The sequence below is a fragment of the Salmo trutta genome, chromosome 32 (genome assembly GCF_901001165.1).
Source record: "Salmo trutta chromosome 32, fSalTru1.1, whole genome shotgun sequence".
In the NCBI taxonomy this organism is placed as follows: domain Eukaryota; kingdom Metazoa; phylum Chordata; class Actinopteri; order Salmoniformes; family Salmonidae; genus Salmo; species Salmo trutta.
In genome coordinates, this window is record NC_042988.1 from 15,083,008 (window position 1) to 15,227,186 (window position 144,179).

Genomic DNA, 144,179 nt, shown 5'->3' on the forward strand with positions numbered 1-144,179 from the left:
AATGTAGGACAGACACATTTTTGAGGGGGAGTATCTGTTGTTCCATGTAGTGAATCTGTTATATTTTTTTGTATTTATTTTAAAATGTTTTAGGGAATCTGTTTTTCCATGAATGAGCTAATAGTAAGGTCAAAAATAAAGTTTCATCGACTATTTTTTTAATATATTTTTTTATACTTCAATGGTTGTTCAAATTCTAAATCAAATAGCAAAATGATCCTTGGTATGACCTTCTTGAAACAATTCCATATAGCTTAGTAGAAATTTGACGAAATGACTTGTTGGAAAGGTGGATTCCAATGACAGTGCCACGTTGAAAGTCACTGAGCTCTTCAGTACGAGCCATTCTACTGCCAATATTTGTCCATGGAGATTGCATGGCTGTGTGCTCGATTTTATACACCTGTCAGCAATGGGTGTGGCTGAAATAACCAAATCCACTCATTTGAAGGGGTGTCCACATACTTTTGTATATATAGTGTACGTCTCAAACTTTGTTCTCACAGATGGATTATGTTGCGAAACAGATGCAAGGATTGGAAGGGGACCTTCTACAATGCTCACAGGGTAGCCACAAAACAGCCACATCCTCAGTGACACTGCAGCAGATGACAACTTTCAATATGTCATTGTGCACTGAACTTGATCACACAGTCTGTAACAGAGATTAATGAATTAATTTGGCTTTAGAACTAATCGAACGATGATGCCATGTGGCATGGTTAGCAGAATCTATCAGAACCAATAAGGTAAGAATACTATCTGAATAGTATTTTTCTGAATAACATGAATAACATTGAAGTACAATATCTTTATTCTATTGTTAGCGTTGTCTACCATTGTTAGATTTCTTTGTGTGGGGTTTGGTGTTTTTGTTGCTTACATTTCTGGACTTAAACTTTGCTTGACATGAAAGTGATAGTCTTGAATTACATTTTTTCCTTCTTCTTGACTCCAACACAATACTATATATTTGTTTCATACACTTCCAGTAATGGTTATTTTACTTCAAGTAATGAACAACACAAGGACATTTGTGATTTATTGTTTTTCAGTCTTTCAGGTGCCATTGATGATCTCAGTTAATGAGCAGAACAGACTACTGTCTATTGTTGCCCTCATGGCTGTAAAACAGCAGCTAATCAGCTCACTGGTGTTGTGTTACCTGATTCAATATGGTAAGTTTAACTTTTTCTCATCTATTATATGTGCTATATATTATATTGATTTTCAAGTTATGCATTTTCTCAAACACATATGTAGATAGTTATCTCCTATGAGAAGTAATTGGTTAGATTAGCAGGAAATGTTTTACCACATCAGGGTAGCAGCAGAACCTTATATAGACTATGAGTCTGGGTACCATGGCACTGGCATCACACTGACCACATCATCCTTTTTTCCTGCATTCACAGTTGCATGTTCCTGCAATGTCACCTGCACCACAGACTACAATACATCCCTGAACTGTTCCTGCTCAGGCACAGTGCCCTCATCTCCCATTCTCCTCGAGGCAGAGTGCAGGTACACACTGTTCTCTTTCACTGGTGTGTGTTTCTGGCCTTGCGCAGATAGATTTAAGAGATCACATGTATACATATTTATGTACTGTAAAGTTTAAACATATAACTTTAAGAAAAACATCTGAAGGTTACATAAACCTTTTCATATTTGCTTTGATTTTTATTTACAAAAGCTGTATTTGAATATTATAAATCACTCTTCTCTCTTTTCAGAGATTTTGAAGACCAAGTGAATGACAGCTGTGAAATAACACCCTCACAACGCTGGTGTATAATACAACCAGAAGGTTTTTTCATGTTAATATCCACTGACACTACTTGCACTGCAAGAGTAAAGCACACAGGAAAAGAAGACACAATGAAAACGGATGACTCAACTGACTGGAAATTGTATAAATTAGGTAAGTGGAGTAGACCTATGTCTTAGGATGGTTTGTACTTTCCCCTGAACATTGCCTTTGATTCAGTGACAAGATATGGCATGAATAAGAAGTGTCTATCATTAGCAGTAAGGTCTTCTTATCAGCCAATCTGCTGTGACAAATTCTTATCAGCAGTTTTGAACTTTGCACAGCTTTGAAATGACAGTGTTGAACAGTCTTTACAATGAGGATTATTGTGTGATGTGGACTGAGTGTCCTGGGTTCTTATGTATTCCCCGCATTTGAAAGCTAATATGGTACAAATGATTGAGCTTTGTGCACTTGAATCCATGCCTTTTTCATATAATGGTTCCAACCCAAGCTTCTCTGCCTTTTCTTCCATAGTGAAGCCGCAGCATCCAGTCAATGTACAAGTGACAGAGAACATTGATAGCTACAACGTCACTTGGCAGATGGATGAAAACATTTACCTATGCTTCATGTACAGGGTGCGGATTACAACAAATAATAACTATTTAAAGGTAAAACAAATATATTTACTATGTTACATGTTTCCAATCAAATATTACAGTACGTGAAATACCAGGTCCCCCAAACTGTTTAATATAAGTTTTTCTTTTGACCTACAGGATCCAGTCTATTACCCTGTAAGAGAGGACCAGAGGTACCTAGTGCTAAACAGCCTTCAACTGCAACCAGGAACTGAGTATGTGGCAAATGTCCAGGCCTCAGTGAACCCTGTGAGTAACTACCAAGGTCCCTGGAGTGAATGGAGCTCCACTGTAGAATGGAAGACTACAGGTACATCAATGCAGCAAGTTTAGATTTAACTGATCTGCGTTACATGCTTTTCCTGGATATATTGGATTGGGACTTAATTTTTCATGTTAAAGTAATGTATGAAATGGAGTAAAAATGTTCTCTCTTTCTATACACTATGTGTATTTTTACAGAAGGGGATGCTAAGTTATGGTGTCAGTGGCCCATTTTACTGACCATTCTCCCCTGTTTGATCCTGTGCTACCTCTTTAAAATGTGAGTATTCCTTATTTATGATCATTCAGGTAACAGTAACTGTTAATGTTTGCTAAGCATTTTTGATCAGACACCAACTTGTATCCTCAATTTCTTCAGGTCTGCCAATAAATGAAATGTTCTAGCCTGGTCACCATCATATGTGCTACATCCAACTTCTCTGACTTTCGTCAGATGCCTTGAACAAACACAACAGTTGGCTAAAGCACAAATTGATCTGCGACCAGGCTAGAAATGTTCAGCCTCTTGGTGTTTTTTACAGAAAGCGTGAATACACTATACACTTTCCTGGCATAACCTCCCACATACACAGAAACCACAGCTGATGCTCTTTACTTGCAAATACACAATGTAGATATAGGGGTGAGAAGGCACAGGAAGTCAGAGCTGCTTCTACATTATTATTATACCAAACCTAACCAATGATAGCACGGTGGTTAGGTTTGCTTCTACATTATTATTATACCACTTACCCTATAAAACATTATAACACCTGCATAGGGAAATTCCATCCTCCCAGAAATGAAAAGTGAGAGTATTTGTGAAGACCTGAATAGTTCTGCTTATGTCACTTTCACATAGATTACATTCACCTATCATTTCCTTTGTGAAAACAACCTGTTTGTCACTTTGCCTCTACATCTTTTCCCTGCAGATTGTGGCTGAAGAGGCTACACTTGATGAAATATTCCCCAAGCCCAGAGGACTTTTTCAAGCCTCTCTACCACACATATGGAGGGGATTTTAAGGTAAAAATACAGGCAAAACAAAAAATAACTAATTGTGTCTGTGGGACTTGTTCTAAACCCCTCCAGATGGTGTTACCTATAGGGGGAACTTCAGCATGGCCAACAATGAGATTTTCCCATAATCAAATCCCACAATGACTACACATATGAGGGGGGCATTATAATGACTCAGTCTGCAGGGGCTTCAAGGGCTTGTTTTCAACTCATATGTGGGTAGATGCTCAGTAGACATTGAGCTTATGTACTACATCAGAGCAGTTCACCCCCCATCCCCCAATGGAAAATACCACAGGTAGAAATCTAAACTAAGATGTTTGCTAGGGTTATATTTAAATATTTTCCCATTAGAGGAGTATTTTATAAATATTCCAGAAAGGTAACCTCTTATCTTTTCAGATTTGCCTTTTTTATGTATTATTTACAAAACAATTGACACTCTTATGAAGGTCATATCCACTATGCTTAGTGAATAGTAAAAACATGTCATTTTTAAATGTAAAATATATTGCCTTTTAATTCGGCATGAATACAACCAGTCATGATGTTTTCATCTGATTAACCAGGTTTGTATCCAACGTTTTTACGAGTAAAGTACGTCAGATAAAAATGTAATGACAGGACTGATGGAAACGGTAAACTTTCCAAATGTCGACGAAACAAAATATGATAGACAAGGTGAGATATGTTTGTGTAGGGAAAATAAATTATGCGAGAAATGTCATTGGAAACGCTTTTATGTGCAAATATTGATATAATAGCCATCATTTCAAAGTAAACTTGGAGTCACACGATGACATGTTGTGCGTTCCTCCTACTATGACTTGATGGGAAAGCATGCAGTTTAGTTTATTAAACTACAGATTAAATATACTGCTCAAAAAAATAAAGGGAACACTTAAACAACACAATGTAACTCCAAGTCAATCACACCTCTGTGAAATCAAACTGTCCACTTAGGAAGCAACACTGATTGACAATACATTTCACATGCTGTTGTGCAAATGGAATAGACAACAGGTGGAAATTATAGGCAATAAGCAAGACACCCCCAATAAAGGAGTGGTTCTGCAGGTGGAGACCACAGACCACTTCTCAGTTCCTATGCTTCCTGGCTGATGTTTTGGTCACTTTTGAATGCTGGCGGTGCTTTCACTCTAGTGGTAACATGAGACGGAGTCTACAACCCACACAAGTGGCTCAGGTAGTGCAGCTCATCCAGGATGGCACATCAATGCGAGCTGTGGCAAGAAGGTTTGCTGTGTCTGTCAGCGTAGTGTCCAGAGCATGGAGGCGCTACCAGGAGACAGGCCAGTACATCAGGAGACGTGGAGGAGGCCGTAGGAGGGCAACAACCCAGCAGCAGGACCACTACCTCCGCCTTTGTGCAAGGAGGAGCAGGAGGAGCACTGCCAGAGCCCTGCAAAATGACCTCCAGCAGGCCACAAATGTGCATGTGTCTGCTCAAACGGTCAGAAACAGACTCCATGAGGGTGGTATGAGGGCCCGACGTCCACAGGTGGGGGTTGTGCTTACAGCCCAGCACCGTGCAGGACGTTTGGCATTTGCCAGAGAACACCAAGATTGGCAAATTCGCCACTGGCACCCTGTGCTCTTCACAGATGAAAGCAGGTTCACACTGAGCACATGTGACAGACGTGACAGAGTCTGGAGACGCCGTGGAGAACGTTCTGCTGCCTGCAACATCCTCCAGCATAACCGGTTTGGCGGTGGGTCAGTCATGGTGTGGGGTGGCATTTCTTTGGGGGGCCGCACAGCCCTACATGTGCTCGCTAGAGGTAGCCTGACTGCCATTAGGTACCGAGATGAGATCCTCAGACCCCTTGTGAGACCATATGCTGGTGCGGTTGGCCCTGGGTTCCTCCTAATGCAAAACAATGCTAGACCTCATGTGGCTGGAGTGTGTCAGCAGTTCCTGCAAGAGGAAGGCATTGATGCTATGGACTGGCCCGCCCGTTCCCCAAACCTGAATCCAATTGAGCACATCTGGGACATCATGTCTCGCTCCATCCACCAACGCCACGTTGCACCACAGACTGTCCAGGAGTTGGCGGATGCTTTAGTCCAGGTCTGAGAGGAGATCCCTCAGGAGACCATCCGCCACCTCATCAGGAGCATGCCCAGGCGTTGTAGGGAGGTCATACAGGCACGTGGAGGCCACACACACTACTGAGCCTCATTTTGACTTGTTTTAAGGACATTACATCAAAGTTGGATCAGCCTGTAGTGTGGTTTTCCACTTTAATTTTGAGTGTGACTCCAAATCCAGACCTCTATTGGGTTGATAAATTGGATTTCCATTGATTATTTTTGTGTGATTTTGTTGTCAGCACATTCAACTATGTAAAGAAAAAAGTATTTAATAAGATTATTTATTTCATTCAGATCTAGGATGTGTTGTTTGTGTTCCCTTTATTTTTTTGAGCAGTGTATATTATGATTAACTTCACAGGGTGGTGAAAGTGCAATTGTTTAATAATCTCGCTCTTTTGTCCATATAATCTCATCATGTAGGGGATTTTAAGGTAAAAATACAGGCAAAACAAAAAATAACTAATTGTGTCTGTGGGACTTGTTCTAAACCCCTCCAGATGGTGTTACCATAATCTCATCGTGCCAGCAGCATACCACCCTGCATCCAACTGCTGGCTTGCTTCTGATGCTAAGCAGGGTTGGTCCTGGTCAGTCCCTGGATGGGGGACCAGATGCTGCTGGAAGTGGTATTGGAGGGCCAGTAGGAGGCACTCTTTCCTCTGGTCTAAAAAATATCCCAATGCCCCAGGGCAGTGATTGGGGACACTGCCCTGTGTAGGGTGCTGTCTTTCGGATGGGACGTTAAACGGGTGTCCTGACTCTCTGAGGTCATTAAAGATCCCATTGCACTTATTGTAAGAGTAGGGGTGTTAACCCCGGTGTCCTGGCTAAATTCCCAATCTGGCACTCATACCATCACGGCTGTCTAATCATCCCCAGCTTACAATTGGCTCATTCATCCCCCTCCTCTCCCCTGAAACTATTCCCCAGGTTGTTGCTGTAAATGAGAATGTGTTCTCAGTCAACTTATCTGGTAAAATAACGGTAAAATAAAATAAAAATAAAAATGTAGGGTATACGTGCGCTCTAGTCAACAGCGCGCTGGCTAGAGCAGTGAGTAGATCCCAACTGTGGGGATACTCAGTCCGGCTTTCAATTTACTCTTGAAAGCTGTAATAGTAGAATGCACAAGGAATCATTTCGAAATGGGTAGTGCATCATCAGCTTCCCTCTTGTCATGTCAGTCATTGCATACCTTAGGGAGCTATTTTGTAACTTGTTATAAATGTCCATATCAACTAGCCCATGTCAGCTAACGTTTTTTTGCTAGGTGTTTTAGCCCATGTATTTTGTAGTAATGTTCTAGTCACTCGAATATCACATGCATACACATTAGACATGGCAAAATGTATAGAATTGCAAGAAAATGAGCTTTAAAACAGCTAAATGCTCTCTTCAACCCATGACAAAATGTGTAGAATTTCAGGAAATAATGACTGGTGTGAACAGTTTGTGTCATGAACAGGGCTTCTGCACAAAGTAATAGACGTGGGGGGCGCGGGATGTTCCCCAATGTTGGATGAGTGATTTACATGAGCAATAATAATGGTTAAGTGCATTGCTCAAGGGTACATCGACCGATTTTTCAAGTAGTAGATTTGGGGGATTTGAACCAGTGACTTTTCAGTTACTAGCCCAACGCTCTTAACCGCTCGGCTACCTGACACAAATTATCACGCAAATTATTTTGTGAGAACCATGAGTTAAAAGTGTGATGGAAACTTTTTTACTTATTTTTATGTGCACTACACCATCACGTACATCCTTTTATATGCAACAAGTCAATTTGATGGAAAAACATCTCTGGTGTGAAAATGCACATATTTGTTTTATGCGGATTCTTTGATTCCATGAAGATCTGTAACCAATTTCTTCAAAAAAGTAGGCTACTTGCGCACGTTTGTCCACAAAAATAATCCCAACATCCAAACAGTGCAATGTGCACCCACTATTTGAAAATGGAAAGAGACATCTGTTAGGCTGCAAAACACCAAAAAGTGCAATGACATTCAGGGATTGTCATAAAAGGTCTACTCTAGTAGCCTGATAGGTCTTGCTGCCCACGCGTGTTTCAGTCTCGGCCAGTCATCTCTGCCTTGGCAAAATGTCATTGTTCACATCGAACCACACAGCATTTTGGAGCATATACCACACAAGTAAATTCGCTCATTTCAATTGCGACTGACAGGTGGCAACGATAAATTGTGGTGTAATAGCCTACAGTTTTCTTGCCGTCTTCATTTAAATTATTGTGATGGGCTCATGTTTTACTGGTATGGCATAATGCCACTATTTATTTTGCTGGTAATCTGTACCGGACCATGCCAGTTTACTTTCACCCCTGACTATAAACTCAGCAAAAAAAGAAATGTCCTCTCACTGTCAACTGCAGTAAACTTAACGTGTAAATATTTGTATGAACATAAGATTCAACAACTGAGATAAACTGAACAAGTTCCACAGACATGTGACTAACAGAAATTGAATAATGTGTCCCTGAACAAAGGGGGGGGGTCAAAATCAAAAGTGACAGTCAGTATCTGGTGTGGCCACCAGCTGCATTAAGTACTGCAGTGCATCTCCTCCTCATGGACTGCACCAGATTTGCCAGTTCTTGCTGTGAGCTGTTACCCCACTCTTCCACTAAGACACCTGCAAGTTCCCGGACATTTCTGGGGGGTATGGCCCTAGCCCTCACCCTCCAATCCAACAGGTCCCAGACGTGCTCAATGGGATTGAGATCCGAGCTCTTTCTGGCCATGGCAGAACACTAACATTCCTGTCTTGCCGGAAATCACGCACAGAACGAGCAGTATGGCTGATGGCATTGTCATGCTGGAGGGTCATGCCAGGATGAGCCTGCGGAAAGGGTACCACGTGAGGGAGGAGGATGTCTTCGCTGTAACGCACAGCGTTGAGATTGCCTGCAATGACAAAAAGCTCAGTCCGATGATGCTGTGACACACCGCCCCAGACCATGACAGACCCTCCACCTCCAAATCGATCCCGCTCCAGAGTACAGGCCTCGGCGTAACGCTCATTCCTTTGACGATAAATGCGAATCTGACCATCACCACTGATGAGACAAAACCGCGACTTGTCAGTGAAAAGCACTTTTTGCCAGTCCTGTCTGGTCCAGCGATGGTGGATTTGTGCTCATAGGTGACGTTGTTGCCGGTGATGTTTGGTGAGGACCTGCCTTACAAAAGGCCTACAAGCCCTCAGTCCAGCCTCTCAGCCTATTGCGGACAGTCTGAGCACTGATGGAGGGATTGGGCGTTCCTGGTGTAACTCGGGCAGTTGTTGTTGCCATCCTGTACCTGTCCCGCAGGTGTAATGTTCGGATGTACCGTTCCTGTGCAGGTGTTATTACACGTGGTCTGCCACTGCGAGGACGATCAGCTGTCCATCCTGTAGCGCTGTTTTAGGCGTCTCACAGTACGGACATTGTAATTTATTGTCCTGGCCACATCTGCAGTCCTCATGCCTCCTTGCAGCATGCCTAAGGCACATTCACGCAGATGAGCAGGGACCCTGGACATCTTTCTTTAGGTGTTTTACAGAGTCAGTAGAAAGGCCTCTTTAGTGTCCTAAGTTTTCATAACTGTGACCTTAATTGCCTACCGTCTGTAAGCTGTTAGTGTCTTAACGACCGTTCCACAGGTGCATGTTCATTAATTGTTTATGGTTCATTGAACAAGCATGGGAAACAGTGCTTAAACCCTTTACCATGAAGATCTGCGAAGTTATTTGGATTTTTACAAATTATCTTTGAAAGACAACGTCCCTTTTTCAGGACCCTTCTTTTTTTGCTGAGTTTATATTTGTGAACATGGGAACGAGTGCTACAATCCCACCTGGAAAACGCCCTCCATTTACTTTTTATGGTAACAAAAATACCATAATTTGCTGTATGATTTGGAAATGTTGGAACTGGGCCATGTCCGTTTCTACAAGAAAGCTAAATAGCACATTTGATCACATTTCTGTAGAGGTGTGGGCAGAATGTTTTAACTTCCCAGACATGACACTATGCAAATCGTATGCCATTAGTAACCCTTAGTGCAATCCATATTGCTTTTTTATTATTATTGTATTGTGAAAAGTACAGTGCCTTCAGAAAATATTCACAGGCCTAGACTTTTTCCACATTTTGTTGTGTTAGTCAGAATTTAAAATAGATTCAATTGAGAGATTTTTCTTCACTGGCCTACACACAATAACCCATAATATCAAAGTGGAATTATGTTTTTCGATTTTCTTTTCATAAAATAAGCTAAAATGTCTTTAGTCAATAAGTATTCAACCTACTTGTTATGGCAAGCCTAAATAACTTCAGGAGTAACGATGTGTTAACAAGTCACATAAGTTGCATGGACTCAAGTGTTTAATGATGATGATTTTCGATTGTCTCTGTACCCCACACATATAATTATCTGTAAGGTCCCTCAGTCGAGCAGTGAATTTCAAACACAGATACAACCACAAAGACCAGGGAGGTTTTCAAATGCCTCGCAAAGGGCACATATTGGTATAAAAAAAGCAGACATTATATATCCATCTGAGCATGGTGAAGTTATTAATTACACTTTGGATGGTGTATCAATACACCCAGTCACTACAAAGATACAGGTATCCTTTCTAACTCAGTTGCAGGAGAGGAAGGATACAGCTCAGGGATTTCACCATGAGGCCAATGGTGACTTTAAAACAGTTACAGAGTTTAAAGGCTGTGACAGGACAAAACTGAGGATGGATCAACAACATTGTATACTCCACAATACTACCCTAATTGACAAAGTGAAAAGAAAGCCTGTACAGAATAACAATATTCCAAAACATGCATCCTGTTTGCAACAAGGTACTAAAGTAATACTGCAAAAAATGTGGCAAAGCAATTCACTTTTTGTCCTTATTACAAAAGTGTTATGTTTGGGGCAAATCCAATACAACACATTACTGAGTACCACTCTCCAAATGTTCAAGCATCATGGTGGCTGCATCATGTTATGGGTATGCTTGTAATCGTTAAGGACGGGGGAGTTTTTCAGGATAAAAATAAACGGAATGGAGCTAAGCACAGGCAAAATCTTAGAGGAAAACCTGGTTCAGCCTGCTTTCCACCAGACACTGGTAGATGAATTCACTGTTCAGCAGGACAATAACCTACATTTTACATTTTTACCTTTTAGCAGACGCTCTTATCCAGAAATGCATACATTTCATTTTTTTTGTACTGGCACCCCGTGGGAATCGAACCCACAACCTGGCGTTGCACACACCATGCTGGCGTTGCAAACACCATGCTCTACCAACTGAGCCACAGGGAAGGCCTAAAACACAAGGCTAAATCTACACTGGAGTTGCCTACCAAGAAGGCAATGAATGTTCCTGAGTGGCCAAGTAATAATTGTGACTTAAATCTACATGAAAATCTATGGCAAGACCTGAAAATGGTTGTCTAGCAATGACCAATATCCAATTTGACAGAGCTTAAAGAATTTTGAAAATAATAATGGGAAGATGTTGCACAATCCAGGTGAGGAAAGATCTTAGAGACTTACCCAGAAAGACTCACAGCTACAATCACACAGTTGATCATGTATGCACAGTTGATAAATGAGGCCCCTGATGGTAGAAGCACCTTTGGTGGCGATTACAGTATTGACTCAGGAGTGTAAATTAGATATATGTATTTAATTTACATTTTTTATCAAAAATGTATGAAAATGTGTTTTCACTTTGTCATTATGAGGCATTATGTGTAGATGGGTGAGTAAAACATTTATTTAATCCATTTTGAATTCAGGCTGTAACAACAACATGTAGAATAAATCAAGGGCTATGAATACTTTCTGAAGGCACTGTATGTGAAAAAGTATGTTTTATTGGAAACATACAGTGCTATGCCTATAATAAAATTAACAGACATTAACCCCTATTGCTCAGCCCCGATATCTATCTACCTCAACCCACTAACCCTACACCCAATTACCCACACACCCCGACCCTGTTACCCCAGTGCCCTTACCCTAAGACCCACATGCCAATACCCTAATATTGATACAATTAAGTCCTGATGCACCTGTATCCTAGCCCTATAAGCCCTATTTCTTACCCCTAGACCACAGTTCCTTTGCCAAAATACTTCATCCCTGTTACTTGCTTATCTCAGCCCTGTTCACCACCTTGCCTAGGCCTGTATTCCCCAAGTATTCCGCTAATAATTTCATAGATCAACTCATAATACAGTGGTATAACATGTGCCCAAACCCCATTCACTTTTATTCCTACCACAAACTTGCTGCCAGAAAGGATTTGAATAGGCAAATAAACATCCATCCAGACCCATTAGCTGTATGAGCCTTGTGTATCCCTACACCCCATTACTCATAAAACTAAGTAAATCCATGGGCACACTCATATAAAACAGGTCTCCCCCAGTGCCCAAGCCTCAACGTTCATACAAACCAGGTCTACTGTTTTTGTTTTTAGTTTTTTGACCACTTTTCATTTTGTTGTTGTCTTTTTTTTCCCCATTGGGGTGGAGCTACAGGTACAATATTCAAAGTCATAATTTAATATTCTGTTCATATCATATTTCACACATATTTTTGTGTTGTACCTGTGGACTGCCACTCCGGAAAAAAAACAAAAAACATCATTTGTATCATATTACAGTTTAAGTAATAATAAATTCAGCATGTACAGGAAAAGAAAACAAAAAATAAGTGGGCCTCCAAACCCCCCCCCCCATCCTCCCATCCCCCCGACCCCACCCAGCTAACATGTCTCCATCCCACCTCCAAATACGATTATGATTCAAGCCCATATAATAAAAGTCAAAGAAACATAGCAGCATGTAGACTATCTCCTTGCCGACGGCAAATGCATCTGTTTTAACATTAGACTATGTTTTTATGTTTTTATTGTGGCGCACGCAAGAGTCTTTTTTGTGTGCATACGCACCTTTGAAAAATGAGGCCCCTGCTGGTTTCTCAACTACAGTTACAGCAATATCCAGTAGGGGGAAGTGATGTCCATGGGAAAATTAAAGCCTTGCATAAAAATTAAATATTTTGAGATAGGCCAACATTGAAAGAATATGTGTAGAGAGAGACAGATTCTATGTCTGATGTCAGTGAACAACCCATGGTGTCAAAACAAGTGCCTATTCAGAATGCCATTATCAATTTGTACTGGGCTGGGCTTGGTGGGGCACAATGTGGACTTGTTCTGACATCAGTCCGAAAGATCCCTTTTCATATCATCCAGAGTATAACTATTGCGCGCACACACACACAAAACAAATAGATGATAAATCATTTATGGGTAGATGTAAATAATCTTTTCACATAAAATTGTGAAAATGCAAGCATTTGAAAAGAGCGCTGAAATATTTTACTTCCTCTGTGGCTGCAGAGAGTCTGGCAAAACACCAGTAGCTAAATCACAATCTTGCAAGCTGTCCTTTGAAATTATCTTTAGAAAAATCTCAGAAAAAGACTCCAAGATGTGTCCATGACCAGGGTCGTAACTAGGTTTGAGTTAAAGTGGGGTCAGATACATTTTTTTGAAGTTGAAGCTTATTTACTGCATTTCTGTACAATTAAAAAACTTTCAAATGCTATTCGGAGAACAGCAAAAATATGCAAAAATGGCCTCAGCCATTATCACCTTGGCTGCTGTAGGTTCATTCAACTCAATCGATCTACAAACAGATAGCCTATTAGCAATACAGTTGTAATGTTATACCCCTGAAAGGTGGAAAATATGACAAATTATTCTCACTGACACATAGCATCAGCGATTGTTCAGTCATTTGTAATGATACAATCATTAAATCATCAACTCTTTACATACTTTAGATATCGCTTTCCTCAAATTACATACACTGAGTTTATAAAACATTAGGAACACCTTCCTAATATTGAGTTGCACCCCCTTTTGCCCCCAGAACAGCCTCAATTTGTCAGGACTACAAGGTGTCAAATGCGATCCAATGCTACACAGACTTGTGTCATATTGGCTGGATGTCCGTTGAGTGGTGGACCATTCTTGATACACACGGGAAACTGTTGACCGTGAAAAACCCAGCAACGTTGCAGTTCTTGACATACTCAAACCAGTGCGCATGGCACCTACTACCATACCCCGTTCAAAGGCACTTAAATAATTTGTCTTGCCCATTCACCCTCTGAATGGCACATATACACAATCCAAGTCTCAATTGTCACGAGGCTTCTTTCACCTACACTGATTGAAGTGGATTCCACAGGTGACATCAATAAGGGATCATAGCTTTCACCTGGTCAGTCTGTCATGGAAAGAGCAGGTGTTCCAAATGTTTTGTACACTCAGTGGATAGTGTTCACCTTTGTATTCCTAGGCATTACGAATCAAGCTCCGCACAAACAGACATCCAACTGGAGCACACAGACAGTGGTGTAAAGTACTGAAGTACAAATACTTTAAAGTACTACTTAAGTAATCATTTATCTGTACTTTACTATTTATATTTTTGACAACTTTTACTTTTACTCCACTACATTCCGAAATAAAATAATGTACTTTTTACTCCACCCAAAATAATGTACTTTTTACTTTCCCTGACACCCAAAAGTACTTGTTACATTTTGTAAGCTTAGCAGGACAGGAAAATGGTCCAATTCACACACTTATCAAGAGAACATCCCTGGTCATCCCTGCTGCCTCTGATCTGGTGGACTCACTAAACACACATACTTCATTTGTAAATTATGTCTGAGTGTTGGAGTGTGCCTCTGGCTATCCAAAAATACATTTAAAAATGTGAAAATTGTGCCTTCTGGTTTGTGTAAAAGAAGTCATTTTAAATGATTTATACTTTTGATACTTATTTGAGAAATTACATGTATTTTTGATACTTAAGTATATTTAAAACCCAAATACTTTTAGACTTTTATTCAAGTAGTATTTTACTGGGTGACTTTCACTTGAGTAATTTGCTATTAAGGTTTCTTTACTTTTACTCGAGTATTACAATTGGGTAGTTTTTCCACCACTGCACACAGAATCATATCACATTCACATAAATTATTAGAATATTACTTATGATTCTGTATTAATATCAGTGATGTAGTGGTACAAAAAAGTGGGTAATGGATAAGATGAACATTCACTGATATAAACAAAAAAGTTGGCAATTTTTATAACTGTATTGTTTGCATTTTAATTGCATTTTAAATTAATGTAGGCCATGTCGAGATGTTCATATTGAAACATATCTTCCTTTTAAGTTCCTACCTTGTTTGATAAGACTAGTACAAATATGGGGCAGAGACCCCACCCTTGGGAACCACTGTACTAACCTCTATCTGCCTGCTTCATCTCTCTCCTCTGCTTCCTCCTGCATGCATTGCAGCCTGCCTCAGCCTCGATCACCACACCAATGTCTCAGTAGCAAACTCTCTGTAAAGCAAAATTAGGATAACTTAGTAGCCTATAGGTTGCTCCTGCTGAGGTAGGCTCCGTTTAACGTTAGCTTCTTAATTCATCGTTCTGACTAAATAATACTAGCCAGAGCACTTCAACGTTGGTTAGTGCTATCCACCCTAACCCCTACCTTAAACCTTACCTAATCCTTACGTAACTAAAAAGAAAGGAGGACCATATCTATTCAAGTTCCTACAGAAATGTAATATTGGAGATGGGTTCATAAATTGGATCCAGCTGTAACGATCGTCTGGAAGAGGGGACCAAGATGCAGCGTGGTAAGTAGTTATAATTATATTTAATGAAACACTTTAAAACAAACAAGACCACGAACGCCACCAGTTCTGCCAGGTAAACACACACAAGACAGAAAACAACTACCCACAAACCCCAAAGGCAAACAGGCTGCCTAAGTATGGCTCCCAATCAGCGACAACGATGTACAGCTGTCCCTGATTGAGAGCCATACCAGGCCAAAACAAAGAAATACAAAAACATAGAAAAAAGGACATAGATTGCCCACCCAAATCACACCCTGACCAAACCTAAATAGAGACATAAAAAGGCTCTCTCAGGTCAGGGCGTGACACCAGCTTTTATACAGGAACCCCTGTACGAGAATACTCACTAACCAATCATTGTCGGCCAGATTTAACCTTTACAGAGGGACAAGGCAGGGCTCGCCTATGCTCTTCGCCCTAATTATTGAACCTCTCGCTCAGGCTATGTCACGTCCTGACCATAGAGAGCTCTTTTTTTCTATGGTAGAGTAGGTCAGGGCGTGACTGGGGGGGTTGATCTAGTTTATTTATTTCTATGTGGGGTTCTAGGTTTGATTTTCTATGTTGGTGATTTGTATGATTCCCAATTAGAGGCAGCTGGTAATCGTTGTCTCTAATTGGGGATCATATTTAAGTAGCTGTTTTCCCACCTGTGTTTATGGGATATTGTTTTGAGTTAGTGCACGTAGCAGCTCTGTAGTCACTGTTTGTTTAGTCATTCTTTGTTTGTTTTGTATTTTGCAAAGTTTCACTTTATTAATAAAGATGTGGAACGCTACTCACGCTGCGCCTTGGTCCTATCATTCCAACGAATGTGACAGGTGATCAGATCTCATGCAGCAATACATGGCTATAGTACTGAAGATACTCTAAATAAGCTTTCCCTATACACAGATGACATTCTCCTCTATGTAACAGAACCCCAAGCTAGTATTCCAGCTATTCTTGATGTGATTAATTTGTTTGGTACCTTCTCGGGATACAGAATAAATTGGAACAAGAGTGAACAAATGCCCATACGGTTGCAAAACACCTCCTGGCTAGAACATCTTCCTGTTAAGTTATCTTCAGAAAAATGTACCTACCTAGGAATTGTAGTTACCAAACAATACTCCTTACTATTTAAAGAGAATTTCCCCTCTCTGATGCAAAAACTCAAGGCAAACATACAATTTTGGAGAACTCTCCCAATTTCTATGCTCGGAAGAATTAATGTCATTAAAATGGTCTTCCTCCCACAACTGCTCTACCTATACCAGAACATCCCAGTATTCATACCTAAATCCTTTCATAAACAACTGGACTCAATTATCAATCCTTTCATCTGGGATTATAAAACACCTCTGTAAATCCAAGATGGAAGGAGGATTGTCTCTCCCAAATTGTATATTTTACTACTGGGCCGCTAACCTCCGCGCTGTTACGTTTTTGCTGGATGACGCACCTCCGTCATCCAGCTGGCTTAGTATGGAGCACGAGGAGTGTCACCCCTTCTCTATTGGCGCTGTGATTTTGTCGCCTGTCAATCTGGAGATGTCACTTTATCTTAACAATCCTATTATACATAGCATAGTCCGAATCTGGAAGCAAATTAAAGTCCACTTTGAGCTTAGACCAATATCATTCATGCTCCCTGTTGCCAGGAATCCCTCCTTTGCCCCCTCTAACCTTGTTTTGTACCCAGAACTCTGGGTCTTGTTGTTCGTGTCTGCTCTTTTATGTTTAGATAAGATTTGTATACTTGTCTTTTATACCTATACACCATTCTTGTGTGTGTTCAATAAAAAAATATTTGAACAAAAAAAGAAAGGAGGACCAAGGCACTCTTCATATAATTAATTAAAATGCCTTTATTTGTATGGCATGTTCAATAGAAACAAAGTTTTAAAAATCCGACGCGTTTCGGCTGCATGGCCTTCATCATGGAGTACAAAGAAATAATACAATGTCCTCTTTTGAACAGCTTTTCCAATTAGCCCTAATTTGAAGAGGGGGTGGTTACACAACTGATTATTATTTTTTATTTTTTTTATTTAACTAGACAAGTCAGTTAAAAACCAATTCTTATTTACAATGACAGCCTACCCTGGCCAAACCCTAACCCGGACGACACTAGGCCAATTGTGCACTGCCCTATGGGACTCCCAATCATGGCCAGTTGTGATACAGCCTGGAATCGAACCAGAGTCTGTAGTGACGTCTCTAGCACTGAGATGCAGTGCCATTGACCACTCCACCACTCGGGAGCCCAAATGGTAATGGTTAAGGTGTTGACTTGACAGTCGCTGGACCTATGTTCGAGTCCCCGTTGGGGCTACACCCCCAAATTTGCTACATTGGTGTCAGAAGTGGGATGGAGCAAGGGCGACCATCAGAAAGCAGTGTACACGTGAGGAATTTGGTATTGAGATGCGTGGAGACACACACTCTCCTGAAGGTAATTGGTAATGTAGTGACCTTAACCCAACACCTAGCAACCTCATCAAGAGGTTTGGACCTCTTGGTGTATTAGTTAAGGTGTTGGCTTGACAGTCGCTGGACCTGGGTTTGAGTCCCAGTTGGGGCTACCCCCTGAATTTGCTTCGGTGTCCTCATATGTAATTATGGCCATGTCCATGACAGTCACATCATTTCTAAAGATTTAGCAGGCAGGAAAAAGCTAATGAAAGATAAACCAGAGTTACTGGAACCTGTGAAAACATCCTCTTGCAGCAGCCCACAGATATAAGACACTGATCTTGCACGCACTACAAAAACTGTAGATTGGTATCTTCACTTCTCTGCCACACGAGACACATTAGATTGTATTCCTGCTCAAGCTAATGTAAACCTAAACTAATCAGTTTTATAAAGGATGTACTTACTCTATGTTGCCCTTTCACTAAGCAGTATACATTTCTCTGAACTGTACAGATGTTCTGTGAGAAGTTCATAGTCATGAGGATGTCCACAGGGTTTGGTTATAGTTGAGGAGCATGACATAGCTGTACTAACTATGCTGTCTTATAGCATAAGCTCAATGTCAGTGATGAACGCACATAAAGGCCCTGATCATATAGTATGAAAATAACCTCACAGCAAATTACATTGTATAAAGAAAGCATTTTGTCAATATATGATAAGCACAGTCAGGTAGAGGTTTTTAAATGCCCTCTCTCTTTAGCTCTCTGACAGCTGTTAGTGCTGCAGTATGGCCACTTACTGCTGTCTTTTCAGATGAAAAACTGATTAGATTCTGCTGAATTGTTCTTCACCCATTCTGGTGAAAAAGCTTGTACATGCATATCTGTGGGCAACATCTTGCTCTAGAAGGGTTCAGAGTTGTACAAAATAACTGCCACCAGTTTCATAAACATTTCTAAATGTTAAAAAAGAAAAAAGGTAATTTTTTCTGTGATCGATCTTCATATTGACAACCGAGGTTACCATGACCTGCTACCAATAACAGTGATAAGCTCTCATTCAACCTTTTGCATTCAAGTGTAGCTCAGTTGATGGAGCATGGCGCTTGCAACGCTAGGGTAGTGGGTTCGGTTCCCGGGACCACCAATACGTGAAAAATGTAAGCATGCATGACTAAGTCGCTTTGGATAAAAGCGTCTGCTAAATGGCATGCTGTGTGTGTATATATATATATATATATATATATATATATATATATATATATATATATATACTGTATGAACCTATAGCTTTGTTACTGGACCGGGCGGGCCTACCTTTTACCTCAAGTGTACCTATTGCTCCTTAATCATCCATTTTATCATTATATTTTGCAGAAATGGGTTGGACCTGTCTTCGTCCTCAGTGAGCTGGATCCCTTGGAGAAAAACCCACCTACACAGAGGATGACTGAGAAGCAGCTAGACATCCTCGGGCTGTCCAGGCTGAGTGTGGAGGAAGACAGCAGCAGCAGCAGCAGTGGGGACCAGGGCACCTGTCACTCCGCTGGACACATCTCCATCGATACTGTGATGGTGTCTGGGGAGGAAGGAGCTTTGTCAGGGAGTTCTTGGGTGACATACAAGTGCAGCCAAGGTGGGGAAAGCTTCTCCCAATATACTGGAGGCAGCAGAGGAGGTATCGACACTGAGGCGGAGGGCCCTCTTGGTGCTGGGGCAGAAGAGGAAGGAGGGTTATCTGGGCAGAGTGGAAGACGGGCATCAACGGGCCTGCCTGCTATGAAGTGGCAGCTCCAGCTACAGGCCCGCAACTATCAACCAGAGCAGATTTCATTGGACTCAGAGGACGGCTACCCTCCTATGGTGCTGGATCTGGACAGTGTGGACACCATTGACAGTGGAGTCTTTGTTGAGTCTGACTGTAGCAGTCCTGTGAACTCTAACTTTGAGTCTGAGAAGCAGATAGACTCTGCTTTACTGAGTGGGGTAGGCAGTTCCCCTTCTGAATATGTCAAACAGTGGGTGACGGGTAACACTATGCAAGAGGACTCAACCAACTCAGGACAGAACAGGACGATGTGAGTTCTCCCTCATCTCCTGTGTCATTGACAGTGCTTCAGCATATTTGTAAAATTCCTTACTTTCCCTGGCATAGGTATATTGTTCATATTGTCATCATGTTTTTTTTTTAAAGTGGAGTACGAATGATTTCTTCCCAACATAAAAATTGTTTGTCGTAGTAATACAATAATATTGTTTGACAATAGTTGTCATGTTGCGTTATGTAAATAGATGTAGATTAGTCATTTTGGCCTTCCCAGACCTAGATTTTTGGCCTTCATGTAATTCATAATTTTTTACGGCTTCATTTCTCATGCAATTTCCATGTGGAAAGGGTATTGTTTTTATATCATGTTTGTCATCTAATGTTTCTTATGTTTGTGACAATGGATCCAATTGAGTTTGCATTCATTTTCAATTGCTTGTTAAATCTTTAAAGGGACAATCCACAGTTGCTACATCCATTTTTTTTTAACTTAGAAATGTATTATATAAACTCATTTATTCTTGAAGAATATAACTTTTAAATGCTTCATGAGCTTAATTCAACTGTCATACCCAATCAGAAGACAAAATATAAGCTTGTTTTACTCCAATGTTTGTAAAAAAAAAAAACGTACAGCCTCAAAATATGCTTAAAATGTTGATATATTGGATGGTCATTCCTTGCATCAATAGCGCTGTCTATGAATTTATGAGTGGTTACATTTCTCCAGACCCATCCTCGGGTATTACCAAAACAGAGACTGGTGGCCACTTTGTTATTGTTTCAACTAATGATTGCCCATTTAAAGTACCATTTTTTTCTAATATGCATGATAAAGACCCATAGGGGTCAAAACAATATTATTAAGTTATGGGAGCATTCCAACATTCAGATATTAGTCTCCTTTTTCTGTACGATGCATAAATGCATCAGAACACAGATTTAGGTCTGCTTTAATGCAGTTCTGTCATTTCTCTTTACCATTGTCATTTACTAATAAGAAATTATAGCTACTTGTGACTGTGAACTAAAAGCTTGGCAGCGGTAGGCTACATCTGATAAATTGACTCGCCACTAGGTATCAAATTCTATAATCTAGATATTGCCGTTGCACTGTTATCACAATGAGTTAAACCACTGTCTAGTTTCCGTTAACAATCTTTGAGAAGTTTGAAACAGATTGATTTGACTGCACTGAAGTGTATGATAAAACATATTTTTATATGAATTTCAGGAATATTATAATTATCTATAGCTTAGTTCATTATATTCATGATGCTTAAATATGACTTATACACCAACATATCACCTTTTTTTTATTGCAAGTGTGTAATGTGAAATAGAAAATATTAGACATATGTTCATAAAAAATATTACGATGGGTTAATTTGAGCAATTAGATAGCAATCAACTCTGTCACAGAGAGGCATGAAGAAGGCGTGGAGAAGTGAACAGCTTTCATATGATAACAGGAGCTGACTTCCTCTCATGTTATTATAGTGTTATGATGCTTGACTTCACTCATTCATTCTCTCTGAGAGATGCCCTATCCACAAGACCCATGCACAAGGTAGTATGGACCTTTCTCAGAAATGTTTTCCATTGTGTACTTTCCACATTACGATAAAATGCATAATTTGCACATTATACATGACTTATACATGTTTTTCCTGGTTTAGCCCTACACTCATGCTAAGATGAAGCTTCTACTGGCACTTTGTGCAGTTTGGAACATCATCCAACTATCAGTGTGCTGTTCTTCTGGAGGTACTGTACAATATTCCATTGTACTGTCCTTTTTGTTCATGTTCAGATTCATGTCCAGGAGTAAAAGATCATAACATAGGTGACATGGGTTGTGATAGAAGGGTGTGTTTCTTCACAGAAATGCCAGATCGACTCACCTGTGTATCTGATTATTGGTTTACAATTACCTGTACTTTGAGCATCACTGACAAGCCTGCAGGTGTCAACAACACCCACTACTGGTTGAATTTCACCTGGTCTGATGGAGTTGGGTGAGCCTTATTGTGTGCTGATGATGGATTCTTATGTTTTAAATCTCTTGGTTCTGTCCATTGCATGAAGTGGAGAGATGAATACACAACATTAAATGAAAAAAAATATGCTGAGGATAAATAATTTCTAATAATATTTCAATCACAAAACGTATTAACATTTTTCCACAGGATTACATTCAAATGTCCACTGGTGGAGATGGGGGACAGTTATGGTTGCACATTTGTGGCCGATTTTGATAAGAATGTAACGTATCACGGCTCTTCATTTAATGACATGGACTGTTTCAATGTACATCTTTGTTATAACATTGACTGCCAATCAAACATGACAGGCTTTGAACCATTCAAAAATAGTAAGTACCCTGTCAAGATTATATTGATTTGCAATTCATGAAATAATTATGATTGTGCAAAATATGTTTTTCTATAGCTGACAAATATGTGTAATGACTAACTCTCTGTCATCAGTTCAACCAACAGCTCCAAGTCATCTCGCTGTCCAGTGGACTTCAGAGGGTTACAAATGCACTTGGCAAAGTGGATATGAACACCATCCATATATAACAGAGTTCCATTACCAACTCTGCTTCTACAAATACCATGGCGATAAGGGCGAGGTGAAGTGAATCTTAATAAAATTCATGCTTCAATTGTTAAAGTCAATGGTTGTTTGCTAAATTGTTTCCTGGATTTTTTTCTCAGGTGTTTTGTGTGTCCCCTCAAAACAAATCTATTTTAATTGATGGATCTAGACTTGAGCCAGATACCACATATGTTCTGAAAGTGAGATCCGAGCTATATAAGTCCTCTGGATATAAAGGACAGTGGAGTCCGTGGAGTGCATTGGTACAATTGAGGACTGATGCAAAGGAAGGTGAGAGAGATCTGCTTTGGAGACAAACTAGTTAAATCATATACCACTCTTACCTATCGCCTCTTTGTTATTGTCCCAAAATATGCTATGGCAAACCATTTAGGCTGCGTTTAGACAGACCAATTAGTGGAAAAAATATCAGAATTGGGCTGCTTGTCTAAACACTGCCATTGATGCATATACTAATTTTCTCCTTCAGCAGAACCAACTATAGTCCTTGTCCTCAGCAAGTTTGTATTTCCAGTTTGTGTGATTGCTGGAGTTCTGTTGTTTGTATTTTACAACCCCACTACAAGGTAACTGGTCTTCTTCAGAAACCCATACAAATACTTAAAAATGGTGTCATGAGAGAGCGAGGCTGATTTGGAAGCACACAAACGCGAATAATTTACAATCATTTGTGTCATAGAATGAAGATAAAAGCTTTCTATGATGTGCCAAGCCCAGCCCCTTTTTTCAAACCTCTCTACAAAGATAACAAACATTTCCAGGTAAAGTCTACTAATTAATTTATTATTTTCCCAAAGTGGTCCTCATAACATCTTCAAAATGGTCCCTGGGACACAGTTTATATCTTTATCATTTTTTCTCTATAGGACTGGCTTGAGTCAGAGTGCAATCTGATACAAACATACAAAACAGAAGAGCTCCTGACCATCGATACTTTGATTATTGAGGCCAAACCTATAGCAGAGGACCAGGACTGTTCATCTACAACACCATATCCCCTAGCACAAGTTCACACTCCCTATGTTGGTCCCTCAGTGATGGACTGGGTCTGCAGTCACAGTCCAAATGGAAATGGTCCTGGGGACATTCCTTACACCCAGCTGCCCTGCTCTCCCCTAGAGCTCCAATTTGGAGGGATGGTGACCTCTTTCTCTCAGGACCCTTCGGTCGCCTGTGAGGGGGACTCTGGATGCGAGGACTTAACACTCAGCCCTGACAGCAGCTTGCCTAATAGTCCTGTATCTAGTGACCCAGAATGCATCTGTACTGATTACTGTATCCTACACGAAACCTCTAAATGTTTTATCCCCACCGTTGTGCCCAAAGAGGTCTCTACTCACCCCTTGAAGAGTTATTGCATAGAGGGACCAGGCAAGAAGGAAACCTGTGGCACTGAGTGAAGTTACCAAATGTTACATCATATGCCAATAGGACACAGACGGCCTACCTCTTGGGTTTTGAAAATGTACTGAGCAAGGGGTGTCATAGTCTTTACAATTTCCTAAATGACATAATGTTGACTTATGATCATTTGCAGTTTCTTATTTGTAATTCTGAAGTAGAATTGTGTATACTATACTGTAATGAAATGTGTTTTGTCCGTTTGAAATAATGTACTTTTTTGAATTACTGTATCAATTGTGTGATAGCTTAAATAGCTACTTTGGACCAGTTCATTTCATAATTTGTCTGCATTAATGGCACTACAGCCATTGATTCTTCAGTATGTGAGTTAACCACCAGAGGATGCTGCGACTCAACACTTAGAGGAGAAATTGGCGAGGTGCAGTTTCTTGGATGACAATTTGAGCTCTATGTAATATTTTGAAAGTAGTTTGATAATCCTGTAATTACTATGTCCTTTATTACATACTTGTTCGCTATTGTAAATAAAATAATACATTGGTATGGTTTATATTTATCGTTTTCTATTTCGCAAAACAGTAGATGAGTAGCTATAGTTATCAGTAAAGACAATTGCAACAATATATATGTATAGCCAACCAATTGTCTTCAACTTGCTTCATCTTTCACTCTTGGTGCAATTTCAAAACATACGCGCGTGCTACAAATGAACGAGAGTAAAATGTTTTGTTGTGGTATGACGTCACGTTTCGAGAAACGAACCCAGTATGTTGCTATCTTGCTTGAGGACTTCCATCCATGTCAGCATGCAACCACTGGCCAGATAGTGAGTATCTGTCTGTGTTACATTAACTGTCAGTTGGTTGTGGGAATGGTGAAAGTCAGGCAATAGTGATCTTAAACTACTAACGTTAGCTAGGCAGTTTAGCGTGTGCGGGTAAGATTCACTTTCATGTTCGGTGTTGGGTCTAACAGTCAGCAGCTAGCACTGGTACTGGCTAACGTTCGCTATATTGCTACCTTAGCACATCCGTGTGTGCAGATGTCTTCTCAAATTTGACAAATTGATTGACCAACCAACACTTTTCAAACTGTGGCAGCATTAGCCGACTAAACTCAACGATGATGGAGTTGAGCAACGTCTAGTGTGGGCGGACTGGAGCTCCGAGGTCATTTTTTAAATGTATTTTTAAATACTACGGATTTCAGCACCCAAAGAATAGTCCGCATTTACAAATGACATTGTCCTGTGTAAATGCGGGATATTCTTTGGGTGCTGAAATCCGTCGTTTTTTTTTTTATAAAAACGTTATTTTATGTGACGTCGGAGCTGCAGTCTGCCCACGCTAACGCTAGTCGGAGCTCAAATCTATCGTAAATCGTTGAGTTTAGTCGGCTAAATCTGGCTAGGCCTATGCTTCTGCAGCCATCTCTTTACATTACTGTAATGTTACATCTAGAAGGATTGTTCATTTAACATAGCAATGATGTTGGTTTTGGTTATCTGCTACGGTATTACCACTGACCTGTGCCATAAAAGTCAGACCTCTTGGCAGAGGATGTAGGCCAGGGTTCCCCAACTGGCGCCCCCCTGGCCGAATTTGGCCCGCATTTGATTTTATTTGCCCCCCCCCCCTTTTTATGTAAGACATAAGACCTTTAAAACAAAAGTAAATCAGCTCCAAGTTATTTTAATTTAGGAAATCTGTTCCAAAGTATTCCCATGCATAATAGCGAGATATACTGTATTTGATCATATATAAATGTCAGCAAGGTTTGAAATTATTATGTTTTAGTCAAATATATCTGTTTGGGCTTCTTGCGGTCAATTTTTAGTCTACGAATTGTTTGTAATTATGTCTCGGGCCCCCTGACCATCCACACAAGAAAGAAAACGGCCTGCTACTGAATCTAGTTCCCTGATGGAGACCAATTACCCACACACATACAGAAGGCTACAGTCCTCCTGAGAGCTGTAATATTATAGGGTCATAGAGTACCAGGGTCATAGAGTACCACAGTCATTCTACCCATAAAACCTAGCGGTCAAACAGGGAAATGGTTCCAATTGTTTTTCTACCATTCATAGGGGATTTTAGAAACACTTAAAATAAGGGCTTTGTTTCGTGTAGGCTTACCCTGGTGTGATGTTTTGATAACCGTTTCGATTTCTCTAGGTCTAGGACAAGGTGACTTTTATCAATATATTCACCTGGATTAACCCCCCAAAATTTAAATCCTAATTAGCTGGTAATGTGGCTATCATAAAGAACTACAAATGCCATGATGATCTGGACGAGACTGCCGAATCGAGGCGAAGTTAAGAATCTCTGGATTACCTATCTAATGTTAGTTAAATGTAGTAATGAATAAATTGGCTACATTTCTTTAATGGACAATTCTGTGAACTGTCTTGTGCAAGTTTTAAAATGACCTGTTAGCAAAGGTGTCAGCTAGAGATGAGGTGTAGGACCTTTCAGGGATTTGTAGTTTTGCATGTCTACTTTGCAGCTAATTAGCATTCTTGAATCTGAGAGTAAATAGAGCCGAATATAAATGGGCCTCTGTACGCCTATGTAGATATTCTATTAAAAATCTGCCACTTCCAGCTACAATAGTCATTTACATCATTAACTATGTCTACACTGTATATCTGATCAATTTGATGTTATTTTAATGGACAATTTTCAAAAACAAGGACATTTCTAAGTGACCCCAAACTTTTGAACGGTAGTGTATATATTGATAAAAGTCACCTTGTCTGAGAGAAATGTACATGTTTATCAAAACATCACACCAGGGTAAGCCTACACGAAACACAGCCCATATTTTAAGTGTTTCTAAAATCCCTTATGGGAAAAATGAATGGTAGAAAAACAATTCTAACCATTTCCCTGTTTGACCGCTAGGTTTTATGGGTATTATGACACCTCCACTGTGGGGTTCTATGGATAAGCTTGAACACAAACATTTAAGGAAGCTCTCTTTCTCACCTAGGCAAGACGTGTCACAACAGGAAACCACAATGATCTTAATCTGTTCATAAAATAATGTTGTTTAAAAAGATTTATGACCTGTTGTTTAAATTTCCTAGAACACAGGTAATTTACTTTTATTGGCTTGTTTACTGCTTTGGAGGCTTTTTAGACTAGGCTATGATTTCCTGTCTCTAGGACAGATGGCTTTGATTGTCCCAGTTAATTATTAGCTTTTTAGTTTTTACTGTAATTGCTGTTTTCTTCTAAATTGTACATTTCTATGTGCAAAGGGACATACCCTTTTGGTTTCTGTCGTTTATAGTTTTGTCATGGTGTTGTTGGAGCACTGCCTTCCGTGGAAGGTGTCTGGAGTGGAAAGTACCCTACACCAGGGATTATCAACTAGATACAGTCGCAGGCTGTTTTAGTTTTTTTCTTGAGGTGGAAATTCTGGTCAGGGGGCCAGAAAAGAATTACAAATAATTTGTGCACTAGATTCTACTCTGCTAAAATAGTATGTGCATTACAGTATTTGCATTCTAAAGGTATAATTCACAGGTAAGACCAATTTTACTATGTATTATGAAGTTTGACATGAATATTAATTTATTTGATATTTTTGTATCTTTGAATAACTTTTAATGGAAGTTTTATGTTCCTTGTTTAGAAATTGTGGACTCTATTTTCAGCTGGCGCTAAGGAGTTGCAAGTGTCAAAAGCATGTTAGTAAGTGTTCGTTTGCAATTTTGTCATGTTAAAACTGGTGCACAATTGATTTATTTATCCAGTCAGTCAATAAATAATATAATAATACTCGTAGGAAAGGTTTTCACCTTTGGCTCACAATCTGTGGATACTATACGATTAGAAATGTTCAAAATGTATGTAAAACATCAGCACAATTGAAAAATATATGGCACATGGAAACCAAACGAGAGTGGTCTATGGTGATATGTGGGATGGGATTAAAGAGTTGATTTTCAGTAATGTATTATTGTTATGTGATCATTTGTAGACTAAAAATGTACCGCAAGAAGCCCAAACATTGAAATGATTATGTTTTATTGAAATATACAGTACCAGTCAAAAGTTTGGACACACCTACTCATTCAAGGGTTTTTCTTTATTTTTTACTATTTTCTACATTGTAGAATAATAGTGAAGATATCAAAACTATGAAATAACACATAAGGAATCATGTAGTAACCAAAAAAGTGTATATAAATATAATATTTGAGATTCTTCAAATGAGCCACCCTTTGCCTTGATGACAGCTTTGCACACGCTTGGCGTTCTCTCAACCAGCTTCAACTGGAATACTTTTCCAACAATCTTGAAGGAGTCCCCACATATGCTGAGCACTTGTCTTCTGCTTTTCATTCACTCTGTGGTCCAACTCGTAACAAACCATCTCATTTTGGTTGAGGTTGGGTGAATGTGGAGGCCAGGTCATCTGATGCGGCACTCCATCACTCTCCTTCTTGGTCAAATAGCTCTTACAAATCCTGGAGGTGTGTTGGGTCATTGTCCTGTTTAAAAACAAATGATAGTCCCACTAAGCGCAAACCAGATGGGATGGCATATCGCTGCAGAATGCTGTAGTAGCCATGCTGGTTAAGTGTGCCTTGAATTCTAAATAAATCACTGACAGTGTCACCAGCAAAGCACCATCACACCTCCTCCTCCATGCGTCATGGTGGGAACCACACATGCGGAGGTCATCCGTTCACCTACTCTGCATCTCACAAAGACACGGCAGTTGGAACCAAAAATCTAAAATATGGACTCATCAGACCAAAGGACAGATTTCCACCTGTCTAATGTCCATTGCTTGTGTTTCTTGGCCCAAGCAAGTCTCTTATTCTTATTGGTGTCCTTCAGTAGGTTTTTTTTTCAGCAATTTGACCATGAAGGCCTGATTCACGCTGTCTCCTCTGAACAGTCGATGATGTGTCTGTTACTTGAACTCTGTGAAGCATTTATTTGGCCTGCAATCTGAGGTGCAGTTAACTCTAATGAACTTATCCTCTGCAGCAGAGGTAACTCTGGGTCTTTCTTTCCTGTGGCGGTCCTCATGAGAGCCATTTTCATCATATAGCTTAATGGTTTTTACACTTGAAGAAACTTTCAAAGTTCTTGAAATGTTCTGCATTGACTGGCTTTCATGTCTTAAAGTAATGATGGACTGTAATTTCTCTTTGCTTATTTGAGCTGTTCTTGACATAATATGAACTTGGTGTTTTACCAAATAGGGCTATCTTCTGTATACCACCCCTACCTTGTCACAACACAACTGATTGGCTCAAATGCATTAAGAAGGAAAGAAATTCCACAAATTAACTTTTAACAAGCCACACCTGTTAATTGAAATGCATTCCAGGTGACTACCTCATGAAGCTGGTTGAGAGAATGTCAAGTGTGTGCAAAGCTGTCATCAAAGCAAAGGGTGGCTACTTTGAAAAATCTAAAATATATTTTGATTTGTTTAACACTTATTTTGGTTACTACATGATTCCATATGTGTTATTTCCACAAATAACCGGGCTCTCGAGTGGCACAGCGGTCTAAGGTACTGTCTAAGGTAGTGCTTGAGGTGTCACTACAGACACCCTGGTTCGATTCCAGGTTGTATCACAACCGGCTGTGATTGGGAGCCCCATATGGTGGCGCACAATTGGCCCAGCGTCGTTTGGGTTTGGCCAGTGTAGGCCGTCATTGTAAATAAGAATTAGTTTTTAACTGACTTGGCTAGTTAAATAAAGGTTAAATTGTAAAACACTTAAATAAACATTTCGTACATTCTACAATGTAGAAAATAGTACATTTACATTACATTTACATTTAAGTCATTTAGCAGACGCTCTTATCCAGAGCGACTTACAAATTGGTGCATTCACCTTAAGATATCCAGTGGAACAACCACTTTACAATAGTGCATCTAAATCTTTTGGGGGGGGGGGGTTAGAAGGATTACTTTATCCTATCCCAGGTATTCCTTAAAGAGGTGGGGTTTCAGGTGTCTCCGGAAGGTGGTGATTGACTCCGCTGTCCTGGCGTCGTGAGGGAGCTTGTTCCACCATTGGGGTGCCAGAGCAGCGAACAGTTTTGACTGGGCTGAGCGGGAACTGTGCTTCCTCAGAGGTAGGGAGGCGAGCAGGCCAGAGGTGGATGAACGCAGTGCCCATGTTTGGGTGTAGGGCCTGATCAGAGCCTGAAGGTACGGAGGTGCCGTTCCCCTCACAGCTCCGTAGGCAAGCACCATGGACTTGTAGCGGATGCGAGCTTCAACTGGAAGCCAGTGGAGAGAGCGGAGGAGCGGGGTGACGTGAGAGAACTTGGGAAGGTTGAACACCAGACGGGCTGCGGCGTTCTGGATGAGTTGTAGGGGTTTAATGGCACAGGCAGGGAGCCCAGCCAACAGCGAGTTGCAGTAATCCAGATGGGAGATGACAAGTGCCTGGACTAGGACCTGCGCCGCTTCCTGTGTGAGGCAGGGTCGTACTCTGCGAATGTTGTAGAGCATGAACCTACAGGATTGGGTCACCGCCTTGATGTTAGTGGAGAACGACAGGGTGTTGTCCAGGGTCACGCCAAGGTTCTTAGCACTCTGGGAGGAGGACACAAGGGAGTTGTCAACCGTGATGGTGAGATCATGGAACGGTCAGTCCTTCCCCGGGAGGAAGAGCAGCTCCGTCTTGCTGAGGTTCAGCTTGAGGTGGTGAGCCGTCATCCACACTGATATGTCTGCCAGACATGCAGAGATGCGATTCGCCACCTGGTTATCAGAAGGGGGAAAGGAGAAGATTAATTGTGTGTCGTCTGCGTAGCAATGATAGGAGAGACCATGTGAGGATATGACCGAGCCAAGTGACTTGGTGTATAGTGAGAATAGGAGAGGGCCTAGAACAGAGCCCTGGGGGACACCAGTGGTGAGAGCACGTGGTGCGGAGACACATTCTCGCCACGCCACCTGGTAGGAGCGACCTGTCAGGTAGGACGCAATCCAAGCGTGGGCCGCGCCGGAGATGCCCAGCTCGGAGAGGGTGGAGAGGAGGATCTGATGGTTCACAGTATCAAAGGCAGCAGATAGGTCTAGAAGGATGAGAGCAGAGGAGAGAGAGTTAGCTTTAGCAGTGCGGAGAGCCTCCGTGACACAGAGAAGAGCAGTCTCAGTTGAATGCCCAGTCTTGAAACCTGACTGATTAGGATCAAGAAGGTCATTCTGAGAGAGATAGCAGGAGAGCTGGCCAAGGACGGCACGTTCAAGAGTTTTGGAGAGAAAAGAAAGAAGGGATACTGGTCTGTAGTTGTTGATATCGGAGGGATCGAGTGTAGGTTTTTTCAGAAGGGGTGCAACTCTCGCTCTCTTGAAGACGGAAGGGACGTAGCCAGCGGTCAAGGATGAGTTGATGAGCGAGGTGAGAAGGTCTCCGGAAATGGTCTGGAGAAGAGAGGAGGGGATAGGGTCAAGTGGGCAGGTTGTTGGGCGGCCGGCCGTCACGAGACGCGAGATTTCATCTGGAGAGAGAGGGGAGAAAGAGGTCAAAGCACAGGGTAGGGCAGTGTGAGCAGGACCAGCGGTGTCGTTTGGCTTAGCAAACGAGGATCGGATGTCATCAGCCTTCTTTTCAAAATGGTTGACGAAGTCATCCGCAGAGAGAGAGGAGGGGGGGGGAGGGGGAGGAGGATTCAGGAGGGAGGAGAAGGTAGCAAAGAGCTTCCTAGGGTTAGAGGCAGATGCTTGGAATTTAGAGTGGTAGAAAGTGGCTTTAGCAGCAGAGACAGAAGAGGAAAATGTAGAGAGGAGGGCGTGAAAGGATGCCAGGTCCGCAGGGCGGCGAGTTTTCCTCCATTTCCGCTCGGCTGCCCGGAGCCCTGTTCTGTGAGCTCGCAGTGAGTCGTCGAGCCACGGCGCAGGAGTGGAGGACCGAGCCGGCCTGGAGGATAGGGGACAGAGAAAATCGAAGGATGCAGAAAGGGAGGAGAGGAGGGTTGAGGAGGCAGAATCAGGAGATGGGTTGGAGAAGGTTTGAGCAGAGGGAAGAGATGATAGGATGGAAGAGGAGAGAGTAGCGGGAGAGAGAGAGCGAAGGTTGGGACGGCGCAATACCATCCGAGTAGGGGCAGAGTGAGAAGTGTTGGATGAGAGCGAGAGGGAAAAGGATACAAGGTAGTGGTCGGAGACTTGGAGGGGAGTTGCAATGAGATTAGTGGAAGAACAGCATCTAGTAAAGATGAGGTCAAGCGTATTGCCTGCCTTGTGAGTAGGGGGGAAGGTGAGAGGGTGAGGTCAAAAGAGGAGAGGAGTGGAAAGAAGGAGGCAGAGAGGAATGAGTCAAAGGTAGACGTGGGGAGGTTAAAGTCACCCAGAACTGTGAGAGGTGAGCCATCCTCAGGGAAGGAACTTATCAAGGCATCAAGCTCATTGATGAACTCTCCAACGGAACCTGGAGGGCGATAAATGATAAGGATGTTAAGCTTGAAAGGGCTGGTAACTGTGACAGCATGGAATTCAAATGAGGAGATAGACAGATGGGTCAGGGGAGAAAGAGAGAAAGTCCACTTGGGAGAGATGAGGATTCCAGTGCCACCACCCCGCTGGCTCGATGCTCTAGGGGTATGCGAGAACACGTAGGCAGACGAGGAGAGAGCAGTAGGAGTAGCAGTGTTATCTGTGGTAATCCATGTTTCCGTCAGCGCCAGGAAGTCTAGGGACTGGAGGGTAGCATAGGCTGAGATGAACTCAGCCTTGTTGGCCGCAGACCGGCAGGTCCAGAGGCTGCCGGAGACCTGGAACTCCGGGGGTTGTGCGCGCTGGGACCACCAGGTTAGAGTGGCAGCGGCCACGCGGTGTGAAGCGTTTGTATGGCCTGTGCAGAGGGGAGAGAACAGGGATAGACAGACACATAGTTGACAAGCTACAGAAGAGGCTACGCTAATGCAAAGGAGATTGGAATGACAAGTGGACTACACGTCTCGAATGTTCAGAAAGTTAAGCTTACGTTGCGAAAATCTTATTGACTAAAATGACGAAAATGCTAGCTAACTAACACAACACTACACTAATCAAGTCGTTCCGTTGTAATGTAATAGTTTCTACAGTGCTGCTAGTCGGTAGAGGTTGGCTATTATACAAAAGCAACTTTGTAGCTAGCTAACATAACATAACACTAATCAAGACGTTCCTTTGTAATGTATTTAGTTTCTACAATGCTGCTCGTTGGTAATAGTTGGCTGGGTATGGAACAATGGCGTCGCGGGGGACGGAAATAGCTGGCTAGCTAACCTAGCTAACCTCGATAATTACTAAACTACACAATTATCAAGCTATGACAAAGACAGCTATGTAGCTAGCTAGCTAACACTGCACTAGTCAAATCGTTCCGTTGTAATGTAATAGTTTCTACAGTGCTGCTAGTCGGTAGAGGTTGGCTATTATACAAAAGCAACTTTGTAGCTAGCTAACATAACATAACACTAATCAAGACGTTCCTTTGTAATGTATTTCGTTTCTACAATGCTGCTCGTCGGTAATAGTTGGCTAGGTATGGAACAATGGCGTCGCGGGGGACGGAAATAGCTGGCTAGCTAACCTATCTAACCTCGATAATTACTAAACTACACAATTATCAAGCTATGACAAAGACAGCTATGTAGCTAGCTAGCTAACACTGCACTAGTCAAATCGTTCCGTTGTAATGTATTAGTATCTACAGCGCTGCTAGTCGGTAATGGTTGGCTAGCTAGCGGTGTTGACTAGCTAGCAGCTAGCAGTGTTGACTACGTTAGGAGGACGAAAAAATAGCTGGCCTCAATAATTACTCTAATTACTCTAAACTACACAATTATCTTTGATAGCTAAGAAAAAATTGCTCAGATCAAACAAACCAAACCGTTGTAATGTAAAGAAGTGTAATATTACCTGCGGAGCGAAGCGAAGTGCGACTGCGCGCTCCGGACCGGAATCTAGTAAAAATAAAGAAACTCTTGAATGAGTAGGTATGTCCAAACTTTTGTATGGTACTGTACATTTGAATAAAACATAATCATTTCAAACATTGCTTACATTTTGTATACGATCACATATACAGTATCTCTGTTATGCGTGGGATTTCCAAAATTAAAATCACTTGGAGCTGATTTGCTGTTGTTAGTGTTTTATGTTGAACAATTAAATATATATATATATATATATATATTGGGGGGGGTTTGCTCAGAAAACTTGGGGGCAAATAAAATGAAATGCAGGCCAAATTCAGCTCGCAGGCCACCAGTTGGGGAACCCTGCCCTACACTAAAAAAAAACTGGATAGGTGCTGCTAGGGCTGGGCGCCATGCTGCTTGTGTTTCTATTGTTTTGATGGTTGCGTCTCTCAATGGACTCATTCACCAGTGTCTCTAAACCTTGTGTTGTCTGTTGTAGCTTAAGTCGACAATCACTTAGCCTAATAAAAGTAATTAATGAAAGTAATTAATGAAAGTAACTTGCTACCATCATTTCATGATTGTCCCAGGACAATATTCTATAAGATAAACAACAGCTATTAATATATATATATATATTTAACTAGTTAAGAACAAATTCTTATTTAAAATGACAGCCTAGGAACAGTGGGTTAACTGCCTTGTTCAGGGACAGAACGACAAATGTTTACATTGTCAGCTCTGGGATTCCATCTAGAAACCTTTCGGTTACTGGCCCAATGCTCTAACCACTAGGCGGTCTGCCGCCCTATGCTATGTTGTTGTCTTTGGTCTCTCTTTATGTAGTGTTTTCGCTTGTCGTGATGTGTGTTTTGTCCTATATTTTTTTTACATTTATTTTTAATCCCAGGCCCCCATCCCCGCAGGAGGCCTTTTGCCGTTTGGTAGGCCGTCATTGTAAATAAGAATTTGTTCTTAACTGACTTGCCTAGTTAAATAAAGGTTAAATAAAATGTTAAAAAGCATGGCAGCAACACATGACAACACAGCATGGTAGCAACACAACATGACAACAATGTGGTAGCAACACAACATGGCAGCAGCACAATATGGTAGCAGCACAAAACAGAATACAAACACTCTTGGGCACAGACAACAGTACAAAGGTAGAGCCAACAATACATCACGCAAAGCAGCCACATCTGTCAGTAAGAGTGTCCATGACTGAGTCTTTGAATGAAGAGATGGAGATAAAACGGCCCAGTTTGAGTGTTTGTTGTAGCTCGTTCCAGTTGCTAGCTGCAGCGAACTGAAAAGAGGAGCGACTCAGGGATGTGTGCTTTGGGGACCTTTAACAGAATGTGTTGTATGTGGAGGATGAGGGCTGCAGTAGATATCTCAGATATTAAATACCCTTTCTCTTTTGGAGTCTTACTTGAATAATGAAATGGTATTTATAAGGAATTGGAACAGCACCTGTAGTCATGCGTGGAAAAAAAGCATAAACAAGAACCCTCCCTGTGCGGAAGCAGCACGCTAGTTTATCAGCTGTGGGTTACTTGCTGTATGGTGGTTTTGTGTGTGTGTGTGTGTGTGTGTGTGTGTGTGTGTGTGTGTGTGTGTGTGTGTGTGAGAGAGAGGGGAGGGGAGGGGAGGGAGGGAAAGTGTGGTGTAGCTTCATTTTTTTTGTTATGCGACTGTTGTTTTTCTGTCTCTATACATCCTTTAAGGTATGATGCCGTTCCTATTCAGTCCAGCATCATCCTGTGTTCCTCGCCTCCTCCTTCTATGGTAAGAATCACCTGGACTCCAGTTTGTTCCTCCATCTAAGAATGGAGGGCCCTCAAGACTCCCGAAAGCTTGTAAAGCAGCCAGAGGACTTCAAATTTGGTCGAATTCTAGGAGAAGGCTCCTATTCAACAGTAAGTCCTCATAATTTTCTATTGTGTTGTATTTTGTGTGTGGGGCTTACAGATTACAGTTGCAGTCATATTAATTACTTTTTATTTTCTATTGGTAAAGGGTTGATGGATTGTTAAAAAAAAAATCTTTGTTGATTGCAAACTTGTTTCAGGTTGTGCTGGCAAGAGAACAGGCCACAGGGAAGGAATATGCTAGTAAGACACTACAAATATGTATTCTCTTGTTGCATGATGCTGATGATCCTCAAGTGGCGTTCAAGTGACTGTCCTGGATTCTGCTTATAACTTAAATGCATTTGTGCTGAACAATAATGTTCTTTGAAGTGAGGAAACTGGAATTTGATTCAGTCATAAACACAGAGTGAAGCATATCGGTTTGAATTGTGTTTCAGTGAAGATTCTGGAGAAGATGCACATCCGGAAGGAGAACAAGGCACATTGCGTGACACGAGAGAGGGATATCATGTCAAGCTTAGACCATCCATTTATCGTCAAGCTCTACTTCACATTTCAAGATGTGAAAAGGTTGTGTATCCTTCTAAATAATCAGAACATGGGCTACTTTAAGACTTCTACATAATATCTGGTCTCATCTCTATTTTGTGATCTTAGTACCATTATCCTTAACTGCCTCCTGTTAGATTTTGGCATAAGCTATGCAAGAAATGGGGAATTACTGAAATACATTCGCAAAATAGGCTCATTCGATGAGACGTGCACTAGATTCTACTCTGCTGAAATAGTATGTGCATTACAGTATTTGCATTCTAAAGGCATAATTCACAGGTAAGACCAATTTCACAATGTATTATTAAGTTTGACAAACATTAATTTATTTGATATTTTTGTATCTTTGAATAATTTTTTATGAAAGTTTTATAATGTTCCTTGATTAGAAATTGTGGGCTCTATTTTCGGCTGCCGCTAAGGAGGCGCAAGTGTCAAACGCACGTTAGTTTGCAATTTCGTCATGTAAAAACTGGCACACTGGCATTTTCCAGACTTAATGCCAGGTTCGGCAATTTACCTGTCTAACATCAGCTCGCTTGCGCTGAGTAAACATTTTGGAGGTTTTTTCCCTCTGCTTTTTCATTATTTACAATTCACATACTTGCATACTATATAAACATTTTTGAGAATCTGCCTAGCACATAGATAACGATACAATCGACAGGAGCCTAGTATTTTGTATAGATGTGCAAATGCTATGGGTAAAGACACTTGAATTGAAAATATACTGCACATCCTAAAACATACACACATATGCCTACCTGCATACTTCATTTCACTTGTTCCAAGTATCGATCCCCAGCTCCAAAGAGTGCCTCTCATCTGGTTACCAAAGACGCACTCCTCCAAACATATTTAAATTATTCAGTCCTATAATGCAGTGTCAACGGTAGGCCTAAGCTATATTTTGCTTATTGAGCACGTGCCTCACACATACAATACAATTTACAGAAGCCTAGTGGTTTTTTTTTTATTTAGGAATAGTTTGACACATAAAGACATAGGCTAGGCTAGGCTCATTGAAGCCAATTACAACAATATTGACTTTCAACTCTCCAAACATAGGCTATTGAGCAAGCTCGTTACTGTAGTCTATGCTATTTAATAAACTTTAGTATCAATCCAAAATGGACCAGGACGAAATAATATTCTGTGCCTCCAGCCGAATTGGTAGTGATGACAACGTAAAGACTGTCAATAACCAACAGAACTTGAGACAAACACATGCCGTATTAAGCCATGGAACACATTGATTGGCCAGTGAGTGGCCAAGCCCTCGTCACACCTACAACTTCTTCATTCATCAAAACCCAGCCCTTTTGCTCCACAGCCAGCTATTGTAGTCATAATTCCGGCTGTGAAAATGGCAAAAATATTTCTGACACACCCCTGAACCTATAGCGCTATCGCCAGTACTTAGATTTACGACTGCGTTAGGTTTATTAAAATGTCATGATATGAATTTTATTTTAAGGTTTTAAATGGTGTGGCTTTTTCTTTACAGGGACCTCAAACCAGAGAATATTTTACTGAATGAGGACATGCACATTCAAATAACAGACTTTGGAACTGCAAAACAACTCTCATCAGATGGTAACAAAGTAATTTAACACATATTGCTTTGTCTTTGTGTAATTTTCCTCCAGTTTGTTGATAGACTAAGTACAGTACATTGGTTTGTTTACCCCTTATCGTATTGTGGTTAACTTATCTATCTATACCTCTCTAAAGGCTTACAGAAAAGTGTTTTTGTTATTTATAGGCACATGCACAAGGGTCTCTATGTGGGCTTCATAGATATGGAAGCAAATTATAGCAAATTGCCAGTTATACAGTGCTCGGAATATACCTATTAAAATGATGAGTCAATAATGTCATTTTAAACACAATTGACTCAAGACATCTTCAGTGACGGTACCAAATGTGTCATGTGAATAATTTGTCCATACCTCTAATTCATGATTGTTTTTTTTTGCAGACAGAGCAAACTCCTTTGTTGGAACAGCTGAGTATGTTTCTCCAGAGCTACTGACTCAGAAATCTGCCTGCAAAAGGTAGTTTGACTTGAATTCATTCAGTACCCTGATTTCAATCCAATATTCAAGTTATCTGTGTAGTTCTCTGTTAGTGTATCACTTCTAGCCTCGCTTGCCATGCTGCCATGCAGCTGGGAACAAGACTCGTGTATTTCTGCCGATGTTTACATCACTATGATAAAACCCAACACTGAAAAAAGTGAACCCAATCTGTCATGTTTTCTGGTGCGTTTTAGCTCTGACCTTTGGGGTTTAGGCTGTATCATCTACCAGTTGGTGGCAGGATTACCTCCATTTAGAGCTGGGTAAGTTGCGTATCGTACATTATTATTTTCCTTTTTTAATATTCAGGTAAAATATTTGAGAAGCGTCATTGTCAGGGGCTTTGCAGAAGCGCACTTTGATTTAGCAAACGATTTAGTCTATTTGTTATTACAGTCTAAAAACACTGTGTGAAATAACAGGAAGTTATGGCTGTGGTGTTTATGACTTGTTTGTGTATTGAGTGCCTGGAGGCTTGAAGAAACCCCAGTCACTCTCACATGGCAGCAGCTTCATGGTTCAACTATAAACCAACACATTTACCTCAAAGCCCTTTCAAAGCCAAGTACAGTGACAGTTGTGTATACTGTATGCATCTTCCACTTCCAGGCAATCAAGCCCCAAAGAAGACATCAATATGACACAAGTTCTAACATGTGCCTTGCACTCTCATATGATCTTCTGTCTGTCCATGTGGTTGATGGTATTATTTGCTCACCAGGAATGACTACCTGAAATTCCAGAAGATTATTAAACTGGAGTATGAATTTCCTGATAAATTCTTTCCTAATGCGAAGGATTTAGTGGAACAGCTTCTAGTGAGTCTAATCATATGAATTATTAAAATGCATTCGGATGTTGTTCCTCAGTTCCATACTATGAACCAATGAGTGTCATTATTAACTAAGCATTGCTTTATTTTTGTGGTAGTGCTTGGATCCCTCTAACCGATTAGGTTGTGAGGAGATGGGTGGGTACAACCCTCTCAGAGCCCATTTTTTCTTTAAGGCTGTCACATGGGAGAACCTTCACCTACAGACACCCCCCAAACTCACCTCCTACCTGCCAGCCATGGCTGAGGATGATGAGGACTATTATGGAAACGTAGGTTTTTCCCTCTTGACATATATGATTAAAGGTTGACACAAATCCTTGTTGACATATTGTTTCCCCAATATGTAAAATTAGCGTGTCCTTGTTTTGTAATCTGTACTGAAAACACCCTGATCATGATGTGGTTCCATCCACAGTATGATGACCTCCTCAGCCAGTTCAGCAACATGCAGGTTGTCCATTCCCGCTCCTTTCAACCACTGTTTGTGGCCAACCCCAGTCCCATCCCCAACTCCAACCCTGCACAAAGGACCAACAGCAACATCGAGCAGTACATTCATGACCTGGACAACAACTCTTTTGAGCTGGACCTGCAGTTTTCTATTGAGGTGAAACGGCTACTGCTCGAGAAGCAGACAAGCAGAAACCCCTGGTAGGTCTGCAGCGATGTACTCGCAAGCAAAACATGTTTTTGTGGACAGAGTGTCAGAAGACTAACTGTCAATATTATCTCACCATAATATTGACACATACTGTAGTTGATGATCTCATGCTTGTATGTTGGGATTCCTATGTTTACTTACAATATTTACACAATTCTACGTGTGATATCTTGTAAACATGAAGCACTTACCTAAAGACAATACAATGCCAACAATAATATGATATACTGTGTGAACTATATCAAGAAAGATTTTAGGAATTAACTTTTTTTATGTATTAAGGAATCAGTTTGTGGAGAATAATTTGATCCTCAAGATGGGACCAGTGGACAAAAGGAAGGTAAGTATTTATGTAATCCTGAATTACTTTACAGTAATGTTGTATTTTTCAGTTTGAAGGGGAGGAGTGACTGTCTTGATACTGTACTCTTCCAACCCTAAAGCAACATACTGCCCTCCTCTGGCAGTTGTTTGCAATTGCTGCCAGGAATCAATTTGGGGCATCTTGAACCATACTTACTGACTTTACCTACAGGCAAGGGATTTCTTTTTTATGTCTGAGAATTGCTCTCTGCTTTTACAGGGGCTGTTTGCACGTCGGCGCCAGCTATTGTTGACTGAGGGACCACACCTTTACTATGTGGACCCAGTTAACAAGGTTTTGAAAGGAGAGATCCCCTGGTCCCCCGCACTGCGCCCAGAGGCCAAGAACTTCAAGACCTTCTTTGTCCATACAGTAATGAATTAGTCTATTGCAATTAATAGTTCACCCTTAGTTTTATAAAGTGAGTTTTGTTAGCTATCAGTAACAGTGACCTATCCTCCTCTTTGCAGCCTAACAGAACATACTATCTGATGGACCCGTGTGGGAATGCTGACAAATGGTGCAACAAAATTCAAGAAGTGTGGCAGAAGATCTATAACAAGCATTTTAACTCATGCATGTAGGTTGGGTACAATATCTTTTGAAGACAGGTTTTACCCTGTAATGACAGGAGACAGAAAATGGAAGGCGTTAATTCATAAATGATGGAAAACACCTAGCTGTAATGTAGCTTACAAGTCGGTTTCCCTATTACTACACACTTAATTTCTTGTAGGGCAGCAGGTTCAAGGCATGTTCCATTGTAATGCAGAATTTGATAAATTCAGCTGGATCTAAAGCCATTCTGGTATAGAAAGGACCTATTATTCAAGGAAGTAGAATGGCTATTGCAACTATTTTAACGGATGATTTCTTAGGCTTGGATGGTCTCATGTCTGACATGGTGGCCTTGGTACTCTTAAGCTATTTGTCTTCTATAGCAGAGAATAAACTTTGGTCAAACCACATGAGCTGGTGCTGCTTTAGAAATGAGGAGTTGACTTGGATGTTGGTTGAACAGTTCATCCAAATTGCAGAGGAGGATGTTGTAGCCTGTTTTTGACTGTTGTTCTCATTTCTGGGAGAAGTTGATTGTAAATGTTAGACAGATATTTTTGTTAGTCTATTCTACCGACCATTGCTGTGATGTACAAAATGGGATGCAAGTAAAGTGTAAGATGTATATTTTGTATTTGTTTTAGGCTTTTAACCTTTGCTGATTAATCCTCATGTTATCCAAACAGTTCAAATATGGTAATAATTTGGATTAATGTCCTGGCTCCATGTTTACATAATTTAAATGTCAATCAATTGAATGTAAATAACTGACAATGGTAAATTATGATATTTTGCTACCTTTCATTGTAATCTATATTTTATTTATGGATGGTGAGATTGTTATGTTTTACATAAATAGATGTGAGCCTGGACTATTTTTGTGTGCAAGTTTCAAATTGTTAATTGGAAGAATGCAGCATATATATAAGTTGGCTTGGTAATAAAAGCATGTGGGATTTTGACAAACGTCCTGTGTTTATTTATACTTAGCTTGGGTGAAGGCTCAGTATGATCATTTTGGGACGAAACCTTTTTTGAGTCCCAACTGCAAAAATGATTCGTATGAGAAGGATGCAGGGAGTGGGGGAGGGGTCATCACTCGCTTCAGTAGCCACAAAGTTAAAAACCCCGCCCATTTCTACAATTTATTATCTTAGAATTTTATTTTAAAGTTAAGCCTAACTTTAACCACACTGCTAAATGTATGCCTGACCCTATCCTTAAATAAAGACCAAAAAATAAACAATTTTGACTGTGGCTGTGGAATCTGACGGATGTATAATAACAACTGGAAACGGGTGGGTGGGGGTTGTCAAAGTTGGATTACCGTACTTCATGACTATGCCTTGCCCAGTTTCCCGGCCCGCTTCAACTCAGTTCCTGTAACTTTAGATAGCGACGCATCCAGGTTCGAGGAGCTGGGATGGCGGACAAGAGCCCTGACTTCAGCGGCTCAGTTGACCAGTGTTCCGCCCTGTCTCCGGAACAGAGAATGCAGTCACCTGGGATCGGGGCATCCAAATGGGTCCGTCTGAATGTCGGTGGGACATACTTTCTCACAACGAGGCAAACGTTGTGCCGAGACTCAAAATCGTTCCTGTACCGTCTGTGCCAGGCCGACCCCGACCTCGACTCTGACAAGGTACGGATATCTATCTAACTAAATAACGTTACTAGCTAGTTGGCTAATGTTAACTAAGTAACCTTTGTCTGTTTTACACATCATGTTCTAACGTTAACTTACGTTACCTAGCTAGCATATCCAGACCGATTTACTAACTAGTTAGCTAGTTATTTTGTTGTTTAGCCAGGAAGTAAGCCAAACGGATCGCTAATTTAGATGGTCAACGTTAGCTACTAACGTCGTTACTAGTACAGGCTAGCTAGTTCAGCTGGCCAACGTTAACTCCCAAAGAACTTGTCTAACTAGCTAAATAACGTTAACGTTAGTTTGTTTTCCTGTATTTTTTCTGGATAACCCTCCTGACTACAGATTTACAGTAGCTAACTAACAAATATTAATTTGCATAGCAGCACGTTTCTACTCGTACTAAGATGGATAACGTTCGTATATAGTACTAGTATCTGTCAGCTCGCTAACAGGCACGTTTGTTATCTAGTCAACCACAATAAACTGTTACTGTAGCTATCTAGCTGGTGAATATCAGAATAACGCCTGCACGCAAATGGACCATAAAATACATTGTTGACAAGATTATATCTTTTTTGTAAATGATTGGGCCTATAATATACAATTGTGCAAATGAGCCCCCCTTTCTGGAAAAGGAGCGTTGCCCTTGTAAAATAAAGTATGATAATCCACATGCTGAATGTGTTTACCATCCTGATTTCCAACCCTCAAAGGTCACCATGCATCATTTAACAGGAGGATGACATTTTAAAAGCTGGCAAAAGACCTTACAGTACAAGTTGGCTCAGTCATACAGATGCAGTTGCAATGAGTCTTGGGCTCTGAAAGATCCACAGTATCCCAGCAGAATAGTTTCATCCCATAGTTATCTAGGATATTTAAGAAACTATGCTGATTAGCATTCCTCATTTGAAGTCGAGGTGAGAGTCTGTAATGTTCATGTGCCTAGTGTAATGTGGTAAGGAGATGTATCTCTGCCCTCTGTATTGATTCTTGCTAATGATGATGGCATGTGAAGGCTGGAGCAAGGCAGCTGTGGTGATTCTTCAGTGATAATAAGACCGACTAAATGTCAGTTACCATGTTGGCGCTGCTCCAAGCTCTGGACACAGAGCTGTTGTATCCATGGATTGGCTATGGGTTTATGCTATTGCACAGTTCTGTTTCGATGTTTGTCACTGTACAAAAATCGTCAATGGTTTCTTCCCAGATTTGTTATTGATTGTCTGCTTTTCTCATTGTTATCGACTTCTCTTTCTTCAGGATGAAACGGGTGCCTATTTGATAGACCGGGACCCAACATACTTTGGTCCAGTGCTCAACTACCTGAGGCATGGGAAACTGGTGCTCAATAGAGGCCTTGCCGAGGAAGGTATGATGATGATAATGTCTTGGGGATATGCTGAGACATGTCTGAAGGGTTGTGCCATTCTGTCATCTTTGTTGCTGTTTCTTTTTCGCTCTAACACGTCACACGCTAACAATCACACTTATTACATTTAATACCAAAGCAGTTCTCATTAGCATACATAGTTGTTTTCAATGATTGGGGTTTTAATAACTGGTTAAATACATTCTGTTCCCCTCAAGGTGTACTGGAAGAGGCTGAATTCTACAATATCCCTTCTTTGATCAAGCTAATTAAAGACAAAATCAGGGAGAGGGACTGCAAAACAGTTCAGGTGTGTGGGCTTGACTAAAATTGTCATTGCTATCTGGGTGATTTCTTTCTTCCCTGAGACTGTCCTGTTGTAATCACTAATACAGAGCTCTGGATATTAAAGGGGGCAGTGGGGTGGCATGTCAGCCTTGGGGCCTCTAATGCCCTCTAACTACTGGCCAGAGGCACATCCTTGGCAAGCTCCCTCCCAAGGATCACCTCTGTTTACATGGTCTAATACGGCAATGACTCTGGGCACAAGCTCCGCTTAAGCTACTGGGATTTCCAGGTCTTGTTGATGTATTGGCATTAGTCCAGAGTCTCCTTACCCTTGCCAGGTAGATGAGGTCAGGAATTGGCACGTACTGGCTATGCTCTGCTCTGGGGGGGATGGGTGATTCATATGTAGCCTATTGAGAGCACTTGCTGCTCTGTTGCATGTGAATTAACATTGCCTCTTTCTCTCTCTCCACAGCTCCCTATAAAACATGTCTACAGAGTCTTGCAGTGCCAAGAAGAGGAGCTAACACAAATGGTTTCCACCATGTCAGATGGTTGGAAGTTTGAGCAGGTAATTATCCTGAAAGGAAGACATTGGGGAGTGTTCTGTTTTCAGAAATGTTCCTTTCGGCTGCACTTTGACTTGTGTTGGTTGATTTACTGTTCACAGATGATGCTGAGTTCAGTGTATAACATAAATACTATAATTGTCTTAATTTGTAGTCCCTGTGAAATACAACCTTGCAGCATAATTTGGTTACATAGCTGTTATTGTTGTACTGTATTTATTTTTGTAAAAGTCTGAATTGTCTGACCATCTGCGAAAGGAGCTATGGTTGTGCCTGGTTCAAATAGACACTGGTTTCTGTCAGAGGCCAGGTTGCTAGAGTTAGATTTAGTTTGATGTTTATGGAACAGCAGATAAAAGGGGATGTTGCTGTTTTTGTTTATTCAGGAGGACACCCTGTACTGGGTGCATTTCTGTTACTAGCCCCCTCTCTCTAGACCTTGCAGGGTGTTAGGGTCTTCCCCTCAGAGAGAACTCATGACTGGGCTCAGGCTGCTACTCACGTTTCCTTTTTTTGGGAGCCAGCAAGGTGACAGAATGTTAGGCATTCTGCTCGTGGCAGCTTTGTAAAAATGGGAACCTACTGAATAGTGTAGTCTGTTTATTTGAATTAGCTTCCACCTTAATGACAGGTTTCACCCTGTGGTCAAATCCAAGGGATACTAAACATTCATGAGCAATGTAACAGCTCAGAGTGCTCAGGTGTCCTAGATAAAAGTCAGTGTTTGTCACTTTTTTTATGTCAAAGATCCTTAAGTAGACTAGAAATTGTCTACTGTAATCTGTTACATTGTTTTGACTGTGCCTGGCAAGCTGTTGGAAAGATTAGATTTCCCATGTGTGCATGTTTCCTCTAGTCCCTTAGAAACATTTCGCTTCTCATTGGGCATTGGTTCCCCCCTTTTTTTCTCCCTCAGTTGGTCAGTATTGGCTCCTCATATAACTATGGAAATGAAGACCAGGCAGAGTTCCTGTGTGTTGTCTCTAAGGAGCTACATAACCAATCATATGGCACAAGCAGTGAACCAAGTGAAAAGGCCAAGGTGAGTATCCCAGCACTGCAACAAAAACGTCTTTCATCAACTTCCTGACCATTGTTACAACCATTTGTGACTTACACCAAGTTTGGTATACATGTTGTCTATCACATGTCTAACATAAATGCACACTATTTTTTTTTTATTGGTCGTGGATGCTGCAATTCCTTTCTTTGCATGCTGAATTTCCTGCAGAGGACAAGTACAAGGATTGTTAGAAACATTTTGCCAATGAATGTATCTACCTTTGAATATAAGGGGACAATTGGTGAGATTTTGTTTAGACCCCTGCCATTGTGGCCTTAACCCTTTCTCCAAGAGCCCCTTCTCCCCTTGTGCCATATCATCCCTATGAGCCCATTACCTAGAGAGCATCCCGCTAATCATTATCTAGACAAGAGCAATGCCTCTAATGATTTAAACTACTTTAATATTTAATGACCTCCTGTCACTAGCTTCTGCAGTTCATGGAATTCTGCATAGCCTTAGTCTCCCTGCTTTCCAGTCAACAAAATTGAAATTTTTGGCTTCTTCCTGCCTGTTAAATGCTAACTCATAATACCTTTTGCCAAAGGTTTTTTGAAACATCTGTCTAGTATGAAATATACAGGCCTAAACATCTTATTTTGCTCTGACCATTTTCTTTTGCAGATTCTTCAAGAACAAGGCTCTCGAATGTGAAGAGACTGTTCAGTTCTTAGGATTGCGTCCTGCTATGATGTCCAGATATAAAGACACAAACTACATCACATTCTGAGGAGCGTTATGGCACGCTAAAGAAGCTGGCTAACTGCAGTCTAAACATTGTACACACACCATTTTTCTTTCATACATCAAATCAAAATGTGCAGTCGATAGCGTTACTGTTTTTGGGCCTACATAGTAAAACTGGACTATAGATTTTCAGACAGAGAAGGGCCTTATCACATATCGTATTGTCCACAGCATTTATACTTGGTCCATCGTTTACTCAGGGTCTCTAATAGTGTTTTGGAAGCTGCATTAGGTGTGCACTGTCTGGTGGGACATTATTTCAAATATCTGCGTACTACATTATGCCAGTCCTTCACATACAAAAATCAAACCTCTCTGAGAAATTAATTGGAAAGCATGTTTTAAAAGTTAGATATTTAAGACTATTTATATGGAGTTGTATAGATTCATACTGTCTTGTTAGAGGCGAAGACTGTATCGACAGTTTATTTATTTTTTACATATCTTTAAACAGAGATTATTTATGTCCCTTTCCAAATATCCCTTCAACCTGCACATTATCAGGTTTCTTTGGAAGGAGGACATTCTTATAACAAATTCTACCAGGGTTATTGTATGATAATGAGGTTGAGGTGATGTTAGGGAATGCCAGATGTTAAAGGACTAAAACTTGTCTTCCATCCCTGGACTCTGGCGTGTTTTAGTTGGGTTACCTGTTAGGCAGCCACTGTGGAACTGGAGGACATTGTTATGTTTTAGAGGACATTGTACCTAGAGCCATTTGATAGGCACATTTTTTTCACGTTGACATGGGACTGTTATCGGCTGGTGTTGCGAAGGGACTGTTTTCCATTTTACGTGAGAAAGAAAAGCGTTTTTGTCTCTTGCATGAATTAGTGCATATCTGCTTGTTTGTGTGTGTATACACAATCCTTACGCTTCTGCGGTTTGACTATATTGAGCTTTGACAGGGCTGTATACCAAGCAAAATTACATCAAACTGTGGCGGTTTGCAACCATGCAAGTTCTGAGCTAAAATGCTTTGGTCATGTATTGATGAAAAGATTATTACCATTGTTCAACTTGTAGATGGTTGAGCTACTTATTGAATACATTAACATTGTCAATACATGAAAATATTTCTTTTTGAAAATGTTGCCTTTGTTCAATGACCAAATCAATGTCTGTATTTCAACTTTAATCTGATTTTCTTTTGTCAGGAAGAAGGAAATTCGGTAGTCTACATGCATATCTATGAGGATTTGTACATGGAGGAAGTATAATAACATTCAGATGTGTTATCAGTGTATGGTTTTTCTTCCTAACACACACACAGGGCTTTAACTAGTGGAATACAAGCTATAATCTCTGTAAAGGTCAACTGGACCCCTCCTGTTGCCTGATCAAGGTAAAGTTTACATGTCTAGTGTTTTATAATCCGGATCTTACTTACCTTGCCATTGTGACACAATGCTCTAATTTGGCTGGTTTAAACATCTGTATATTACTATGTTTACATATCCCAGATACCCAGGTAGTTGCTGTCAGCCATTTATCTAGTACGCATACGGATAGTTTTCAAACATTTTCAGTGGACAGGTATCTTTTTGTTCACTGAGTTGTCTTGTGGTGATAAGTGCCTCTTGCCTCTGAGGCTTCACAGTGCATGTGAAATATGTGTAGCAGTGATGCACATAACCACAAGGTCTCACTGTTTGTGTCCACCATGCAGTGAGAGTGAAGACATTCTGAACAGTGTGGGCCATGTGTGTCTAGTGTGGTGTCCTTTGACTGCAGATTCTTAAACACAGAAGGGGGTGTCAGCCATTGCATGTATGGCCTGATTCACCTTCCACCATGCCCTCAGCTCTGCAGGACACCACTTTACTCCGCTGTGACACTTCAGCTCCTGTTTGACCGTTACTTTCTAGAATGCTTATCAAGACACAAATGTGATCCCTCTCTGAGGCTGCTGAGGGTTTCTAATGGGACATTGTTCCAGTTTTCCGTTAAATTTATTTTTAAAATGAACAGAGGCAGACAATTGTTATTTGCTCCATTTGATCACTGCTGTTCCTATATATATTAGTATCAAATGTTTTGTATTTTTTATGCTTACTGTATATACATATTATATACATGTAATAGCATGATTTGACTGGGGATAATGGAAATGATGGTGATGCTAGACCTGGGGGATTTAATCAATAAATGGTAATGAATTCAACTCTTGTATTGTATTTGAACAAACTGTTGCAGAGCCATAGAGAAATACTAACCACATGGCTCTGTCATCAATATGTTAGATGCACTGTATAGAGCAAGGGTGCATTTGAAAGGAAATATGGTAATAACTAAACATCTTTAGACACTGGTAAGCCGTCATTGTAAATAAGAATTTGTTCATAACTGACTTACCTAAATATCAAATGACAGACTCAAGTTTGGTCCATCACAGAGTTAAATCATATTGAGCTACTGTTCAAACACAAAGCTCCATTCAGTAGTGCACAAACAAAGACAGTACAATATAAAGATGGGCAGAAACTACTACTCATAGAGCCCCAAAGTGGAGGTGTCATAATACCTATAAAACCTAGCGGTTAAACAGATGAATAGTTCCATATAATCCTCACATGTTTCACACGTAACGTATAATATGTAGCCTACGGCAGGTGACCATATGATCCAATGTCTCATTATTATTATTTTACTTTTATTATGACTTATTTATTGTATATATATATATATATAGCTTTTTTTACGCTCGTCTGTTACTGTCACTTTGTCATTGTTGTCATATCTTTTCACTTTTGTTCTGAATGTTCTTAATTGGCAAGTGCAACGACAAAAAAAGATACATGGTTCCAATCGTTTTTCCACTAGGGAAATTTAGAAACTATTAAAATAAGGGCTGTGTTTTGTGTAGGCTTACCTCGGTGTGACGTTCTGATAACCATGTAACTCTCTCTCAGATAAGGTGACTTTTATCAATATATTCAGCTCTATTTTCTCTCAGATCTGAAAAAAAGAAGCTAATTAGCATTAAAGTAGACATCATGCAAGACTACAAATCCCAGCAAGCTCCTGCACGTCATCTCTAGCTGACAACTTTGCTAACAGGTATTGTGTCCATTTAAAACTTGCACAAGACCATTCACAGAATTGTCCATTTAAAGAAATGTAGCCAATTTAATCATTACCACAGTTAGCTAACATTAGATAGTTAATCCAGAGAGTCTTACTTTTGCTTCGATTCGACAGTCTCCCCCAGATCATGGCATTTGCAGTTCTTTATGACAGCCACATTAGCAGCTAATTAGCGTTTCATTTTTGGGGGGTAATATATTGATTAAAGTAACCTTGTCCTAGAGAGATTTACACTTATCAAAATGTCCCGCCAGGGTAAGCCTACATGAAACACAGCCCTTATTTTAAGTGTCCCCTATGGGATAAATGAATCATGGAAAAACAATTAACTATTTCCCTGTTTGACCACTAGCCTTTATGGGTATTATGACTCATACTGTATTTTTTTATTTAACCTTTACTTAACTAGGCAAGTCAGTTAAGAACAAATTCTTATTTACAATGACGGTGTATCCCGGCCAAACTCTAACTCGGACGGCGCTGGGCCAATTGTGCGCCGCCCTATGGGACTCCCAATCACGGCCGGTTATGATACAGCCTGGAATCGAACCAGGGTCTGTAGTGACACCTCTAGCACAGATGCAGTGCCATAGACCGCTGTGCCACTCGGGTGGTACTGTATAGAAATCCCCTATCACACTTGTAGGCAATGTCATCGGGTCTAATAGTCCAGACTGTGCACATACATCCTGTCAAAGGCACTCCTTCAATATAAAGTTGTTTTTTTTTACGTAAATTAACTTGTCAGTTTGTCACTTTCATGAGATTGGAGTAAAAACAAGTTCCACTACTTCAGACATGGGCTCGAATCTAGGTTGTGCCTTCAGATTTCAAGAAAATGTACAACTAAGGAAGAATGTTTCACTTTTCTCATTGACTTCTCAAACCCCAGCCTGGTCTGCTTGGTCTGTTTCGCAAGCGTTCCTGGACGTCTCGCGATGTTGCACCTCTGGGTTTAGAAACTCTGTGGCACAACGTTGTAGAACGTTCTGATAGAAACACATCGAGGAACTCTTTGGTCAATCAATCTAACACTAAAGTTTCAGTAGCCTATGATGCACCAAATATGTTCTAGTTCCCCGTTCTGGTTGCTGGTTGTACCCTCCTAAACACAATCCAGGTTTTGTGAACAAACCTTGTTTGTGAAGGGATCATCTGTATGTGCTAGAAATGAAGTAATGTGATTATTGTCATCATAATGTTTAGCAGCTACTATAAGGCTTATTAATGCATCACTATTCATTTCCACACAGAATGCAATATTTATGTAGGAAAATACTCTCGAGTAATTACCAAAAATATTGTCATAAACTAATATTTTGCACATAGCCAGAAGATTCCAACCCTACTATTACACTTTTTTACAGTGAGCTGCACTGGGGATGGAAAGCCATCATGGTTAAATTAAGACAGCTGACCCAGCATAAGATATGGGTCGGAAAACGTACCTAAATGTAGGCATAGGGTATAGAGAGAAATAGTAATGGTGTCTTTTTGTAGGCATTAACTCCGCCGTGGTCCGTTGGACAAAGCCTATTAGGAAAATCAACGGCGTTTTTGTGGGGGTTTTGGATGAATGGCAAAAACAAGGTCTGTGGTAAACACAGGCTTAGGAGATCTTATATATTTTGTTCTATGAGATAATCTTCATAAGCTAACGTCACATTTTGTAAATGTTTAAGAATTTGTTATAAAAAAAAGCACAAATGCTTCATAATTCGTAAAAGTCATGTTAGCGGACTGCTATTATCGTATAGAACAAAACGAATAAGATCTCCTAAGCCAGTGTTCACCTCAGACCTTATTTTCTGTGTTTATTTCAAGACCCTAATCTTTCCCCACTCATTTTTGAGTGGCGCAGTGGTCTAAAACACTGCATCTCAGTGCAAGAGGCGTCACTGCAGTACCTGGTTCGAATCCAGGCTGCATCACATCCGGCCGTGATTGGGAGTCCAATACAAATCCCAGCGTCATCCGGGTTTAGCCAGGGTAGACCGTCATTGTAAATAAGAATTTGTTCTTAACTGACTTGCCTAGTTAAATAAAGAAAATCCCATTGGGATGGCTGAATGAACCACAGGTAACTAATTTCCGGGTTTTAGGACTACAAGCTGGCGAGCTCTACTAGCACTGAACTCCAAATGTTACCTTTATCCAAACTGATACATCGAGAAGACTGAAATACTGCTTGTTTCTTTCTCTCGAAAAACTGCCCTTTTCGCCCTCATGCTAACTAGCAGTAGCCACCGAAGCCATTTTGGGATGACTGTACAATCAGTTATTTTGTTGTTCAACGCGATGTGCCATTCCATGATGGCTGCTGTGACAACTTCTAGTTAGCATGAGGTCTGTAGAGGGCAGTTTTCAGAAGAAAACAAAAAATATTTTAATCCTCTGGTTGTATCAGTTTGGATGAAGATCAAATTTGGAATACAGTAACATATCCCATCCCTGTATTAAGGCACGTTTTCTGACTCATATCTCAAGCCAACTCTGCAGTGTCTTAAATAAACTATGATGGCATTCCGACCCCAGTGCTGCTCAGTGTAAACAAGCATAATGGTAGGGTCGAAATCTTTTCGATACATTCAGTCCCTAACTTTGGATGTACTGTCTCTTTAAACGCATAGCTGTCAAACGCTTTGCCTGAAAGTCATGATTAAAATCTTAAATTATCATATAATTTGTACCAACATACGCTGTACCTTGCATTTTCTGCAAAATATAATACATTCATCGTATTAGTTGTGACACCACATAGTTCTCACAGAAAATTCAATGTTTAATGTTTTTGTCTTGTTTGTTCTTGTTATTAAATAGCTGTCTCATAATACATTTTTGATGGTAGCAAATTTGATTACGTACACTCTTAACAAGCAACACCTTGTAGAGAACTAATTGTCATATTTAGTAATTAGCGCTAATTGTTTTCAGGCACTAGCAAGTAATCAGGTCTTATTTAGCCTAGGCTAAATTTCGGGGGGGGGGGGGGGTGGTGGTGGTGGTGTCAGGAGGGAAACTTCACTAGCCTAGCTAGATTTGTCTCGAGTTAGATTTAAAAAAAATAATAATAATAAAAAAATTGGGCTACCCGAGTGTTCTTTTAAAAATATAGCTAGTGATTTTTATCACACTGAAGGTAAGTCTTTGTCGCCTACTAAGAATGTATTGTTTTTTATCCGTAGTCGGTGTAAATTTGTGGGTTTTTTTTGGTTTGGTTTATGAGCTAACACTAGAAAGCTTGCTAACTTGCTACTGTTAGCTAGGCTAATGTAGTTGGCTGGCTAACGAACTACGCTATCCAGACGGAAGACAAACACCTGCATTTACGTCAATCTTAAACGTCACGGCATGTTCTTTTCTCGGCTGGATATATGTATTTAAAAGGTTAAGGCATCCTAAACTGGACTTCTATGTAGCTAACCTAGCCTCGAAATGTGACGGCTGCGCACTCTTGTTGCACACTTGTTTAGCGGCTTTTCGTGCCAGAATTGCGCAGAGTTGCATTTTCGCTTTGTACAACAGAAAGACTGCAATTGTATCTACTGTTCTACAAGTTATCCAATCAATATATACTTTATGGGGCATGTGTGTCAACAAAATAAGCTGCTATAGCTAACATGTTAGTTTGCTACATTTGCAACCAGCGTTACCTGTTAATGCTTCTTTGTACCATTCCGCTGAGAGATAACTTAAACATCCAACAGATATCTCGGTTGTGAGAATTGAATTCCTTTAGCTCAAGGCCTAAGTTTACCCTGTCATTAAATTCTAGGTCTCTCAATCTTGTCAGCATATTGATAGTGGCACATTCAAAAAATTTGTTGCGTTAGTCTGGTATGAACCTTCAATACTATAGCCACAGATGGCACAGTGAGACAGCTATTACACTGAATTTTTAAATACGAAGCATCGCTTGGCGTTTCCTCTCACTACCAAATAGGGTAGTGAGAGGAAGTCCACTGGCGCGTAGTGGGAGAAGATGCTGCGAAATCGATTTTGGTCTATATTCAGCACATTTTCTCATCGATGAAACACTTGATCTCAAAACAGTTTCTGTTCCCAAAACTAGAATCTGTTTTGAACAGAGTGGATTAAGTTCAGTAGACTTTAGCCCTTGCCAAAGTTTTTTAAATCGCTTTGTTTAGTAGTGCAAAGTCGAATTGAGTTATTGCACATGCTCATCTCAGAGTAGGCGCTCCCTAACGGAAATATTCAGATGTATGCTAGAACTGGCCAATAGGATCTCGCTAGCTTGTGCTTGGCTCTGCCCACCACCTTGCTTGTTCTGCCCACTATGACTCATCTGTTCCCATTAGAATTGACAGTGTTGTCCATCTTGGTTCAGTTATTAAAATATTTGCTATAGCTTTTCTACACCAGGGGCCCCAGTTACATACACTAACCAGGCTTCCCAGATGTGAAGTAAAATATTTTCACCAGTGTATGAATCCACCAGATTATTCAGTTTTTGTTTGGTCTTTAGATTGTTTAATGCAGTCAATGCTTACATTACACTCAGAGAAAAATGGGCTCCGAAAGGGTTCTTAGGCTGTCACCATAGGGGAACCCTTTTGGATTCCAGGTTCAACCTCGATCCAAAAGGGTTTCTGCAAAGGCTTCTCCTATGGGGACAGTTGAAGTACCAGATTGCACCTTTCCTAAAAGTGTAGGAGAACTTAAAGCCTACCTGAATGGAAGTCAGTTGTACCTTTTACTACACACATATATGAGCAACAAGCTGCATTACAAGGATGTTGAAAACAATATGAAAGAATGAGTTCATATTTAACACATTTAGACTAGGTCTCTGGTTGCGCCCCTTGGCACCTGTGGATGTGACCTAGTTGAAGTGGTTGCAGCATTGAGCTTTCTGAGCACCACATTTGGCTGTGCTGTTATCCAGAGACTAGTAACATAGAGTGCCAGAGAGAAACGAAAAACACCTGAACTGATCTGTGGGCAGAACTTGTGCCTCACATATGCATTGTTTATTTCAATAGAACTGTACACCATTGTTGATCCCTTTTTCCCAGTTGATCTGAATGTTTTTGATTTAGGGAGTCATGTCTGGTATAGCCTTAAGTCGTCTTGCACAAGAAAGAAAGGCCTGGAGAAAAGACCATCCTTTTGTGAGTATCAAGGGACTTGGGTGGAAGCCATTTTCATGTCAACAGTGCCTTTGCGTAGAAGCCTAGCTGCTTCTTTAAGGGCATGTGTCATTTTGGAAGACCTGTTTGTGGAAATGTGTTTTCTGGATCGTCTATTCCACATAACATTTTACACTATGCCAAGCAGAGCTGTACTGCCCTGGCCTGGTTGAATAAACTTTATTGATCCCAAATGGGAAATTGGATTTGTCACCAGCATAACTCTTACAGGGGGACAATACATCTGAACACGTACTGCATGGCTGTTGGAACAAATAAAATGGCCTACATTACAGGTGACTGAGCCGTTAACAGGGCAGCGCTGCCAACTAAACACATTGAGTTACGCATCCATAGAGGGTCGGGGGCTAAGGGTTGATTCTGGGCAGGGCTGTAGTTGGCAAGTTCATGGAGTTGGACAATTTAATGTGTTGAACAATATCTCTTCTCTCTCCCTAGGGGTTTGTTGCTGTGCCAACAAAAAACCCAGATGGAACAATGAACTTGATGAATTGGGAGTGTGCCATCCCTGGAAAGAAGGGGGTAAGTCGCTCTCTGGAGTGAGCGCTGAACTTTCTCTGTATATGTATTGTAGGTACCACTATGTTCAAACTGGAGGAAGCAATCCCTCCTGTGCAGCATAATAAGTTGGCACTGTATGGTATTTTTCAACTGGACAGCAGATTTTGCTTTAATAACAGCTAAGCAGGGTATTAATTGGTTGTAGGAGATATTAAATACACTGAGGTGCTGGTACTAACATCTATATAGTAGCTGGATGACCAATGAACCAATGTTAATTGATTACCACAGTTGTGCAACATTCTCACTGCTTCACTATGAGTAACTCTACAGTTACTGAAGGAGTGTTGACCAAATTTCTGTATTTCTTCCACAGACCCCATGGGAGGGGGGCTTGTTCAAACTCCGAATGCTTTTCAAGGATGACTATCCTTCTTCACCTCCCAAGTGTATGTTTTCTCTTTAAAAAAAAAAATCTGTATAATTTCTGGGTAACAGGTAACAGTTAAGTACCTTACTGTGGGTGAATAATGTGTCGCCATAGAGATCCAGCATTTACAATGTTACACTGATTAGCAAGATGGTGGCCCTATAACAAGAAAAATGCAAACTTTCAAAGGTCATGCCCCTCACCCCGTATTACATAGTCATGAAATTCGCTACATGGGTCCCTCATAAGGAACTAATTTGCCTCTGGGACCCATAAGGTCCGCCATTGAGAAATTTGTGAAACACCTAAGGTGCTACTCTTATGTCACCGAATGACTGATCTCCATGAAACTTGATATGGCACCTATGGCCAAAGGTCTCAACGCAATATTTTCCAGACTAGTACCTAAAACATGGCCACTATTGATGGCCCAGCGTTGGCTGTCATTGTAAATATACCTTTTTTTTTTTTCTTAATTGACTTTTCTAGTTTAAAAAAAAAAATTTACCGATGTGATCTGGCACATAAATGCATATCAGTCAAGCATGTTCATTGTAACTACATTTGGTAAGCATATTGCAAACACTGTCAATACTCAACATATGCAAGAGCATTCATATTGACCACATGGTGGCTCTATAATGGGCACATGTTTTTATTGCTGTCTGACTCAATGATGAAATGTGGCACACATGCACAGGGATGAGTCTAGCTAACCGACGCAATATTTAACACCACGGGACCCATTTGACTCCATGGGTGAGTGCGTCTTGACAAATGGATCTGTCATTTACAAAATTAGTGATTGCCCCAAGGGGGCGTTGCATTATTAGTGGGGGACGACATGTTTACTCTTGCCTTGTTTTCAATTAAAATGGCCAACAAACAAAAATAGCTTCTTAGCGAAGAGCAATTTCTCAAGAAAGAATTTTGCTAGGACTGGTGTGAGTGGGTAGGGGGAAAACAGAAAACCAGCTCTTTGAACTCTCCTTATTGGTCTATTAACACATTTTACCAGGCAAGCTGAAACTACATCCCACCAAAACAGGCTGCAATTTCAGTCTCTTTTCAAACCGCTCTTATACTAAAAGGGCATTATCAGAATGTTCAGTATTATTCCAACCTCAGTGTGGATAGAGGGAGATATCTATTGAAAATCACTGTTTAATGAACTGCAAATAAGTGCCATCTGGAATTTTCTCCATATTGTGCTAATAATTATATTTTCTCTGCTTTTGGCAGGCAAATTTGAGCCCCCTTTGTTCCATCCAAATGTATATCCCTCTGGTACAGTCTGTCTATCGATTTTAGAGGAGGACAAAGACTGGAGGCCAGCCATCACTATCAAACAAGTAAGCGCTTTCATCCAAGACCCCTTCTCTGGTTTTAGCTTCTTCTTTGCCTATAACCCTAGGAATAGTAATATACACTCCCCTCCAGTATGTATTTGGACAGTGAAGCTAATATAAAACATTTGCCTGTGTACTCCAGCATTTTGGGTTTGAGATCAAATGTTTCATATGAGGTGATGGTACAGAATGTCACATTTTGAGTCTATTTTCATACAGAGCTGTTTTAATAATTTAGAAATGAATGCACTTTATGCATCTAGTATGTATGTATGTATGTATCTTTTCCAAAAATGCAGAGAAAGATACAGAAATAATACAGATGTGTTAATAAATGCACAATGAGTAACGAAAACTTGGCTATACACATGGGGTACCAGTAGAGTCGATGTGCAGGTGTACGAGGTAATTGCCATGGTGCATTCACCTTGACTTTGTCAATTTGTTACATTACAGCCTTATTCTAGATCAGTGGTTCTTAACCTGGGTTCGATCGAACCCCAGGGGTTCGGTGAGTCAGTCTCAGGGGTTCGGCGGAGGTCAAGACACACACCCGACTCATATGATTCGTGATGACACGCCCCGCTTGGCCATCATTGGCTGCAGGTGATCACGCAACATCGCTTGGCCTATCTGTGCTGCAGGGAATTTGGCGCGCTCAGTAGTCGAATTGTGACTGTCGTGATGGTACGTCGTGTGATTTCTTTCTTAATATTTTAATCCCTTCATACTAACTATGTCGAGCAAAAAAAGAAAGTGGTCGGACGAATATGTACAATATGGATTCACATGTATAACGGAACGTGATGAGAGTCAGCGTCCTAACTGCATGATTTGCAATGCCAAGTTGAGCAATTCTAGTCTAGCACCGGCAAAACTAAGAGAACACTTCCTTAAGCTGCATGGAGATGGACAATACAAGAACACAACGCTCGCTGAATTCAAGGTGAAGAGAGCCAGATTCGATGAAAAGGCTACTCTGCCTGTTCTCGGCTTTGTACCCATCAACAAACCGATCCTCACAGCATCTTGCCAAGGTGAAGCCGCGCATTTCTGAACTGGTCTCTGAAAGGCAACAGCAGAAGTCACACTGATTTGCAGTAAATATTCATTATTATGTTTTTGTTTTTGTGTGAAAATCATGTTTTAATGGTTTTGTTCTTTAAACACTGATGTTGATGCACGGTTCATTTTGTGCACCAGTAAAATATATACCTATGTTTTGAATTTTATTTTTCCAATTAAGAAGGGTTCGGTGAATGCGCATATGAAACTGGTGGGGGTCAGTACCTCCAACAAGGTTAAGAACCACTGTTCTAGATTGATGATATTTTTAAAAATCAATTTTAAACACAATACCACAATGACAAAACACAACAGGTTTTTAGGAATGTTTGCAAATTTATACCAAAAGAACTGATATCTTATTTACTTACGTATTCAGACCCTTTGTTATGAGACTTGAAGTTAAGCTCCGGCGTATCCTGTTTCCTTGAGCTGTTTCCACAACTTGGAGTCCACCTGTAATACATTCAATTGATTGGACATGATTTGGAAAAGCACACAACTGTCTATATAAGGTCCCATGGTTGACAGTGCATGTCAGAGCAAAAACTAATCCATGAGGTCGAAGGAATTGTCCGTAGAGCACCGAGACAAGATTCTATCAAGGCACAGATCTAGGGAAGGGTACCAAAAATGTGTGCAGCATTGAAGGTTCCCAAGAACAGTGGCTTCCATCATTCTTAAAAGGAAGAGGTGTTTGGAATGACTAAGACGTTTACTAGAGTTGGCCAAACTGTGCAATCGGGGGTGAAGGGTCTTTGTCAGGGAAGTGCCCAAAAACCTGATGGTCAGTCTGACAGAGCTCCAGAGTCCCTCTGTGGGAGAACCTTCCAGAAGGACAGCCATCTCCATCTCTGCAGCACTCCACCAATCAGGCCTTTATGGTATAGTGGCCAGACGGAAGCAACTCCTCACATGACAGCCTGCTTGGAGTTTACCAAAAGGCACCTAAAGACTCTCAGACCATGAGAAACAAGATTTTCTGGTCTGATGATACCTGCCACCATCCCTACAGAGAAGCATTGTGGTGGCAGCATCATGCTGTGGGGATGTCATTCAGCGACAGGGTCTGGGAGACTAGTCAGGTTCGAGGCAAAGATGAACGGAGCAAAGTACAGAGATCCTTGATGAAAACCTACTCCTGAGTGCTCAGGACCTCGGACTGGGGCAAAGGTTCACCTTCCAACAGGACAATGATTCTAAGCACACAGCCAAGACAAGGCAGGGGTGGCTTCGGGACAATGTCCTTGAGTGGCCCAGCCAGAGCCCGGACTTGAACCCGATCAAAATTCTCTGGAGAGACCTGAAAATGGCTGTGCAGTGATGCTCCCCATCCATCCTGACAGAGCATGAGAGGATCTGCAGTGAAGAATGGGAGAAACTCCCCAAATACAGTGGTGCCAAGCTTGCATCGTCATACCCAAAAAGACTCAAGGCTGTAATCACTGCCAAAGGTGCTTCAAGAAAGTTTCATATTTGAAAATGAGTTAGCAAAAATTTCTAAACCTGTTTTTGCTTTGTCATTAAACAGTATTGTGTGTGTACTTTGGGGGGGGGGGGGGTGTAACTATTAATACATTTTAGATTAAGGCTGTAAGATGACCAGGAATTTGAAGCTCTTGACCCGCTCCCCTACAGACCTGTCGACGTGAATGGGGGTGTGCTAGGCCCTCATTTCCTGTAGTCCACGATCAGCTCCTTTTTCTTGCCGACGTTAAAGGGGAGGTTGTTGTCTTGGCACCACACTGCCAGGTCTCTGAACTCCTATAGGCCTGATCACAGACAACGATGACAGCCTATCACCATTATGTTGTCAGCAAACCTAATGATTGATTGTAGTTGTGAGCTGAGGGGCACCTGTTTTGACGCTCAGCGTGACTGTTTCCTACCCTCACCACTTAGGGGCGACCTGTAAGGAAGTCCAGGATCCAGTTGCAGAGGGAGGTATTCAGTCCCAGGGACGTTAGTTTAGTGATGAGCTTGGTGGGCACTATGGCGTTGAATGCTGAGCTGTAGTCAATGAACAGCATTCTCACAAACTCAGCAAAAAAAAGAAACTTCCTCACTGTCAACTGTTTATTTTCAGCAAATTTAAAATGTGTTAATATTTTTATGAACATAAGATTCAACAGACATAAGCTGAACAAGTTCCACAGACATGGAATGTGTCCTTGAATGAAGGGGGGGGGTCAAAATCATAAGTCAGTCAGTATCTGGTGTGGCCACCAGCTGCATTAACTACTGCAGTGCATCTCCTCATGGACTGCACCAGATTTGCCAGTTCTTGCTGTGAGATTTTACCCCACTCTTCCACCAAGGCACCTGCAAGTTCCCAGACATTTCTGGGGGGAATGGCCCTAGCCCTCAACCTCCAATCCAACAGGTCCCAGACATGCTCAATGGGATTGAGATCCAGGCTCTTCGCTGGCCATGGCAGGACACTGACATTCCTGGCTTGCAGGAATTCACGCACAGAACGAGCAGTATGGCTGGTGGCATTGTCATGCTGGAGGGTCATGTCAGGCTGAGCCTGCAGGAAGGGTACCACATGAGGGAGGAGGATGTCGTCCCTGTAACGCACAGCATTGAGATTGCCTGCAATGACGAGCTCAGTCCGATGATGCTGTGACACACCGCCCCAGACCATGAAGGACCCTCCACCTCAGAATCGATCCTGCTTCAGAGTACAGGCCTCGGTGTAACGCTCATTCCTTCGACAATTAACGTGAATCCGACCGTCACCCCTGGTGAGACAAAACCGCGACTCGTCAGTGAAGAGCACTTTGTGCCAGTCCTGTCTGGTCCAGCAACGGTGGGTTTGTGCCCATTGGCAACGTTGTTGCCGGTGATATCTGAGGACCTGCCTTACAACAGGCCTACGAGCCCTTAGTCCAGCCTCTCTCAGCCTATTGCGGACAGTCTGAGCACTGATGGAGGGGTTGTGTGTTCCTGGTGTAACTCGGGCAGTTGTTGTTGCCATCCTGTACCTGTCCCGCAGGTGTGATGTTCGGCTGTACCGATCATGTGCAGGTGTTACACGTGGTCTGCCACTGCAAGGACGATGGGCTGTCCGTCCTGTCGCGCTGGCTTAGGTGACTCTCAGTGCAGGCATTGCAATTTATTGCCCTGGCCACATCTGCAGTCCTCATGCCTCCTTGCAGCATGCCTAAGGCACGCTCACACAGATGAGCAGGGACCCTGGGCATCTTTCTTTTGATGTTTTTCAGAGTCAGTAGAAAGGCCTCTTTAGTGTCCTAAGTTTTCATAACTGTGACCTTAATTGCCTACCGTCTGAAAGCTGTTAGTGTCTTAACGACCGTTCCACAGGTGCATGTTCATTAATTGTTTATGATTCATTGAACAAGCATGGGGAACAGTGTTTAAACCCTTTACAATGAAGATCTGTGAAGTTATTTGGATTTTTATGAATTCTTTGAAAGACAGGGACGTTTCTTTTTTTTGCTGAGTTCGTGTTCCTCTTGTCCAGATGGGAGAAGGCTGTGTGGAGCGCAATGGAGTGCCTCATCTGATCTTTTGGGGTGGTGAGTTGGTTTGGGTCCAGGCTGTCTGGCCTGATAGTGTGAGCCATAACCAGCCCTTCAAAGCGTTTCATGGCTACAGATGAGTGCTACAGGGTGATTGTCGTTTAGACTGGTTACCTTTTTGTTCTTGGTCACAGGGATATGGTGGTCTGCTTGAAACATGGAGGTAGTACAGACTGGGTCAGGGAGCTGAAAATGTCAGGTTAAACACTCGCCAGCTGGTCAGGGCATGCTTTGAGTATGCGTCCTGGTAATCCGTCTGGCCTTGTAAATGTTAACCTGTTTAAAGGTCTTCCTCACAACAGCTATGGAGAGCGTGATCAGCTGGCGCTCTCATCCATGTTTCAGTGTTGCTTGCCTCAAAGCAAGCATGGAATGCAGATCTCATCTGGTAGGCTTGTGTTAATGGGCAGCTTGCGGCTGAGTTTTCCTTTGTAATCTGTGATAGTTTGCAAGCCCTGCCTCAACCGACGAGCATCAGAGCCAGTGTAATAGGATTCGGTCTTAGTCCTGTATTGACGCTTTGACTGTTTGATGGTTCGTCGTGTTTGTAAGCTTCTCACCTTTCCACGGAAGGGTCATATTAGTGTAGCCCAAACTGTTAGTCTGTTACAGACAGAAGTTGGGTGATCGGCTGTACTGACTTCAGAGGAGTCCCAAGACTCTTGGGAAAAAATAAACAATCTCTAGCTTCAACTACAGATTGTATGGTTTTATTTATTTATAATGCTAATTAGTTTTCCGTGAGTGTACGGACATTGACTCTAGGGAGTTAAAGGGTAGAACGCATGACTTTTCTCATCCAAGTGTGGTCAAAGAGTAACTTAGTTGTAGTCTAGATCTGGTTACCTATAACTGCAAACATAGTTTTAGCGTTTTTACATTTAATTTCTGGATGTCTTCGGAACTACCCATGATGCACTTTCTGAACATCATATGGACAACAGCTGCTACCTAGCCATTTCCATCTGGCTAACGTTATTTACTACCCAATAGCTATAGGAGGACAGACTCATTGCAATGGCTGGAATGGAAAAATGTAACGTAATCAATCGTGTGGTTTCCATATGTTTGATACCGTTCCATTAATTCCAGTCCAGCCATTACACTGAGCATGTTCTCATATAGCTCCTCCCACCAGCCTCTGGTTGATAGCACTGCGCGTGTCAGCCAGTAGCTAACGTAGTGTTAGCAGGCTAGTAGCGCTAACAATAGCAGGCTAGTTGGCTTGCAAGCTAATTTGTAGCAATATATTCATATTGTTTACTTGTAAGTTGGCAGAAAATGTAACTGAAACCGGTAGTCATGAGTGCAATTGATTGTGGGTTACTATGCATTCCTTAGAATTCCGATCAGTTTTATGTAATAACTCAATAAAGAAGTAAGGGAATTTTTATGCATATTCTAATACAAATCCATAGGCTACATGTGGTTACCTTTTATGTTACCTACCCATTTAACCTGATCTGGGTTTCAACTCTATGAAAATGCCCTTAATGTTACAAATTTAACCAGAACATTGCACATCCACTAATGATGACAAACTTCTGGTAGCGAGCAATATAGAAAATTAACACAGGTTTCAAGCCGACCTGCTAGTGAGTAGCCAGCTAATCTTTTATATTTAAAGTCTAGCCAACTTGTAACTATTTGGTTGCTAGCAAGGTAGAAAAGTTTCATTTTTATGAATACACCTCTGTTTCCAACTGTTTGAACAGCCTGTTTAGATGTTGAAATCAAGTGACACACCTGGATAAGATGCTTATTTCTCAGAATGAGAACGGGATGCCAATTCCTTAATGTCTTTTTAATGCTCATTGCACATTTATAAAAGACTAGACAGCTAGCACAAGTCTGGCTAAAATGCTGCTAGCGGTATGTGATGCGCCACGTGACAAACTGATTTAATTTTCTACAATTTTCATTGATACTCCTGCTCTGTTCTACATTTTGGGAGTTGAGACATAAGGGTATTGTTACAAAGGATAAGTTCTCTATTACGATAAAATGGTTTCAGTGTGTTTTGTGATGGTTTGACTTTTTAATGTCTTTTTTTTGGGACAAAATGCAAGTAGCGAGTTCAAAATGCTTGTCAGAGATGAGGACCTTTTTGTCTTTGTTGTGATTGGTTGGGAGGGGTTTGGTGTCTGCAATTGGGAAGTCGCACAGAAGGAGCAAAGGAGACCAGACCCTGAAGACAAAAGCTCAAAAATGTATTCTTGCGATACAGACATTGTGCTTAAACATACATTTTATGTTGCCCAGCCCTAATGTACATCCGGTCACTGTGGGGACGATGTCATTGACGCACTTATTAATGTAGCCCGTGACTGATGTGGTAAACTACTCAGTGCCATTGGCTGAATCCCATCAATTTATCAGTCTGTGCTAGCGAAACAGTCTTGTAGCCTAGCATCCGCTTTATCGGACCACTTCTATATTGGGCTTGTCACTGGTACTTCCTGAGTATTTGCTTGTAAGCAGGAATCAGGAGGATGAAGTTGTGGTCAGATTTGCCAAATGGAGGTCGAGGGAGCACTTTGCATGCTTTTCTGTGTGGAGAGTAAAGGTGATAGAGCTTTCGCCTCTAGTTGCTCAGGTGAGATGCTGGAAGAAATTTAAATGGATTTCAGTTTCCCTGCATTAAAATCCCCAGCCACTAGGAGCGCTGCTTCTGGATGAGTGTTTTCTTGTTTTCTTATGACCCTATACAGCTCGTTGAGTGGCGGTAAATAGACAGCGAAGGAAAATATAGATGACCACCCCCTTGGTAAATAGTATGTAGAGTATCAAAGTAGTCAAAGGTTTAGTATTTGGGCCTATATTCCTTGCACACAATGAAAACATCAAGCTTGTGACTCTAACTCGTTTGATGCATTTGCATTTTGTTTTGACAAATAGGAACTGAATGGTGATTTGATGACTGGAGTAATTTTATCTCGGACAGTAGAGGTTTTTGAACACTTGTAAATTAATCCCGAGAATGCCATGATTTTAAGAAGTCATGAATAATGATTCCAGTCAGAGGCAACAACAAAACATGCTACAATCTCCAAGAACAGGAGATTATCATTTTTCAGAGGTATGATCTTTGTGCCTCTAACCTCACTTAACGTAATTCACTAATACATTTTGAAACAGTAAAACGGATATGTAGGAAAATATCCTTGAATAAAAGGTGACCTTCTGTACTGTTACCTCATTGGGCCCCCGAGTGGCGGAGCGGTCTAAGGCACTGCACTTCAGTGCTATAGGCGTCACTACAGACACCCTGGTTCGAATCCAGGCTGTAACACAACCGGCTGTGATTGGGAGTCCATAGGGCGGCGCACAATTGTCCCAGCGTCATCCGGGTTTGGCCAGTGTAGGCAGTCATTGTAAATAAGAATTTGTTCTTAACGGACTTAACGGACTTGCCTAGTTAAATAAAATGTTTCAACTGATCTCAAATCCAAAATGCTGGGCTATAGAGACTATTGTCCAAATTCATGTGGAGTGATGAGAACTGTACTTGTGTATACAGGTGACTCTTGGCTGCACTGTAAATGGCTTTGCTGCAGAGGGCAGCATGGCTTCATGGTTACTTATTAGGTGAAATTGATTTGAAGCCATGGAAGGTTGCGAACACAAATTGCCATTATACTTTGTTTTCATCCACAGATATTGTTAGGAATCCAAGAGCTCCTAAATGAACCAAATATCCAGGATCCTGCACAAGCTGAGGCATATACAATTTACTGGTAGGTCTGAGACAGATATTTTAATTAAGTGAAAGTTTTGTCAAATGACAGTCGGAATAGGATATACACAGCTGCTGGCAAAATCTTCTCATTAGCTTGTGCCCCTCCTGGTCAACATTGTTGCAAGGCTGTTAGTTGATACTTGATATTTCCAGGAAATATCCCATTCCTCATAACATGCTTCCATCTTTCATTTCAGCCAAAACAGAGTGGAATATGAAAAAAGGGTTCGAGCACAAGCCAAAAAGTTTTCTCCATAAAGCTTCAAGACTACACAAGATAGAAGAAATTGTTTTGCTGAGGATATTGTCTCTGCCCCCTTTTTGTCTGCCTCCAACTATGTCCATTGCTCACCTATTTCCTGCTGGACTGTTTTAAAACTGAATGTGTGCCATTTCTGTCCATCACCCACATACTGATGCACCCCTTTTGCTTTTTTGTTTCGGAAGTCCTGGATTTGAAGGTGGACTATGCCACCACAAAGGATTTTCTGTACTCAACTGTGGTATTTCTTTTTTCAAGAGCTCACGCTTGTCAGAAAAGACTGTACGAAATGGGAGTCACTTCTATTGATTTGTATTAATGTATTCAATGTTAGGCAAAATAATTCTATGTTCTGATAAAGATATAGAAAAACAGGCCTCAATGAATCCATTCAAAGGTAGTTTAGTGTCTCTGCATCAGACTCTGTTAAGTTGTTTTGGTCCAAATATTTAGATTTAAATAAAAGTGTTTGTACAAAGCAAGTGTTAATACATGTAGATGGACTCAGTTCCATCTTTCCCAATGCATTCTGTTGCCAGTTGAATGCCTGTTACTCTTGAAGGTGGACTTTGGGAAAAAGTAACAGCTTTAGACTGTGTACATGATCAAATCAATCATTCAAGGTCATTTTAATGGTTAAAAACAAATTGTTGAATAAGATTTATGGCTACAGAAATTATCGATTGCTTCAGCTTCTGTCCAAAAACCAAATCCTGTGACATGACAACACATACTGGATGAGTTACTGGCTAGCTTAGCTAACGAACTAGCGGCATGCATGACTAGAATGAACAACTATTTGAAAATGGAGAAAGCGTAGGAGGTGGACTATTTGTCGTGCCCAAAGTCTACCTTTTTAAAGCTGTTTCTGCACAGTAAGGATACTGGATTATAATAGGTTGTGAGTGACTGTTAGGACTGTTCAAACAAGACCATACCTAAGGGACCCTTTCAAGGGAGGATGTAACGGGTTTATAGATCCTGGCTGCCCGTGATTTATTTGGTTTTCTGAGATTTAGATTTTTTTGCACATAAGACTAAAACACCAAATCAGCTCCAAGTGATTTTAATATGAGATCTGTTCCAAAGTATTCCCACGCATAATAGAGATGTGATCGTTAGCAAGTTTTGAAATTGTTTCGTCTAATATCTGTTTGGGATTCTTGCGGTCAATTTGCAGTCTGCAAATATTTGTTATGTTCTAGTCCCCTGACCATCCGCTCAAGGAGAGCTCGTCCTGCGCTGAATCTAGTTGCACTATCCCTTTAGAGCAGGGATCGTTGAGATTTTGGCGACTAAGACATGTTATCCATGAGTTCATCTGACTAAGCAGGTAGAAAAAGGCAAAATAGCCAAAATCTCTCTCTTATCCTTTTAATCAATATAACTAGAGAATAGTAATTGACTTCTGTGTGTGCATGTCACACCTTTTCAAAGAGGGAATCCTCTTCGCGCTACGCTAACCCCATGGGCCCATATGACTGCGTTTCACATTCTGTTTACAGCTAGCAATTAACACATCATGCAAATTTCAGGTTTTGTGATGCAAATGATATCATTAGTGCAGTCACCGTCATGCACACCAGCTATACATCCTGTTTTGTGCCAGATTTGCTCAGGAACACAAATCCGTGTTGGTATTACATGACCAACATGTTTATCAGGCTGTGTGATTTGAAGTGACTCATTTCTGTCTGATTGTCATTGACAGACTGACGTGAGGACTGAGTTTTATTTCTTAGTTTCCTCTGATCCGCCTCAAATTGCTACTCTTACTGTGTATGTGAATAATAACCAAAATGAGTGTCGCTGTGTTGATGAAGAAAGCCGATGCCATAAGGTGTTCTTTGGGTTGAAGTGGCATAATTCTGTAAGTCAGATTTCTAATCAGCTCAGTTCGTCCACTAAGGCAATCACTTTCAGAAAATCTCCTTGGTGTCATAATTAATAAGCATGATACAAACCTTGATTACACCTCAGTGATAAGGTGGTGTGTTGTGTATGGCTATTGATTTAGTCAGTGTTAAGTCAATGTTCGCTACTTGTGGTGCTGTTTTGACAACCCCACATAAAAAAAACATGGGATGTGGATCAGCTCAAATAGCACAACTGAAAATAATTTCAGGGTGAGAACAAACTGGGTGAAATGGAAGAGCGTTGATGACTATCTGCAGGTTGGCTTTATGGGGTGTCATTAAACATGGATTAAAGCTAATCATTTTTTTGCCCAAAGTTATTTTCCCCTCCTTACTCCCTAAACTAGGGGGCTTGTTATTTAAAGATACTGTGCCACTGCCACTTCAAACAGTTCCAGCCAGCTGGGGCGGTGCACTAATGATGTGGCCATGGAAACGGAGCTGCCAGAGGGTCACCCTGTGTCTTATCACTAAGCATAAAACATGGACAATCCTTTGTTCCCTTCTGCAGATTTAGAGTTAGGATAGCTGACATGATGGAAGATAAACCATGGAATAAATTAATTGCATATTCATTCAAACATGCTTATTCCGTGTGGAGGAAAATTACTTTTTCGAAAACTGGTAACTGGGATGTGGGACAAGGCAGGAGAGGGAATCCTATACTAGGTTCATCAGCAAATGGAACAGAGTCACAACCTGTCCTTGACGAGTAGGTGGAGGAGGGAGTACAGGTGCTCCATCTAGCTGCAACTTCAAAGGCCTAAGAGGACCCGTTGACTGGACTGTTGCATCCTCTTTCAATGCTGTGCTTTCATTTCTAATTTCTGACTCTGAAACCCTGGAGGCCAAGTGCTGTGACAAGCCATTAAAATGTATTCCGATATAGGCACACTCCTAGAAAAAAACTGTTCCAAAAAGGTTATTTGGCTGTTCCCATAGGAGAACCCTTTTTGGGTTCCATGTAGAATCCTCTGTGGAAAGGGTTTTATATGGAACCTAAAAGGGTTCTTCAAAGAGTTATCCTATGGGGACAGCTAAAGAACCCTTTTAGGTTTTAGATAGTACTCTTAGAAAAAAGGTGCTATTGAGAGTTACTTAGGAAGAAAGGCACCTAGCAGCAGACAAACAATTACGTTTAGAGGGGCTCTTTACATGGGCAACAGTCCAATCACAGTCTAACCCTTGCTGAACCCCGAGTCTCTAATTGTCAGTGACTGGGGCAGGTCATTCATTTTCATTATTAAAGAGGAAATATTAAAATAACCAACTCATCTGTTAATGCCATTGTCTTCCCACAGTCTTCCTCACTCTTTTTTCTCTCTCTCCTTTCGCTATAGGCATGACAAACTCTTTATATGACTCCTGAGCAATAACAACTATACTGAGCAAAATATAATTGCAACATGCAACATTTTCAAAGATTTTACTGAGTTACAGTTCATATAAGGAATTCAGTCAATTGAAATAAATTAATTAGGCCCTAATCTATAGATTTCACATGACTGGGCAGGGTGCAGCCATGGGTGGGCCTGGGAGGGCATAGGCCCACCCACTTGGGAGCCAGGCCCAGCCAATCAGAATGCATTTTTCACCACGAAAGGTCTTTATTACAGACATAAATATTCCTCCATTTCATCAGCTGTCTGAGTGGCTGGTCTCAGACAATCCCACAGGTGAAGAAGCCATATGTGGAGGTCCTGGGCTAACGTGGTGACATGTGGTCTGCGTTTGTGAGGCCGGGTTGGACGCACTGCCAAATTCTCTAAAACGATGTTGGAGGCGGCTTATGGTAGAGAAATTAAGATTTAAGTATCTGGCGACAGCTCTGGTGGACATTCCTGCAGTTAGCATGCCAGTTGCACTCTCCCTCAAAACTTGAGATATCTGTGGCATTGTGTTGTGTGGCAAAACTGCACATTTTAGAGTGGCCTTTTATTGTCCCCAGCACAAGCTGCACCTGTGTAATGATCATGCTGTTTAAACAGCTTCTTGATATGCCACACATGTCAGGTGGATGGATTATCTTGGCAAAGGAGAAATGCTCACTAACAGGGATGTAAACAAATTTGTGAAAAAGATTTGAGAGAAATAAGCTTTTTGTGGGTATGGAACATTTCTGGAATGTTTTATTTCAGCTCATGAAACATGGGACCAACACTTTACATGCTGCGTTTATATTGTTGTTCAGTATAATTCCATCCACATAACATAAAAGTCAATTAAAACTCAAAAGAGCATGACAAGTGCCCTTGAATCGCCTTTCCTTCAGCAGATCAATGGATGTGAACAGCCTAATCACAAGATCCTGTTGCGCCTTGGCTTTTCCGCTGGCGCTAAATGGTTCTATTTGGGAAGTGTCCATCCCTGTGCCATGAAATGGTGCCTGCCTGGAGATTTTTTCTTCACTGGCTGTGTGTGGAATAATTGCTGCACGTGGAGAGGCACCTCACCCCAGCAGCCGCGTAATTAATATGTGTGTGCAAAAGAGAACGAGAGAGAGGAAGAGAGCGATGTGTAGTATCTGACAGGAAAGCTAAGGGTTGTTGGTGATGGTGCCTTTCACTTCCTTCATGCTGGTAATTGGGAACTAGGAAGGAGACCCTCTGAAGTTGCCATCGTGTTGTTGTTGTGTGTGAAAGAAAAACACATTTTCCTTGCTGACAATATTCTCATGTAGTTTATCACTTCTCTAAAAGAGTAATTGTGGGCCTATTGCAAAAAGTCTGATTACAATATGAAATCTTGGTTTCCTGGCTGAGGGTGATAATATGTAATACATTTAACTCAGGCTGAAGATGATCTACAATCACACTGAATAATGTGGCATACTCACTCTCAAGGCACAGGAGAGACCTTTTAACAGAGGCTTGGGGCTCCGTACACTAGTTAAAAGTCTGTAATAATCCAATTACAAAACCCCACTATGTGTGCATGGATGCCCAGACGGTTGCAGCATGGATGCCCAGACGGTTGCAGCACAGATGTCCTCAAAAGATCACCTCTGAGCAGTGCTCAGGAGGTGGTAACACCCATGCCGTGACTCAGAACCCCTGCGGGGACTCTTGGACAGCATTTGAATAAGCAGGCGAAATAGCCTCCACAATCCAGAGGGAAAAAGCTTCTGATCTGAAAACCTGTCAAAAGCTAGGAAAGAGATAGCCAGTCCTTAGATGGGTGTAGCATGTATCAGCATGTTATGGGATGTTATATCCTGCAGCCTATTCACAACAGTACACCATACAGCCCACCATCAAATAACATGGAACCCTAAAAGTCATGCTGGCAGTATTGGTGGCCATCCTTCAAGTGCATTATAGGTTCACAAGGAGGAAGCCAGCTATGGTCTTTTCTGAGCCAAAGTCTGGTTTAGTAGCAGCCCTTCCCATATTAGGCTAGAGCCAAAATACCACTCAAAAACTATCTTTTGGTATTTGTTTCATTTATTGTAAGTTTTCTTCCATATTAAGATACAACAAAAATATAAAATAAGAATAAAAAAACGAACAAACAGATGGAAATTGAACACTAAACTCGGTTTAAATAAAGGCATTAGCCCCAAAACATGGAACGTACAGTATAATCATGAGACAAGTAAACAACCATTCTAAGAGAATCCATGCAGCATGATAGCTGATAAATCAGGTTATTGGTAATTCAGGTAAGGTTCCCACACTTTGTACAACTGATCTGTTTTAGAATGTAATGTACATGTCAAATATTCCAATGGAACCAATTGAAATAGTATCTTATGCCAACCTTTAAAAGATGGGACCTTGTCAGTAATCCACTGTAAAATTATGTTTTTCCTCTCTGCGAAGGTAAGGATGTTTTACAACCTCCTCTTACCCACAGAGGTAACATGCCTACAAGGGAGACCTAACAGCAAAGAAACCGGGTCCAATTCTAGGTCTACCCCTAGAATTTGTTCAATTTCTTGAAGGACATTAGAACAGTACCTTTGTAATTTGGAAAAGGACCGTGCATATCTCCAAATGTCCTCCCACATCTCCTCGTCGAATAATAACTGACAGTTCATTCTCCCACACTGGCTTGACCCCTTGTGTGTCTATAGTAGAAAGGGGCCTTAAAGCATCATAAAATGAACTTACAGACATTTCCTTGTGAGAAAAAATGCATTCTTTCAATGACAGACATATCAGGGTTGCCAACCAAGATGGTGCTCTTCAAAATATGTCTGATTTGTAGAATGCGGAAATAATCCTGCTTTGGGAAGCTGATATTTCTCAACCATCTGCTCCAATGATAATCCAATTATAATCTTGTCAGCTAATAAATCATTTAGTCTGCCTATGCCCTTATTAAGCCAAAGGTTAAAGCTACATCCAGCCATCCTGTTACAAAATCGGGGTTGTTAAGAATCGGGGTAAAGAGCAGAGGTTAGTTTGGACCTTCCCTCAAAACGTTGGACTGATCTCCATGCTTTGAGTGTATTAAGTGTAATGGGATTATTGCAGCTATCTTTTATAGATTTGAAGCTTCTGAAAAATAAAAGATCCTGCAAGGGGTATTTTGAAAAAGAAGTCTCAATATCTAACCAAATAGAGGAGTCATCATTTGTTATCCAGTCAGTAATATGCCTTAAGTGGGGACAAGACTTATAAAACCTGATATTGGGCAGATCTAAGACCCCTATAGAACCTGGCAGCTGCAATATTGCCATCTTAAGTCTTGGCTTGTGTTTACTCCATATAAAGGAACTTAACCAGCCGTTTTAAACATTTTATTACTTTATTGGAAAATAAGACCGGGATCATTTGGATTGGGTTGTTAAGTAGTCTAGGTAAAACATTCATTTTCAAGAGGGATATTCTACCTAACCATGAAATTGGAAGAGAATTCCAGCGCTCCAGGTTAGTCCACTGATGATAATGTCCCAAAATGTTTTGCTTGTCAGCAATCGAGTTTTTAAGAAAAATAACTTTCATCAGTGGTGTGAAGTACTTAAGTAAAAATACTTTAATGTACTACTTAAGTAGTTTTTTGGGGTATCTGTACTTTACTATTTATATTTTTGACAACATTCCTAAAGAAAATATGTACTTACTCCCATACACTGTCCCTGACACCCAAAAGTACTCATTACATTTCAAATGCTCAGGCAGGACAGCATTATGGTCCAATTCATGCACCTATCAATATAACGCATTTTCATCCGTACTGCCTCTGATCTGGCGGATTCACTAAACACAAATACTGTGTTTGTAAATGATACTTTTAGACTTTTACTCAAGTACTATTTTACTGGGTGACTTTCACTTTTATGTGAGTCATTTTCTATTAAGGTATCTTTACTTTTACTCAAGTATGACAATTGAATACTTCTTCCACCACTGACTTTCAAAATACAGAAAGTGTCACAGTATGATGTGTTTTGTGTCACAGTATGATGCGGCTATGCTAAACGGAGTTGGGGGAGAAAAAACATCACCCAAGCAGGAAGCCTTTTCTGCTGTGCTGGCCAATTAAGCATTGGGTATAGGAGATTCAGAGTTCACACACATTCAGAGTTCACACACATTCTGAGTTAACAGCTCATACAGATCAATGCCTGGCATTGGGTCCCATGTGGCTCAGTTGTCTTCCTGCGGAGATGGTTGTGGGTTCGATTCCCATGGGGACCAGTATGAAAAAAAAAAAGAAAATTGAGTACATTTCCGTGTCACTCAATATTACATCCCATTGGGTGGTGGAACCTCTGATCCCCTGAGTGACAGCCATTCAAAGTGATTGTAGATTGTCTTCAGCCTGACCCTCATGACCGGGTTCATTCCCAGGGGTCTATGCTAGGATGTGTAAATTGAACTATTGAACCAATCGATAGACAGTTTGAAACATGTTTTTGAGAGACCTAGGAGTTGTTTCAAACCTGCGTCTGATTCTTGCCTCTCCTTTCGCACCACACAATTGTTGTCAATCAATCACTCACATTTATTTATAAAGCCCTTTCTACGTCAGCAGATGTCACAAAGTGCTTATACAGAAACTCAGCCTAAAACCCCAAACAGCAAGCAATGCAGATGTAGAAGCAGAGTGGCTAGGAAAATCTCCGTAGAAAGGCAGGATCCTAAGAAGGAAACCTAGAGTGGAACCAGGCTCTGAGGGATGGCCAGTCCTCTTTTGGCTGTGCCGGGTGGAGATTATAACAGTACATTGCCATTAAGGTCAGATTGTCTAGTCTACCTGAAATATATATTTTTATTCCATAGATAGTTTGTACATCGCTGAGCCTACCTTGTGTCATGCTATTTGCGTGATACATTTCGCAACACTTTTTTTTCCGTTTTTTGCTGTTCGGTTATGAGGGAACAAACTCACAGTCAATTTTATATCTCCCAATGCTTTTAATGAATGTCTTCAGTATAACTCTGTAGGATCTCACCTCTTCTCAGTAGCCTCAGTACAAGGGGCGACCTTGAGAAATGTCAAGCTTGTAAGTTGATCACCATGTTAGACCTTAATACAAATACCATAAATGTCTATTTGACATCTTCACTCAGTTGAGGTACACATTTATTTCAATATCATGAGTTTTGTAAGCTTTACCAGAATTTGTATATTTTGGATCTGGTTGGGAGGCAGACAGTTCCACCTCAATACCTGTCGTCATGTTATAGCCTATTATTTAGAATTTCCATCATTCACAGAAGGGATCATGACCTATATTCAGTCGTGGGTCAATTTTTTCTTGAGCTGATGGTCGGGGGGCCGGAACATAATTATAAATCATTTGTAGACTGCAATTTGACCCCAAGTAGCCCAAACAAATACAATATTTGACTAAAACAATAATTTCAAACCTTGCTTACATTTGTGTATAGTTACATGTTTCTCTGTATTATGCGTGGGAATACTTGGGAACAGATTTCCAACATTTAAATCACTTGGAGTTGATTTCCTGGTGTTTTACAGTCTTTTATGTCTAATAATAAAACCACTTGCAGGCCAAATTTGGCCCGTTTACAGGTTGACTTGATAATGTTTGACTTCAGGTACATATTCCATCAACTGTTCCCTGTTCCAAATAGACAATAACCTGTTGTGTTAATGCTAGTGTAGTTGGCTGAACACAAATATTCTTTATTATTGTATAATTTTTAAGCTATAGCAGATGATTATGACAGAAGACACAGGTAGAGCTAGCTAAATGTGACAGGTGGATCTACCCTCTTCTTCACAGTGTATTTCTTACATCCCTCCGCAACAGCCCGAGGCGGGGAAAGTGTTCCTTGACTTCCTGTGACTATATATGGAGACCACCGGTATAGCATGAGTGAAGAAGAAAACATCTCCAGGAAAAATGAGAGCGTTTGTCTGTGATCAAATAAAATTAATTAACGTTTATTGCGGCCGATGACTATCTCCTATCTTAAAGAGACAAACACGTATTTTTCGTCGATTTTGTTGTGCTACAACACGAACTCAAGAGACGCAAGCATAAACATACGCACATCGCAACTGTGAATGAGAAAGCTACAGGTGAGCATCATTTTTTCTTTATCTACAGCATTTCAACTTAATTTAGTTGCACGTATACCATCTGTATTCCATGTCTGTTTAAAAGATGAAAAGAGCACTTTGCATTATTGATTGTGTGCTGTTTCAATATGTGAAGATTTTGGAGGGGACATTTCATTGTTTTCATACCTGTTGATTTTAATTGTAACCAACTTGCGTGCATAATCAACCAATATTTTAATAAGTTGACAGATAAATATTTTATGCCATGGTAAAGCTTATGTGTATGAATGTCGTTTTGTTGACACTTATATGCGAGTCCTCCTTTAAGTTTATTATTCTAAGAAAAAGTTGTTTATCCATCCCCTCAGAATCCAGTAATATTAATTTCTGTTTTGTTCTGTTCTGTTTTAGTTATTCATGATGCTTTTGGTTGATCTGTTGGTTGATTATTGACCAGAAAAAAAGTAGAACAGGTGATTTCATTTCCTCAACAAGATGTTGTCTAATGGTACGCACAAATATATTATTCAGTCATTTAGTTGTAGGCTATAATTAGTCGACTATCTTTCAGAGGATCTTGTGTTCTCTAACATGCACTCTGCATGTGATCTTTCAAAGGATTTCATCCTATTGTTCCATCTTAGTTGTTCATGTCAATGATACGTTTTGAAAAGCTGCAACCTGTTCCCTGCATGGGTCAAGGCAACCCAACCTTGCTGAACTAAAGCTCTTATTTGGTATGTAGAAATAATTTAACAAACAGACAGGCAGAGATGCACACACCTTTTTTTTAAGTACTCAAGTATGTCTATCAATTATTATTTTCACTTAAAGGCTAGATGTGTGAATTAATAATAACTGCATAGTTACACTTATAGTGCTCTCAACAAATCTTCATTACTGTACAATCAGAATCCTTTGTAGAGCATGCTTTTCCCCAATCATCCAGTCCTGCTAAATTGTCATGGGGCATAGTTTTCTGCATGAGGGATGTATTCGCGAAGGGAACCTTTCTTGTGTATATATCATGCAGTTGTCTTGGAAACTGACTAACCTGATGTAGGGATGGTTGGTGTGTTCATTATAGCAATCACTCCTGGTAACCTCCCTTTTAACTTTTAACAGTACTTCTGAAAGTACCGATGCTCTCTCTCCAATAATTGTGCGATATTGGCCCTCATTTGTGAATTTCAATGAAGAGGGTTGATGCATAATCAGTCTGGTCTTTGTGGCAATACGCTCTGCACTCAGACGATTTGCATGTACCAAAGAGGTGAATGACTGTTATGCAGATTGCAGGAATATGATTTCCTTTTTTTAATGAAGCTCTTTAGAGGTAAACAAAAACAAGCGGGGTCCTAAGTGTTCACTTAGAAGGAGCTCGTTAAGTATCTTAAGGAGACAAATAACTCAAACAGGTGTTGTTTTATTTCCACTGCACCTAGAAAGTAATCACTTAGAGTTTAAATAATGAATTACATTTCAACATCATGTACCCAGTGGATGCATTCAGTGAAGAAAATATTATTTCCTCCACTGAATTTTGCCTCTCCTACATGAATAGCCTCATAGCCTGTAATTAATCCTGCATCATATTACACTAATCAAAATAATTTAACAAAATGTGCCTCTGGACACACATCGTAAAGTCCCAAAAGACAGAAAACGCTGAATCCGATTTTCTTTTACCATTTTGTTTCACATAATTCTTAGATGTCCCCCTTGAGTTCTCTTGAGAAAATAGGTCTCTCAGTCTTATACAAAGAGAACAATTACAGTATAGGCATGTTATGTCTGCACATTAGCACACAGTTTGATAGTGCTGTTATTTTGGGGTTATGCCTAATGTATTGTGACATGTGATTGTTTGATTGCTTGGTTCTGTAACGGTCACTTCGGTTTGAGATATGAAAAACACGGTTGATTAGAAATCGCTGTCGCGGAGACATCATTCTAAACACAACAGTCACTTCAATGGTTGTTCCCACATCTATGGTTACATCTATGGCTATAAGAAAATTCCATTCTCTTATTGATTGACAGTTTAAATCTGTCTGTGTGGTACAGTTTCTTCCCTCAGAGCTTTGAGAAAGCCTTCTGTTGCAGGTTAGAGACTACTTGATTCTAGAGTCTAGCCCTATGAGTCACTCTCTCAGCACTACTGGTGCTATAAAAACACTGGCTAACCCTGTCTATTCCCCACACCCCTCTCTCTCTCCTTAAACATCCAACGAGCAACTTGTGAAAATGTTGAGTGAGAGGTTCACTTCATTTTGATGTGTCCGTATGTCAATTTGGCCCTTATAGTAGGCCTACTTATGACTATGATTCTAAGGATCCAGGCCATATTATGTTGGTTGAAGGGTTCCCTGGTCCTTTTTTTCTAAAGAGAGACGAACACACTGTGAATCATTCATTTGTCACTTCACACAGGATCATGGTTTTGTAAAGGATCGAGCTCATAAGCATTTACCTTCACCATCATGCAACGTTTCATATAATAATGAATATCCTGTCATAGTCACCATGGTTGATATTGTGTTGTGTTTGAGGTTGTGTTTGTATTGAGAGTTGAGTTGAGTAGCATAGAGAGGAGACCTTCCTTATCTACATAACATAACCAGTCTGTATTGTTTTGCATATCATGTAATGCATTGCATGTACCCAGTGTATTCAGAGAATAGTCCTAAAAGTTCATTCTCATTGAATAGAGAATTGTTGCTCCCTGCGGTATGCCCTTGTTCATGTGGCTCTCTAAGTAGCTTCTGCTGTGTTGCCAGGTTGTGGCTTTGTATAGCCTAGCTAGCACAGAAAGACTCTACCCATGCTGTAAAACAGCTCCTAGACTCCTTCCCACCAACACTGAGGAATATTCACTGCCTATCGATCTCAGATGCGAAGTGTCAGTCTTATGTCAATCCTGAATTGAGCGCCCGCTGATCACTCCCAAGATTGGCTGTGCAGGGGCTGCTGAGAATAAGCTGCTATCGTGGAACCTCTGATTGTCATCCGGTGGTTCTGCCAAAGCCTGGAGGAGATCAGAGCCCTTATCTATCCAGACATGCACACAGATCCCAATGATACTGTAGCTATGTCTCCCCATTCCATGTGAGGAATTTTCTCTCCATGTTCAACAAGAGCCTTAAAGGCTTGATGTGGAGCTCCCAGCCCAACACGTTCTGTCTGCCATGTCACAATGCCCAGGACTCTAATATGGCTGTTATGTTTGTGTTGGACATAGGTGAGCCCTTGTTAAATCAATAAGGTCCTTTCCCCCCTGATTATCTGTGAAAAACTAGAGAAAAACACACACACACACACACACACACACACACACACACACACACACACACACACACACACACACACACACACACACACACACACACACACACACACACAGACACAGTAGGCCATATACAGTACAGCCCATGCACATAATCAAGTAGATCTCCCATAGGACCAAAGAAGATAATTTAAACAATCTGTATTCTGAGGGACTGGCAGGACCGTAACCAAACATGGCTAAATAGATAACACTTGTGGACTAATTGATAACAACGGCATTCAAATGACATTTTCTAAAAATGCTTGCCCTCTATTTTGAATATGATATCATGGCAGAATCTGTTCACTCAATCCTGAAGAAATGAGACCAAGAAAGCTTGCTGTGAGACTCCAGGGTCCCACTGATGGATATACTTTACAGCAGCAGTCTAGGCTGGCTGATGTCATTTGATAGATACCAGTAGGTTAACCAATCTATAAGGATGATAATGACATCAGCAGCAGGATGAGTCCCCAGCGACAGAATGGGAGATTTCTTTTATAGATATGAGTCATAAATCTATTTTTTATCTTCATCACAATTGGCTTTGGAAAGAACTGTGTCATTCTGGCTCCCTGGGAGTCTGATGATGGGGCATTTGCAGTCCTTTAGCCTCCCTGAATACGGAGCTGAGGAGATGAGAATCCAGGTGGGATCTGGACCCACTTTTGCCTCATTGGTGCTGTGGTGTGGTAAGCTAGCCTGGCCAGGGGAAGACTGATATAATAACATCAAGTGATTATTTATGCAGCCTGCCTCGGTAGAATTCTGTCTACCTGAATTTACCAACCCTTTTCTCGCCCTCCACCGTTACCATAGAGACCCCTCCATCCCCTAACAGCAAGGAGCCTTTTGCTGCCGGGGCTCGCTGGCTTCTCACAGGAGAAATACAGTGTTGAGCATCGCCGTCAGTCCCTGTTAAGGTCCGGGCACCTGTGATGTGTGAGAGTGAGTGATATTCACTTGGCTGTGAGTGTTTCCTTGGCACGTTGACGCGTTTTTGTCACTGGGACTTGATGACTGGGACAGAGTGATATCCAGTTGGGAGGCCAGCCACGTCTAATTGAAATGAGCTGCTCACCTGGGAGAAGGCTTCTCCCTGACTGTGATGCTTTGCTAACTGTCACCAGTCAGAGCTGCAAGTGTATACCTAACAGACATGTATTGGATCTGAGACACAAGCCGGTATCTGGTGTTAGTAGTTTGCTCTGTTAAAACAGCATCAGGTGTCTAGTGACCTTGGGGAAACATGAAACAGATGACAAATATATGAACTAATCTCTCTCACAAAAGCCTCCCCTGAGAAATGAAAATGAGAAATGAAAACAGTACTTCTTATTATGTGGGTTTAACTATGCTGTCACTGTATAGGAAATAGTGGCATGAGATTCAAACCCACTTCATTCATAGGCAGTAACTCTTTTGACCCATATCCAAGGGGCACTGCAATCCAAAACCTTCCTCACTGGTGGCATCATAGACATATGAATACCTACATCGATGATACTATTGACATTCTAACGAAAAGTACGAGGCAGGCGCACTCTCTGTCTCGACCAGTTGCATTGAGTTAATTCCTATTACAAATATATTGTCTAGCTAGCTGTGATATTTAATGTGTCACTTTCACTGTTTGAGAGAAAGCAGGACACAGTGCTGCCAGTCTGTCTCTCTTCCTCTTCCCTCAGAGATGTGACAAAAGAAAGACATTTGCTGTCAGCTGATGAAAAGAGTGTCTATCTGTCCCCTGAAAAAAACTTTGCCATCAATCAAACCCTCTCTCTTGTATCCATGTCATTTCTTGTCTTTTAGTGCCTTTTAGTTTTTTCTCTACCTCTACATTGTACTGTTACTGCGTCTACTGGTGTCAGCCACCATACAAGCTGGCAGAGGCTGGAGAGTGACTCATACTCACTGAGGTGGAACCTAACGATGGCCTTGTTCTTTAGAAATCTCATATCGTATCACAGTTTAACTAGAACCCTTAAGAACAAAGTCAGGGATGAATTAGACGTCTGTGATGATCATACTTCTATCTTAGCAGCACTTCTCTCTGCTACAGTAGATTGGGGGTCGGTGGAGGAGGATTTGAGGGAGCATTGCTTTAATGAGAGTTATTGCAGGTAGGCTTGTCACAACAGTGGCCAACCAGCAAGTCTATGATGAAATCAACCAGCATACGATACCAGTCAGCCTTGGACAGAAATAGCACGTACCTTCTGCCATGGGTTGAGTATAATTGAGTTAAGAGGGTGTGATTACTGTGATTAGCCCTGTGTTTATGTAGCCAAAGGGAAGCTCCTCAAGTAGATATATCACATCTGTGTTAGATACTGTATATCCAACTATAGTTCAAATAAACACTGGGATAAACAATTACAAGGATTTTCAGACATGTACTGAACATTGTTGTACAACCTGACACTTGTTTTAGGCTCATGTTCATGTGAATTATTCTCCTTGTGACCCCAGGTAGTGAATGAGCATGACAACGTTGCTGGACCTGAAGAGCAGTGTTCTGAGGCAGGTGCAGAGGAGCCAGTCTCTGAGGGGGAGGAGGGAGCCAGCAGCCTCAGCAGCCAGCAGCATCCCCGTCACACACTGCCCTGACCAGTTACCTCACAGGTGAGTCTCACACACTGCCCTGACCAGCTACCTCACGGGTGAGTCTCACACACTGCCCTGACCAGCTACCTCATGGGTGAGTCTCACACTCTGCCCTGACCAACTATCTCATGGGTGAGTCTCACACACTGCCCTGACCAACTACCTCATGGGTGAGTCTCACACACTGCCCTGACCAGCTACCTCATGGGTGAGTCTCACACTCTGCCCTGACCAACTACCTCATGGGTGAGTCTCACACACTACCCTGACCAACTACCTCATGGGTGAGTCTCACACACTGCCCTGACCAACTACCTCATGGGTGAGTCTCACACACTGCCCTGACCAACTACCTCATGGGTAAGTCTCACACACTGCCCTGACCAGTTACCTCATGGGTGAGTCTCACACACTGCCCTGACCAACTACCTCATGGGTGAGTCTCACACACTGCCCTGACCAACTACCTCATGGGTGAGTCTCACACACTGCCCTGACCAACTACCTCATGGGTGAGTCTCACACACTGCCCTGACCAACTACCTCATGGGTGAGTCTCACACACTGCCCAGACCAACTACCTCATGGGTGAGTCTCACACACTGCCCTGACCAACTACCTCATGGGTAAGTCTCACACACTGCCCTGACCAACTACCTCATGGGTGAGTCTCACACACTGCCCTGACCAACTACCTCATGGGTGAGTCTCACACACTGCCCTGACCAACTACCTCACGGGTAAGTCTCACACACTGCCCTGACCAACTACCTCATGGGTGAGTCTCACACACTGCCCTGACCAACTACCTCATGGGTGAGTCTCACACACTGCCCTGACCAGTTACCTCATGGGTGAGTCTCACACACTGCCCTGACCAACTACCTCATGGGTGAGTCTAACACACTGCCCTGACCAACTACCTCATGGGTGAGTCTCACACACTGCCCTGACCAGTTACCTCATGGGTGAGTCTCACACACTGCCCTGACCTGCTACCTCATGGGTAAATCTCACACACTGTCCTGACCAACTACCTCATGGGTGAGTCTCACACACTGTCCTGACCAACTACCTCATGGGTAAATCTCACACACTGTCCTGACCAACTACCTCATGGGTGAGTCTCACACACTGCCCTGACCTGCTACCTCATGGGTGAGTCTCACACACTGCCCTGACCAACTACCTCATGGGTAAATCTCACACACTGTCTTGACCAACTACCTCACGGGTGAGTCTCACACACTGCCCTGACCTGCTACCTCATGGGTGAGTCTCACACACTGCCCTGACCTGCTACCTCATGGGTGAGTCTCACACACTGCCCTGACCAACTACCTCATGGGTAAATCTCACACACTGTCCTGACCAACTACCTCACGGGTGAGTCTCACACACTGCCCTGACCTGCTACCTCATGGGTGAGTCTCACACACTGCCCTGACCTGCTACCTCATGGGTGAGTCTCACACACTGCCCTGACCAGTTACCTCATGGGTGAGTCTCACACACTGCCCTGACCAACTACCTCACGGGTGAGTCTCACACACTGCCTTGACCTGCTACCTCACGGGTGAGGCTCAGTGGCACACAGAAGCAACAGCAGTTATAATCGCACACATGCATGTAAACATGGATACTCACTCACTCACTCACTCAGTCACTCACTCAGGTAATAATAATAATATAGCACTTTTCATTACGACATAGAATCTCAAAGCGCTTGCAAAGAAAATAATTTTAAAAAATGGAAAGTGAAAGCTGTCTCTAGTCAGCCTTATAGGCAGTTTGAAAAGGCAGTCAGTCTCTGGTATGGCTTGAGTGGAGAGAGGGGCATTGATGGTTAGCCAGGGAGAAAGTCAGTCTGACAGATACAGCTACACACACAGGAACATTCAGACTGGATGAAGGAAAGGTTCCTCTGTCTCTGAGAAGAAGGCCTAGTCTGGTGCTGGGGACTATAAATATTCTGGACAAACCCAATATGTTTAATGTGTCCCTCTCCTCTACTCCAGAGATGGGACCTGTTTCTAAAATGCTTTGATCAGGCAGGTCTTCCCCAAGGAGACATCAAACATCCCAAAATACCAACAGCTACATGCACAGTCAGACACTCAGTGAGCGGGGAACATTGCTTTTGGGAGGAACAACACTTAGAAATTCTTAAATGGTATATCATTTATCTTTAATATATAACTCTAGAACTTTTCATAACTTTTATCGAAAAAGAACGAACCAAATTAATCCAATACGTGTCAACAGAATTTTCTTATGTTATTTATTAACACATTTATTTGATTGATTAACCCCAAACTGAGATGGTTGTGATGAGCTGTCATCCTGAGGATATTGGCAGATGAATAGGCCACAGCAGAATTGACAGGCGCAGGTGAATAAATCAATAGTTTTTCCAGTCATCCTTTGGAGCGAGTCTTCTGTTTTGATTCCTCTTCAGCTGAATGTCAAATCCAAAACTAATGGGCATGTGAACCTTGAGGTTTCTATAGCAACCCAACAACGTCTGTTTGTTACAGCCTGCTCCTAAAATATGAACAGCTAGATTGTTAATGACGGCGCCTATTTTATTTGCGAGGCAGAAAAACACCTGTGATGCTCTGAGCAGAACCTTTTGTAATTATTACTTTGAACTGTTGAATTATTAAACACTGGCTCTTTAAAAGACTTGAGGCGCTACAGCGACCCAACACTATTGATATACAGGGGAGATTGGGGTGGGTTGTCTCAGGGGTGGGTTGTCTCAGGGGTGGGTTGTCTCAGGGGTGGGTTGTCTCAGGGGTGGGTTGTCTCAAGGGTGGGTTTGTCTCAGGGGTAGGGGGTAGGTTTGTCTCAGGGGTGGGTTGTTTCAGGCGTTGGTTGTTTCAGGGGTGGGTTGTCTCAAGGGTGGGTTTGTCTCAGGGGTAGGGGGTAGGTTTGTCTCAGGGGTGGGTTGTTTCAGGCGTTGGTTGTTTCAGGGGTGGGTTGTCTGAGGTGGGTTGTCTCAGGGGTGGGTTGTCTCAGGGGTGGGTTGTCTGAGGTGGGTTGTCTCAGGGGTGGGTTGTCTCAGGGGTGGGTTGTCTCAGGGGTGGGTTTGTCTCATGGGTGGGTTTGTCTCAGGGTTGGGTTGTCTCAGGGGTGGGTTGTCTCAGGGTGGGTTGTCTCAGGGGTGGGTTTGTCTCAGGGGTAGGTTTGTCTCAGGGGTAGGTTTGTCTCAGGGGTGGGTTGTTTCAGGCGTTGGTTGTTTCAGGGGTGGGTTGTCTGAGGTGGGTTGTCTGAGGTGGGTTGTCTCAGGCATTGGTTGTATCAGGAGTTGATTGTCTCAGGGGTGGGTTGTCTCAGGGGTGGGTTGTTTCAGAAGTTGGTTGTTTCAGGTGTTGGTTGTATCACGGGTTGGTTGTCTCAGGAGTTGATTGTATCATGAGTTGGTTGTCACAGTGCTAATTACTCCCAATCTAATATTTTTAAGGGTGTGATGTGTGAATTTTATAAAATAACTCATCCACCTGGTCAATTTGTGTCAGCATAATGAAACATTGAGGTGAGGGGAATTCATGTGTTTTTCATAGGTAAAATCAAAACGTTATATTGGTGCTTTCTTTGTAAATGTTTCTAGGTCAAGCCATGTGGTGTCTAGCATCTTAACTCGTTTTTACATGTAAGAGTCTATTTGGGAAGAACACATTTTTATATACTGGCGCTGTTGAGTGGAACAAACTACCACAGCAACTCAAAGCCATGTCGACCCTAACGTCATTTAAAAAGAATGTCAAAAGTTGGCTAATGATCGACCAATAGAAAACATGATGTCTGTATGCAATGCTCTAGGTGATGACAATGTCGTCCTGTCTTTTGTTTTGTTATGTGTTATATGTGTTATATGCCTAGTAGCCTAGGCCTACTATGTCTGTTTTTTGTGTCATCTTTGAAGATAGGTAGATAGGTACTGCATTTACTACCTATCTACAGTTGAAGTCGGAAGTTTACATACACTTAGGTTGGAGTCATTAAAACTTGTTTTTCAACCACTCCACAAATTTCTTGTTAACAAACTATAGTTTTGGCAAGTTGGTTAGGACATCTATTTTGTGCATGACACAAGTCATTTTTCCAACAATTGTTTACAGACAGATTATTTAATTTATAATTCACTCTATCACAGTTCCAGTGGGTCAGAAGTTTACATACACTAAGTTAACTGTGCCTTTAAACAGCTTGGAAAATTCCAGAAAATGATGTCATGGCTTTAGAAGCTTCTGATAGGCTAATTTACATAATTTGAGTCAATTGCAGGTGTGGATGTATTTCAAGGCCTACCTTCAAACTCCGTGCCTCATTGCTTGACATCATGGGAAAATCAATAGAAATCAGCCAAGACCTCAGAAAAGAAATGTAGACCTCCACAAGTCTTGTTCATCATTGGGAGCAATTTCCAAACGCCAAAAGGTACCATGTTCATCTGTACAAAAAGTAGTATAAACACCATGGGACCACGCAGCCGTCATACCGCTCAGGAAGGAGACGCATTCTGTCTCCTAAAGATGAACGTACTTTGGTGCAAAAAGCACAAATCAATCCCAGAACAACAGCAAAGGACCTTGTGAAGATGCTGGAAGAAACAGGTACAAAAGTATCTGTATCCACAGTAAAACGAGTCCTGTATCGACATAACCTGAAAGGCCACTCAGCAAGGAAGAAGCCACTGCTCCAAAATCGCCATAAAAAAGCCAGACTACGGTTTGCAACTGCACATGGGGACAAAGATCGTACTTTTTGGAGAAATGTCCTCTGGTCTGATGAAACAAAAATAGAACTGTTTGGCCATAATGACCATCGTTATGTTTGGAGGAAAAAGGGGGACGCTTGCAAGCCGAAGAACACCATCCCAACCGTGAAGCACGGGGGTGGCAGCATCATGTTGTGGGGGTTCTTTGCTGCAGGAGGTACTGGTGCACTTCACAAAATAGATGGCATTATGTGGATGGAAAATTATATGGATATATTGAAGCAACATCTCAAGACATCAGTCAGGAAGTTAAAGCTTGGTCACAAATGGGTCTTCCAAATGGACAATGACCTCAAGCATACTTCCAAAGTTGTGGCAAAATGGCTTAAGGACAACAAAGTCAAGGTATTGGAGTGGCCATCACAAAGCCCTGACCTTAATCCCGTAGAAAATGTGTGGGCAGAACTGAAAAGGCATATGCAAGCAAGGAGGCCTACAAACCTGACTCAGTTACACCAGCTCTGTCAGGAGGAATGGGCCAGAATTCACCCAACTTATTGTGGGAAGCTTGTTTTTAGGCCATGCTAACAAATACTAATTGAGTGTATGTAAACTTCTGACCCACTGGGAATGTGATGGAAGAAATAAAAGCTGAAATAAATCATTCTCTCTACTATAATTCTGACATTTTACATTCTTAAAATAAAGTGGTGATCCTAACTGACCTAAGACAGGGAATTTTTACCAGGATAAACTGTCAGGAATTGTGAAAAACTGAGTTTAGATGTATTTGGTTAAGGTGTATGTAAACTTACGACTTCAACTGTATCTACCTATCTACATACAGTGCATTCGGAAAGTATTCAGACCCATTTACTTTTTTCACATTTTGTTACGTTACAGCCTTATTCTAAAATTGATCAAATTAAATGTGTTCCTCATTAATCTACACACAATACCCCATAATGACAAAGCAAAACCGGTTTTTAGACATTTTTGCTAATTTATGATTTTTTTTAAACTGAACTTATTTACATAAGTATTCAGACCCTTTGCTATGAGACGAAATTGAGCTCAAGTGCGTCCTGTTTCCATTGATCATCCTTAAGATGTTTCTACAACTTGATTGGAGTCCCCCTGTGGTATATTCAATTGATTGGATGTGTTCTGGAAAGGCACACACCTGTCTATATAAGGTCCAACAGTTGACAGTGCATGTCATAGCAAAAACCAAGCGATGAGGTCGAGGGAATTGTCTGTAGACGTCCAAGACAGGATTGTGTCGAGACACAGGGGAAAGGTACCAAAAATGGCTGCAGGATTGAAGGTCCCCAAGAACACAGTGACCTCCATCATTCTTAAATGGAAGAAGTTTGGAACCATCAAGACTCTTCCTAGAGCTGGCCGCCCGGCCAAACTGAGCAATCGAGGGAGAAGGGCCTTGGTCAAGGAGATGACCAAGAACCTGATGGTCACTCTGACAGAGCTCTAGAGTTCTTCTGTGGTGATGGGGGAACCTTCCAGAAGGACAACCATCTCTGCAGCACTCTACCAGTCAAGCCTTTATGGTAGAGTGGTCAGACTGAAGCCACTCCTCAGTAAAAGGAACATGACAGCCCGCTTGGAGTTTGCCAAAAGGCACCTAAAGACTCTCAGACCATGAGAAACAAGATTCTCTGGTCTGATGAAACAAAGATTAAGCTCTTTGGCCTGAATGCCAAGCATCATGTCTGGAGGAAACCTGGCACAATCCCTACGGTGAAGCATGGTGGTGGCAGCATCATGCTGTGGGGATGTTTTTCAGCGGCAGGGTCTGGGAGGCTAGTCAGGATCGAGGGAAAGATGAACGGTGCAAAGTACAGAGAGATCCTTGATGAAAACCTGCTCCAGAGCGCTCTGGACCTCAGACTTGGCGAAGGTTCACCTTCCAACAGGACAACAACCCTAAGCACACAGCCAAGACAATGCAGGAGTGGCTTCAGGACAAATCTCTGAATGTCCTTGAGTGGCCCAGCCAGAGCCCAGAATGGACCTGATTGAAGAGAGACCTGAAAATAGCTGTGCAGCAATGTTCCCCATCCAAACTGACAGAGCTCGAGAGGATCTGCAGAGAAGAATGGGAGAAACTCCCCAAATACAGGTGTGCCAAACTTGTAGTGTCATACCCAAGAAGACTCGAGGCTGTAATCGCTGCCAAAGTTGCTTGAACAAAGTACTTACTGAGTAAAGGGTCTGAATACACTGTGTGCACAATTATTAGGCAAGTCTGTATTTTGACCATATCATCATTATTATGCATATTTCCCAACTCCAAGCTGTATAAACTGGAATGCTTATTGGATTTAAGCATATCAGGTGATGTGTATTTGTGTAATGAGGGAGGGTGTGGCCCAAGGAGATCAACACCCTATATCAAGGTGTGTATAAATATTAGGAAGCTTCTTTTCCTCAGGCAAAATGGGCCAAAAAAGAGATTTAACTGACTCTGAAAAGTCAAACATTTTAAAAAGTATTTCAGAGGAATGCAGCACTCTTGAAATTGCTAAGATATTGGGGCGTGATCACAGAACCATCAAACGTTTTGTTGCAAATAGTCAACAGGGTCGCAAGAACCGTGTTGAGAAAAAAAGACGCAAATGAACTGCCAAAGATTTGAGAAGAATCAAACGTGAAGCTACCAGGAACCCATTATCCTGCAGTGCTGTCATTGCCAGAACTGCAACCTACCTGGAGTGCCCAGAAGTACAAGGTGTTCAGTGCTCAGAGACATGGCCAAGGTAAGGAAGGCTGAAACCCGACCACCACTGAACAAGACACATAAGTTGAAACATCAAGACAAGACAAGAAAAATCTGAAGACAGATTTTTCAAAGGTTTTATGGACTGATGAGATGAGAGTGACTCTTGATGGACCAGATGGATGGGCCCGTGGCTGGATCAGTAACGGGCACGGAGCTCCACTTCGACTCAGACGCCAGCAAGGTGGAGGTGGGGTACTGGTATGGGGTGGTATTATTAAAGATGAGCTAGTTGGACCTTTCCGGGTTGAAGATGGACTCAAACTCAACTCCCAAACCTACTGCCAGTTTTTAGAAGACACTTTCTTCAAGCAGTGGTACAGGAAAAAGTCTGCATCTTTCAAGAAGACCATGATTTTTATGCAGGACAATGCTCCATCGCATGCATCGAAGTACTCCACTGCGTGGCTAGCCAGTAAAGGCCTTAAAGATGAAAGAATGATGACATGGCCCCCTTCCTCACCTGACCTAAACCCTATTGAGAACTTGTGGTCCCTTGTTAAACGGAGGATTTACGGTGAAGGAAAACAGTACACCTCTCCGACCAGTGTCTGGGAGGCTGTGGTTGCTGCTGCACAAACAGTTGATCGTCAACAGATCAAGAAACTGACAGACTCCATGGATGGAAGGCTTATGACTGTTATTGAAAAGAAGGGTGGCTATATTGGTCACTGATTTTTTGTTGTTGAAATGTCAGAAATGTTTATTTATACATTTTGAGTTGTTTGTTAATTATTCTCACTTTAACAGATGAAAATAAACAAGTGAGATGGGGAACTTTTCGTTTTTCATTTAGTTGCATAATAATTCTGCGCACACAGATATTCTCCAAAGAAAGCCAAAACCTCACTTTTACTTTCTTAAATATTCAGGTTTGAGGTTTATTAACATTTTGGATTGACCGAGAGCGCTGTAGTTGTTCAATAATAAAATTAATCCTCAAACATACAACTTGCCTAATAATTGTGCACACAGTGTACTTATGTAAATTTTATATTTCATTATTATAATTTTTAAAAATAAATTGGCAACAATTTCTAAAAACCTGTTTTGATTTGTCATTATGGGATATTGTGTATAGATTGATGCTGGGAAAAAACGATGTAATCAATTTTAGAATAAAGCTGTTACATAACAAAATGTGAAAAAAGTCTGTCTGATTTACATTGGGGGGGTTAGGGGGTTGGTTGTCATTATCAACTCCACTATAATACATCTCAAGCACTTTTGTGCTTTTTTTGTTGTTGTGCTTTTAGCTTCCTTCATTGCCTCTCTTTCACAAATATATTTTCTGTCACACACCCACACACGCACACATGCATGTGCAAACACATGCATACACACACACACATTTACTTAAAATGTCATATGGTATTCTCACGGCATAAAAACAACATTTTGTGATGTTTTGTTCATTTGGTCATCGGCAAGTTTTTTTTTTGGGGCTGATCGTGCACACAAAAATGTCTCTCGAGGCAAGCCAAAGTCGGTAGCCTAAGTCTACGTCCCTTTGCCAGCGATTGGTCAACAGTAGGGATTCTTCAATGAAGTGTTTGTCATTCAACGAGAGAGGACTCGCTTTCATGCAAATTGTTTCACTTGAGAAATACTGCATTGAACATCTTAGATCTAAAATCTCAACAAAAATAAAACATTTATGACACATTTCTTGAGTTATTTTGAGGAAGTGTATACTGGCTACGGCGTCTCAAGATGGACAAACAGTACTATTGACGTTTTTTTTTTCTTCAAGTTTTTCAAGCAAAGGTCTTTTATGGGAGTATGCGAGCACACTCGTTCGGTTCGACCGAGGCTTGCTGACACCTTAACAGTACTGGTGTTGAGAAATACACACGAGTAAAAAATACATGTGACAATCAACCCCGGTCTCCCTTTTATCAACCCAGTTATGGGAGATGAATTGGATCAGTATAACATAAATCGGACCCATTGATTTGCACTGAAAATGTGACATTCTCCATCCATCCATCATTTTGTACCTACCTGGACTGCAACGAGAGAGATTATAATTAGATCTGGCCCCTGTGTCACCATGATGGCTCTAAATGATCACTCACTCTATCACCACTTGGAGAGAAGAAGGAGGAGGTAGAGGGAGATGGAGGAAGGAAATAGAGAGAGACTTGTCTTCCTCTGCCAGGCAGGTAGCAACCATGGTCATCGTCTCCCACTGAAGACTGCTAGAGAGAACCCTGAGTGAAGTCTGACTGAGCCGCTGGATGCTCATCATTAGGTTGCATGAAAGCCTGTTTGTGTCCTTCATTACCCATAGAGAGGGATAGAGAGAGAGCCGACACCTATGATCCACACTGGCGCTCATTAATACCAAGGATGAAAATGAGGCATGGCTAAAGCACCAGTGCCCGGCCCAGTGTAGACGACCCAGGGTGTAAATTACCCAGATGGGCGTCTGACGTAACGTCAGTTCCAGGTCAGAGACAAACATACATGGGGGGAAAAGATTATAAGCAGTTGTTTCTTCAGTCAGAACTAAATAATCACAATGTAGGTTCTCATCCATGGATGAAAGGAAGTCATTATATGTTAGTCGTACATAAAGAGACGTCACATGTAGGAAGTACTGTAGATCCCCAGTGGGGAAATGTACCCTGAAGAGGAGATTATTAACCAATAGACAGACATTTCCTGAAGGTGATTGTATTTTCTGATGACTGGGACTTGCTCTTTTCAAAGTCCTGTCTTCACCTTAAACACGAGCCATCATTATTCAGGCTTTACCAAATGATTCCAAGCTCATTGATTTGTAACACCATTAGAGGGATTTTAATTCTCAAGAACATTTAATTTCTTAATTCATTATCATTAATATTAAAGAATGCAAAAAAGACCAGAACACTCACACCTAGCAAACATTCTCTATGTGGGGTTTTGGGAAATACTTTCTGAAGCTTTGATGCTGCATCCTCATAACCCTCATGATATCTATTCATATGGGGACACAGGCTATGTAAGATAAATGTAAGAGAAAACATTTATTTTGTAAAATTGTTTAGTTTTTTTATGTCATGTTTCAGCATATACCCAAACACATGAAGTATTCCTCTGTATTAATCTGTATATGTTCGTCTGCATGTCTATTTGCCTGTTTCATCTCATAATTCACCTTTTAGACAGCAAAACATGAGCAAAGATTTTGAATAAATATTCCAAATAAAATGGAATATTAATAATAAACTGTATTGGAAGAAGCTGTTTCCTAGCAACATAAAAGTGTGTGTGTGTGTGTGTGTGTGTGTGTGTGTGTGTGTGTGTGTGTGAGAGAGAGAGAGATAGAGGGAGGGAGGGAGACCGAGAGGGAGAGAGAAAGAGAATGACTGACTCACACAGACCCCTATAATTTGTGATTGTGGGTTTTTCTTAATCATACAAATCTTCAAAGAGAATCCAGACGTCAGAAAATACACTTACAAAGGTTAAAAGCGAAAGGTGCCGCTGGTACACTGAACACTGAGCCAAAGTCTTGTTTTGGATACATAGTGTTAAATGTTGATAGACTCAAATAACCTTTTTAATCACCATATGACTCATGATGTAACCAACCTGTTAACAAAGCAGACAAGCTTGGCATGCCTTCATGCTCCTTCACAAAAATGTCAGGCTAGCTGTCAGATATGAAAGTACCTATTTAATAGGGCTGACACGTTACAAGACTACCATTTTGCAACATAAATAAAATATCTGTACCTTGAATTCTGTCACTGTATTGAAGGAATGTTTTTCATGCTCATTAATTAGATTTCTACAGAAATTAGTTATTTTAGCTCTTTGGGGATCCTGTCAAGCTTCCATTGTAAAGACAGACAGACATCCTCATTCCTCTGTCATCCTCGACCCGCACTAAACGTACCCTGGCCACAAATAATCAGGAGTGTTACCACCCTCTACCTCCTGCTCCCAGGAGACACTGTCTCAGACAGGGGCGTGGAATGCAATGCATGGGGAGATCAGTGGGCGCTGTGTCGGCTGCCACCAGACTGCCACCAGACTGCCACCAGACTGCCACGCACCAGCTGTGATGTGACAGGCAGCGCTAATAAAGGCGTGTGACTGAGAGGGGGCCATGTGGACAGCTCCTCTGTCTTCTCTCTGCATAACGAGACAGGGGGTCTGGGCTAGGAGACAGGTGGGGGGCAGGGGGGTGGGGTGGAGGTGTCAGGCCTGTATTGTTGCTCCTGGTGCTCTGCCACACAACTCATTCCAGAACACTCCTCTAGTCTGGGGAGGTGGAGAGGGGGGTATTCCCAAGGTGTTCAGCTGTGCCAGTGAATCCCTCCGCCACGAATGTGCCTCCATCACCATGGCGACTGGGGCTATGAAATTAGCAAGTGGCAGGAGTCCAGGAGTACACCAGCTCAGAGAGAGAAAAAATCGAATGTATTTTGTATCTTCCCTGGAATAGAATAATGTTCTATGGCAGACATGGAAGGGTGGCTTTGAATCTTTGTTGAGCTTCATATTTTTGCTATTACTCAAGGGAGCACAGCAACTCCCAAGGACCTTAAGTGTAGTGCAGTGAGATGATTCTTATTGAATGATTCACCACTGAGATGGGCTGCTTTCTCACCTTCTATCCACAGTCTGTTTATACTGGTCTTAGGCTACCATAAGTTCCCAGACACACACATTATTTAAGTGATAATGCCAGTGAAGCCGTTATTTGGAGGATGTATTGGCACGGGTGTTGTTAGACCCGAGACTAAGTCAGGGGCTGGCAAACTGTGCCAATATATCCTCCTACCACCGGCTTCGAGGGCATTATCACTTTTATACAAGGGGTTCCCAGCATATTCAAATAATGATTGACATATTTTCATTAAAAACTTTATTTTGATGAATTTATTCATACTATTTCATCCTTCCACAGGATATAGTCCCGAAACAAATCTAGGGTTGCTACCCAAACCGGCTGGTCCTTCATTCTATTGGTTCAGTTGTCGGAGATGCGACCCAGTCATTGTCTTTTTGTTCTGTATCTATGGACGAGACCCAGTCGTTCGTTCTAAATGTTCCATTGCCATACTGGCTGGCAACGTTCTTATCCCTTGCTTGCTAGCTAGCTAGCCAACTACGACTAACTTACAGTCACGTCAAACAGTACAGACAGAATAACAATAGCAATTTGTTTATACAGTTTTCTAGTGACATTTAACAATGAGCTAATGAGGCACGGTTTCGCTGGCATAGAACATGTGCTCTCTCGTTAGGACACTGTTGTTCAGAGGAGCTAGCCAACAACACAGCTATAGTAACACAATAACTTGAAACTGAAGCTGAAGCTGGAAAGACTGTAAACTAGCTGCACTTAATTTCGTTTGACCTTTTTTCAATTGACATTTCTTTGTATATATCCATAAAAAATTATGCCAGCTGATTCATGATTTAGGCTGAGAAACGTTGCCTGCTTCTCTCTCGTCCTGACTCCCGACCCATACACGTTCATTACTATGGGACAGTTGGAGATCGAATTTGAACATTGAAACAATGTTGCAAATGTTCGAGAGACAGACACTAAAGTTTCTACAAATCTCCACTGTTGAAAACTAAATGTTAGAAATGTGAGATAATGTCTAGATGCTTTTTATAGTGGAGATCAAGTGTGTAACTTCCCTGCCTGGGCTGATGAGACAGTGGATTGCGCAGTCAGGTGGAACAGAATAAATAGGCATTTTAACGTCATAGATTTTGCCGGTGGTAATTTGTGGAATAGACACCGTCTGGAATGCGCTTTTAACCAATCAGCATTCAGGATTAGACCCACCCGTTGTATAATAACAGACAATTCCCCTCAGATGTGTTGCTGCAGGAAGGAATGTCTGTCTAGTCAAGTGAAAGACCTGGGGTACTGAATCATATATAATAGAACAGTTTGTTCATGATACTCTACTATATGTGTTGCTGGTTGGGATTGACAGCTCAGCATTAGGTCTCCTTTAGTCTTTTGCTAAATGGAAACAAAGCATAATAAAGCTAATCCACATTTACTAAGGACGATAGAAGCATCTGTGAGTAACAGTGTTTACTGAGGGGTTAAGAAAGAGTTTCTCTATATAGACACTTTAGGACAGTTTTGTTTCTATAATCTTAACAGAAAATTCACAGAATGTGTCAAATGAGAATTTAATTGACAGTGTTATCTCTCTGTATGTTTTACAGGCTGTCTGAGGGGAATGGAGAGTTCTTTGTGCGTATGAATGGCATCCTCCAGAAACAAGAGAATCTGCTGTGTGCTGCCCAAGCTGAGGTAAACCCTAAACCTCCTTATGTTTATTTAAAGGGGCAGTGCAGTCAAAAACGCAATTTTCTTGTAAAAAAAAGAAGATATTTCCATGCTATGAGGTTGAAATAACAGTCTGAAATTGTGAAAAGTATGATAATGCCCTTTTAGTGTTGGCGCTTTAAAAAACTAATAACAAAAAACGACTGGAATTTCAGCCTGTTCAGGTGGGATGGAGTTTTTGGCCCACAGCATAACATCACAATCTGATCTGATTATTCTGACCAATGACCAGTCATCTTTTATTTGCATATGTATCCTCTTACTTTGAAGGGGTAGGCACGAGAGTCTAGACGATCCTATCTGCCAATCAGGGCTGTGAATATAAATATATTTACATTTGTATCAACACGTCCAAACAATCAGACTGAGCAATGATAAAAAGTATATTTTGAGTTATTTTCATGAAATAACCACACACAGGGATTTTTTAGACATGCAGTGATGATTTAAAAATAAAATAAAAAAGACTGCATGGGGGCTTTAAGCAGGAAGTTCCTTGAAATGAAAATAACATTTTTTAAGGAGACTATAGAGGAAAGGTCTTGGGTAGTATACACATACTTTGCTCTCGCCGGTCCTCTCTGCTATGCCTATGTAACGGGGGTCAATGTGCTGCTAACAGCTTAGCTTCCTCCACTGTCTGACTGCCCCACACTGGGCTCGAACCAGCGATCCTCTGCTTCGCAACACACATGACCGCCCTCCTTAACAACGTTCCAATGGGTTGAACCAGCCAAAAGGTACCGACTGGATCCATCGGTCTGGTACATTTCAAGCTATTTGTGGAGCTAGCTTACGGTACGTTCTTAACTCTGTGTTCTGAGGGGACAGACGGACAAGGTTGAGAAGGCCGCTCAAAAGGCTGGAGGCTCAGCTGTCACAAGAAGCTGCTCTCCATGGCTCTCTACCCCCTCACTTCCCACACAAGAGGAAAGAGACTGGGACTGAATGGGGCGCTATTAAGATGTTTATCTGAGACCACTTGTTTTCCACCCTCTTCAGATTTTAAAGTGGTGAAAGGGGAACAAAAAGAAAATCAATGATGCAGTCATCGCCTCTGTCTGATTGTGTGCCGCGATTGAAAACGAAAGTGTTTGGTTGGCGATAACAGCTCATTGTGACTTAACCTCACAACCCTTTCCAAGCCTTATTGAAGCAGTCATGGTGATGGAGCCTGCTTAAGGGAGAGTGTGTGACTCTGAGGTTTAAAGTTATCTCTCTGTGTGTCTCCGCAGTGCAAAGGGGAAGGTAACACAGCCGCACCACCAGCAGAGCACGTAGACCAGGCCTTCGTTCCAGAGAGGTCCAGCAGGAGAGAGGTGAGTAGCCTGGGCTCCCTAGGGTAGAACATTCAGCTCTAGCGATGGAGGGGTATTTTACTTATTGGCCTTTTCTCCTATCTAGCTCCCCAACTAGAATCTAGTGTCCTTAACCCAGTTTGCCTCTATCCTCACACGACTGTAGCTAGCTACACTGTTGCGTAAACCTCACACATTGTTAGCTACAGTAAGGTCACATTATTTTATTGACAGAGACGTGTTTGCCACCTCTCATTTAGCAGTGACCCTGCTTTAAGAAAGAAAAACGGTGGTTAAGGCATTCACTGAGGTTGTTTTCTTCCAGCTGGACCTCCTGTATGAAGAGGCCGTTTACACGGTAGTCAACAGGGTGGGCGTGCCCTCGCCAGAGTACATCACCAATGAAGGCGACATCTTCAGTTATCTGCTGAAGGTTCACACACTCTTTTGATCGACTAAATCCGTTTACTGAACAGCCCACCTGGCCAAACTCTCACACACACACTGCAGAGACCAACAAACACTTACTTTCATACACATAAGCACACACACACACTTATGAACGCACCCTAGTGTGCTGTAATTTACACTTCAAATACTGACTAATAAAATAGACAAGACCAGAAAGAGCCAAGTAAGCTGAAATAATTACTGTCCTAGAAAACAACAGCAGAAATCCGATTGTCTTGTCATGTGACTCCTGTTGTAAACCCCTCCTCTAATCTCTGTCCTCACCAACTGATCCTAGATGTTCAGTCTGGCGGTAGAGAGCCTTGTTTGTTTTTAGACATCTGTAGGAGACTGAGCCGATGTGCTTTGGCTTAGACCTGATTAAACATCTAAGCCCAGGCCCACTGAGTGTTGATGTTCAGCTGTAATATTACATCCATTCAGACTCTGTCACTCCAAAGCTGCATCCTTGCTTCCTCTGTCGCTCTCTGCTTGAGGTGGTGGACCAGGGCACATGTCCCCATGCTTTGAAGTGACCCCTGGTTCTCTTTGGCCTTTTGAAGATAGTGAGATTGAACCTGTACAGCCATCTTGGATCGGGCTTATGAGAACACAAATCATTGGCAAGGGATGTAATGCTTGTTTCAAGGGATGTATTATTGTTTCAAATAGTTTAATAGTTAAGCTTTGATTTATAAACGTACGGGGTCAAAATTCAGGTAGGAGTATAGTTGGATGTGTATTGCAAATATGCTCACAGACCTATGAGGCTCTCTTGCAAAGAGCACCCTTTTCCACTGTCATCCCTCTCCTAGGTATTTGATATGGGTCAGGAGGAACATGACATCATTCTGCAGAGAGTCCAAGAATCCAAGGTGAGATGCTTTGTTCCACTCCCATCTTGTCAATTTCCATCTCCTGACTCCTCTCCTGTCACTTCCTGTATCTCCCATCCGCAGACACAGGCCATGTAAGCTGTATGAACACGATAGCACCACTGAGTTGTCACTGTGAGGATCTTCAAGTCTGCACCATTTAATGTGCCTTTCTTTTGTGTTTAGATATACACTGAGTTTACAAAACTGCTCTTTCCATGACATAGACTGACCAGGTGAATCCAGGTGAAAGCTATGATCCCTATTGATGTCACTTGTTAAATTCAATTCAATCAGTGTAGATGAAGGGGAGGAGAGGTTAAAGAAGGATTTTGAAGCCTTGAGACAATTGAGAACTGAATTGTGTGTGTGTGCCATTCAGAGGGTGAATGGGCAAGACAAAATATTTAAGTGCTTTTGAATGGGGCATGGTAATAGGTGCCAGGTGCACCAGTTTGTGTCAAGAACTGAAACGCTGCTGGGTTTTTCACGCTCAACAGTTTGCCATGTGTATCAAGACATCCAGCCAGCTTGACACAACTGTGGCAATCATTGGAGTCAACATGGGCCAGCGTCCATGCGGAACGCTTTCAACACCTTGTAGAGTCCATGCCCCGATGAATTGAGGCTGTTCTGAGGGAAAAATGGGGGGGGTGGAACTCAATATTAGGAAGTTGTTCCTAATGTTTGGTATACTCAGTGTATAGCACGTTGCATTCACAAGGTTAAAGTAAAATGCATGGAAAGCACTAACAGCCCTATGTACCCGGAGAGACTGAGCTGATGGAGTGTATTGATAGCCATAGTGAGGCTCACTGTGCACCAGGAGACATAATGATCTGTGAAAGCCCACTTTGTATGATGCCCTTGACTACCAGCAACCTTTCAAATGTCAGTTTGAAAGAGATGCTGGGCTCTTCTGCAAGACTCCTTGAAAGGTTGTGGGCAGAGAAGAACATATTGTGCCATTTAAATGTTCCATCCTACAATGATCTCTGTTTCTCGCCGGCACAGCAGTGTCTTTCCACCTTAGTGACACACAAAGCCCTGGCATTATACACCAGACAAAGAAAACACACATTGATTATTCTCTCTTGACAGACTCACGTCTCACGCTGCAGTGATTGCTGGTATTTTGTTTACCACTGATGAAAGTCTATTTGTCGAGTTAAAGAATCCGAATAAAAATAAAGTTTACCTGCTAGCTGTTGTTTTCAAAGTGCACTCTATGCCATGTTCAAGGCCCGGTTTTGGAATGCAGCCTGCTTATGGATCGTTTCAGCGAGAACTCTCACTAATGCATGACTCTTAGCTTTTGTACTGCTGTTACTTTGTGCACTTTGTTTTGCAGAGAGCCAGTTTCACCCTGAGAGTGTCTGTCATGAAAGGGAAAAATCTAATGGCAAAGGATGCAAATGGTGAGGGGTGTTTGTGTTCATTTACTGCTATTGATGGGAAGCAGCATTTGTTTTCTGCGCGTGGATATGAAATGTCATCGTGTCCATTTGCCAACTCCAACTCCCCATTGACAATGAATGCAATTGTTTATTATTGAACTAAGATTAGAACATTTTCAGATCAACTATATTGAGTGAGCCACATTGTTCTTTCTGTCTGGAAGAAAAATAAAAACCTCTCATGATATAGTGGTTCAACCAAGACACTAGAACCATCATCACATCACTGTCCATTTTAGACAACACTGGACCACTTTGTCTAAAAGCACACAGGCTGCTATTACTAGCAGACCAATTGCTTTTGATTCCTGAACCTCAATAAGGTACATCACCGTCATTCTAACAGTATAATCTCAGTGTGTCTCTGTATTAGTTTAACCCTTACTGTGCCTGGGTAGGGTACAGCGACCCCTATTGCATGCTGGGAATCCTCCTGGGCCAGAGCCCTCGGGAGACAGAGGAGAAGAAGGAGAGGAAGTTCAGCTTCAGGAAGAGGAAGGAGAAGCTGGAGAAGAGGTCCAGTACCAAGGAGGTTCTAGCAGCCACGTGCATCCAGGTGACTGAGGTCAAGCCAGAAACTCTCAACCCAGTCTGGAATGAGCACTTTGTTTTGTAAGTACAGTACTGACAGTACGCCGATTCTGGAAGTTGTTGGCAGAATGCTTGACATTTGTATGTCTCTCAGAGCCTAACGGTAACAATGTTTGTTTACACAATGTTAAATTATGATCTTTTTTTTCTTCCAATAGTGACATTGATGATGTCCACGGTGATCTACTGCATATGGACATATGGTAAGATTAAACACAGTGTGGGCCTTTCCACTTTCAGTCCAGATTCCTGAAAACGGAATCTGCATGCCAATGCTATCCAACTGTCCTACTAACCTTTGCTCTTCTTCTCAGGGACCATGACGATGACGTCTCAGTTGCAGAGGCCTGCAAAAAACTGAATGAAGTCAGTGGACTTAGAGGAATGGGCAGGTAGAACAGGCTTCTATTTGCTAATTTATAAAGTCGGTGAAATAGGCCCTTCAATATGGTGAATGGAGGTCTTGACTGTCAGGTCATTGAGACGCAGTGCTGGTTGATTGCTCTGTGTTATATTTCATGTATTCATCAGTACCTTATCCCACCAGGTATTTTAAGCAGATTGCCAAATCGGTGCGGTCCAATGGGACGTCCTCATCAGGATCATCTGAGGACAACGCTGATGACTTCCTGGGCTGCATCAACATTCCACTGAATGTAATTCTTTAAAGTTACAGTGCTTTCACTTCCCAACTGCTATTTACTGGTAATGTTTCTTATTTTATACAGTAGTAATACATTTTACTTGATGCAGTTTATTCTAATATTTGTATCTATTAGCTTTTATAAGTGTTAACTAACATTTATTAATTATACTCTACCAAACTTGGTTCCTGGCTCACTGTCTATCAGAGAAGCTCAACACCCGTTATTCATTTACTGTAAATCCATCAAGAAGAGTGTGAAGTTTCGGTCTTCACCTTCATCAGACCGGAACGTCACTCGGTTTTAATGGACTTAGAATAAATGATAGTTTTATAATGGAGAGAGTGTCGCGCCTCTACCTCTAAAGAAATCCAGTATTATTTAAGGCTCTGTTCCAGTTGTTTGAGCACAAAACCCTTTTTTCCTGGCTTAGTGTCTAGCCCATGGGCAGGCCCTCGGATCAATATAAAAAAATCTATATATATATTTAGGAACTCAGTCGGGGTCTCAACTTACTGTTGAGAGTTAGAATAGTTGAATAGAAAAAGTCACTGATAGTCAGTCAATTAGCCCATTTCAGAAAAAAAAGTAGATTGCTAAATTAGCTTAGCAGCTAGCTATCTAAACTTTTTATCAGTTTCACTCATATCATATTAAAAACTACTAATATTTCTCCACCCCATGGAAGAATGTGTAGAATTGCAGGAAATTAGCTGTAAAACAGGATGTGGGGACGCAGACCAGCGAGCAACTGTGACCCCTCATGATGAGTTCAGTCTTTTTGTGGTCCCCATCCTCATCAAAGTTGCCCATCCCTGGTCTAGCCTGTTTGTTGTTCGCCTGTAGGAAATTCCTGTGATGGGATATGATAAGTGGTTTAAGCTGGAACCCCGGTCCAGTGCCTCCAAGGTCCAGGGAGAATGTCACCTGATTCTGAGGCTCTTCACTACCCAGGTAGCTACTACAGTCTCTCTGCTCCACAGTACCTGTGTAGTCTACCCAAGTCTCTTGATCATTTCATTTTGTTCCCCAGAGAGACACTACACTGAGTAAGAGGGAATCCAAAGAAGTCATTCATAAGAAGATGCTGAGTCAGATTCTGGAGTACGAGCATGCTCATATTCAGGTGAAACTCTACTATACAGTGTATTCTATTATCAAGTGAAATGACAGAAATGGCTATGGATGGTTTCCTTTGCCATCCATGTAAATAATCAGTTTTTTCTCTCCAGAAAGAGCCTTATAACTGGAATGGGCAGGTGAGTCCTCCAGCATGGACTGTGCTGTCTCATCATGCTGTGCAAACTGACCTCTCGCCCCTGCAACAGGCCATCATGTAAGTAGCTACAATAGTAACACTTCAATGTAGATCATATGCCAAAGGTATTGCGGTGGTCCAAATGAGAAAATCAAAGTTATGCCAAGCCAAGCTGGAGGTGCCTGTGCCAATAAAGTACCACGTTTTTAATTATGAGTTGCACCTTTTCCTTCCTAGTCCTTTTAGGTCTGAAACCATTCATCTCAGCTGAGAGGTGAGGGTCATGTTATGTACAGCAGATGTATAGTAGTATGTATTGCTCTGGTCTGCAGTCGCTGGCAGTGCTATAGCAGCCACCACCGGTCCCAGAGGATGTGTTACACCCTGCTGCTGAGGCTGCTGAGGACCATCGATGCAGAGTGGGATCCCCAAGCTGTGCAGGGAGACCTGGTAGGCCTACTGTCTCCTCACAGCTCCCCTCTGGCTCACAATCACCTTTCGTCTGGCATTAGGACACCTCATTAACTCACCACTCAACATCCATCATCCTATGACCTAGGGGTCTGTTATTCAATTAAAACCTGGTTGTTTCGGTGCGGTAGTTTTTCTGGAAACTAGACTGAAGCCCAGAATTCTGTCTGAATGTGCTGTTATTGGCTAGATCGATCATTGTGAGGTTGAGTGATGTGATGATGATGTACTTCCTGTGTTCAGGAGCGGCAGCTGTCGGACAGCTTCAGGCTGTACACGGACCACTGTCTGTGTCTGATGAAGAGAATGCGCCAGGTGTTCCCCTGCACCAGTCCAGCCGCCGTCACACGCTGCGAGCTCATGCTGAGGTAAACTCATACCACAGGAGGCTGGTGAGGGGAGGAAGGCTCATAGTAATGGCTGGAATGGAATTAATGGGATCACATTAAACCATATGGAAAACGTGTTCCATGTGTTTGATACCATTCCATTCCAGCCTTTACTATGAGCCTTCCTCCCCTCACCAGCCTCCTGTGGTATGCTCCCCAATTAAGGTGCCACCTGTGACTCCCACCACCCCCTCTCTCTCACCACATCACCACATCAAACACTCGCCAGCGCTGTCATACCAGACCAAACACTCAACCAAGTCACGAATAAAACCACAGACAGAGTACCTAGATCAGTCAAGCCAATAGGAGGGCAGGGTGACTAAATCATAAGCCTATTGGGAGGGTTTTTTACTTGAATGGTGGTGACTGTGCCAATAAAAGCAGGCTCATGTTGCGGCTCATGTTGCTATGCTCTTTCTCTGTGAGCAGCCCCACGGGGCACTGTACTTCTATGTCGCACGGACCAGATGAATGGAGATCCTGCAGGGCCTTTTCCAATAAGATTTCAAAGTCTGCCCAGTGATTGACACTCCTACAGAGATCTCTGTGTATTGTGGACACAGAAAACACACAAAAAAACATGTACTCAAACACATACTAATCATTCTTGCCGTCAGTCACTTTAACGTAAAAAGGCTGACAGAAATAACAGGTTAGGTCAGTCAGGATTATCTGTTCCAGCAATCATTTGGAACATTTGTGTCCAACAGTCGTTTTGATCACCTACAAATCACCTTGCATTGTGCCTTTTGTCTTTTACTCAGTAATGAGTTGTTGGGCTACAATAACAGGCCCGTGTTTCTCTCCCTTTGTGTTTGTGACTCAGGGGTGTAGGACACATGCAGACCATGCCGGCCTTCAAGACTGCGTGCCCCCTTCGAAATGAACTGCATTTGGAAATTGCCACTGTTGTCAAGGTACAACATAAATATAAGGAATACCTGTTAGTGTTAGCACTGTTGCCTGACTAATTCGAATGACTGCAATCTTTGATTTCAACAGAAAGGTACAGTGGAGTGGTACGAGAGCACAATTTCACAATTCAAACCAGAGGAGGGGGTAAGTTGACACCATAAGAATTGATAACACACAAAGTCATACAAATAAAGAGAGTCGCACATTCTATATATAAACTCCCAGTAATTTATTGGGTAACACATGGATGGGCCCGTCGGGGTTGTGTGTGAGCTGTAGTGTGTTGATTCTATAGGCTCTAGAGGAGCAGCTGAGGAGACTGGTCCAGGTGGTGGATGCAGTGTGTGCAGATGTACAGAGGGGACAGAACGTCTACAACAAGCTCTTCTACAGGTACACAAACAGTCCCTGCAGTTTATCGTGTTAATCAAGGACCGTGACAGGGCGAACTTGACTTTTAAGTAGAATCCTGTTGATTATGTCAAATAGCAAATTAATCCTGTTCTCTGTTTTGTCTTTTTAAACTCCCCAGTGCAGTGAAAGTGGATTTCTTCAGTATCGCATATAGACAGTTGGAGAAACTGGTGAGAATTCCTTTGAAACCAAAAGGGATAGAGCCTGCCAACATCTTTATCCACACATGACATTTATGTTTACCTTTATTTAACTAGGCAAGTCAGTTAAGAACCAATTCTTATTTACAATGACAGCCTAGAAACAGTGCATTAACTGCCTTGTTCAGGGGCAGAACAACAGATTTTTACCTTGTCAGCTCGGGGATTCGATCCACCAACCTTTCGGTTATTGGCCCAACGCTCTAACCACTAGGTTACCTGCTGCCCCTAGCTGCCCCGATACATGATGATATACAGTATACTGATGCATATAGGGTTCCTGTATGTTCAAAATGCATGTATCCTCACCGTTGATCCCTGACCTCTGAGATGGGGTGACTGACCCCTGTGCTCCCCCAGGTCGCGGACGACGTGAGCGTTGCCATGGAGAAGGTGTGTGGCACTCTGGAGCAGGAGAGCTCCAGGCTAACTCAGACCATGGGAGAGACTCTGTTAGAGCTCTACATGTCTCTGAAAATACTGAAACGCTTCAGAGAGTTCCTCCCTCTCAGGTGAGTTTGAACACCCTGTCACCCCGGTCAGACTGGTGGATGGTGGATGTTCAGCTTGGTTGCATTGAACTTTTAGAAAACAGAAAGAAAAATGAGATGTTGTTATTGCTTGGGGATTTGATCTTGCAGTGAACTTCTCCATATGCTTGAACATACAGTAGATTAGCTAAATGTCAGGTGGTTAATGAGAATTCTCTCTCAGGGACGCTAAGATGATGGCCTTGACTGGCTATCACAACTGGTTCAAGACGTCTATCCACAAGTGGCTGCAGATCGTCCATGACAAGGCTTGTGACAGGATCCGCAGAGCGGTGGACATGGACCAGGTGAGAAAGGCTTTTTATGGAAGTGTCTGTAGAGATTGCTTGTCCATGAAAAGCAATCTGAGAAAACATGGAACATACCGCAATCAGGATATCCATTACACTTCTACAGCAGAACCCATTGATGATCTGTAACCCACCATGTTGTTTCTATCTAATGTACTCTGAATATGAGTTAGTTTCTGTGTACTGTACCTGTGTGTCAGTGTATTTCTGATACAGTACATGTGTATGACTTTTTATAAGTTGGTGTTCATAGTGTGTGTGTGTGTGTGTGTGTGTGTGTGTGTGTGTGTGTGTGTGTGTGTGTGTGTGTGTGTGTGTACTGAACAGCTGGAGCCAGTACAGCAGGCCAAACACAGCTCCTCGGCGGTGGATGTGACAGCGTGTTTCAGCCAGGTGCGGGAGTTCTGGAAACAGCTGTCCTGGCCAGACTCTGCAGGGGCCTTCATCTTTGTCACCCGCCTGACAGACGTGAGTGCCACCGCCACACACACAAACACACCCATTCACACACACACACACACACACACACACACACACACACACACACGTGCACGCTTTCACACACGCTACACATCCAGAGACAGTGTCAGAAGCTCTACAGGTGGCAAGCCACAATCACAAACAACCAGAGCAGAAGAAAATAATACTAATTGAGGGTTTCACTCTCGATGATGATGATGGTGAGTGAGATGTCTGTGTTGCAGAATTTCTGCAGCGAGGCCATGTGTTACTCAGAGATGATAAAGCGCAAGATTGAGAGGAGCCAGCAGGGTCGAGACATCAAGAGCCTGACAGTGCAGGTAACGCCTGTGGGAAGGCAGGAAGGAAGGGGGGCTTCAGGATGACGTGGGAAGTAAATGTCAGCGAGTGTTCTTTCCCTGGCAACACAAAGACCTCAGCGGGTTGTCCGTAGTGTAATATGTTTGGTCTACTTCAGTGGTCTACTTCACTGCTTAGAGGAGAACGGATCATAGTAATGGCTGGAATAGAGTAAATGGAATTGTATCATTAACATGGTTTTCAGGGGTTTGATACCATTCCATTCACTCCATTCCGTCCATTATAATCCATTCCAGCCATTATTATGAGCCCTCAGCAGCCTCCACTGGTCTACTTACCGTCCTGTCTTTTTTTAGCCCTGCCTATTTTTCGTCCTTTCTCTTCTTCCCTCTGCTAATGTACTTCCTGGATCTTGGTGTGGGCTAGCTGTGCATCGCCCTGAACAACACAGAGCATGTGCGTGTGTTCCTGGGCCACCTGCCTCGGGACCTGGACTGGCAGGGCGTGGAGCAGGCCATGGAGGAGTCTTGCGGGGCGGAGGGGAAGGAGCAGGTCAACAAGGCCCTGAACGGACAGCTCTACAACGTGGATGCGGACCTACAGAGGGAGGCCAAGCGCCTCATCACCCACCTCACAGACAAGGTCCCTCCATCTCACTGAACTGTCCTCTCTGTCCGTCATACTTAGTAACCAGTCATCAAATCAAATTGTATTAGTCACATGCGCCGAATACAACAGGTGTAGACCTTACAGTGAAGTGCTTACTTACGAGCCCCTAACCAACAATGCAGTTTAAAAAAATACGAATAAGAATAAGAAATAAAAGTAACAAGTAATTAAAGAGCAGCAGTAAAATAACAATAGGTCCAGAAGGTGTCAAAATGATCTATAAAAGTGACTCCAGCAGAGCTACAGTAGTCTTTTAGCCAGATGTGTAATGCCAGCAGTCTGCTGAATCTTTCACACCTGCGGCCCAACGATGGTCCTGGACCTGAAATTCTTGGCCGTTTTTTGGAGTCTTATAATGCTAAAATCAGTTCTTTAAAATCCATTTTCAAATGTTCCGAGCTAGCCCTCCTTATGTCGTTTGACCCCACATGGACTACGACAGTGTCAGCTGACCACCTGGCAAGGGTCAGTCAAGACACTTGTCAGTTGGTCAGCGCATGCTCTCAGTACACATCCTGGTAATCCATCTGGCCCTGCCGCCTTGTGAATGTTGACACAGGCAAGGGACACAGTCATGCACGTCAATATCAGTTTCCATGAGAACGGGTTACATAAATGATACAGACCTTGGTTCAAATAGTATTTGTTTTCTTGTTTTTTGGGGTGTTTGATGGAGCTTGTTTGGAGTGCAAGACGGTCGGGGGTTTCACATTTGGGACTATTCCATTGGTCCCATGCGTCAGGCAACCTTAATCCAGCACAGCTAAAGTATTTCAAAGAAAACAAATACTATGTGAACCCAGGTCTGGTTACATAATACTGTAATGATATGGCATACTCAAATTGGGTCTTGCCTGGTGCATTGTGATATTGTGTGTTTTGTCTAGATGCTTTCAGAGCTGAAGAGGTACCTCCAACACATCAGCCTGTCCCCTGACTCCATCAACAACGATGATGTAAGACTGAACAGTACATTGTGCTCTGCTTCTGTCATGGAGCAGCAACCTCTCTGCTTTCTTTATTTGTCCTTTCTGGGTTTGAAGACATTTCCTCAATAGGCTTGCCCCTAAGATGGGACACTGTTCTGTGACATTGTTCTGTTTCAGGCCGTGTCCCCCCTCATGAAGTACTTACGTGACACTTTAGTCATCCTCAGCGAGTCTCTGGTGAAGGAGAATCTGGCTAGGTAACTACCTGCTGTGTCACGTCTTTATCTAGATGAGCATCTTAGACATGCACACAATAATGATACCCCTCGGACACATTATGCTGTAGTACTGGTCATTATCTAGCCATTATGATCACTTGACATACAGCGGATTGTTGTCTAACTGTGTTCTCCTGTGTTCTGCACAGAGTTCTCCTCGGCATGTGGGAGCTGCTCCTCAGAATGATCCTAGACACGGTGGCGGAGAACATGGGAGTCCAGGTTGAGTTCTACAACCGCTTCCAGTACACTGTGGAGGTCAGTGGTCTCTCTCTCTCTCTCTCAGTTGACCCCAGAGACAGGGAGAATCACAGTAGGGGCCTATTTCCACTTTTTCCTCATCTTCCTCCTTTTCACCATCATCAGCTACTCTATCCTTGCTAATTACTTGTGTGGTATAATTTCCATACCACTGATATTCATCAGGTCTCTTGGCTGCTCAGTCCCTGCTGAGGAGAGTCCCCACTAGAATGGCAATGTGACAGTTCCTGTATTCTAATGGAGCATAGAGCTGGCAAGGGACACACGACAGATTTGGATGAAAAATCATGAAAGTGCAAAGCTGCGTGGGTAGAACATGTGGTGTGTTCCATGGTGATCTCCTTCTCCTTCTGGGGGCTTCACGCTGTCAGCGAGGATACATACCGGTCTGCTAATATCCTCTGACATATGCTCCAACAAAAGGCGTTACTTATAGTTACCACCGCTAATTAGCTAGTCATGCCAGTCGAACACAGCGGAGTATCAGAACATGTAACCTGAAAACTGAAACTTTCCCCACCACAATGGTTCTTTCAGGCCCTGGTGCAGTTCTTCTATGCTGATGGAGAGGGACTTGCCGTAGAAGATCTGAAGAACCATGTCGACTACAAGGTGAGAGCATCAAGGGTTTATGTACCATTTAGCTACTTAATGCCTGACCGTGGAAGAGAGCCTTTTTTAGTGGGGGTTGTTCAGCTGGTTCCTGACGAGCCCCCTCCCCACTGCTGTTCCTATAGGCTCTTGACGAGGAGCTGAGGCTAAACAAGTGTTCGTCCTTTGAGCTGATCGAGCAGTACTTCCTGGAGAAGATCTCTCAGCAGGTAGTCTGCAGCCTGCTGGGCTGCCACATGTGACTCTAACACCCAGGCTAGTGTAGTGGGGGAGTATTGATTAGGAGCTGAAAGATCACAACACATTTTCTTTTTCTTTATCTCTTTAATGCTAATGTGGTCGCTAACTGTATTCTGTAACAGCGGTTTATTTTAGAACACCAGAACAACTTTACAGGCATGTCCACTTACTACAAGCATTTCGCTACACTCGCATTAACATCTGGTAACCGTGTGTATGTGACAAATAACATTTGATTTGATGTCCAGGATTCATCGTACTGAATGGATGTATAACAATCCAATCAATCATCTGTTTATATATGATTTATAATATGGATCTGCCTTTCAGAGAACACTGAAGCACACCCGCTTTGGCCGCGTCAGTGTGAAGTGTTACTATGATGCTTCTGAGCAGAGGCTCACGGTGGAGATCCTGCATGCTGCCGATCTCATTGCCTTGGATGCCAATGGTAAATATCAGAGTTCCATTGGCATGCAGCTCCATATGCAGAAAGAATGCAAATCCAATCTTCTGTACGAGCCCCTCATTCGTTCCTGTTTCTCTCTCTCTCTCCCTCTGGTGCAACACAGGGCTGAGTGACCCCTTTGTCATCGTGGAGCTCTGTCCCCACCACCTCTTCCCCATGGCCAAGAGCCAGCGCACCCAAGTGAAGCTCAAGACCCTGCACCCAGTATTTGATGAGCTCTTCTATTTGTGAGTGTCTAATCCGCCTTCTGTATGCACTAACAGAGAAGGAAATGTTGGGATTGGTGGATGATTCCCTCTTGACAGCAGCAAGATTGAAAAGCAAAACATGGAGATGTAGATGTCAGTTTGACTCATTTTCCTCTATCTGCTGTCCCACAGCCATGTCAGCCCAGAGCAGTACAGGCACAGGTTTGCCTGTTTGACTTTTACTGTGATGGACTATGATTGGCTGTCCACCAACGATTTTGCCGGGGAGGCATTGGCCCCGCTCAGTGACTTCTGTTGGCCAGGGAGACCCAACGCCTCAGCGGCCGGAAAGACCATCCAGCCGACCATTCTGCACCTGGCCCGGAGCAAACCCAGCGGTAGGGAGCAGGGTTAGGGTCAATTTGATTTAAATTCAGTCAATTAATTAAGTAAACCCGAATTCTAATTCCACGTTTTCCTCATTGAAAAGAATTTAGGAACATTTGAATTGTAATTTCAGTTTACTTCCTGAATTTACTGAATTGAAAGGAATTGACCCCAACCCTGGTAGGACAGTCTGCCGGATAGACTACATTACATAACACCATCCCTCTACTCCTCACTGAGCGGGAACGGGCCCCCAGGGAGGAGAGCGTGTTAAGTCTGGGAAAGGTTTCCTATTACTTCTGTAATCCAACCTAGCGACCCATTCAATCTAAAGGTCATTGTGGCAGGCATTGGATGGATGCACTTACGTCTCTGTTTGCTCTCTCCATCCAGAGAAGCCAATCATGAGGATTTTGGACGCACGGACAGGAGACGGAGAGGCTCAGGAGTTTGTGAGGAAGCTAAAGGAGATTGAGAAATCCATGGAAGAGGAGTGAAGCTGTCAGCACTGGTCTGGTGTATTGGTGTATTCTGACCATGTCTTTGCCACATGTGCTTTTGTACTTGTTGTACTACCGTATGTTTACAATGTTTACAGTTTTCAAATCCTCTTGTACGTGCACTGAAAATGTAATGCTGAACAAAACACAGTAAGGCATGACTTTTTAAATTGAAATACGAATGTCCTGTCTCTCGGCTGCATTTTTATGCCTCAAATCAAATGCTATTTGTCACATGCGCCTAATACAACAGGTGTAGACTTTACCGTGAAGTGCTTACTTACAAGCCCTTTCCCAACAATGTGGAGTTAAAAAGTAAGAAAGATCCAAGGGTCCTATCTGAGATATATGAGAAATAGCTTATCCTGTAATTATTATTTGGTTTTCTAAAGAGCTCATTGAATGTTAACTTTGTTATATTATCTTTGTTATATTATCTTTGTTGTATTACATCTCTAACATCTAACTGAATCTAAAACTAATTTGTAATTGATATGTATTCAGTCGAATCATGTGGGCGGATCAATCGTTGGAAAAAAATACTCACTACCGTTTCTGAGTTTATGGCGAAGTAGCACAAGGATGTAACACTGCAAGGAAAAGCCATCTGTAGCCAGGTTTTGTAAGTCAACACAAGAAGTAGTGTCACAAATGGCTGCGTTTACACAGGCAGCCTAATTCTGAAATGTTTCAGATCTTATCACACCAGCTCTTTTTCAGAGCTGATCTGATTAGTCAAAAGAACAATGTTACAGAAAAGAGATCACAATTTGGCTGCCTGTGTAAACGCAGCCTATGTGACGCCATCTGTGCTCATTGATGATTGATAATTGGATGTTTATATCTCTTCAGATTATGAACCATATCCCTGAAGAAAAGAGTATTAGTCCTCTATTTGTTATATTGTAAATGTGAACTACTTGTCCTTGAATTGTAATGGATTGTGCTGCTGTTTATTGTACCATTCAGATGAAGCTGTCTATAAATAAAGATTGTATTTGAATATGACTCATTAGCTCTTATCACATTTTGTTCTCCTTCGAAAAATATGTTTCCTTCTTTGTAGTGGACTTGCCCATATGACATCAACATGTTGCTCTTCACATTGCATGAGTCTTTTTCTAAATGGAAACCTAAATGGACTCACAAACATATAGTAGCACTAGACACCTAGAAAAAAAACATTGATTAGAAATCTTCTGGGGGGGACGGGGGGGGGGGGGGGGGGGGGACGGACGGACGGACAGTCCTTTGTGTTTAGCTCTAAATGCCAGGGTTCATTTCGATTTCTTCCAGACCGAAAGATTCCGTCTCTGTCAGTCTTGTGTCTACATGTTCTCTCGCTTCTCTGTGTCTCTTTATTTTGCTTTTCTCACTCTGTCTATCTCTACCCTCCCCCCTCTCTCGCTCTCTCTCTCTCTCGCTCTCTCTCTCTCGCTCTCTCTCTCTCTCTGCTCTTGTCACTTAGTTTCAAGGCTTACAAAAGGAAACAGCAGATGTCTGTTTATAGGCACTCTCCTCACTTCCCTCAATATCATTCTCAGATGCAGGCCTGTCTGCTCCCACCACCTCCACCTCCATTATCCTTCCCCTCTCCCTCTTCCTCCACAGTGTTCCCTCTATCACAGTCCTCTTCCGGTTCCCCTCTTGACCTTTCAGACCTTCACTCACCTCAAGAGAGCCACCTTGGATGGAAAACACGCTGCTGCACGACCACAGTGACCCCAAAGAGAAACACTCAGAGTCCAGTAATAAGGGCAGCAAGGTTATGTTGATTATGTCTAATCTATCAAATCATAAAAGTCAGAACCACAGTGACCTGGTTACATCCCCATCCGCCTACACACAGTCCGACGTGTTTGTGACTGATGGACTTCTGCAATAATATGGGCTAAGATAGATAGATAGATAGATAGATATAGATCGGTAGTGTTTTGATGGACATGTTGGGATGTTTTACAGAGAGAGAGGGAGTGTTTATTTGGTAATATCAATCAATCAAACAACACCCCCCCAGAAAAACATCACCAAGCCCAATGCTGAGTAGCTGGTATTGGATTGAGTGTGGCCAGTGCTGTGGTGTCTCAGGTGTGATGGGGAGCAGACATTTCATGGTTCTGTAACCCAGACGTCCTGCCCTGTGGTCAGAACCTGTTTAATGTAGCTATCATGCCACCTGACAGGTCTCTGTTTCTATCCAGCTGTGACCTATCTCAGCTTCATTACCATTCCATTCCACAGCCTCCCTCTCCCACCCTCTGATTGGTTCACTGTACTGCGACAGGAATCTACACTACAGCTCCAAACCAACAGGTATGCTTTTATTTTGTCGTTTGTTGATGCAGCAACACAGAGAAGCAAATGGAGGGAATTTGATATAGAGTATCGACCACATATATTTCTGTAGATTACACACGGCAGGTAGCCGAGTGGTTAGAACGTTGGGCCAGTAACCGCAAGGTTGCTATATCAGATCTCCGAGCTGACAAGGTAAAAATCAGTCTTTCTGCCCCTGAACAAAGTAGTTAACCCACTGTTCCTAGGCTGTCATTGTAAATAAGTATTTGTTCTTAACTGACTTGCCTAGTTAAATAAAGACGAACATCAATGTAACATTCACACAATGAGCTAAAGGCTATTGACACTCAAGGAATGCTGTGCATGTGGTAGCTGTATTGCTAAAAAGTAAATTAAGCTCATCTATTTTTCAGTGGAGATAATTATTATTTGGTTGGGTGAGAGGATGCTCAAAACAGCATTTGCATTGATACCCAGACAGTATGAGCTTTAACCACTAGGTGTCCTCATAGTTTCACAAACCACTTTTTATCAGTTCACTATTCTGACGTTAGGTGGCACGTGACACTATACTTGGTGATCCATGCTGGATCTCTATTGGTTGAACTCATTACTAAGTCACAGTAACAGCATGTCTCTGGTCATCCATGTGTCACTCTACATCTGTGCTGAGCAACAGGATCGCTGAACCACCCTGCTGGGAGCTCCCGGGTCACCAGGCGCCATGGTAACACAGCCTCTGATTCAAGGCCTTGCAGAGAGATGAACTACAGCTGGAGGTGAAACTAGAGTGGGGGAGGAACACGTTTGGTGAATGCATAGTAGTTTAAGCAAAACAAAACATTTAGCAGTCAAATGTTGATACAGTAAATACATGTTGATTTACCAAGTATGTTCTGGTCCAATCAAATCATTCTTCCTAAACAACAGGTGTGGACTAACAGTGAAATGCTTACTTATGGGCCCTTCCTAACAATGCAGAGAGAAATAAAATTGAAAAGTAGAAAAGTAAAACACATAATAATAAAATGAATAATAGATACACAATGAGTTGATTATATACTAGAGGTACCAGTACAGAGTCGATGTGCAGGGGTACGAGGTAATTGAGGTAGATATGTACATATAACTAGGAATAAAGTGGCAGATAGTAAACAGTAGCAGCAGCGTATGTTATGAGTAAAAAAAAAGTTAGTAAATGCAGATAGTCCGGGTAGTTACAGTATTTGGTTAACTATTCAACTAATTATTTAGGAGTCTTATGACTTGGGGGTAGAAGCTGTTCAGGGTCCTGTTGGTTCCAGACTTTGTGCATCGGTACCACTTTCAGTGCGGTAGCAGAGAGAACGGTCTATGACTTGGGTGGCTGAAGTCTTTGACAATTTTCAGGGCGTTCCTCTGACACCGCCTGGTATAGAGGTCCTGGATGGCAGGGAGCTCGGCCCCAGTGATGTACTGGGCCATATGCATTACCCTCTATAGCACTTTGCAGTCGGATGCCAAGCAATTGCCATACCAAGCGGTGATGCAGCCAGTCAAGATGCTCTCAATGGTGCCGCTGTATAACTTTTTGAGGATCTGAGGGCCCATGCCAGATATTTTCAGCCTCCTGAGGGGAAGAGCTATCTCTCTCCTCGGGCAGTGTCTGATGCTGGTGACAAACCCACTTCCCATCTGGGTAGGGATTGTATTTTTCCCTACTTGTAGGATATATGTTGGACTCTATCCACTTCTATTGTGCCCTTCTTGGCATGGTCTATATGGGCCTCTTCAGGGGCTCAGACTCAGTGGAGGTTGAGGTCTTTGAGGGCAAACCAGGAGGACTGTGCCGTATCCTTGTTGCTGCTGGCCCAGCCCCCACATGGCTCTGACCCTCAACAGAGCACACGTGTGATGGGAGAGAGAGGGACCACAGTGGGCCTGCTGTGGATCATGGCTCCCTCTCTATGTGTGTCAGGGACAGACAGCTCCATGGAGAGGACTCCTCCTGAGGCCACAGTAATACAGAACAGATGGAACCAGAAGAGAAGGAGAGATGTGGATACAGTAGCACACACATGACTTACTGTACATTGTGCTATCCTATCATCTATGTAAACTTCTGTGTTGAGTCAGTTGTGCCTACTAAAACCTGTAAAATCTTCCCTAACAATAAGCCTTGAGTATCAAAACATCTAAAATCACTACTTAATAGGAAGAAGGCAGTTTATGCTGAGGGTGATAGACAGGCTTTAAGAGATGTACAGTGTGAGATCAAAAGACAGATACTGGTGGACAAGGAGGCATACAAGCAAAGGGTGGAGAGGACCCTCTCCTCAGGAAACGCAAGGATGGCCTGCCAAGGGATTAAATCCATGGCTAGTGCCCCCCACACAGGCAGGGGAAAAACCAATGCTGACCTTGGGAGATATGAGGGCCAGAACATGGCTAATGAACTGAATGTTTTCTTCTCAAGATTTGAATCAGACAACTTTGTGTCGGAGGTAAAACAAATGGAAGCATCATTACAAATGTTTGAGAGAGTTGTTGTTAAACAGTCTGATGTGTTGAAGTTGTTCAGGGGATGTAACACATACACAAGCCCAGGCCCAGACAAAATAAGTGGACATGTGTTAAAGTACCGTGCTGAACAATTGGCTGGTGTTTTTAGACATTTTCCAATCCTCACTCGACTAGCAACACGTGCCAGTATTGTGGAAAAACTCAATAATTATACCAATTCCTAAAGCATCTAATCCCTCTGTGCTGAATGACTACTGCGCTGTCACCTTGACATCCTTAGTAATGAAATGCCTTGAGAAACTTGTGAAAAGTCATATTCTCAGAGTCACCCAGAAGCTTCTCGAGCCATTTCAGTTTGCCTATCAGCCTAGCAGAGGAGTTGATAATGCTGTTCTTACCCTCCTTAACATGGTCTATAGACATCTAGATGGTGCCAAATTCCATGTTAGGGTTCTGTTTGTTGACTTTTCTTCTGCCTTCAACACAATCCAGCCCTACATTCTGGCACAGAGACTCATTCGGGACTTCTCCTTAGATGGGGGGCTGGTTTTGTGTCTGTTGGACTTCCTGAGCCAACGCTCACAGCGAGTCAAAGTAGGTCCCCACGTGTCGGACATACGCAATACCAACACAGGCTCTCCTCAGGGATGTGTTTTGTCCCCACTCCTGTACATCTTGTACACTAATAGTTGTACTAGTTCTCACTCTGACAGACACCTCGTTAAGTTTGCTGATGACCCTTCCTTGATCAGCCTGTTGCATGATGATGAGGAACACCATGGCCCGGTCCTAGATGACTTTGTAGAGTGGTGTGAGAAATCACACTTGGTCCTCAATACCAATAAGACCAAAGAGATGTTCATAGACTTCAGGAAGTCTACAACACCTACCTCTGCAACATCTATCAGAGGTCAGAATATAGAAATTGTAGAGGAATACAAATACCTGGGTGTCCTCTTGGACAATAAGCTTCAGTGGAGTAAATAAGCTTCAGTGGAGTAAATGTACAGACCTGATCTACAAAAAGAGCCAACAGAGACTGTACTTTCTCAAAAAGCTGGGATATTTTAATGTAGACTGTACTATACTGACTCTGTTTTACAAATCTTTCATTGAGAGTATTTTAACTTTTTGTATTGTTTGTTGGTTTGGCAATGACACTGTCAGCCAGAGAAATATGCTGAGAAGGATTATCACCACAGAAAGCAAGGTACTTGGAGTCAAACAGACAGGCCTGGATGAGATATTTAAGGTCAGGGCCTTCCGCAAGGCTCACAAAATCATTTTAGACCCAAGCCACCCCCTGTACCCGGACTTTGAACTACCACCCTCTAGGCACAGGTATAGGGCACCCCTCAACAGGAAAAACAGAACTAGACAATAATTTGTGCCAGGTGTGATATCCCTCCTAAATAGCTCGGGCTAATGTTCCTATAGACTCAGTAAGGCCAGCAGGCTAGTCTTTTTAAAATATTTTTATTGGGATGTAACTGTTCTGGAAGTTGTATTGTCAATTTTGTTTTGTATTTAAACGCCACTTTAAACGTGTACATGACACTGCAACAAAATTTCCCCATGGGGACAATAAAGTCAGTAAGTATTGCTATCCTTGTGTAACCTGTAATACAAATACAGTGCATTCAGAAAGTATTCAAACCCCTTGACTTTTTCCACATTTTGTTACGTTACAGCCTTGTCCTAAAATGGATTCAATAATTTTTTTCCCCTCATCAATCTACACATAATACCCCATAATGACAAAGTGAAAACAGGTTTTTAGAAATGTTAGCAAATGTATTAAAAATAAAAAACAGAAATACCTTATTTACATAAGTATTCAGACCCTTCGCTATGAAACTCAAAAATTAGCTCGGGTGCATCCTGTTTCCATTGATCATCCTTGAGATGTTTCTACAACTTGATTGGAGTCCACCTGTGGAGAACGCAATTGATTGGAGATGATTTGGAAAGGTGCACACCTGTCTATATAAGGTCCCACAGTTAACAGTGCATGTCAGAGCATAAACCAAGCCATGAGGTCGAAAGAATTGTCCGTAGAGCTCGTGACAGGATCTGGGGAAGGGTACCAAAACAGTTCTGCAGCATTGAAGGTCCCCAAAGAACACAGTGGCCTCCATCATTCTTAAATGGAAGAAGTTTGGAATCACCAAACCGAGCAATTGGGGGAGAAGGGCCTTGGTCAGGGAGGTGACCAAGAACCCGATGGTCACTCTGACAGAGCTCCAGAGTTCCTCTGTGGAGATGTGAGAACCTTCTAAAAGGACAACCATCTCTGCAGCACTCCACCAATCAGGCCTTTATGGTACAGTGGCCAGACTGAAGCCACTCCTCAGTAAAAGACACATGATAGCCTGCTTGGAGTTTGCCAAACGGCACCTAAAGGACTCTCAGACCATCACAACAAGATGCTCTGGTCTGATGAAACCAAGATTGAACTCTTTGGCCAGAATGCAAAGCGTCATGTCTAGAGGAAACCTCGCACCATCCCTATGGTGAAGCATGGAGGTGGCAGCATCATGCTGTGGGGATGTTTTTCAGCGGCAGGGACTGGGAGACTAGTCAGGATCGAGGGAAAGATGAACAGAGCAAAGTACAGACAGATCCTCCTCCAGAGCACCCAGGACCTCAGACTATGAATGAAAGTTTACAACGTAGGTGCATAGGTTGAGAGAAAAATGTAAGTAATCGAGGTGACAGACAGTGACACATTCAATACCGCCTTTCACACTCTTGGCTGCATCAAACTGATCTAGGGTGTAATCATTGGTCCAACAGTTGCAAACGAGAGTTTCTGTTGGACAAATTCAGGTATGTTAATCCTCATTTTGTTCCGTTTGCTTCAGTTTAAGAAACTTTTTTCAACAAAATCCGCAGAATGAATACACCCCAGACCGAAACACAGTTCACTTTCATAGCAGCCACATCCAAACAGCATGATCGTTTTGCTCGTTTTAGAATTCCTTCTTGCATCTACGCATTCTCCACCTTTTCCCTTCGCTTGTGGACTTCAGTGCACAACACATCATCTGTTTGTGACCAGGCGAAAAAACCTTTCAAAGCAAAACCTTCCTATGATAATGACTAACCGCTACACACAGCCTATCTACATCGTTGTAGCTACTAGAACTAACGCATTAGTAAACCCGCTACAATCATGCAGTACAGCGTACAGTCAGCAAGCAGCTTAGCAGTTACACCAGCAGGCCCTGGTGGCAATAAAATAATAAAAACAAAATATTCCATAGCCAGCTAGCTAACATAGCATCCCTCTCTATTTGAGCTGGGTGTTTGAGTAGGCTAAACTAGCTAGCTGCATTCGCTAGCTAAGTGAAAGTGAACAAAAAAATACAAATAAATATAGTTAGCTCTCTCTCCCTCTCTCTTGCTTATCCTTCATTTTTGAAGAAATTAATTTGTTGAAAACTGTCCAACTATTGTCTTTCTCTCTCTTTTAGTCAACTACTCACCACATTTTATGCACTGCACTGCTAGCTAGCTGTAGCTTATGCTTTCAGTACTAGATTCATTCTCTGATCCTTTGATTGGGTGAACAACATCTCAGTTCATGCTGCAGGAGCTCTGATAGGTGAGCCTCCTAGGTTTTGTATAAAGGTCAATGTACCCAGAGGAGAACGGAAACTAGCTGTCCTCTGGCTACATCGTGGTACTGCCCTACAGAGTGCTGTTGAGACTACTGTAGACCTTCATTGCAAAACATTGTGTTTTAATCAATTATTTAGTGGCGTGACAATATTTTGTATAGTTTTATCTAAAAATGACCACTTTTTTAATGTTTCAATATTTTTATTTTTATGAAATTCACTGAGGTCCTCCCCTTCCTCCTCTGAGGAGCTTCCTCTGATAGCTACACAAGCTGAGCAATTGAAACACAGGAACAAACAAATCACAGTGGAGGGATTGATTTGAATGTTCTACATGTAGGCTATGATTCCCCCACCGGGAAAAACTGGTTGCCATGACGTCATTAAAACCAGCTTTGCCCACTGGGTAGCTAGGCTACTAGAGTTCATACCGTTATGTAAATATGGAAACATATTGGAAACCAAGTGAGTCAGAGATCCATATACAGTAAGTTAAACATTCTCTAGTCTTTGAACATACTGAGCTGCCTTTAACAGGGATTGTTTTACAGGAGGCTGGTGAGGGGACGAATGTTCATAATAACTGATGGAATGGAGTGAATGGAATGATTTCAAGCACACTGAAACCATTTGTTTGATGTGTTTAATACCATTCCATTTATTCTATTCCGTTCAAGCCATTACTATGGACCCATCCTCCCTAATTAAGGTGGCGCCAACTGCCTGTGTAACGTATTGTGTAAGTTTAGGGGGGGGGGGGGTGAGAGAGTGGGTTTAGAGTGAGTGGGAAGAATAGGACTGGTGTTGATCCCTAGGAATGTTGGCAGAGTTGTGAGCTTCGGGATGGCTGCTGCTGCTCCTCCACTGGGTCCTGGCTCTGGTATCTGGCCGTGGCTGGGTCTCTGTCTCTGGCAGGTTCGTTTAACAACACTGTGATCTCACATGCCCATCTCACATCAGACAACCCTAATTCGCCCACAGAAATGTAACACTATAGATCCCTGCTCTGGAGCTCAGGCTCAGGCTCTGGAGCCCCCCCCCCCCCCACACACACACACACCTGCAGCGTCCCAGGCTGTCTGGGCTACCTGGGAAGCCTGTTCCTCTGCAGGCTTAGTCATGATATCATAGAAGATATATTTACATCTGGGATTTATAGGCAGAGGGCTGTCATTAATGCCAGGGCGCACTTTACTCTGTTCGTGTTCAGACCTGTATAGTGATGGCAAAGCCCGACAGTGTAGCTGTATCAAAAACTGAAACTTACCCTTAGAAAGAACCCCCTCCTCCCTTAACATGTATCTTCTTAACAATACGTTACTGGAGCAATGAATAATGTAATGCCACTGGGGGAGAAATCCACCCAGCCAAGAAATATTCTTATCAGTGATAGAAAATGTGATCAAGACCAATGTGTCAGAAACACTGTGCTTTGAACTGACAAGGCCTAATGAGTTTCCCACAAATAGTGTCCTCTCTGGCCCGGCACACACAACGTGGGCCCAGACACCTGTTGAAAGACTCTTTGGTTGTGGTCTGCAGAAGGGAGACGGTTTGGCCGTGGCGTCGGGATAATTACATACTTCAGAGCTCTAGCCTCTCCTCTCCAGTGGAGATGGTGGCTTGGAGGGGCCAGGGTGAGGAGAGGCAAACACAGCGGGTCCTTTGTGGTTTCGGGGCCCCTGACAGAGAGAGCAGAAATGATATTGGACAGCTCGCCCGGAGGAATGCAGCTGGGACAGGGCTGGAAAGGGGCCGAGCCCAGCGCCTCGCCTCCACTGAGCCACTTAAAAAGGGCCCGTTGCTCCCAACCATTCGGCATGGGGCCAGAAAACTGCAGAGTCACCCCTATGGCTCCACACAGGATGCCCAGGCACAACCACAACAGCTCAGAGAAAAGGAGTGGGAGAGTGGGGAAGTGAGGGAGTGAGGAAGGAAGGAAGGAATCAAAGAGGAAGAGGGAAATTGTGGAGGGATGAGGTGTCTCATCTAGGTGTGTATCATAAATCTGGTGTTCATGTACAGACCTATGATTACACTAGCTATACACGTGGTAAACAATAATCAGAAGACACTATTGTCCTAACAACACACTGTAAGCAGTGAATGAGTTCTAGGTAATAAAACATAACATTTTATAGAACGTAGAAAGCACTCCAAGGCAAAAAATCATGACTGAAGACATATGCGCTAAGTTGTTTACAATGAGCACATAACCATTTTTCATTGCGGCCTTTCTGAATAGAGCTCTATATGAGTGCTCCCTCCAGTTCACCCACAGGATCTAGTTCTGCATAATCCCAGCCAGAAAAATACAAGGAAGTCATCACATGAGCTGCATCTGATTCTCCCCTGGTCCTTGTGTTTCTGTGGCTGGCACTTTCTCAGAAATGGAATAGACAGAAGCCAGTTGTGGAAAACATGTTTTGCCTCACAATTCCTATTGACTCTAGGGCCTTCAGCTGGCCTGATCAATGTTGGCTCCCATCCTTATATAGGCAATCTAATCACTACATATGACAACCTTTGTTTGTTCATTTGTTCCCTCTGGCTCACCGTGATGAGAGTGGCAATACTGCAAAAACAAAGTCTCCAAAATAAAGATAAGAACATTTTGAAAGTGAAGCTGCTTAACCAATCCCAGAAAACCTCTTGAAGTGCTGGGAGACGTTCATTTTTAGTACCGGAATGAAAGCAGCCTGAGTTTTCCTCTCTTTGGTCTGTGGGCTATCTGTAGGCCTCTGAAGTCTAGTACACAATGTTGTAGCGTGGCCTGTCCACGTGAATCCTCTGCTTACCTATTCAGCTCTGCTTTTCACAGACCCTGTGGTTCCCTCCACTGGCCCCTTACACACACATCAGCGCCCAGGCTTTCTGCTACAGCACACACGCCCCAAACAGTTAGACTCAGCCTCCGCGCTGAGCAATCTGTAACTTTACATCTAGCTCAAACCTCACAAACCTCACAAACCTCACAAACCTCACAAACCTCACAAACCTCACAAACCTCACAAACCTCACAAACATAGAGGTTAGAAATCAAAGGGACTTCCAGAGTACTATTTTCCAGCTTGTTAGAACTTCAGATTTGTTTTGAGCTTGATGCATCCATCTAAATTACATCCCATGAGTTTGTTATTAAATCATTTAATGGTCCTGAGCAGAATTTCACAGAGTGAGGATTAGTCTGGGGTGGTTGCATGGTGATCAGCTCACATGGAACTGGGCCGAATGAGTCGAAACTAATGCAAATCTAAACCACACCATCACATCAGGGACCGAGGTGACTTCAGAGATGACACTTTGACCAGAGCACTTTATTAGTCATCCTTCTTTCTATCTCACAGTCTGTCTCGGCTTTCCATGTCTGTCTAATGAACGAGTATAGAAAGAGAAGGATTTTTTTTGTATTGTAAAATTAAATCATATATCTTATAAAAAAAAAACAAAGAGAAGAATGAGCAGTCCAGTCACCACCAAAGTCAGTATTAATTGAATTTGAAGGACCACCACCCTTGTATTTGTCTCTGGATGCCCACCACCCTTGTATTTGTCTCTGGATGCCCCCCACCCTCGTATTTGTCTCTGGATGCCCCCCCTCCCGTTCTCTTTTCTCCTCTCTGAATCGGCATTAGCCCTATGATGTAAAGCCCACAATCATCCATTGACACTGTGGTGGTAGTAATCTTCAGTTCATTTCCTACTACAGTTCTTCACGAAGAGGGCATCCGAGGGTCAAGTGGTCAGTCCCCAAGCCAAAGTTTTCACAACTCCCTCTTTGATGTCTTTGATGACCAGCGAGTAACAAAGACAACCGTATCCATGACCACCAGCAGTGAATGAGAAAGAATGCAACCAGTTGCCATAGATGTAATCTCCTGGTTCATGTCAAGGTCAGCAGACTGCCTTGACTTCCCTAACATGGAAAAACAGTCCTGCAAGTGGTGCTAATATACACGAACTGTAACATAGAATTAAAACAGTGAAGATGTGGAAACACTAAACAGACTGTAATAGTTTCCAAACCTTCTTGATAAAATTACACTGCATACTGTTAATCAGATTACGTCATTCCTTGTTGAACAGTGTAGCCTAATCAGTATTGGATGAATGTAAAGATTGAACTGCAGGGGGAAAACAAGTGTAGTACATTATGTTAGTATGATGCCAACCATTCAGTCCTGTAGGACAATTGCCAGTCAGTGCATGTGAAGGGCCTCACATCCCTCCATCGCACCGCTAACACTGGTGCACAACACTGAGAGGGCGAGATACACATTTGAGGACAAGCAAGAGACAAAGGTAATACAAAAGCAACGGTCTCCAAATGTCTCCGAGTTTTGAGTTGGATTTTGTGAAAGTTCCCGGAATTGTGCAACCCTAAGTCAGTCTGTCTGTCTGAGGCCTGGCTGTCAGTCTGTCTGTCTGAGGCCTGGCTGTGGGGTTCAAAAAGGTCAAGTCTGTACCTGAAGGAAATGCTCCTCCAGTTCATTAATAGTTCCATAAAATGTCCCCCAGTAAAACGTCCTGTGGCGTGAGGGAGACGCAGGCCTAGAAAGAGCTCTTTCTTCTCCTAATGTGACCTCGCTGACTCCTGGTGGGACCAGGACATGGAGGCTGTGGGAATGTACTCAGGGAGCCTTCCCACTAGGGACCTCAGTGTGAGTGAGAAACACAGATTCCAACACACACAGCCTCTCTCTCTCTAGCGCCATGGTCACGAGGGTGCTGTAGTGGGTACAGTATGTGTGTCCGAAGAACAGTTTGTTATGTCAACTTCACTCTCTCTCATGCCCCGGCCCAGACCTCCATCAGACCACAGAGAAACAAGACCCAGGGACTCACGACCCAGACCTCCATCAGACCACAGAGAAACAAGACCCAGGGACTCACGACCCAGACCTCCATCAGACCACAGAGAAACAAGACCCAGGGACTCACGACCCAGACCTCCATCAGACCACAGAGAAACAAGACCCAGGGACTCACGACCCAGACCTCCATCAGACCACAGAGAAACAAGACCCAGGGACTCACGACCCAGACCTCCATCAGACCACAGAGAAACAAGACCCAGGGACTCACGACCCAGACCTCCATCAGACCACAGAGAAACAAGACCCAGGGACTCACGACCCAGACCTCCATCAGACCACAGAGAAACAAGACCCCTTGACTCACGACCCAGACCTCTCCAGGCCTGGATGACACCCATCCACCATCCAGCCCAACCTCCAACTCATCCAGGGTAGGGGGATTGAATGGGCGGTTCAACAGCAGAGGGATGAGGGTGTGGCAGAGGGGAGGTGGGGGTGGAAGGTTTTGATTAAGGCAGGAACAGCTGTTAAAATGTTATCCTAACATTCTCTCAAAGCACATAGAGAAACCATGTGTCTCAACTCGCTCAGCTGTACACTTTAGTTCCATAGTCCTGTGAACCTGACTCCAGCCCCAACTGGGAACACATGTTTTTCCTGTTGGAAATGAAGATCCCACATGAGCGCTACAGGTGAGAACTAACTGTAGGCCCGCAACATGTAGTTCATGACTGAATGACAGTCCATATCGACATTAGGGATGATATGTGCTGTGAGAGAAGAACATTCTGACATGATATGCTGTATATAGAGTCTTTGAGGTTGGTTTCCTGTCAGGGAAAAGGGCCCTGGCTTCAATCCCTCCTACTGCTGCCTGCTCCAGAACGTTTGGAATGATTTGACAGGATTCCAAATCCATGGCCTGATGTATACTACATGTGAGTTGAGCTCATTCCATCACAATGAAGTCACATGTTCTTGTGGTTTCAGCTTATCACGCTCTGCACAACATGCTGTCACATTGGTACAGTATACAAACTCCATATCAAGTACTCCTTATTAGCAATAATTGAACATAACTTCCATGTGTTCCAACTTTGTGTATTTGCAGTGTGCCAAAGGCAGACCATAGTGACACTGGCACAGTGGAACAACACGCCTGGGAGAGAAAACACATCTGGACCATAGCAACATGTCCCCAACATGCCAAGCGTTTGTGTGTATCCGTCCATCCTACATCCCACATCGTAGGCTCTCCTCAGCCTGATGGATGTCATCGTTGACTCATAAGGGACCACCGAGGCTGCTGCCAACACTCACGATCTGCTCTCATCAGCCCCCACAACCACAGCGGCAGGCTGTGTGGAATTGTGGCTTTGCCGTTCAGCGCTGCACTCTGTTTCTCTGTCATGTGGATGGCATGTGGCGAGCTCGGGTTTCCCTAAGGACCTGCCATCTAATGCTAAACCTCCATCCCCAGTGTGGCTCGGTGCTGTACGCTCCTCTCCTCCCGCTCCCTGGCACGGGCTCCCCTACGCTAATGCTGGTCAAATCTAGCGTGCACTAAGTTGGGATGAAAAGGAGGGGAAATTGTGTGTGTCATTGAGCTGAGGCTTTGAGACCTACATCATTTACTCTCATATGTTGCTTAATAGGGTCCTGTTATATTCCCAGAATTTGTTCCTGTTGACAACAGACTTCATAGGAGAGAGAGGATCTGTTTTAATGGATAGGTTTACTACAGCCATCTGGCCTCAACCCCTGAATAACAGCTCAGAGTCCATATTGGATGGTTGATGTATTTTTCCAAATATAAATACAACATTTTATGATAATTGCGATTAGCAGGAACTACTGTGTTATGACTTCCTTCTCAGAGTGAATCTAAAAGCCCACAGAATAATGATTCAGCCTTGAATCAGAAGGCCCAAACCCAGGCCCAAACACACACTGTTTTTACTCCTCATTCACAAACATTTTCAAACCAACTCAAGGTTGGACTACCAGATCCGTCTCTCTTCTACGGAGCCCTCCCTCTCTACTCTGACCACAGAGCTGCTTGGGCAGGAAAGGAACTCTCCCCTTTGCAGGAAGTGTTATTAAAACTGGTCCTTTGACAAGCACACGAGTATATCTAAGAGAGAGGGGCTGGACCTCTGGTTCTAATCATGGCAGGTCTGGCTGTTTGTTTAGTGAGCAGAGCAGAGCCCTGCCTTTTCTTGCTGGGGATCCAGCCCCGCTGGCCTGGGGGGAGCAACTACATCCAGATGCCTGTTAATCGGCAAAACAAGCCAGTGCTGTCCCGTCCCATCCCATGCTCCTCTCTGGTGCTTTTAGTAGCCGATCGGTGTCGCTACACAGCCCCATAGAAGTCCGATACTTTTCTGTGCCCTGTTCATCTTCATGTAGGCTGTGTTCTGTGGTTGTTCAGTGAGCCCATGTGTGTGTTTTTACGGTGAGGCGACTCCTCACAGTTCTAAATAATTATAACGTTACTTGAAAGGATCTGTTAAAAAGCCTGGGAAGAAAGTCTGCTTTAATACCATGCACTTCAGGACGTTTCATGAGACAGACCATGAACCATGAATTCAAAAAGGTGAGATATTTCGAAGTGGAATTTACTGGAATTTGTCATTATTACGAGTCAGGGCAGGGGAAGGTTATTCTATTTTCTGGAATCGTTCCATGAAAAGGCAGGCCTCTGGTGAGCAGTCTTAGAAAACCATGATGTGTTATTGCACAATATCAAGGTCTGCAGTCTGCAGTGTGCCTCACTTCATGTGTTTTCTCTCTTTGAAGAAGCGGGGAAGCATGGAAGGGAAGGAGCCACGGCATCTCTCTGAGAATCCCTAATGTACATAATAACACACACACACTCTTTATCCCCCCCCCCACAAGCCTTCTCAGCATTTTATTTATCCGTGTTTTCTTGGCAGGGTATATTCAGCTAGATGCAGCAGCCAGCTACATAGAAATAAAAGGGGCTGTCAAATTGCTTTGTCTCTGATGGGACTTTACAACCTGTCTGCTCCCTGTTAATTGTGGCAGAACACTCTATTTACATCAAAATGAAAGGCCAAGAATGCCCATTAATTCAAATAATAAACATGCAGTCATTATACCCTTTGGCACTTACATCATCTGAAAGCCTGAGGAGGATACCATAAGGATTATGAGAGATGAGATATAGACAGACATGGTGACGCCATTTTTTATAATCATTGTCACGTCCAGAGGCATGAGGTTAAATCAATACCAATGAAACAGTCCTCAGTCTGTCTGCCTGTATAGTACTATGGGAGGTTGGCACAAAAGGCTCATATGATATGAACCCCCACAAGACTTGGAAACCATAACAGTATCACAATCATTACATATAATGACGCCATATTATTTACGCTAAATCTGGAAACACAATGATGCCATGACATCTTGGGTTGATGGACAAGAATTCGTTTGCACAATGATTTATTGTTTTGGGCGGACTTCAATAGTCAAACGACATAATCATGAACGTTAGGATTATGTAAACTGCAGCAAAGAAGGGGGGAAGTGTTAACATGTTTTCTCTTGAAAAATGGAGTGAGAAAAGTTCAACTGACATTTCGTGGTTTGAATCCAACAGATGGATTTTAGGGCCTTTAGGAATCAGATGAAGAAAGTAAAGGCATTTATTTTCTGTAAGTAATTACTGTAAATGCATCTCCTGACAGGAAGCAGAGCATTAAGGCTGGTTCTGTTCCAGTCACATATGCATACAGATTTGATGGTGAATTTGAGCATTGCATTCTGTTCTGGAGACTGAAAGCTAATAAGAATATGTTTACTCAGAAAGAGGGAGAAAGAAGGAGGGAGAGAGAGAGAGAGAGAGAGGAGTTGGTTTAGATATTGTTTTTAATGCACACATGCAGCAGGAAACGACATGTTATCAATGTTTAGAGTTCAATGTAATGCAGTTGTCCTCTGTCAAGGGCTTAAATCCCACAGAATAAAACTTAATCTAAACAAAATCCCGCTTTAGTCTGTAGCTATAACTTAAAATTACTCCATCACACTCTCAAAAAACATCTTTAATAACGGAATCATGACAAAGAGAATTTACGGCCTGTAACGGCCCTTTCCAAACCACTCTAGTATAAATGCACTTAAATGTCATCAGAGGTTTGTGGATATGGTGAGTGGTGGAACAGTGTATGCCTCCAGTCCCCACTATCTCCCTGCCAAACCTCTCTCTGCTCCTGGATGCCACAACTGGGTGGTCCCCATGCCTAGGTGAAGATGTGGGCTTTACTTGAATTCCTGTGTGATCAAATAACATTACAGAAGAGCCAAAACCCTGTCTATCTAACAAACAGCATGCCTCGACCATTCATCCTCCAACACACAACATACAACCTCCAGCACACCACATACAACCTCCAGCACACCACATACAACCTCCAGCACACCACATACAACCTCCAGCACACCACACACAACCTCCAGCACACCACATACAACCTCCAGCACACCACATACAACCTCCAGCACACCACACACAACCTCCAGCACACCACATACAACCTCCAACACACCACATACAACCTCCAGCACACCACACACAACCTCCAGCACTCCACATACAACCTCCAGCACACCACATACAACCTCCAGCACACTACATACAACCTCCAGCACACTACATACAACCTCCAGCACACCCCATACAACCTCCAGCACACCACATACAACCTCCAGCACACCACATACAACCTCCAGCACACCACACACAACCTCCAGCACACCACATACAACCTCCAGCACACCACATACAACCTCCAGCACACTACAGCCCGAAAGAAGAGAACCCACCATGTGGAGATAGAGTGGGCAGACAAAGGCAGCCTTGTGCGTGGCAGGCAGCAGCGGTGGAATGCTCAGCCTCACACCAGACCTGTTTTCTAGGTTTATCCTTATCTGATAGAGTGGAAAAGCCTAGGTCTCTAATTTGGCTCTTTAAAACAAGCCTACATGTCTAGTAGGGTGCTTTTTGAGGTCTGTTTGGTTTCGGTTAGATTTTTTTTTTTAAATCACGGTTTTCAATTTTGGTTTAGATTTTTTTTTAAATACTTTAAATGCACCATGCATTATGTGGGTTGAATGCTGTAACAACATAAAATACAAAATAAACAAGTCCCATGATGGTAGTGACTGGCCATTACCGCTTATCACTTATTAAACATCATTTATTCACATTACTTTACTTTCATACATATTTAAGTTCTTGTGAATGTTGCATTTTTTTTTACATTTTATGATTATTTCATTCCAAATAATCATCTCATCTCTATAGAGCTTTTGCCTATGCTGCCTGACAAAATCACTATTTTAGTAGTAAAGAAGACAAACTTTTATGACTGTTGAATACCAACTATCAATCACTTAGATCATGTATTTTCAGGTAGAGATACCTCGGGAAGCAACTGCTCTCTGTCCCTCTCGATCGAGCATTCTTCTCTCTGTCTGCCAAACAGACCAGACAAGTTCACATGCAATGGATTATGGGCGTTGTAATTAATTACCGTGTTTTCTGTGCTAAATGAAAATATTGGCCTGTTGGAAACAACAACCCGCCTACATCGCACAGTTCGGTCAGCTTGAAATTTTTTTATGGAATTCAAATAATTGAAACGAAAATAACAGAAATTTGGGTTAATCGCTTAACACTATTTAGGGCCACTACAGAATCCGAGCTACTATGTCAAAGGGAATTTATAGCAGTATATGGATATATATGGTTTGTGTACATTTCCAGTTACATTGACAGACAGTCTGTATATTTTTCTCTAATGATTTTAACTGAAGCATGTCCAGTGTATTTAGTTTAGTCACATGTTTTGGCTGTCAAGGGAATGTTGTGGCTGATGTGTAAAAACAACCTCTCTCTCTCAGTAATGATTCTCCAGGAGGCCACAGATCCAGATACCATCCAATCCCTTCCATGTGTTCACTATAAACACGTGAGTGCTGTGCCCCACCCACCTCAACATGACATCACCAGACTCACTCACACAGCTCATCCCTCTCCCATCGGAACCAGTGGAGCTGAACAGTACACACACACATGCAAAACACACCGGCACATACATACACAGAGACACGCACACACACACAGACAGTACATAGCTCGACAGAACAAGACAAGCAAAATAACCGGCAGTAACCAGTGGTCTAAACACTAAGATGTAGTTACAGGGAAAGTCTACACAGGAGGCAAAGTTTGTAGCAAACAGGAAACCAATCAGAATCTGGTGGTGCCAGTAATACATTAGCTGACAAGTGTCTGCATCTCCCAGAAAAGCCTCTGTGGTCATTCAAGAGCTCCCATAAAACATGGCTTCCAGACGAGCGCAGCCACCTCAGCACTACCTCCACACAAACCTCCCAGAACGCACCCAAATGTAGCCAATAAACAGACATAGCGGAGAGTAGAGTAGAGAGAGATGGTGTCTGTGGAGGGCTGGGATCAGGGTGAGATCTGATGTAACCAGACAGACAGAGCTAGGTTGGGTTGCACTGGGAGGGCTACGGGAGGTTTGAACGGAGGCCGACCCTGTTCAACCCTGTTTGGTGTCATAGTTGATATCTATTTGTTTTAGGGAGGGGATCTAGGAAAAAGCAGGGAGGAGAGAAGTAGGGAGGACTATAGGAAAGGAGCAGGCTATGCTGTTGATAGGGACTTGCCTCACAGGGAGGCAGCCACCACAAGAACAATGGAGATTAGGAGCGCTTCAGTGGGGGACGGGGGCCCATAGAGGGGCGGCAGTACGGTCCAAAACCCAGCGGGATGGGGAGAGGGGGAGGAGGTGGTGGTGTACTGCTAACAGTACACCACCACTCCCACACAGAGGAACCAATGGGATTTCTGACCTTTACCCACCGCATAGACAACATAGACATGCCCTGTTCTGTGTTTATTTATTAAGATGCAACAGATGACAAACAGCCAACTGTCTTCTAATCTGCTATGCCATAGGGAGGTAATGGGGCTAAAATCTGTCAAGTCATAAGTTGGTTCCTTAATCTTTTTTGGTTTTCAGCCACATGCAGCGTATAACACTTTGGTTGAACTGGAGTTGAACACCATGTGGCTGAGACAAAATGGCCATTGTGTAAGAGCGTCACCCAGGCTTTTGCTTTAATAGTGTGCCCAGTGATAAATGCATCCCCTTGAGGTTGAACAGAGACCAGTGGTGATGTTTTTCTTTTTACTTCTCCTTCGGCCTCATCTGTTTTGCTTGGCGGTGTGAGAGAGGAGAGGCAGGAGGCAGAGAGCTCAGGGCTGTTCCGATGCATGGTGTGTGTGTGTGTGTGGTAGTCTAATGATTAAGCTGTGCAGGAACCATTAGAGGAGAGCTGCCCACACCACCCACTAGTGACAGGATGTTGGATGTGTACTCAGTGGTCATCTCCCTCCTACCTCAACCTCCTTCTCTCCCTCCTCTACTCCCTCTCACATCCACTTTATCTTATCTGCAAGCCGTATTTGAAGGGGGATATGATCTTCCATGACTTAAGCACATTTGAGTGACCTTGCAGTAAGGTTCAGTCAGCAGCAGTCACGTGCTCAGATAGGGCTCTACCTGAGCAGAGCACATGCCCCTTTGCCCTTCCAGTCTCCAAAGTGGCCATTTGGGTAGTAGTATAATTTCCCCCCAAAGTCTTTATTTTTGGTGTTGTTGTTGTTCTGAACTCACTGCCTGTAGTTCGTCGTTAAAGTTGTTGAAAATGGCAGATTTGGTCACCTAAATTGAAACACGATAGTATGTATGGCACCGTTCCCCAAACTCTGTCCTGGGATGCACATTTTGGTTTTTGCCCTAGTGCCACACAGCTGATTCAAATAATCATCAAGCTTTGATTATTTGAATCAGCTGTGTAGTGCTGGGCAAAAAAAGTGTGATCGCTTCAGTTTGTCAACAGCAAAGCAAGATCTCAAAAAAGCACTTTTTCCTTGAGCCATATAAGTGCATTGAAATGACTTAGACAAAGTGTGCACACTTTGGAGATTTGTGTGGCCACTTGGAGACACGAGACAAGTTAGACCTGTCACTCAAACCCTTGTCATAATTTTTTCTTATAGTGCACCTACCTCAAAATGCCAATGAATATTCTTATTATGTTACTGAATGTATCCAGAGTATTTTAAGATTTCGTTATTGACAAATGCTGTGAAAAGTAGTCTACTTCAATTGTAGAATGCACATAAAATCAACAGTGTAATATTTGGATTCAGTCTCGTGTCAGGTGAACTGTTGTCATCGCCTTTGGTCTGATGATTTCCCCATAATCTCCAAAGTGTTCTCTTTCAGTTGCTACCATGGTCATGCACATGCTTTTTTTTGTTATTCTGTTAGAAACATTTAAATGTGGCTCTAGCCATACAGTGCCTTGCAAAAGTATTCACCACCCTTGGCATTTTTCCTTTTTTTGCATTACAACCTGTAATTTAAATGGATTTTTATTTGGATTTCATGTAATGGACATTCACAAAATAGTCCAAATTGGTAAAGTGAAATGGAAAAAATGACTTGTTTTAAAAAATGCAAAAAAATAAACGGAAAGGTGGTGCTGGCATGTGTATTCACCCCCTTTGCTATGAAGTCCTTAAATAATAACTGGTGCAAACAATTACCTTCAGAAGTTACATAATTCGTTAAATAAAGTCCACCTGTGTGCAATCTAAGTGTCACATGATCTCAGTATATATACACACCTGTTTTGAAAGGCCCCAGACTCTGCAACACCATAAATGCAAGGGGCACCACCAAGCAAGCGGCACCATGAAGACCAAGGAGCTCTCCAAACAGGTCAGGGACAAAGTTGTGAAGAAGTACAGATCAGGGTTGGGTTATAAAAAATATCCCAAACTTTGAACATCCCACGGAGCACCATTAAATCCATTATTAAAAAATGGAAAGAATATGGCACCACTACAAACCTGCCAAGAGAAGGCTGCCCACCAACACTCACGGACCAGGCAAGGAGGGCATTAATACGAGAGGCAACAAAGAGACCAAAGATAACCCTGAAGGAGCTGCAAAGCTCCACAGCGGAGATGGGAGTATCTGTTCATAAGCCCACTTTAAGCTGTACACTCCACAGAGCTGGGCTTTACGGAAGAGTGGCCAGAAAAAAGCCATTGTTTAAAGAAAAAAATAAGCAAACACATTTGCCAAAAGGCATGTGGGAGATTCCCCAAACATGTGGAAGAAGGTTCTCTGGTCAGATGAGACTATAATTGAGCTTTTTGGCTATCAAGGAAAATGCTATGTCTGGCGCAAACCCAATACCTCTCATCACCCCGAGAAAACCATCCCCACAGTGACGCATGGTGGTGGCAGCATCATGTTGTGGGTATGTTTTTCATCAACAGGGACTGGGAAACTGGTCAGAATTGAAGGAATGATGGATGGCGCTAAATACAGGGAAATCCTTGAGGGAAACCCGTTTCAGTCTTCAAGAGATTTGAGACTGGGACGGAGGTTTACCTTCCAGCAGGACAATGACCCTAAGCATACTGCTAAAGCAACACTCGAGTGGTTTAAGGGGAAACATTTAAATGTCTTGGAATGGCATAATCAAAGCCCAGACCTCAATCCAACTGAGAATCTGTGGTACGACTTAAAGATTGCTGTACACCAGCGGAACCCATCCAACTTGAAGGAGCTGGAGCAGTCTTGAAGAATGGGCAAACATCCCAGTGGCTAGATGTGCCAAGCTTATAGAGACATACTGTTAAGCGGAGCGACACAGGGGAACCCAAGAGCAGACTCAGATGAGGAAACAAGGATGAATGAACCAAAATATTTATTGTTACACAGGGAGATATGGAGTGCAGATCCGGGGAAGCTCGGATGAGTTGCAGAAAAAACAGATGTGGAGACTGAGGTTGGAGTTAGCTGAGTAGAACAGGGTTAACAGGTCCTGAGGGTAATCCAAGGTAGTGGTGGTGAGCAAAATTCAGAGCAGCGTAGTTGGGTGGTGAGATGTGGAATAGGAGACAAGAGCCAGAGACAGAATGGTAAACTGCAATGAGAGGATAAACAGTGTCAGGCAGGGAAACAGGCACAGCAGAGTAACAGGATCTTGAATAATCCTAAATGGCTAGAATCATGAACTGACTGAGCAGAGATTACAATCTGGCAGAGTGAAAGTGGCAGGACTGAGTATATGCAGAGGTCTGGATTATGGAACGAGTTGCAGCTGGTAGGGATCTGCTCTGACTCCAGCACACCTGTCTCCAACCACACAATCACACAGAGAGGGAGAGGGAGAGAGAGAGAGTGTATAGGGGGAGTAACTGCAGGTCAAGAAGACACCGGATGAACACCAGAGGGCGTAGCAGGAGCAGATGTGACACATACCCCAAGATAATTGCAGTTGTAATTGCTGCAAAAGGTGGCTCTACAACTTATTGATTTGGGGGGGGGAATAGTTACGCACGCTCAAGTTCTCTTTTCTTTTTTTCCACAATAAAACATATTTTGCATCTTCAAAGTGGTAGGCATAATGTGCAAATCAAATGATACAAACTCCCCAAAAAACCTATTTTAATTCCAGGTTGTATGGCAACAAAATAGGAAAAATGCTGAGGGGTGTGAATACTTTCGCAAGCCACTTTATAGGCCAATTTCCACGATTGTAAAGGGTTAAGCAAAGCAAGGAATGTAATAGCCCACTGGGCACACACTGGTTGAATTAATGTTGTTTCCACGTCATTTCATTGAAATGATGTTGAACCAACGTGTAATTGATGTTGAATTGACATCTGTGCACAGTGGGCGATATGTGCTACATGACTATAGAGTGGGTGGCAGGTAGCCTTGAGGTTAGAGCATTAGGCCACTAACCGAAAGGTTGCTGGTTCCACTACCGGAGCTGGCAAGGTGAATAAATCTGCTGCTGTGCCCTTGAGCAAGGCACTTAATCCTGATTGCTCCAGGGGTGCTGTACAATGGTGGCCCCACTCCCTGTCGGTGCCTTGGGGGGGGTTGGCATATGCAAAAAAACACATTTTCATTAAACACTTGTGTGAACAGGACAAATATAAGAACCCCCCCAAGTTATTAGAGTTATGAAATTACTTTGAGACTAAGGCTTATTTAATTTGCCATTAAGATGTGACCATCTATTTATTTGATCTAACTAAATAATCAAAGTAGCCTAATATTTGCTCAACAAGTCTGTGCTCTTTTTTTTGTTTGAGCACATGCACCCCAAAATGGCTTTTCACCGCCATGGTCAGCAGGCTTTATTAACAAGCTCTTCGAGCATCCTTTCTTGTTGTCTATAGCTAACTTGGAGGTCATACCTGCTCTAAAAACAAGTCACTTACAATTCAGCTTCTCTCCTCTCTACTGCATCTGTACTTAGAGCCAGAAGAGATTCCACAGGGCTGGTGAACTGCATGATGTACTAAGCTGAGCTGACGCACTTTCAACTTTTTTGAAAAATATTGGCCCAGAAATGCAGATTAGCCTCTGGTTGAAGCTAGTTATATAAAATAATAGTCCTTTGCCTGTTCAGGAAGCAGAAACATAGCTTTGTGATGAAAAGCCTTGATGGGATGCCAAGGGTTAATACACGCCAGTGAATTCATAATGGCGGGGGAATAAACGTAAGTTACTTCATCTCAGGACAGGTCGTTAATGACTGCTCTGTTTTAGTATACCTATGGTAAAGAAAATACATTTATTTATTTATTTAATCTTTATTTAACTAGGCAAAACTAGGTAAATACTGATACTGTCACGAGGCAGCAGGGATTTGTCGCAAACACTGTTTTGTATTTTTGTCTGTCTATTTGTCTGTCCATCCTTCTTTTTTTTTGTTAGGGTATTATATGGCCAGGTTTTATGTTTAATGATGCTACTGAGGGGCACATAAAGAGCCAACGTCTGGCAGTATGGTGATTGGTTTACAATAGGCTATATTGCACTCTTTTAGAGCAGCTCTTTTCCTGTAATACATACTCTATTGTATATGTGAGTCCACTTCTGAGTCCATGAATGTGGGTACTACTGTGTAAACATATCCAGCCCACAATGATATCTGATAGGACTGTGAAACACATGATGGTTTTCTCCCTTTGCAGTGGTAGTTCTGTACTACTAATGGTTGCTACATGGGAGGTATTTCACTAGTTAGACTTACTATTTGGTGCACCACAATCTGCATGCAGAGAGTAGACCACAATTGATGTCCCTCATCAATTGTGGTCTTTTTCTTTTTGGGTCCATAGTGTGGGCAATAATGATGATTATGACTACAACATGGAAGTATTACATACTCTGATCATAATAACAGCTACATGCATATGAACCCCATTATTCCCAGGAAAAGGAGGACGTTACAGTACATGGTCTCTTTGGAACTTTTTTTTTTTGCACAGCAACGGGTGTCAGAGAGGATGGTGTCAGAACATTATGTTTTTCCAGGAAGAGATACCTTTGAATTTAAAGCCACCTAAAATTCTTGGGAAACAGTCATTCTTGTACTTTGTTCTTAGTCATAAATTGAAAACATATGTTCAGGAATAACATTTGTGCCAGAACAAAATCTTATCTGAAGGATGTAGAGGGTTTGAAAATGTTTTATCTAAGAAGATAATCTCCATTCAGATTTGATTAGTTGAACTTGAAGCATGAAGACCACAATCGTTGATTTACAGCTAAAGACTTTGTGCTGCAAGATTTTGAAGGTGGACGAGCTCGACTGTGTACAATACATAATTAGTTGTGTTAGTCCCTAAGCCTGTCCAGTACAATTGTGTGTGCTCATGCATGCGTGTGTGTGTGCGTTCATGCGTGTTTGTGTGTTTGCTGTGCAGAGCTGAGAAGGAGGAATGCCCCCCTCAGTGTGGGACAGGCAGTAGACAGAGCAGGGCTTGTCACTGCTGGCGTTATCTGATGAAGGGGCCCCAAGGCATCTCAGGGTTGGTAGTGGCAGGGTAGGAGGTTAGGGGAGGGAGGGAAGGGGGCCTTTCTGCTCCATTAAGGCTGCTGCAGGAGGCCCCTCAATATTACTCCACTGTGAAGGGCGCCTTCCACCCCTCTCTAAAAGCCTTTCATCTCTGATCATGGAGTGCAACACAAACAGAAAATAAAGATTAAAAAATTGTAAGTACACACGAGCAGGCCCGGTCAGCCGCAGACTAGGTCAGGTCAATGGCAAAGTGAAACCACAGAGATCAATAATATCATCAGAACTAGAGCAGAAAATGGGAGATTTTTATTTAGCTACACAAGTCAGATAAGAACAAATTCTTATTTACAATGACAACCCCTGAACAACTGCCTTGCTCAGGAGCAGAACAACATATTAAATATTTTTACGTTGGGGACTTCATCCAGCAACCTTTCAGTTACTGGCCCAACACTCTAACCACTAGGCTACCTGCCACCCCCAGATACAGGTTGGCATCACTGGTAACTTTGTGACGAAAGAATGACACAGCAGGCACGTTCTACTCTGTAGACAATACACTGTAAAAAAAATATCAAAAGGTTGTTATTGCAGTACCTTACTGTCAGCCAGTAAGTTATGAAGGAATAGTATGTTACCGTAGTGTATTTTATAGTATCCAATAATGTTACTGTAATTGATTTACAGTACCATGGTGAAGTTGGCCGTTACTGTGCACATGAAAAGGTCAGAAACAGTTTTACTCCAAAAATGTATTGTCAACAAATAGATAAATACAACAACAGCTTATTAAAATCAGGCTAAGAGGTAAAAGTCTAAAACAAAGATGAAAAGGTAAGAGCATCAAATCTAGCTCACATGCTTTCCTCTATCCTTGCTTCCAACTGTAACGGAAGCCTCCCTATTGGTGGCGGTTTTATGACTAAGACACACAAATAGCGTTTACCGGCCGAGTGTCCTTAGCACCTCTGAATGTAATTTGCAAACCTACTGCGCACCGATTTTCCATGTAGAATCGGGTGAAAAATGTCGGCAGTCAGGCGTCTAGTGCCGTGTGTGAGCCTTTGGTGAGGATGCAACAAGAAGTGGAACTGCAATGTCCAGGTTGGATGTTTATTTACAGTGCAGGAGTGGCTAATTGGGGTGGCAGGTAGCCTAGTGGTTGGCGCACTGGGCCAGTAACTGAAAGGTTGCTGGATCAAATCCCCGAGCTGACAAGGTAAAAATCTGTTGTTCTGCCCCTGAACAAGGCAGTTAACCTACTGTTCCTAGGCTGTCATTGTAAAGAAGGATTTGTTCTTAACTGACTTGCCTAGTTAAATAAAGGTTAAAAAAAACTGTACATTTATACCAACAAAATAACAAAAAGAATGTAGACAGGTACGTAATAACTGAAAATAAATCAAATAAAGGTTGAGTTCAATAAATCAATCAAACAAACCACCAAATAACGGCAGCATGAAATGACAGGGTTGAAGTATAATCCCATCAGGCCTCACCTTGGACTGTACCATTTTCAACCAATCACAAATCAGTGTTACAATTACCTTCAATAAAGACATGAAATGCACTTGGAGGTATGATCTTTAACCCTCTGTAACTTTCTTACTCATCATTATTCACGATTCATTCAGAATTATCCATAATCATGGTAGCATCCACATTAATGTAGAAGTGTTTAGAAATATATTCTATTCTGATTTGCAATAAAGGTGACCCCAAAATGACACACTACATTATTTACCATTCATATCTATTGGGCACAATAATCTTATCTGAAACACAACCAAAACGAACTGCAAATGAATCCAACAAGTTTGTATAGTCACAAGCTTGACGTAGAATATGGGGCCAAATATATATTTTTTTACTATTTTATTTATAATAATCTTTACAGGTGTCAATAGTTTTGACCCCTACCTTTTTGAGAGAAAAAATATATTACTTGTTAAACAAAATCTATTTCTCTGAGCAATTGCCTTAGTAAAAAATAATTTAATTTCCCAATTTTTTGGAGCATACAATATAGCTCAGTATCTGTATTATTATTTTTTTTAAATAATTATTTCTCATCTTTATCAAGGGTGTCAATAATTTAGGACCGCACTCTGTACATGCAAAAACACAGATATGAAAAATCTTACCTGCAGTATTGTAACGGCTTGTTTGTTGTGTGGCGGAAAGAAGCGCAGGAAGCAGCGAACACTGTGTGGTAATTTTAATAAACCACAAGCACAAAATAAAAGGTTTCCCAACAACAGGGAAAATACACTCGACAAGCACAGTCGAACAAAACGCAGTCGACACACAGAAAGACAATCCCGCACAATAGGGAGCGGGCCAGCTGAACTAAATAGCCCTCTTAATGACTAACTCAGGGCAGGTGAGAAAACATAAAAAAAGGGAAAAAACAAAAAGGGAATCGGTGGCAGCTAATAGGCCGGTGACGACGACCGCCGAGCGCCACCCGAGCAGGAGGGGGCGCCACCGTCGGTAGGAATCGTGACAAGTATAGCATGTGAAATATGATAATGATAATGATTATTGTTGTTTTACAGTAACTTACAGGTAACTGGCTACCAGTAAGTTGCCATAAACAATGTATTTACTGTAATCCATTTACGGTACCAGTACTGGTACTGTAATCTATTTTATGTGTTGGGGAGGGGAGAGTTGTTTGATTTTCAGCCTGCAATTTGCCTAATTTCCACAAGGGGTCTGCATTTACATGTAGCTGCTATTATGTTTGTGCTTGGTTTACTTTTAACAATGGAAAATGATTTATGATGTGCCTTTCTGATTGTATATTTTTACTATAATATAAAACATCATGGCCACAAACACAGCAATGCATATAAAATAACAAGACAGGTACCAATTGACTAAGAATAAAATATGACATTGCTTCAGAGGATTTGCTTTGATTTTGTTGCCTGTGTGCTTTTCGTGTGGTATTCTATTCAGAATATTCACAAATACAGTAAGTGAACTGCTACTGTGTTTTACGTAGCATTTATTTTACAGTAATGCTCAAAAGATTAAATATTTCCTGGCTGTTTATTTTTTCGCCATAATGCAATGTAATTTAAGGTAATCTACTGTATTCAACTCATACAGTATGTTACTGTTGATTATACCATTTTATAAACTGGGTGTTAAAACCCTGAATGCTGATATATCAGACCGTATACCACGGGTATGACAAAACACTTATTTTTACTACTCTAATTACGTTGGTAACGACTTTATAATAGCAATAAGGCACCTCAGGGATTGTGGTATATGGCCAATATACCACGGCTAAGGGCTGTATCCAGGCACTCTGTGTTGTGTCATGCATAAGAACTGCCCTTAGCCGTGGTATATTGGCCATATCCACACCTCTTCGTAGCTTATTGCTTAAATTTACCATGACAATTACAGGATTCCAAACAATTGTGTAGGGTACTACTCTGTATGAGTCTCAGCGGGTCCAGAGAAATAGACAGAACTCTGGAAAAGTCTTACTCTGAAATCCTACGTCCTACTCTGAGTCATCGATAGCTAAGCACATCCAGGAAGGGATAGGCAGGTATTTGAGGTAAGTGGAGCATTTAGAGAAAGAAACGACAAAAGGTAATAGCCTCAGAATGCCTAGCTTTAAAACGTTGGTATTTTTCTAACTGCTCTGCTTCTCTAGAGCTCCAAAAGCCTTCTGAAATCAATCTTCCTCCTCAGCTCAGACTGACTCCAGAGTGTAACAAAATCACTGCAGAGGTCATGTGCATCTATCAGCCTGAGGATGTATTGCCCTGTTTATTGCTGACAAACGTCATTAGCATTTCCTCCCCCTGCTGTCATTCATTCCCTTCCACAAACATCCTGCACCATTCACATTCCCCACACTTCAGATGCAGTGCAGCAGTCACAACTCTGCTGCGTTGCTAGTTACTGAGACAGACCGTGCATAAGAACACAACTTCATGCAGAGGTAAAAAAAAGTTGTAAATGGTCAGATTGCAAAGAGTCACTGCCATTCTTACACTTCCTGTGTTGCCTCTCTGCTCCTCTCCCTTTCTGTCCTGGTTCCGGACATACTGTAACAGTAGAGTAGATACCACCTTTGAGGCCTTTTATCCATTATGTAAAAGACTGACAATATTCTTTCCAAACAATACAGCTTCTATCAAAAGCACAACTATTATGTTCAGCACAACATGACAAATCAGTGCCTCTTGCATTCTCAATAAACACACCATCACTGCTGAACAAAAAGCTTTTCTGTTTATCTACAGGGGCTTTCGCATGGTTCAGCTATACATCAGCTGCCTGCTGGCCAAATGTTAGTAATGTTGATGAAGTCTGAAATATTCAGAAGCCACGCTTTCTGTTGGGCTAATGAGAAGCTTGTGGGGAAGCACTGCAGAACAGAATACTACAGTAAGTGAGAAATATCTCTGTTCCATATGGATGAGATGAGGAGGAAAGCCAAATTATGCAATTGTCAGGTTTCGGAATGAATTTGCAGCATTATAGCGGTAGCTAGCTAATCTCCATTAACGCTATAGCTTGATTTCCATTAAATAGCTTTGTTTTCCACAACATCAGAGTTGTGTTAAAAGCTCTGGTGGGAGACTGTTTATGACTCCTGTGTAAATGAACACTAAATGCTCTAGCAGGAGACTGTTTATGACTCCTGTGTAAATGAACGCTAAATGCTCTAGCAGGAGACTGTTTATGACTCCTGTGTAAATGAATGCTAAATGCTCTAGCAGGAGACTGTTTATGACTCCTGTGTAAATGAACGCTAAATGCTCTAGCAGGAGACTGTTTATGACTCCTGTGTAAATGAACGCTAAATGCTCTAGCAGGAGACTGTTTATGACTCCTGTGTAAATGAACGCTAAATGCTCTAGCAGGAGACTGTTTATGACTCCTGTGTAAATGAATGCTAAATGCTCTAGCAGGAGACTGTTTATGACTCCTGTGTAAATGAACGCTAAATGCTCTAGCAGGAGACTGTTTATGACTCCTGTGTAAATGAACGCTAAATGCTCTAGCAGGAGACTGTTTATGACTCCTGTGTAAATGAACGCTAAATGCTCTAGCAGGAGACTGTTTATGACTCCTGTGTAAATGAATGCTAAATGCTCTAGCAGGAGACTGTTTATGACTCCTGTGTAAATGAACGCTAAATGCTCTAGCAGGAGACTGTTTATGACTCCTGTGTAAATGAACGCTAAATGCTCTCATGGCTGAGGAGTAGAATGGGGACATTTGCTGGAATCTTACATTTGGTTCTTCAGTACTGAACCCATTACACTTATCCCCAGAACAACAAAAAAGGTCAAATATCTTCTTTTCTCTCTCAGTTATCTATCTGTACGTAACCAGGATAGTCCAATCAGCAACAATTATTACTGTTCTGTTGTCCAGGGGTTTGACAAACATGAGAGTTTGAGTATCTTAGTGACAAAAACCAAAGCTTAGTATCTAATCTCTCATGGACAGATGTACATAAACATAACTGGTACCGTAGAATCTGTCAGAACTGAACAGGATGTGCAGGATAACGAGCAGCAGTACTTCCGGTGTTTAGGTTTTTCGTCACTGGTTATTTTGGACAAATCTAATGTCAGAAGGGGAGGAGACATTCGGCCCGTAACTTGCAAAGAGAGTAGGTGGAGCTCCTCGTTCTACCATTTCTTGGTCCTTCCCCATAACATGTATGGACCCAGAACTTAATCGAGCAGCTAGCCAATTACGCAATACTTTAGTTCTGGGTTAACCGAGATTACTTAGTATCAAACATTCACTTTCCATTTCTCAAGGTTGATCTATTACTAATGAGGGGTTGCTGAGCTGCAGAGCTGCAGTACAGAAGAGAAGAGAAGTGCTGCACTTCTCCAAGTGCCCCAGGTGAACGAAGGACAGGTCATCTCTCAGAAGACTAGCTCAGCAGTTCCCTTCCCAGACCACTCACTCTGCTCTGTCTAGGCTGCATTGCCACTGCCTCTCTTCTCTCCTGGCCTGGCTACCATCACTGACTGGATAACTGTGATTAAAGATGAAGGCCACAGGGCTTCATTAAAGTCTAATGAAAATGTTCTATAACTGGGTCTCTTGAGGTAATGCTACCTCGTCTCCTCCATCACAGGACAGGTTTTCAAATCTCCTGAGCTAGCAGATACAGTACTTTACTATGCTGAACAAAAATATAAACGCAATGTAAAGTGTTGATCCCATGTTTTATGAGCTGAAATAAAAGATCCCAGAAATGTTGTCTCACATTTTGTGCACAAATTTGTTTACATCTCTGTTAGTGAGCATGTCTCCTTTGCCAAGATAATCAAATCAAATCAAATGTATTTATATAGCCCTTCTTACATCAGCTGATATCACAAAGTGCTGTACAGAAACCCAGCCTAAAACCCCAAACAGCAAGCAATGCAGGTGACTGGTGTAGTATATCAAGAAGCTAATTAAACATCATGATCATTACACAGGTGCACTTTGTACTGGGGACAATAAAAGGCCACTCAAAAATGTGCAGTTTTGTCACAACACAATGCCACATCCAGCTTCTTCAATCTGGGACCAGCCACCCAGACAGCTGATTAAACTGTGGGTTTGCACAACTGAAGAATTTCTGCACAAACTGTCAGAAAAGCTCATCTGTCTCAGGGAAGCTCATCTGCGTGCTCATCATCCTCACCAGGGTCTTGACCTGACTATAGTTCAGCGTCGTAACCGACTTCAGTGGGAAAATGCTTACCTTCGATGGCCACTGGCACTCTGTGGAAGTGTGCTCTTCAGAATGAATGCCGGTTTCAACTGTCTAGGGAGATGGCAGATAGCGTGTATGGCGTCGTGTGGGCGAGCGGTTTGCTGATGCCAACGTTGTAAACAGAGTGCCCCATGGTGGGGTTATGGTATGGACAGGCATAAACTATGGACAACGAACACAACTATAAAATGCATTGATGGAAATGTAAATACACAGAGATACTGTGACGATATACTGAGGCCCATTGTCGTGCCATTCATTCGCCGCCATCACCTCACGCTTCAGCATGATCATGCACAACCCCATGTCGCAAGTATCTGTACTCAATTCCTGGAAACTGAAAATGTCCCAGCTCTTCCATGGCCTGCATATTCACCAGACATGTCACCCATTGAGCATGTTCGGGATGCTCTGGATCGACATGTACAACAGCGTGTTCCAGTTCCCACCAATATCAAGAGGAGTGGGAGAACATTCCGCAGGCCACAATCAACAGCTTTATCAACTCTATGTGAAGGAGATGTGTCACGCTGCATGAGGCAAATGATGGTCATACCAGATACTGACAGATTTTTTTATCCAAGCCCCTACCTTTTTTTTTAAAGGAATCTGTGACCAACAGATGCATATCTGTATTCCCAGTCATGTGAAATCCATAGACTAAGGCCTAAGGAATTTATTTCAATTGACTGATTTCCTTATATGATCTATAACTCAGTAAAATCTTTGAAACTGTTGCATGTTGTGTTAATATTTTTGTTCAGTATATATGATCATAATCCTAGAAAAACCAAACCATGCTAGCGGAGTGTAAGAAAAATTAAGAACACCTTCTGAGTTGCACCCCCCACCCCTCCCCCCTCCTTTGGGTGTTTGACTTTTGTTGATACACACGGGAAACTGTTGAGCATGAAAAACCCAGCAACATTGCAGTTCTTGACACAAACTGCTACGCCTGGCACCTACTACCATACCCCTCAATTGTATCAAGGCTTAAAATCCTTCTTTAACCTGTCTCCTCCCCTTCATCTACACCGGTTGAAGCGAATTTAACAACTGACATCAATAAGGGGATCACAGCTTTCACCTGGATTCACCAGGTCAGTCTATGTTATGGAAAGAGCATATGTTCCTAATGTTTTGTACAGTCAGTGTATAAAGAACATGTCTTCCCATTTGATGCTGATAGGTAATGTAGAGCCATTTGAGCTTGTGACATTAATGTTCAGTCTATTTACACTGTCATGG

At 42.2% G+C, this 144,179-nt stretch overlaps 5 protein-coding genes and 2 long non-coding RNA genes across 14 annotated transcripts; 6 read left to right on the top strand and 1 right to left on the bottom strand.

Annotated features, from left to right (window-relative positions):
- Positions 1 to 513: 513 nt before the first annotated feature.
- LOC115171188 (interleukin-21 receptor) lies at positions 514 to 24,546 on the top strand. 3 transcript variants are annotated; one of them, XM_029727766.1, is made up of 17 exons: positions 514 to 749; positions 1,056 to 1,178; positions 1,416 to 1,524; positions 1,737 to 1,924; positions 2,291 to 2,427; positions 2,536 to 2,707; positions 2,860 to 2,941; positions 3,597 to 3,690; positions 19,337 to 21,576; positions 21,686 to 21,773; positions 21,892 to 22,024; positions 22,196 to 22,380; positions 22,496 to 22,644; positions 22,730 to 22,901; positions 23,101 to 23,197; positions 23,311 to 23,392; positions 23,498 to 24,546. In XM_029727766.1, the coding sequence occupies exons 2-9, from the start codon at positions 1,073 to 1,075 to the stop codon at positions 20,039 to 20,041; spliced, it is 1,593 nt and encodes a 530-aa protein (XP_029583626.1). In that variant the 5' UTR covers positions 514 to 749; positions 1,056 to 1,072; the 3' UTR covers positions 20,042 to 21,576; positions 21,686 to 21,773; positions 21,892 to 22,024; positions 22,196 to 22,380; positions 22,496 to 22,644; positions 22,730 to 22,901; positions 23,101 to 23,197; positions 23,311 to 23,392; positions 23,498 to 24,546. The 3 variants fall into 3 exon arrangements, with proteins under 3 accessions (XP_029583626.1, XP_029583624.1, XP_029583625.1); XM_029727764.1 differs by lacking the exon at positions 514 to 749 and having other exon boundaries at positions 859 to 1,178; XM_029727765.1 differs by lacking the exon at positions 514 to 749 and having other exon boundaries at positions 859 to 1,178; positions 23,104 to 23,197.
- A 172-nt stretch (positions 24,547 to 24,718) lies between these two features.
- On the top strand, positions 24,719 to 41,792 carry LOC115171189 (3-phosphoinositide-dependent protein kinase 1). 5 transcript variants are annotated; one of them, XM_029727768.1, is made up of 15 exons: positions 24,734 to 24,822; positions 27,642 to 27,700; positions 35,629 to 35,820; positions 35,973 to 36,015; positions 36,213 to 36,350; positions 36,462 to 36,606; positions 37,835 to 37,923; positions 38,309 to 38,384; positions 38,603 to 38,671; positions 39,130 to 39,226; positions 39,339 to 39,512; positions 39,659 to 39,894; positions 40,187 to 40,244; positions 40,488 to 40,640; positions 40,739 to 41,792. In XM_029727768.1, exons 3-15 carry the CDS (start codon positions 35,731 to 35,733, stop codon positions 40,850 to 40,852), a joined length of 1,482 nt encoding a protein of 493 aa, XP_029583628.1. In that variant the 5' UTR covers positions 24,734 to 24,822; positions 27,642 to 27,700; positions 35,629 to 35,730; the 3' UTR covers positions 40,853 to 41,792. The 5 variants fall into 5 exon arrangements, with proteins under 5 accessions (XP_029583627.1, XP_029583629.1, XP_029583631.1 ...); XM_029727767.1 differs by lacking the exon at positions 27,642 to 27,700 and having other exon boundaries at positions 24,719 to 24,822; XM_029727769.1 differs by lacking the exon at positions 27,642 to 27,700 and having other exon boundaries at positions 24,719 to 24,822; positions 39,417 to 39,512.
- A 351-nt stretch (positions 41,793 to 42,143) lies between these two features.
- LOC115171190 (BTB/POZ domain-containing protein KCTD5) lies at positions 42,144 to 48,683 on the top strand. The gene is made up of 6 exons (XM_029727773.1): positions 42,144 to 42,468; positions 43,741 to 43,849; positions 44,068 to 44,159; positions 44,613 to 44,708; positions 45,623 to 45,748; positions 46,394 to 48,683. The coding sequence occupies exons 1-6, from the start codon at positions 42,250 to 42,252 to the stop codon at positions 46,421 to 46,423; spliced, it is 672 nt and encodes a 223-aa protein (XP_029583633.1). The 5' UTR covers positions 42,144 to 42,249; the 3' UTR covers positions 46,424 to 48,683.
- A 529-nt stretch (positions 48,684 to 49,212) lies between these two features.
- Positions 49,213 to 53,333, bottom strand: LOC115171193 (uncharacterized). Its single transcript, XR_003871148.1, has 2 exons — positions 53,260 to 53,333; positions 49,213 to 49,477 (listed from the first exon to the last, which is right to left on the bottom strand). It is a non-coding gene; the product is annotated as an uncharacterized LOC115171193 (long non-coding RNA).
- On the top strand, positions 52,593 to 66,147 carry LOC115171191 (SUMO-conjugating enzyme UBC9-B). The gene is made up of 7 exons (XM_029727774.1): positions 52,593 to 52,745; positions 54,667 to 54,738; positions 55,216 to 55,299; positions 55,655 to 55,727; positions 56,951 to 57,060; positions 65,325 to 65,404; positions 65,604 to 66,147. Exons 2-7 carry the CDS (start codon positions 54,673 to 54,675, stop codon positions 65,662 to 65,664), a joined length of 474 nt encoding a protein of 157 aa, XP_029583634.1. The 5' UTR covers positions 52,593 to 52,745; positions 54,667 to 54,672; the 3' UTR covers positions 65,665 to 66,147.
- A 5-nt stretch (positions 66,148 to 66,152) lies between these two features.
- On the top strand, positions 66,153 to 68,168 carry LOC115171192 (uncharacterized). Its single transcript, XR_003871147.1, has 2 exons — positions 66,153 to 66,502; positions 67,106 to 68,168. It is a non-coding gene; the product is annotated as an uncharacterized LOC115171192 (long non-coding RNA).
- A 6,528-nt stretch (positions 68,169 to 74,696) lies between these two features.
- On the top strand, positions 74,697 to 110,967 carry LOC115171194 (BAI1-associated protein 3-like). 2 transcript variants are annotated; one of them, XM_029727775.1, is made up of 34 exons: positions 74,697 to 75,084; positions 80,867 to 81,019; positions 94,717 to 94,804; positions 96,076 to 96,159; positions 96,464 to 96,571; positions 97,404 to 97,463; positions 98,815 to 98,881; positions 99,319 to 99,532; positions 99,670 to 99,714; positions 99,826 to 99,903; positions 100,059 to 100,167; positions 101,002 to 101,109; positions 101,189 to 101,281; positions 101,388 to 101,491; positions 101,746 to 101,863; positions 102,128 to 102,252; positions 103,103 to 103,193; positions 103,279 to 103,335; positions 103,487 to 103,584; positions 103,724 to 103,775; positions 104,166 to 104,317; positions 104,520 to 104,643; positions 104,974 to 105,114; positions 105,351 to 105,446; positions 105,853 to 106,068; positions 106,983 to 107,051; positions 107,202 to 107,281; positions 107,452 to 107,560; positions 108,101 to 108,175; positions 108,301 to 108,384; positions 108,746 to 108,866; positions 108,988 to 109,111; positions 109,265 to 109,470; positions 109,853 to 110,967. In XM_029727775.1, exons 2-34 carry the CDS (start codon positions 80,874 to 80,876, stop codon positions 109,954 to 109,956), a joined length of 3,546 nt encoding a protein of 1,181 aa, XP_029583635.1. In that variant the 5' UTR covers positions 74,697 to 75,084; positions 80,867 to 80,873; the 3' UTR covers positions 109,957 to 110,967. The 2 variants fall into 2 exon arrangements, with proteins under 2 accessions (XP_029583635.1, XP_029583636.1); XM_029727776.1 differs by lacking the exons at positions 74,697 to 75,084; positions 80,867 to 81,019; positions 94,717 to 94,804; ... (2 more) ...; positions 97,404 to 97,463; positions 98,815 to 98,881 and adding an exon at positions 99,107 to 99,243 and having other exon boundaries at positions 99,294 to 99,532.
- Positions 110,968 to 144,179: the final 33,212 nt, after the last annotated feature.

Bases quoted from the DNA above. Each gene is read 5' to 3' on its own strand.
- LOC115171188 (XM_029727764.1), top strand. From the start codon at position 995: ATGGTTATTTTACTTCAAGTAATGAACAACACAAGGACATTTGTGATT. The intron at 2,708-2,859 runs GTACATCAATGC...GTATTTTTACAG, and splicing joins TGTAGAATGGAAGACTACAG to AAGGGGATGCTAAGTTATGG. The intron at 2,942-3,596 runs GTGAGTATTCCT...TTTTCCCTGCAG, and splicing joins CTGTGCTACCTCTTTAAAAT to ATTGTGGCTGAAGAGGCTAC.
- LOC115171189 (XM_029727767.1), top strand. From the start codon at position 35,731: ATGGAGGGCCCTCAAGACTCCCGAAAGCTTGTAAAGCAGCCAGAGGAC. The intron at 35,821-35,972 runs GTAAGTCCTCAT...AACTTGTTTCAG, and splicing joins GAGAAGGCTCCTATTCAACA to GTTGTGCTGGCAAGAGAACA. The intron at 36,607-37,834 runs GTAAGACCAATT...TTTTCTTTACAG, and splicing joins TCTAAAGGCATAATTCACAG to GGACCTCAAACCAGAGAATA.
- LOC115171190 (XM_029727773.1), top strand. From the start codon at position 42,250: ATGGCGGACAAGAGCCCTGACTTCAGCGGCTCAGTTGACCAGTGTTCC. The intron at 42,469-43,740 runs GTACGGATATCT...CTCTTTCTTCAG, and splicing joins CCGACCTCGACTCTGACAAG to GATGAAACGGGTGCCTATTT. The intron at 44,709-45,622 runs GTAATTATCCTG...TTTCTCCCTCAG, and splicing joins ATGGTTGGAAGTTTGAGCAG to TTGGTCAGTATTGGCTCCTC.
- LOC115171191 (XM_029727774.1), top strand. From the start codon at position 54,673: ATGTCTGGTATAGCCTTAAGTCGTCTTGCACAAGAAAGAAAGGCCTGG. The intron at 54,739-55,215 runs GTGAGTATCAAG...CTCTCTCCCTAG, and splicing joins GGAGAAAAGACCATCCTTTT to GGGTTTGTTGCTGTGCCAAC. The intron at 57,061-65,324 runs GTAAGCGCTTTC...TTTCATCCACAG, and splicing joins CAGCCATCACTATCAAACAA to ATATTGTTAGGAATCCAAGA.
- LOC115171194 (XM_029727775.1), top strand. From the start codon at position 80,874: ATGAGCATGACAACGTTGCTGGACCTGAAGAGCAGTGTTCTGAGGCAG. The intron at 104,644-104,973 runs GTGAGAAAGGCT...TGTACTGAACAG, and splicing joins GAGCGGTGGACATGGACCAG to CTGGAGCCAGTACAGCAGGC. The intron at 108,176-108,300 runs GTGAGAGCATCA...CTGTTCCTATAG, and splicing joins AGAACCATGTCGACTACAAG to GCTCTTGACGAGGAGCTGAG.